The sequence below is a fragment of the Embiotoca jacksoni genome, unplaced genomic scaffold, assembly GCF_022577435.1.
Source record: "Embiotoca jacksoni isolate LCO1_2020_lvr unplaced genomic scaffold, fEmbJac1.0.p SCAF_16, whole genome shotgun sequence".
In the NCBI taxonomy this organism is placed as follows: domain Eukaryota; kingdom Metazoa; phylum Chordata; class Actinopteri; family Embiotocidae; genus Embiotoca; species Embiotoca jacksoni.
In genome coordinates, this window is record NW_027185296.1 from 8,278,363 (window position 1) to 8,422,541 (window position 144,179).

General features: G+C 42.4%; 3 protein-coding genes across 3 annotated transcripts in view; 2 read left to right on the forward strand and 1 right to left on the reverse strand.

Moving 5' to 3' along the window:
* The first annotated feature begins 14,059 nt into the window (after positions 1-14,059).
* On the forward strand, positions 14,060-114,227 carry scfd2 (sec1 family domain containing 2). Its single transcript, XM_069150701.1, has 9 exons — positions 14,060-14,935; positions 15,155-15,323; positions 27,726-27,853; positions 34,424-34,599; positions 59,836-60,130; positions 97,868-98,013; positions 103,406-103,540; positions 108,152-108,271; positions 113,872-114,227. Exons 1-9 carry the CDS (start codon positions 14,131-14,133, stop codon positions 113,962-113,964), a joined length of 2,067 nt encoding a protein of 688 aa, XP_069006802.1. The 5' UTR covers positions 14,060-14,130; the 3' UTR covers positions 113,965-114,227.
* Positions 114,228-115,262: 1,035 nt separating this feature from the next.
* On the reverse strand, positions 115,263-117,721 carry rasl11b (RAS-like, family 11, member B). The gene is made up of 4 exons (XM_069150702.1): positions 117,394-117,721; positions 117,217-117,273; positions 117,045-117,121; positions 115,263-116,509 (listed from the first exon to the last, which is right to left on the reverse strand). The coding sequence occupies exons 1-4, from the start codon at positions 117,506-117,508 to the stop codon at positions 116,009-116,011; spliced, it is 750 nt and encodes a 249-aa protein (XP_069006803.1). The 5' UTR covers positions 117,509-117,721; the 3' UTR covers positions 115,263-116,008.
* Positions 117,722-134,003: 16,282 nt separating this feature from the next.
* usp46 (ubiquitin specific peptidase 46) overlaps positions 134,004-144,179 on the forward strand; it is an 11,393-nt gene continuing 1,217 nt past the window's right edge. Inside the window, exons 1-9 of the mRNA XM_069150703.1 lie at positions 134,004-134,478; positions 136,998-137,078; positions 138,062-138,275; positions 139,591-139,829; positions 140,314-140,390; positions 140,501-140,584; positions 140,657-140,854; positions 141,837-141,915; positions 142,048-144,179. The exon at positions 142,048-144,179 is cut by the window's right edge and continues 1,217 nt beyond it. Coding sequence (XP_069006804.1) covers positions 134,443-134,478; positions 136,998-137,078; positions 138,062-138,275; positions 139,591-139,829; positions 140,314-140,390; positions 140,501-140,584; positions 140,657-140,854; positions 141,837-141,915; positions 142,048-142,149 — 1,110 coding nt within the window. The 5' untranslated portion in view covers positions 134,004-134,442 and the 3' untranslated portion in view covers positions 142,150-144,179. The remainder of the gene's footprint in view (positions 134,479-136,997; positions 137,079-138,061; positions 138,276-139,590; positions 139,830-140,313; positions 140,391-140,500; positions 140,585-140,656; positions 140,855-141,836; positions 141,916-142,047) is intronic.

Here is a 144,179-nt window from a genome sequence, read left to right on the forward strand (position 1 = left end):
GACACACAACCTGCAGATATCAGGGAAGCTAGCTCTTAAAAGAAAGCTCAAAACTTTACTTTAGCCTTTAACTGGCTACTCTTGAAGCGCTCTTGCACTTTCCTGCACTTTGAACTACCGTGACTTTAAAATGCACATTGCTTTATTTTATAAAAGTTTCATTTCATGCATTTTATCTGTTCTTATGCATTTGATTTATTTTCTATATTTTTAAATGTTCCTCTATATCTGTTTTTATGTGAAACACTGCATGTAATATTCTTGCTGTAAAGCACTTTGAGCTTCATTTCTGATATGGGAGATGCTTGCAAGTTTATTATTATTATTATTATTATTATTATTATTATTATTATTATTATTATTATTATTATTATATACATTTTTAGTTTATATTGAGGGAACTGAAAGTGTTTCATCAATTTTTTTTAAATCAATAACAGTCAATGAGCAGAAGTTAATGCAATAAATTAATATAGGAGTTATGACATGAGCAGTCGAATAACTTATATGTATAAAAACTTGAATACCGATTCTATCATTCTAGTATTCTAGTCTTCATCAACTCTCTTGTTAAATATCTATTCCTGATAGATTGTATTGCCAACTGTCACTCAACTTTATGTAATGTTTACAGCTGTTTAAACACCAAAAAAAAACAGTGTGTGCAAACAAACTTACAGATTATTAAATGAATGGTAAAAACAAGTAGACTGGTGTGCAACATGATCAAAGCACTTCTCCAAATGCACAGCTGTTTTCTAAGTGTTTGAAGTTACTGGCTCATTGTCAAGGTGCAGTGTGCGCTCGCCAGCCCATGAGGAACGGATGGAGGGCATATTGCTGATGCTATCTGGATTTTCTGCCCGTCCACGTGGCCTGGACACACCACCTGCTTCCTACTGAAAACTTCCGAGTGTGCTGAGAGTGAATTGGGAGTGTATGAAGCTCATCCAATAGAACGGCTTTCCAACAGAGTACAAACACATTGCCCCATAAATCCCATAGTAAACAGTCAATCACTCTTGAATTGTATTTTTGGTCTAACAGACACACAGAGATGGTCTGTGAATGGAGAAGAATAAATGAATGGAAGAGGGAGTCTGGTGCAGTGAGCATGCAGCTGCTGGCAAAACCATTAAGGGGGGAAAATGTAATGTACACTTAATGGTTCATTAAGACACTCACAAACCACAACCTGTGGTCTCCTTCTTTCATCAACATAAACTGTGATTATTGTGACTTTATATAAAATGCCACACGAGTGCCTTTAATGTCAATAACATATATTATGGTTTTGGTTTGTATGGTTTGTGTTACTGCATCATAGCATCATAAACAAAAGGTCTGTGATGCAGAATTTGGGGCAACTGTTGCAGCAAACAATTCCTTTAGGCATTACCACACTTCATGGTATTTCCCTATTAATGGAGACAAATGTATTTTCAAATTGAGGGGCAGGTTGACCAAAGGAATGAATATGATTTATGTAGAAAAATTAAATGAACAGGAGTTTGCTAATACTATAAGAGCCTTAATCCTTTATTTTATTTCAGTAAAATTCAACTTGCCTCCTTTTTAATTAGTTGTTTATTAAATAAGATTAAAGATTTAAAGATTGATTAAACATTTCATCTCAACATGCACAAATATAGATTTATATAAGTAAAAACAAAAACAGCTCAGAATGCTTCACATGAGAACAAAGCATGAAAATATAAGCAAAAATAAACAAATCAACAAATAAATTTAAAAAAAACCTGAAGATTAAAAAAAGCAGGACTAAAAGTTACAACAACATAACAATGTGTTAAAAACCAAGGAATAAATTCAATAAAACCAAATAAACATCAGGGGTAAAAACACGAGTTAAAACTTATAAACCAGGATGATGGACATTACTCCAAATTAAAAGTCTTTAGTTTCCCTTTAAAAGTACCAAAGCAGTTTGCCATTTTTATGTCCAGAAGCAACGAGTTCTAAAGTTTAGGGGCATAAAAAGAGCTGGAACTGTTGTGGAGCACATGAGGAACATATAAAATAAAAAGCAGAGGAAGACCTCAAGTACATCAATCATCCACAGGTAGTGTTGCTTTTTATTGAACAACATGCTGTTCTTTCTGGTGACTTGTTCAGCAGAGCTTTTCCATTTGATGATTAATCTCAGAGCTATTTTTAAATTCAACTGAGTCATTAGATTCAGGGACAATATGATACCATTAACTTCCCTGTAAATGCAAATTATTGTGAAATTAACACAATCTTCAAATACCAAATATGGATTTTGGGCGCCCTATAGGCCCTTGGCCCTCTGCACAGCAGGGCCCAGATGATGCCAGAAATACCTGCTGTTCCTAATATCCTCAAGGGAAGAGCAGCAACAGTGAGGCAGGGACTATTAGGGTATAGACACTACACATGTGTGTGTGTGTGTGTGTGTGTGTGTGTGTGTGTGTGTGTGTGTGCGTGCGTGCGTGCGTGCGTGCGTGCGTGCGTGCGTGCGTGCGTGCGTGCGTGCGTGCGTGCGTGTGTGTGTGCGTGTGTGTGTGTGTGTGTTTTTTTTTAAAGTTAAAAAGGAAATGATTCATAAAGCGTACGGGAGATGGCTGGCAGAGTTCATAGGAACAGTAAGTCCCTGAAGGATGTGAGGATTTGGCAGATGGACCGAGATGTGAGAAAAAACATCTTTTAGGACAAAGTACAGAGTGAATTCAGGCACATCAGACACAGCAAATTGAGAGAAAAGGAAAGAGCAGGATTGAGAAAAACGAAAAAAGATAAAGGCACAGGAAGCGAGAGAGACAGACAAACAGAGAGAAGGGTTGAGACAGGCTGGATACAGGCAACATCCAAGAGAAACAAGCTTGGCAGCAAAGAAAACCGGAGTGGGGCCGCATTCAGAAGAAAATCCAAGAGAGCCTGGGGTACAACGTGGCCCACTTGTGATCTAAGTTGTGTAAATTAGAGATGAAATGTGGGAGTTTGCAGACAGGTTGTGACATAGATCGGAAGAACGGAGAGGGGGATGCCTTGGATACTGATAAACAGGAGACGGGAAGCACAAACAAGGTTGCTGTCTCGCTTTCTACCTTATTTGGCCATCAACTCAGTTACAAGATGACCAACAGTGCACAGAGGACAGCAATTAAACCGATCCAGCAAAGAATGAAAAACATTCGTCAGAAAACCAAATGCAAGTTATTCTTTGGTGTTAAATGAGAGTCACTTAGTCTACTCCATAAATTAGGGAAAAGGAATTATTTTGTTTTAAATTTTCAGCACTTCTCAGTGATCTCTCTCGTGTTTGTCTTGTTCTCTCTCCTTTCCCACACTTTGCTGAACTTTTGCTGCACCCGAGTCAAACCTCTCTGAATACAGATCAGTGTAATGTTTCCTTGACACTATCTCTCCTGCAGATTTTCCTGCTCCTACACTGCAATCATTACATACAGGGCTCTGAGGTATAACATGCACATACAGACATTGATTGACTCACCTGCCCCAAGCAGCAGAAGGGAAGGGAGGAGGAGGAGGAGGAGGAGGAGGAGGAGGGGGGGGGAGGAGGAGGAGGAGGAGGAAGAGGAGGAGGAGGAGGAGGAAGAGGAGGTCCTGACGGCCTGAAAAGGAAAGCTGCATGGAGGAAAAGAAAAGGCCATTAATATCAGGCCAGGTTCGCACCCTGTTAACATGCTGATTCAAATCCATTAAGATCCCATGTCATTTCCAATGAAATTTTAATTAAAATGTCTTTTAATAATGTGACTACATTCACCTTGGAAATGTAAACCCTTTGAAAGAGGTGAGATTAATTAACTAAGCCCCTTTTTGTTACACAGGAATGTTTGATTTTATTTTCTTGATTTTTCCCCAGTCTGTGATGTCTTAATTTCTTATATGAATAACAGTTCTTTTCACTGGCAGCTCCACAGTTGACCTGTGGAGAGAGTAGACATATATAAACAAAACACAAACTGTCAGAGATCTTTCATTTGGTCATTTCCTGAAATCAAAATTGAGGAACACATTTTTTTTAAGGCTGACTTTTCTCAGGAAGTGTTGGCTCCACAGTTTATTGGAGCAAATTACGTGCAGCCTGAACAAAAAGAGTTTAGGTGTTGAGACACGGTTTTAAATCAATTTATGTTGGATTTTGTGCATTCATATACATAATAATACTTAATATTGAGTGTTGTAATAACTGGAGTGAACTGAACATATTATAACTGTGCATGTGAATCTAGCAAATACAGCATCATGCCATATTAGTTCTGAGCATCAGAAAAAAAAAATCAGGGATTGCTCCTGTTGTGCACAAACAGAGAGCGGCACAGTATTGTGCATGAAGCAATGGAAATCTGTACCCGTCATGACTAAGTGTTACACTTGTTTGTGACCACAGGCACGTGCACATTTTCGGATTCACCATGGAATTGAGCAGAGAGCGCACATTCAATTTGTATCAAACTCAAGAAATCGGCAACAGAGACCCTTGAAATGGTTCAGAAAGCCTACAGCAATGACGTATTGAGCAAGGCGAGGTGTTTTGAGTGGCATTCATGTTTCAAGACGGACAGAGCATCACCGTCCAAGACCGAGGAAGCTGCGTCAGGTTAGGAGTACAATCAGGAGGGTTTCCTTTGAGATTCGCGGGGTTGTGCGCCATGAATTTGTCTCCCAGTGTCAGACTGTCAACGCAGAATTCTGTAACGTGATAAGGAGCCAGAGAGAAAACCATCAAACGACCTGAACTGAGGCACGATGGTTCTCCAACATGACAACACACCAGCTCGCCTGCAACAACACAATCGTCGCTCTCACGAGACTGGGCTCCCTGTGCTTCTCCGTTAGCATTACTGCGCTGCTCTCTGTTTGTGCGCAGAAGGAACCGTCTCTGAACTTTTTGATTGCATCTCGAGATGCAAGACAAAGGCCAGTACAAAGCCAATTGCAAAAGTCGGGCAAATGTTGCTGCACACAGCAAATATTTCAGCTGGATGGATATATAAATATTACAAAGGCACACATCAAATGCCAGAAGATATGCCAGCATTTTAATGTGGAACAAATCACATGAACACAAGCCACAAATTCAAAGACATTACCCATTATCAACAACATAACCTAATAATTTATGGCGCAACTCCTTTTAAGGTAGAGAAATTAGATCAGCCTCAAAATGTCAGAGCAACAAATTGTAGCAAGTTCTACTTTCCTCTCCCTCCGTCAATAAAAGAGCACAAGTCAAACGCTTGAGTGCACAGTTAATGGTCCTACTCGTTATAATGCTCAAATTTTACGTGACCAAGCAACACAATCAGCTCTGGATCTGGCACTTGGCCTGCACCGAGTACACACACACACACACACACACACACACACACACACACACACACACACACACACACACACACACACACATAGAGAGATTCCTTTGAAGTATTGAGGCACAAATGTACATTCACATCTGGATACCATCCCCTTCTTTTTTCTTTTATAAAAGACCCAGAAACATACCAGTGGCTGAGAGCAGTTTTCTGCAACATAAAAAAAAAATTAGTTGAAACAGGAGGAAGAATAAAATGAGCTGTTATACGTATGCTGTAAATTCAGTATGAACTGCCTGAATATGAAAAAGAGCATCAAGCTCCCCTGCTTTGTTAGTAAAATATAGAACATCTTCTCCTTTCAAATACACGTCCCACAGATGTGAGAGCGCCTGAACTGCTCACTGGGGAAGACTGACGCAGCAAATCATGAGACCTCACCAAGAGTTGGAAGAATGAATTACTGTTGACAATTATGAAGTAGATATTAAAAAGTGGTTAAAATGAATGGCAATTGTCCTCAAGCAAGGCTGTGCTGTGCAGTGTGTACTGCACACACAAGCAGACACAGTAAACAACCAGCCGGTCCAAGCACATGCCATTAATGTTAGCGTGAGTGAGTAATTGTTTCTACCTGCGGTGATCTCCAGCGAGTGTTTGATGAGGGCTGGAGTTCCATGCTTGGCAGCATATGAGAGAGCTAATGGCTGAGGGTTGATTGCTGCCGATTGTGTTTGCGTGGCTTTCTCTCTCATGCTAATGCTTCACAGGCTGCAGGGTTTTTCGATGGAGCTGATATTTCACATCGGACCACTGGCTGCTGTTCTGCACTGCAGCAGAGGCCCAAGAGTTCTTTGCTCGGGTAAAGGCTACCGTCTCCCGCAGTCTCAGATGCAGCAATCTGCAGGGACAGATGGGAACGATTCCTCTCCTGTCATTGCTCTGTCAGCATTAGCATTAGCTCAGCTAGCATTCTCAACTGTGAACCTCAAAATCAAAATCATGTAATGATCAAAAAATAAGAATTTGTGTCATAAAGTCAGTCATCTTCTAAATGATTTAACGTATTGCTCCTCTACAGAGGTCAGTACTTCCCATCAATTGCTCTCATCAGAGGGCATTTGGCAATGGTATGGTCAACTCCTGAAGAGCTGCACATCTGCCCAGCTCTGATCATCTGATCATCTGATCATCTGTCAATGAGTACAATCACATACAAGCTCTGTTGCTCCAATGACTGTAGTGACCTACTAACCGGCTGTAGGAAATATTAGCTGCAGCGCACAGCAGCAGCATGCAGCCTCACCTTGGCTGTGTGCTGTGCTGCACTGATAGATGACACAAGTACAAGCCTTATAATGAAACAGTTCCACTCCAAAATCCGCACCTATCAAACACCCTTGGCATCAAATGTGACCTCACCGAAAAACAAACCGAAAAACAAAAGGACCCCCTCTTTCCCTCTGCCCCTGTTCCCCACGCTTGGTCTGTTCAGCACATTTCTCGTGCCACAATCTGCTGGGCCAGCACTTTTCTTTTTTTTTTCTTTTTTTTTTACCAGCAGCTATTTTTATCATGTTACACATTTGCATCACAAAAGGAGGCAGGGCCTATAACTTACAGAAAGGGGACTGGCTTGGATGAAAGCCGTGCGTATGGACTTCAAAGCTGGTGTTGACTGTTCAAAGCTGCAGTCCGCAGGATGCTTTATATTTTGGTTGTATTAGCAGCTTTGGCAGGGGTTTGCTGGGCAGTACGTCGCTCACAGGGTGAGGGGTAAGAACGAGGTCTATAAGCCTCCGTTTCTATTTCAGAACCTTTGAAGATGAAGATATGGCATGCGCTCAGCTGCGTACTCGTGCCAGGGAGCCTTCCTGGATTTCTATCTGATTCACTACAAAGACCAAGAGGAAGTCAAAAGACTGACAGCACTGATAGATTCCCACCTGGATGGCACTGCAGACACCTGGCTGCAGGAAGATATATATCCTTACAATGCTTTCAAAAGCATGCCAGCAGGCACACACATTTACACATACTCACCAATGTTCACCTCTGTCCTTCAACTCCACAGGATTATTTATTATGGCACATGTTGCAGCTTCACAAACACGTGGTCAAATTGCCTTTAGTCATTTGTGCAGCTGCGTGATCTGTGATGTGGCCCACAAGGGGTTCTCCTGGGGCCCCGTGCACCTGCACATCTCTGTATTCAATCTAAATATTCTCCCCCATCTTCTTAACTCGTGTTCATAATCATCGCGTCAGATGAGAAAGGGCAATATGGAAGGACATATTCCAATTAGTCAGAGAAATATTGTAAATGAGTATTTATATCAGTAAGTGGATTGTTTTTCTCCAGTGGTGAGGTGACTTACATGGTGGAGGGACGAATTTAAAGGGAAAGCTGATGGTTGGAGGTGGCAGATTATAAGCGGTAATGCTTTCTTCCTCACAGGACATCTCTGGCTGCAATGTAAACATAGTTATTAATAGCTTCAGAGACTTTGTGTCTTTGCCTCTCTCTCACACACATACACACACACTACCTGAGTTTGATTGGCTCCAAAACTGAGACACTGCCGCCCTTCCTCTCTGCTGCTGGATCCAAGTTGTTCTTCAATCACATCATCGGTAGCATCTGACTCTCTGTTGATTAAGTAATATGATGAACACTCTGCAAATATATTACAATCCATGCAATATTTTAACACAGTGCCAAAACAACAAAACAAGTGAGCTTTACTCAAAGATAAGACACCTTAAAGGATGTGCACATGAGGTGCTGATGGGCACTTATATAACAGTTGTTTTGTTTTTTAAACAGGACGTTAGAGTGTCCCAATCTCCCTCTCCATGTCCCTACTTCAACCCCCTGCAGGTCCATTAACGCATTAAGCCCCCTTATCTGGGTCATCTCGCCTTCTTCGCAAAACAGCCCTTTACAGTCCTAAACCCCCCTACCCTCACCCTCACTGGGCATGCACACACGCAAACACACAAACGCACACAGATGGGACACTAACCCCTTTCTGTCACTAGGACTTAATCAATAGTAGAGAAAAACATACAGAAAAAAGGAATAACAACTACACGTCTAATGGAAGCTCAATAGGGAAGTGCTTGCAGCTCCTTAATGTCTCCTTTACTATTGGTGCCAGAAAAACACACACACATTTGAACCCAATAGCTTTGTACACAGGGAAAGCATATTTGTTCCATGTTAATATATAACACAAATCTAAAATGTGGGGATAAATACTGATAAAACTTTACTGTTATTCCAAAGGTCAAATATGTAGCATGGCAGGCAACAGCCAGCTCAACAAACACAAGATAAAGCAAGAGGCCGGCTCTCAGAGAACAAGACTTCTGCTGTATCAAAGGACAAGTGTATTTGCATGTGTGTATTTGTCTGCGACGTGCTTCAGTATGACTTCGTGGTTCCCCTCTGGTCCAGTTCTGTCAGATGGGGAGCAGGAGATGCATGACAACACATCGCACTCAGATCCAAACGACCTCGCCTGAAGGGTAACCTTGCTGACGGAGGAGAACATCATCAAGGGACGGATCTTTAATTAAGTGGCTGGCTCTGACAGTCAGCCTCAGCTGACAGTCGGGACCTCCAATGGGCATCTTCATCAACTGTTAAACTGAACGGCTGGGAGTAATGGAAAAGATGTTGCTTTGAGTGGGTGAATGCACTCAAAACACCTAGTGCACAAATAGAAGCAAAATGCATGCTGGGACTGGATGCTATAACATGACAAAGAATCTGAAACTCGTGAGTGACGGGCATCTCTAACCAGGTTGTAAAGCTCCAAAGGCCCAGTCTGTCACCTACAGGCATCAGCTACCTCTGGAGCTCAAAGCTTCCCCTGAATATCTCCTTAATCCATTTAGACCATCAATAAACATGTTAAAAAGGATACTGTATGGAAAAATATATGGTGATTCAAATTAGTGTAAATAATTTCAATATACTTTTGGCTGTATTCGATGTAGTGAGATCTTTTATGCAAAATACTACGTACATTTTGCATTCAGAATTTTTAAAATCAAATAGAAGAACAGACATATGGAAGCAAAAAGCATCAATAGTAAATATAGACAACAAAATTGGCCCATGTCATCAAATTATATGGTCATCGATCCAACTCAGTATCACGCCAAAACATTTCATCCACAATACGACAGCGTGTCAGTGAAAAATCATGTGGTCATGTTTCGGCACCAAAACTACTTGCTTAGGGAAAGATTTCTTAAGGAATTCCATGTAGCTTTCTTCCAGACATAAACCCCGAACTCCTGAGTGAAAGTCCACTGTTTTATCCATCCAACCACCCATATCCTGCCTCCCAACACGGACTTTAACAGTTTTGTATACTTCGTCAAATGATACTCGTCACGACTTTTCACGACGATGTGAGGCCAACAGTCACACTGACGAGCTCTCCTCTAGTGGATCGGAGCATCTATTACACGTCATACAGACGTCATACTGGGCTGATCGATCAGTATTACAGATGCTTCCGATTTTCATAATGAAACTGGTCAAGGTGCTTTTAACGAGTATTTGAATCTATAACTACAGCTGTTGAATAATGATGGAGTGATGGAGTAAAAATCACAATATTTTCTTCTGTAATACAGTAAAAATGTAAAGAAATGCAAAAATTCTGCTTGAGTAAATGTACTTATTTACTTTCCACCTCTAGTTATGAATGGAAAGGGGTGTCAGGTGACTGTTGGCAGAAAAAAACTTGAATGAATGAAATAAAAACACTTAAAGAGTGTCTGAAAAAACACTGAAACAGTGTCTGAAAAAACACTGACATTCGATGAAATTTCACTTTAGCTTTTAACAGACGAGCATAAGTCTGTGTTTACCTCAACATTTCGGGATCACATGCCCAAAACAAGCCTAATATGCTGAGCCCATCTTAGGATCACAGAAAACAGATGGCATTAGCCAGATAGTTGTGTCACAAACAAACAGAGACGACCAGCTGCCAGCTTCTCTCGGCTCTGAGCTCAGAACTGTAGTACAGAATGGGATGAGGGGTGGAGAACTGAAGACAGACAATGACGGTGAGTGAAGAACATGTTACCAACCTGGAAGCTTTTGGAAATGGTCCGCCTGAGGAAGGATGAGAATAAGAAGACTCTTCCTCTTCATATCTAGACTGCCTCTCGCGGTTCTGATTGGAATAACAACAAGTTCTCATCCATCCTCTGCTCTCTAGTTTACTCTCAGTTCTACTTTCAATTAAAACATGAGCAATAGCATCTGTTCTGATTTATGTTTGCAGATTATTTTCTTCTACTTGAATTTATGGTGTCTTCAATAAAACCATTGACTTAATCAAATAAGTTAAACTTGTCTTACCGTGAGTTTAATTCTTGGATGCCTTCTAACTTTATGAACTTTTTTCTGTTTCTTACAGTAGCCTTTCCAGCTGTTTTCATCAAAACCATAGTTAAAGTAATCTGAGATGTTGGCACCTAAAGTAAGAACACAAAATAGCAATAAGCAAGTCAGAATATAATAAGTAAGTACAAACTGAACGAGTACAGTACAACCTGGAAATAATCACATACATCTGTAGACTGGAAGTCCACAACTTACCAGGTTTCCTCCATGGATACTTTACAAACTCATCATTTGGGTTCAGAACTGGGATTGTGTGGACATTTGCATACATGTTTTGTGTCTGTGTTGTGCCTGTAAAACAACAAACAGACACTTTAGAGTTAGACATATCTGGCAAGGACTTGAAAGCAGAAGATTGCTGTTTGTGCAATTTCAATGAGGACATTGGGCATTTTTTTTTTTTTTTGCCATAAAGACGTCATTCAATTGAGTTGCTGTGAAATAAGGAAGGCAATATTCTCAGTGTACACTACATGTGAAGTAAAGTGTTAGGAATGAACAAAAGTCCACTCTTTTAGCTCAAATAGTCCCTGTGCTGTCTGAATAGTCAGCTAATTGTCTCAAATATTTATATTTAAATTAGGGTGTCTTGTGTTTCTTGGCTTACTTATAGAAAAAAATATGAATTGTGCAGGTTTGGAAGCTGAATGTTTAGTCATTTTTTTGTAAAAGGAAGTACAAACGAAATCCTGGCTTCTCTGCCTTTGTGCTTGTGTTGTTTTATGTATCATATTTTTCATAAAAGGTTCAGAGCACCTACTTACCCAATGCATGTGTCCTCCTTTCAGCATTAATCTCAAGATCCACAAATGACTGTTCAAAGCTGCAAGACACACACACACACACACACACACACACACACACACACACACACACACACACACACACACATTACCACCACCGTTATCTCCATCATGATGACAATAACTTGAACTCTGGGAAACACTTCAGTCTAGGTTGGGTGCTGATAACCTCATTTCAAACAGCGCCTCCACATACAAGACTAATACATCACCAAAAAAGAAAAAAAAACTGAGAATATCTCAAAGCTAGGTTTTGACAGAAGTAGGTTCCTGAAAAATATTGCATTCATATTACGCCCAGTGGGCAGAAAACAGAATAAAAAGCTGAGAAATTGAACATTATTTTGTCAGAAGATGGATGATAAACAGTTACACTCTCATATCTGCAAATTTGCACAAAACCCATGCAGTCATCAGCAGTGTCACTGTCACTGTCTTCATCATCGCGGACAGCTTTCAAATTGCTTCATAAAATAAAAGAAGCCCGTGAAAATAATAATAACAATAACCACCAGCACAGGAAAATTAACAAAAAATTCCCCCTTGCACAAAATCTTTACAGAATGATTTTTCCCCGATCATAAAAAATATCAGTTGTTGGCAAACACTGAAAAGACAAGTAAAATAAAAGGAATTTAACCACAACTTTAATCATCAGTCATCCGGTCTTTAAGTTAAGACACAAAGGCACAACTGTGTCCCTCTAATTTGCACATTCAATTCTGCAAATTCACAAAACTCTCTCTCACACACTCGGCTGCTTTGGTGTACATTAAAGTAACTCACAATACTGTAATTGGCATGTCATAACATGCCAATTACAGTACATTTGCTCTGAGGCCAAAAGGCTGGAGAAAGCACACCACAGACATCATCAGTGCTCCAGTTGTGTGATGGCTTACATCTGCATTCCCCAGCCAACAAACAAACACTGTTCACCTGACAGCAGATTTAATGAGCATCAAATACTTCTTAATGTTCCACATGACTGGCTGCACATTTTGGGCAGCACACATGGTGCCGTCACACGTGTTGTGCAGCAATGATGATCACTGTCATTATTGTACTGTGAAAACTACAGTATATTATACCTGAATACTTCATTACTATATTGCAGTTGGTTGTAATTGGAAATGAGCATGCCAGCATGGTGAATCTGCTCACTGCTATTTATGGCCTGTTAAACCTGTGTGTTCAATTTCTTAATACACATCATAATAAGAGACTTTTACAGAATTAAGTGATTAAGTGAAAACATGTATGCAATGTATGTATGTATATATACTCATATGTCACAATTATCTTATAGTTATGGGAAGGACAATGGTGGCTGTGGGCAACTGTAACACACAACATGAACCAGTATTGACTGAAGTGTTTTAGATCTAATGCAGCAATGTAAAAATACTTAATATACATGACATAATTGGATTATTAATACTGACACAGCAGTGTGTTAATGTTATAGCTGCTGGAAGTGGAGCTGGTTTATGTACTTGTGTTTTATATCCAGGGACAACAGATAAACCTGAGGGGTCGTGAGATGATTGCTGGGAGACGAGAGAAGACAAAATTAAGTTCTGATCCACAAATGTGTTTTCAGTTTTCTGACATTTTCTCCAAATCTTTGATAATTAATGTGTTGTATTTCAAAAGCCAGTATCCATTGGGTCAATTCTTCATCTTAAAAGCAACTAAAGCTGTGAAATAAATGTAGATGAAGTAGGTACAAAGTAGGCTCCCCACAACAGTTCCCTCTGAGGTGTAGTGGAGCAGAATAAAGCAGAAGCGAATTGAACTATCTGTAAGTAAAATGGAGGCAGGCCGCCTCAACATTGGACTTAGCCTACATACCTCATGAGCATTTTAATCTTTTTTGTCTCCTCACTGTCATCTGAGTTATTCTCTTCACACAACCCTGTAAAAAAAACAAACAAAAAAAAAGGCACAACATTTGATGATTATAATTCCACTGAGGTGTAGTCCATGTAACGAGCCGTCTGTTTGGCCTGTTTAACCTGAGCTACGTTTATATAAATTACCCTCTTCTTCATCTTCGGCAGGAAGCTCAAAGTCCGACTCTGGATCGTACATGTTAGTGTTAAAAAGGTCGTTTTCAAAACAAAGAAGAAGAAGAAGTAGTTTTTAACGTCGTAGAAAACGGGAGCGCACCAACTGAAGGTTCAAGGTGTTTCTATGGAGATGACGTCAAGGACCGTCTCGCGCTGGCTCGACCAACTGTCAAAGACAAAGTGACGTTTCAAGCAGAATTTCTGGAATTAAGTTGATCTTTTGAATTCCTTTTAAACTTGTCAGACTGAAATATGGTTTATATAAATATTATCAAATTGTATGATCATATCGCGTAACTCATCGATTACTGTAACTGCAGCGTGTTCACGCTTGTCGGGATGCTGCCTGTTGCTACAGCAACGAGTTAACGTTAGGGTGACGTGTTGAAGCTGCGACGCGCGATTGCCACGTCACCATTGAGAGACTCGCGTGTTTGTTTTGTCGGAGCTAGTTTAGCAAACATCTCCGATGCGTCTCTCGTTTCGTTGCATTCAGCGAAATGTTGACGAGCGAGGACTTTCCGCTCCAGATGTGGGAGAAGGTGCTGTCGAAGGTAAAGAAAGCTGTTGTTTTTATGGATGACAAGTGCGCGGAGGTTCTGCACTGGAGCGGCGGAGCTGCCGCTCTGTTGGAGGCTGGAGCCCGAAATTTAAAGCCGTTTTCCAGCTTCGAAGCGTGCAGCGTGACTGAGCCCAAAGCGGTGTTCGTCGTGAGCACGTTGCTGAAGGGTAGGACGGTTGACATCGTTAAAGACGTCGTATCCCTCAGTCACTTTCAGTACTGCGTGGTCATCACCGCCGTGGCTCACTCCGTGCACCTGCTCGCCAACAACGTGACGACAGAAATGGAAGGAAACCCGGTGTTCGAGCAGTTTGAAGAGAAGCTCTGCGAGTGGATGGGGGACATGAACTACACGGCTGAAGTCGTGCACGTCCCGGTGGTCTTCGCCCCTGTGGCACAGCAGCTTATCGTCACACCCGCGTTTGCGCACCTGTTCCCGCTGCTCTCCACAGACCTGGAGACGATAAATGCAAAACGACCCGAGAAGAAGAAATTTGGAAGCCTGAATGACGTAGACATGAACTCTCTCCCCACCCAATTGCAGATTGAAGTCAAATCCTTGGCTTCAGCATTGAACTCCATGTTTGAGGCCACAGGTACGAGGGAGGAGAGCTTCGCTGTGGGTCCGATGAGCCGCATCATAGCAGGGGAACTGGCCAGTCATCCTCAAGCAAAGAACCGAAGGAAGACGGCCCCTAACAAGGCGTCAATCATCTTTGTGGACCGAACAATGGATCTTACAGGTGAAATCTCGGACCGTTTTGTTTGATCGTTCTGCATTGTGCTGAATCTTTATCACTTCCCTGCTCAGGCTTTATTCATCGTGTTGATAGCTTGAACTGCTGGAGTGCTCTGAGACCACTATAACATCCATATAGTGGTGTTCATACATCTCTAATAATTGCTACTGTGCACCGAATAGATATTTGCTCTTTTTAAATCCTCAATTTCTTGATTCACAGGGGCCGTTGGTCACCATGGCGACAACCTGGTGGAGAAGATTTTGACCGTGCTCAAACCCTTACCTGGTCATGTGACGGATGTGCATGTGGACATGCTGGAGCTCACAAATCTGCGGCAAACCCCACACTGCCAAAACACCCTGGCCCCCGGCTGTGTTGCACAGACCCAGTGAGTGCTTCATGTCTCTACAGTTTAATAATATTTATTTACAGCAGTTCACTATGTATTACATACACAATCAGTAGTTAGAATCATTTACTAAGACTTTCATCACAACTTTTTTCAGCCGTCAGCTGAAACAAATAATTTATAGCGCTAAGTCCATGGAGAAATACTCACAGCCTGTATGTAGCAACTTTACCATTATGATAAGCCATTTGGACTTCTGTAAGTTCACAAACTCACACGTATAAGTCCTCCTTCGGCTTCGCCCACTGTCCAACCTTTTGTCCACTGTCCAACCTCCTGTCCACTGTCCAACCTTTTGTCCAGGAGAAGACATCAAGCAATCTTTGTGAGGTGAAGCTAGCAAGCTACAAGCTCAAAGAAAACCTGTGATTGGCCTGGATGGCGGTCACTCAGAAAAAAGTCAGCCAATCAGAAGAGTGTCATTTATATAAATGTGCCTTTTAAAGACAGACACAAAATGGCCTATTCTTGGTAGAACTCCAAAAGTATGTAAAATATAAAGAAAACTGTAAAATATGGGACCTTTAACAAATGTTACAAAATGAAGTTAAATTTTTTGTTTTGCAGACATGTGCCTCTCTCCAATTAAATGTATTTGCCTTGGGTAGGTTGGCTGATTTCAGAACTGCAAACACTGATAAATTATTTTAATTCAATCCGACCTCACCTTCCTCAGAAAGAATTCGTCATGATTTTAAGCTCCTTCCCATGCTCCCATTGGGAGAGCAAGATCCCACCGACAGATTCAGAAAGTCTACTATAGCTGGTTTGACATACGTTGTACAATATGTAATTTACCTTACATGCAGCAGCTCCTTTCTTCCAGTGAAAAAAAAATTACAAACGAACCAGAAAAAAACATTTGAACTTTTTAAAAAGTAATTTGGCAATGGCTAAAATGCCACCCAGAAAGAGTTTAGTTCCTGAGAAGCATGGCAGATATTTCCTAAATCTCCTCCCCACAGAATATTAATCCTATCTATTCCACACTTCATTTGACTCAGCCAAATCATACAATTTTGCATACTTTTCCCACCTGGCCAAACACCCACTCATTGCACAAACGGACACTCACCAGCCAGAGAGCCACCCCCCTCCATCCCCCATTGAGAGGGATGAGTGGCACATGACCAACATTAAGTTGTCTGTGGTTCAGTGAAGCTTGCCCCTGGTCTCGGCTCTGCAGACGCACATGTTAGGCGCCTGCAGTAGAGCTGTTGTACATGGCAGGGATTAGTCCTACATCATGCATTTGACTCCGGATTTGCCCCTTTATGTGGTTGCTGGAGGAAAAGACTTTGGCTGACAAGAGGAGTTTTGTGGCCGGAGCTGTCATGCAGTATGACTGACCACTATACTGAATGCAGGAGGGAGGTTCTATGGAGGAGGTTCTGTTGTAATGGAACCCGTCTAAGTCAGTGTTGTTTAGACCGTGTGTGCAGTAGCAGATAATGTGAGCATAGCAGGGCCAGGTTGCACCGACCCTCGGATGGGGGCTCAACTGGTACATATTGATCAGACATCCACAGTATACCCACAAATAAATATCTCAAGTCACTGTAGTTGTTCTGATTGTCTTGGTTGCACAAACACATCTGAGTACTCTCTTGAAATGCCTTCACATAGTGTGCCAGATGCGGCAGCAACAAGCTCAACCTCTTGCAATGTCTGTCTACAAGAAGTTAGATGGTGATGGATGGAGGCATTTCAGACAGGGCACCCCAGGGAGAGATTGGTAGCTGTACAGAGGCTGCAGTCCCAGCTGCAACAGGCGGTAACCGACCCGTTGGTTTGTTAACTGCCATTTTGAAGCATTAAGTCTGGCATTTTGAGTGTCACCATCATTATTTGGAGCTCCAAGTGACCATATTTGGATGAGCGGCGGAGGAGCGAGGCATGGATCCCGAGAACCCATGGACACTATTTCCGCCCTCCTTCAGGCACGTCAATCAAACAAGGCACTCCCACAAACATACAGCTTTTTGAGGCCTAACATCTTATTTATTATGGAATTATTTTCAGAAGGACCACCAGAGCACTTATCAAAAGGAGTGAATTTAGCAAATGACACCTTAATGATTTGAAGATAACATTTATTTTGATGCTTTTTGAATGGCAGTCTATGGAGCCAGAGTTTTTTTGGGGGGCCCGCCCCTTGTGGCCATCCATGGTATTGCACTGCAAGGCTCTTCTGCTTTGGCTTCACATTTCAGACTCTGATTTTTATATACAGTCTATCGTTTGCAATCATTGTTCTAAATCTTTTCACCAAATATGACCAGAGTCTCAGCCAAACGCCGGACCTCTCGACATTCAGATGATCAATTTAAACATGTGTACAAGTTCTAGCAGTGGCTCATACACATACATGCAGACGTGGAAGTAGAGCTGAAAGTCATAAGTAGCACTAAGTAAGTGGCAGCCGCTGTGCCTATATGGAGTACGTGTCTGATCTGGGCCAGCCAGATCAGCAGGAGTGTTATTGCCTGTGCTATCTCTGAGCAGATGGCCCAGTTGAGCCTTATCACAGATGTTTAGGAGATTGAAGTGCTGTCGAGGCAGAGAAAGAAAGAAGCCTAGAGTTCCCACTTTTTTTTAACTGCCTTCAATTGCACAGCTCATCACAGGCAGAGTCAATCACTCTAATGTGTTCGACACAGGGCTCTGCAAACACATTCTTAGAGGTGTATATGTTAACCTGTCCTTATTCTACTAAAGGTGCAAAAGCAAGCATTAATAAAAGGGATTGTTGTTGTTGCACAATGTGAACCGTACAAAGCAGTAGACCCTGCTGGCTCTGTGTGGTTTGATTGTCTATATAATAAGTTCCCGCCAATTGAATGTTTATACACCTATGATTTGTTGAACTATTTTTAGCCCCGGACCACAGTGTGTTTTGATTGGTTTTGTTGTGTGGACCAGTTCAAGCTTTTAAATATTAGGTGCGGACCTAATTTGGACCTTTTCTAGGATATTTCCCTCAGTAATTCCAGGATATTTTTATAAATTACTGTGTCTCAAACATTCTGTGGGTGGTTGTTGATTCTAACTCTACAGGCACGGACCCCACACTTACTTTGCAATTACTGTCGTATTGTCTTTCATAACCTGGTGAGAATTTTCCTTGTCCTACAACCTGACTTTCACTCTGTGGTTCCAGTAATCATGCTAGAGAAAAAGTAGACTTTGTGGGGGTGTCTGTACTCTCTCTCTCTCTCTCACACACACACACACACACACACACACACACACACACACACACACACACACACACACACTTTGCCTGTGGAGGTTTTTTGTTACTCCACTCCTCTACTTGGGCTTCTTTTTAAGTTATTAAATTCTGCCAGCATGTCTAGTTTGCTGTGTATAGAAAGATGTTGAGTGTAGGTGGCAGTGAAAGTGTTGTTTTGCGAGCTTGTGTATGTGTGTTTGTGGTCAGGTACCGTCCAGCCCAGTCTGTACCGTCCAGCTCAGTCTGTGTAATTTGCTGTGCTTGGCTTCACAGCCCTTTTGATCCTGGATTGAACGAATGAACCCCATTGGCAGAGGGCACCAAGTTTCCCTTCAGTGTCAGACTGAACCCAGCACCCCCATCATCTGGCCGCCGTAGACCTTGATGCTGTGGTGGGAGTGTGGGCAGGAGCGAGTACGGGTGGCCAAGGTGCTCTGGGGTCTGCCTAGGGAGCTGCTGAGATCGAGCCAGACAGAGCAACGGACCGCACCCTGCCATGAGAAAACACAGTGAGGCTGCCATTTCCCCAAATCTGCCCTGCAGATCCTGCATGCGTACCGCCAGGAATGAGGAAAAACACCTTATTTCTGTCCCAGCTGGGAAATATGAGCATGAATAAAAATGACAGGCACACTTATTTGAGTTCAGGCAGTATGGGAACAAAAACGGCAGAGATAGTAGAGCGGGGAGAGGAAGGAGAAAATGACAGGCAGCTGAGGATAGCTAACCCTGTCTTTATCGCACCAAGAATAAGAAGGGGGTATGAGAAGTGGCAACGTCCATTCTGTGGTGGTTCCTTATAGGGTAGAGATTGTTTTGCCATTCTATACTTGGACAGTGAACAGTGGCACAAACAGCTGAAAGAAGATGATATCTTTCAAGTAATTTATAGGCTAAATAACATCTCTACTCCATTCAGGGTTGCCTATTCAGTTTGTAATGGAAGGTTTGTTTGAATGAGGGACAAGCACTGTTAATCCATTCATCCACTTTCCACTGCTTATCCAGTGTCAGGTCTCAGTGGCAGAAGGTTGAACAAGTTAACCCTGACACCCCTCTTTCCAGCAACATTGTCCAGCTCATCCTGGAGATCCCAAGGCATTCCCAGGCTGGATGAGTTATATAATCCCTCCAGCTGTTCTGGGTCTATCCCGGGGTCTCCTACCAGTTTTATGTCCCTGGAAAATCTCCAATGGAAGGTACCCAGGAAGTATCCTAATCCGATGCCTGAACCACCTCAACTGGCTGTTTTCGATGTGAAGGAGCAGTAGCACTACTGGGCACGCCAAACCCCTAACTGAGCCTGGCCACTGTTGGAAAAAAACTCATTTCAGCTGTTTGTATCTGCGATCTCATTCTTTAGGTGACTACCCAAAGCTCACGACCATAGGTGAGGGTCAGTACGTAGATCGACTGGTAAATCGAAAGCTTCGCCTTCCAGTTCAGCTCCCTCTTCACCAAAGTGGTCTGGTGTAATTCCTGCTTTACTGCAGAGGCCACAACGATCCGCTCGTCAATCATCCATTCCATCCTACCGTCACTTGTCAACAAGACTCTGAGACCAACACTGTTCAGCACTACCAAATATCAGCCTGTTGAGGACTTCATTCTTACAGTAACTAGTTTCCATGTTCCACTCTCCTCAAGGCCGAACCTGCTGCTGAAGATAAATGTTAGTCTGTGGAAAATAAATAGCCAACGTTTATACAGAATGTATGCTGAAAGCGGGGGTTGTCATGGCCATAGAAAATTGCTTTTTCATTTCAAGGAAAGAGAATTGCCATACCAAAGTGTGAGACCCAATTTTGTTTGTGTCTTTTATCATTGCAATGTAGTGTAGAGTGAAGCTCAAACTAAAACAGTCACACAGTAATTTGGATGTCTTCTCTTGTCCTTTTATAAAAAGGGAGCGACTTCTTAATCCGAACCATATGCACCTTTCTGCAAGAGCAACACAGTTTGGTTCCTTTCATATTTTGTCATGCAGATTTGATCAGCTTCCCCTGAAGGGTACCCAATGTCAATGTTTTTATGTCCCAATTGTGACCAAATTGCTTTGGTACCATCTACTATCAAAAAATGTACTTTCATTTAGGACCATATTTCCATACCTAAGCTACATCCACACTAAGTCGTTTTACAACACATCTTTTGTTACGTTTACACGAGGGTAAATCGACGTCAGCGAGCCACAACCTTTAGTTTTTTTTAGAGCCTCCACCTGGCAGCCCGCCCACGTACATTAATTTCATTCTTTTCAAACCAATTTTTGGCCACACTGATGTCTGAGTTGCGTGCGTCTTAGAAACTAGAGCCTTCTCTGTGTGCAGTTGGCTAGCTATTACCTACCAATAGCATTTGAGGCGTTTAGGGAACATCAGCGAATTGTAGCATCTACCAATAATTAGCATTTAAGGCATTCAAGGGACATCTGTTAGTTGCAGCTACAGTAAACTGCATTAAAACTGAAGATTTTATACCATATTGAGTAATACAATTTCATTTTTATTAAAATGGACTTAATCAAATTGATATTGAAAAAAGTAGGGTTCAAGAGCAGATATCAAAGTCAAGGTATCAGGAGAAGTGTCATTATTTTTTAAACGATAACCAGCCATAGTTATATACAAAATAAAGTTGATATCAAAATTTAGCATTGGGGATGCAGATTTGTCGCCATATTTTAGGATTCAAGTGAGCTGATGTGTCTCCTGGTCCTGATGTTGTGTCGCTTTCATTCACTGCCTAACTCTGTTTTCTCTTCCTGTGTCGAAGCTATCTCGAGCTGAAAGCCACACTAAATCACTCAAGTAGATTACTCACACCTGAACAGCTTGTACTCCGTGTTCCCATCAAGACTTAGATAACATAACCTATTCTGTCTTGTGGTCTGTCTTCTCCTCTGTGGTTTAATTTTTGCTACAGAACTCACTTTCTACTTGGGAAGGAGTGTGCACATTTATTCAGGAAGTTGATAAAACACCCCCAAAGATGGTACTTTTCTTTCTCCGGGCCCCTCTCCTTCAAAGATCCCCTACTGCTGTCTTTCATTTGAAATGGTAAAATTTCCAAGACACATGAGGGGAGGAAGACATTTCTCAACATCTGGCACATTTTATTATTCTGTCTTTCTGCAAGAGTTTCTAAAATGTTTTTACTGTAGCTTTGTCTGGACTACTGACAGTATTTCACCTGTATTGTACAGATGGAACGCACATTATGTATTTATGTATTTTTACGTATGTTACTTTTTTAGTGAGTTATTTTTTGAAGCATTCTTCCTCCTTATCAAAGTGCCAACATTATCCACAATGCAACTTGACTGTCAACAGTTGGGCCTAATAATAATAATAATAATAATAATAATAATAATAATAATAATAATAACCTTATTTATATAGCACCTTTAAAAACAGAGTTTACAAAGTGCTCTACAGAGAAGCAAAGCATAGTCATACATCACGTCAATACCGGTAAACATTTAAGAAAACAGGAGGCAAAAAAGACCATAACATAAAGGTAATGAATACAACAAAACCAAACAAATAACCAAAATGAGCAAATGGAATAGAAAATAAACAAATAAATAAATGAATAAAATAAACAAACAAAAACAGGGGAACAAAAGAACTGCATAAAATGACGACATCACTTAAAAGCAATTCTATAAAAATGTGTTTTAAGAAGTGATTTAAAAGAAGTTAATTATTCTGCAAGCCTTATCTCAGGTATGTCGTTCCAAAGTCGAGGGGCCCTAATGGCAAAAGCACGGTCACCCTTTGATTTAAGTCTCAACTTTGGAACGGCCAAAAGGGCCCCACCGGAGGATCTAAGGCTGCAAGTTGGCTCTTATGGGGCTATCATTTCAATAATGTAGCTTGGGGCCAGACTGAGGCGGGCCTTAAAAGTGATCAACAAAATCTTAAAATCAATTCTAAAACCAACCGGGAGCCAGTGGAGAGAGGCCAGAGCTGGAGTAATGTGATGTCGTCTGTTAAAATCAGTAAGAAGCCTGGCTGCTGCATTCTGGACTAGTTGGAGGCGGGAGATTGATTATTGGTTTATGCCAGAAAGGAGGAAGTTGCAGTAGTCGAGTCGAGAGAAAATGAGTGCATTAATTACTTTTTCCAGGTCAGAGTGTGACAGTATGGGTTTGATTATGGAGATGGTTCTTAATTGAAGGAAGCAAATTTTTTTGATCGGTGCTTCAAAGCTTAACTGAGAGTCAAACATTACTCCCAAGTTTCTGGCAACAGGTTTTAAATAAGCAGACGGGGGACCAAGTTCACTCTTAATGAGACTGGTAATGCGTTCAGGCAGCTGGGAATTGGGAAAGTTCCCATTTGGGAACGTCCCACTTCTGGTTAGAGAGCATTGGCGCACTCACGGTTAAGTTGCTGCTGTTTCTGAAGGTGTGCAACCACTGTTCCCACAGTCGCAAGCTTACATGCAATAGTTCTGGATTTCTTATCTGAAGATTTAAGGTCCGATTTCAGGTTCCTGCAAAGATTTCACAATAAAACCTTGTTAAGAAATGTAGAGAGACGCAAGACGGCTTTTAATTTGAAATGAATACAGGAGGTGTTGAGTTTGCGTTTACGCAAAATGCAGTGACTTTAACAGGGCAAACAGTAGCAGATCAAAACTAAGCTTGAGTTGACATCGTAAATCAAACAATAAACCTTAAACATCAATAAGACAACTTTGACTATTCCATTTATTTTTATTGGCTCTATTGCATGACATACACTTTAGAGAGTATTGGATCTTCAAAGCATGCTATAGTAGTTGCTGCTAATGTAGACATTAGCCACTAACCTCAGCCAGAATTAAGGAGCGAGCTACAGAGGTTTGGTAAATTCACTTCTTTCTGACTCCACACCACCTGTTCATTTATATACTCATAGTCATCAGCACCAACTAACGCTGACACAAGTGACATCACTTGAGGACTACACTCGGCTCCCTCCGGAGACACTAAAGGGTTCATACAACTGTTTTCACTTGCAGCAGTACTCCCCATGAGCTGTAAACAGACTTTGATGTATAAAATCAGAGGAGTTCCCCTTAAACAATGATGTATTTTTCAGTTCTTTTTGAGTTTAGTATAAGAATACCAAGAACTGACTGTGAAACTCGCGTCACTGAGAGATAGTTGGCCACTGAGATCTCCTGTTACGTCTGTGCTGGTGTGTTTCATTTTTGGGCCTCTCCCATCCTTTCCTCACTTCCTACAGAACTCCTCTCCCTCTCCCTCTTTCTCTCTTCATAAATCCGCTGGGTCATTTGTCCCACTTTCCAGAACACACAGACACTCAAGGCCAGGTCTGGTTTCTCTCTCGTGTTATGTCCTGTGCTACATGGGGATGTTTACAGGAAACGGACAGTGTTTTTTGCCTCATTAAACACACTCCATAAAATAACTCAGTAAGGGATGGCGCTGATGTTGCGCAATTCTATCAGGCTGTGTGGGTTACATGTAGTCCTGTCGGAAAGTCTACAGGTCACGTGAAACGTGTGCAATTGGTAATAGATTACAGTTTGGTTTTGCAGTCTGCTAAGTGTGAAGTTTTGACAATCTCCATCACATTAAGGGCAGTCCTTCATTCGCACTGGAGTGTGCTGTACTGTAGGTTGTTAATGCGACTTGCTGTACAAAGGCTGACACACTCCATTAAGTCATGTCAAATATTTATGAGCTGTGATCTGTTGCATGAAGTTTCTCAGCTAACCAAACTAAGTAGAACTGTTACATTAAAGACAACCGGATTTACTATTTTCATTTTCAGATTAACCAAATTAATGCAATTATTTTCACTTACCTCTGGTTGGATTTCGATATGGAGATAGTTTAAAGATTTTAAGAAATCTGTCTCTCAGATTTTTTGCCACCAACCATTTCAATTTGACATGCAGAAATTTCATGTGGTGCTGAAACCACTCAAGAATTGTTGTTTCTCTTATTTTTATGTGGTGTGCAGACTCCAAAAGTTTTATTGACGCTACTTTTTTGGAGCGGAAATACTCTCTAGGAAATGGCATAAAAAGTGGAATATTTGTAGTAATAAGGGCACATTCTTATAAGAAAAGTGTTGCTGCTGAATTTGTATGCCTTCTCATCGGCGAAGGTTGTGGCCGGAGGCTTATTCTGTGCTGTCAGGTTGAAGATGTGTCTATGAAGCATCCGCATTTTATAATTTGTGGATTCTTCGCAGCAACATCTATATTTGAAGCCTTGCCTGCTGTCATCACTACAACTTGGTGTTCTATTAGAATCAGTTTTATTGGCCAAGCATTTGAACACATAATGATTACTTCAAAGTCTTAACTTCATCTATCTTATGGATGTGAACAGCAACTTGACTGGTTGACAGGGGCATAGAACCATGACACAGTAAATTTAGTGTGATGTTATTTTACTTTTACTAATGCTTTGAGCACCACAAGCATAATTCCATTCACCTCTTATATTTCATTGACAGCTGAAATCTCAAATATCTTCTCCCTCTGGGTGGGGAAGCTCCTCACCATATCTTTTAAGGCTGAGCCCCCAATGCTCATGACCATAGCTCAGGGTCAGAATGTAGACCTACTGGTAAAACTCATATATATTAGCATAACAGGCTGGTGAAACAGTTAGGAACCACTCAAAGTATATTCTTTTATTAGTAAATTTGGTTAAACCGACCTTTCAAAACTCATCCTTGACGCATCCTCAATTGTACAGTGTGTTTGAATAGTATGACTCACTTCGGAATCCTGTCATGAATATGGAATTTTACTTGAGTTTCTGTGTGTGTGTGTGTGTGTGTGTGTGTGTGTGTGTGTGTCAGAGTAAAGAAATAAACACAGTGCGTACACGCGCATGTTCGACCAAACAACGAGGGGGCCGCAGGATGAGGAGTAAATTGAAGAAACCCTGAGTCAGAATGCATCACACACTTCCAGGAACAGTATCCCCCTCCTCACCCCCCCAGTCATTAGTGACTTGGACCTGGTAGGAGGTTGTTCAGCACTTTAATGGGCACGTACGTGTTCAATCTTCACCGTAGTACATGTGTTCCTCTTTAAGCCACGGTATTTGATGCTGAACTACCTTTAATGGTACGGCACTCTTTACACATCGAGTGGAATTTGAGTATGGACACAAACACTCACACTCTCCAAATACACCCACCCATCCTGTCCAAGCAAGCCGGAGAGGATGTCCACCACGGTGTGCACAAGTCAAGAGCGAGAGTGCCCCCTTCAGTCTGTATCAGAGCAGCCCTTTCAGCCGAGGGAGCCCCACAGCCACGCAGATGACCGAGCACACAAGCCCCAGATTCCCGGGCCCCTGCCCTGCGCACCCCTTTCCATTGTAGAGCAGTTACTCAACAAGGTTTCTGGCTGGTTATGGAGCCTGTCTCGCAACCTGCCAATATAAACCTCACCCCTCACCCCTCACCCCTCCAGTCCACCTCAAACCCCCACCTTCGTCTGACCAAATGGCCCTAGGAAAGCACCAGGAGAGTGGGCCTGCGGCGGTGGTGTTGTTGGTGTTGGAGGGGGGCTGGGTGGGCAAAAAGCCAAATGAGAACCATATTTCACCCACACTCTGCTGAGGCCCTCCAACGTCCAGGAACAGACGAGGATGCAGAAGGTTGTGCGCAAACGTATACAGATGTATGTGCACACACCCTGAAGCACACACACACTCGTGGCTGCTCACATATGGCCTCGCCAAGTCACACTATTGGTATTTCAGCCATGTCAAGCATGTGGGACTTAATGATTTGCACAATCGTAGCAGTTGTAAGACATCATCAAGTGTTTTTCTGCAAGATTAGGAAAGTGTTTTTGTGTCAGATGTTGGTCAGAGGTCTTGACCAATAGCTGGGGTGATTTACCTCATATTCATGTCTCAATCAAAACTTCTGCAAACCAAGAGATTGTTATTAAATACCTGATTTAACTTTTTATTTCTTTTCATTCTTTTTTTTTTTTAGCTGTATTCGTCTTTACGTGAAACTCTTATCCTGGTCTGCTGCTGGTCTTTGTGTCTAGTTCTAGTGTGAAGATGGCGGGCATCCCAGTGTGAGCCCCTCTCCTCCCCATCCAGCCCCAGCCCATGGTCTGGAACAGATTACATCTGATATTAAACATATGGCAGCAGTTAGAAAGGAGAAAAGGCGAGAGGAGAGAGAAGAAGAAAAAAAAAAAAAAGCTTTAAAAAAAAGACAAGAAAGAAAAAGAAAAACAGAGTGGATTTGTCAACGAGGTCCCTCCTACCGTCTCTCTCTCTGTCCTCAGTCCATTTTCTCTCTACGTCTCTTTCTCTTTCAGTTTCTGGTCACTCCTGACAGAACGGAGAACATTATGTCTGCCTGTCTAACTAGTCGTCTAAAGCGGACAGAAATGTGGTCTTTTTAAGTCCTTTTATCCAACAGCGAAGTGTCAGTTCTTTTATCAGGGGAAGAAATCTGCGACGAGAGCAACTAAGACAGAGATATAAAATATGTCTTTAGCTCATGTTCAGATGCAAAGGCCATTTTATAAGGAAAATTGTCACCGTCACTAAATTTAATGATGATGAAGCTACTCAGTGACACCCTTTGATTATTTTATTCAAAGACTTGAAGCTGCTTCAGCTCCCAGCAGACGGTAACAGTCTCACACGCATGCCTTGTCGTCAGGTTCCCATCAGAGATGTGGATCAGTGTGTTTCGTAACCTGGCGGATAATGAGACGAGGGACCGAGATGTGTCCTGAGATGGCATGAAGCGGAGTCTCGGTCTCCAGACTCTTTTTTTCTTTTTTTCTTTTCTGCAGATGTAAAGGGACAGCACTGATCAGTCCAGAGGAATGTTGGTTCACAGATGCTTTAGGTAGATGGGGAACATTCCTAATGCTAATTTCAGCTTTTTCCTGTGAGAGGTCCCACAGGGGAGTCACCGCTCCCCAAACAGCAGACTCTCTATCACCGAGACGAGCACTCAGTCACGTCCATGTTGTCTTTTTGTGTTTGTCCTCGTAGGGATGCGTACGATGAACAAACAAGCTGGAGCAGCAACAGTTGCTCATCTTGTTAAAAACAATCTTCTGTTGCAATGTGTATATTTTATATTGCCCATGACTAAACTCTATTTGATTGTTCTACATATCAGGTCATCTGCAGCGAGGTCACTGTGGGACTCAATGCTGACCAGCAAACATAAAGAGGCAGTGATGGAGGTCCGACGGCAACTGGTGGAAGCAGCCAGTAAGGAGAAGCTGCCAATCAAGATGAGCATGGGTGAGAACCAGTATGAGTAAATATATTGTTTTCCATTAAACAAACAAAAAAATCATGCAACACCCAGAAAATACAACATAAACATTGATGTCATACCAAAGCTTTACATATAGAAATGTATACACTTAAACTGCGCCAGTGTTGTTGTGTTCTGTAGCAGAACCATAGCGCCTCCTACTGAGACTTCTCTGCCTCTCTGTCTGTTTGCCCATGTGGCCACAAAGGAAATCTGAACCACATGTTGGCTCTGTGACACACACTCACACACACTCTCTCACACACACACACACACACACACACACACACACACACACACACACACACACACACACACACACACACACACACACACACACGCTGCTTTCTAAAACTTTTGTTGTTCTTTAATGAAGCAAAAGTGGACTGAAGCGAAGGATAAAAATATGTGCAGGCACGCAAAAATAAAGCGTTCACCTTTTACGCTACCCTCTGACTCACAGAGGTAATGGGTGTACTACACTCCCACAAACACACACACACACACACACACACACACACACACACACAGTGCTAATATGCAGGTTAACATCTGGCAGAAATAAGGGGGGGTTAAAAGGGAGGGGCAGTGTGGTCCCTCAGCTCCTATAATCTACGAGGTAAAGAAGGTCTTGTGTCTCGTAACAGGCAGGTTGTGATGCTGGATGTCACACACATATGCGTACACACACACACACACACACACACTCCATGCACTCTGCGTACAGAGTGCATGGAGTGCATGCGTGGTTTCTTCTCACACATTTGTGCTCAACAGCAGCCCTTCTAATTTTGGACGGCTGCTACCTTGTGGATTTATTTTTGACAAATGCACATCAAGAGGTAGAACTGCAGACATAGAAGGACCACAGAGATGGTAAAAGCAAGAATGTAGAGCATTAAAGCTGCTCCCGCCTGCTGACTGATTGTCTGTTGACTTAATGTCTTTGCTGAGAGAGAGAATATGAGAAGAGCAGGGAGAGAAGGGGGAACTGTAGCACCCCGCTCACACTGAACCTTTATACCCCAACTGGCAGAGGACCAGACTCCACGAAGCCCCCCTGAGCTCCCAGCGCATCCCCACACAGTTCCCATCCTGCCCACCAGCACCACCAGCAGAGTTTTCAATCCATCACTCTCCGCTCGTATGAGACCGAGCTCAGGCCGGCAACACAAAACGCTCAGTTTTTAATACCAATCTGGTCTCTTGGTGCCCACTCGCTCTCTAGGAGAGTCAAGTTTTCCACTCGCACCCAAGCTGCATTCTCACTCCGGTGGGTTTATGCAGATCAGCAGAGAAAATACTGTATCAGTGTGTTGCAGGCCCGGTATTCTCACATACTCTCTAACCCAACTTGGCTTCTTTTCATCTCAGCAGGATAAGATCATCCAGAGAGAGACAGAAAAAATAATCCATTTCTCAGAGCCAGAGTAAAACCTGTCAGGTTTCTCATAGTATAAAAGGATAATGAAATTCTCTCGCTGTGTGTGTGTGTGTGTGTGTGTGTGTGTGTGTGTGTGTGTGTGTGTGTGTGCGTGCCTGAGTGCGAGTGTGTGTGAGCAGAGTCCAGTGTTTTTGCTCTTAGCAGGTAATTAGTGAGACAGCTTCAGTTTCATCCTTTGTAAACTTGTGTTTATCTGTCCATCTTTGTGTGTGTGTGTGTATACAAGCATGCATATGTGTGCGTCACAGCAGTGTACAGTATGTGCTCACACTGTGTACACTGATACTGCAGCGTAAATGAGAAGTGTTGACAAGGTCTTTCTTCCTGTGGTGCACTCTGGGCTTTTAACAGCGGAGAGGAGTGAGACTAAAGCGGACAACTGATTGTATTCATCAGTTTAAACTCGGGGATGAAATGATGTAATATCACAATGGTTTCAAACAAGTATTAATATTTTACAGTATCAGGTTTCCTTTTAAATCTTAATTTAAATAACAATCACGGTGTGGTGTTTTTGTGAGAGCAAAATTTTGTTTTTATTTTATCTTGTAGTTCATGAGTAACTTTTTGTTTTCTTTGTCCCTGTGAATATCAATCTAGAACTTATTCAAAGAAAACACTGGATAATTTATTATTATTTATTTATAAACAAATTAAATGAAAATACAATAATTTTTTTATGGAAATTGTATTTCTTTATATCAACTGTTTCATCAGATAACATCTCCTTCCTGTTTTCCTGCTCTTGCATGCCGGAGGGACTCACTTATGCCCCTACCAGTCCTCCCAAAAACATTCACACACATTGTTCAACTCAAGTCTTTTCTGTTTATAAACCATGTTAGTGGTTTTCTCTAGGAATGGCGATATCAGTCGATCAGCCCGTCTCTTTGGTGCAGTTTGAAAAAGCTCAGCAACTATTCTGGATTTTGTTCAGGCATCTGTACTCCCCAGAGCATTAATCCTAATAACTTTGGTGCGTCATCACGTTACATCTCCATATACTTGACAATGTTTGGTTTGTAGAGATGTATCTGACGTCGACCTTCTGTCAATTTGGGCCGGAGCCTTTTCTGTTTGAATGTAGAAAAAAAAATGAACAGATTCCGTTTTTGGCCATTGCGCTATTATTATTGTGGCATTACCACCAGCAATTATTTTCCTCTCAGAATATAAGTTTCCATATTTTTGGGCTTTTTTTTTTTCCCCCCCTAAATTAACCTTTGATTTCTTCCATTAAATACTTTGTCCTCTCCCCATGTGATACTATGAGTTTTTCTTTTCGTCTGGTTACTTTTCTGATGATTGGTCTGTAAGTCAGAACTGTCCAAAAAGTGTTTTTACACTGCAAACGAACAGAACAAAGGTTCAGTTTGGTTCAGTCCGTGATCCGAGGCACCTTTCTGACCTGCTATTTTGGTTCAGACCAAACTGAAGTGTCAGACAGGCTCGTGTGAAAGTGCTCGTTAGATTTCAGTATACAACACAATAACAACATGAACACAACATGTCCTTAATATAAGTAGATTTTATTTTGACAATCAAAACTTAGTTCAGTGACTGGAGACACGGTACTATACTAAGACCCTCCAGATAATATATCTTTTTTTTTTTTTCAACAGTGCCACAATAGATAATACATTTCCATCTAGGAACAGTAGATTAAAGCTTTCTTTGACACAGGTCTGACTGATGAGGCGGTCTAACTGCCCTCCTGTACCCTCAGCTCTAATGTACAGTACACTTTAAAAAGGGGCCCCAACATGCATCCACAAATAAAAGTTCCAGGACATTCCTCCTCTTGGAGTACATAAAAAGAAGTCTCTCAGCCTTCCTTTATCCTTCATCCATGTAGAATTACTTATGAGGCCATCCAGCTGCTGAGACATGCCACCACTCAGCTCCACTGTGACATCAGACATCACTTAGCCTCTGAGTAACCCTGTTCACCTAGAATACAAGTCATCTTCCAGTAACAGGAGTAAATCACTCTTGGCCCCTGCCCTTTTTTGCATTGTTGAAGACTTTGATCATGGCCAAGTCTCAATTGCCACTTCTGCACATCAGGCTAAAATGGGCAGTGGCGAAAACTGTTTATAGCATGAGACTGAAAATGTGATTAGTTTTATGGCTGGTCCTGTAATAAAGATACCCAGAAGAACCTTAAAATGGCCAAAAGGTTCAGGTTTCTCGACCATCTTAGGTGAAGCAGAACAGAAATTGCAGCACTGTTGATACCTGAAACCTTTCAATATTGGACGCTTGACATGCTGATGTCATGAGTTAAATTACATTTACTTAGAACAGTATATTTCATGCACACGTTATCTAATTGACTGAAGACCTGAGTAAAAATATTTTTATACTAGTCACTTACAAACACATGCAGGATAAGATAATACGAGGGGCAATCACAAAGTTCTGAGAGTGTTCGTGTTACACATGAAGGGAGCTCAGCTCAGTAATGTGCACGGAGCAGCAGCAAGCAATAAGCTTCGTAAGTATCCAAGTCACATTGCTTGATCAACATCAGCACCTGTGTTACAAGCATTGTTGTGACCACTGCTACATTCACATATGCAATTTCATATTGGACTTTTGGACTGAAATTTTGTATCAAAATTTGGGGAACAGAAGGATGTCGCAAGGTGTCAAATCCATTGAGTAGAGGTGGTGAGGAGCGACGATTGGGTTCTAGCAGGTGAGAAACTCCTGTTTTCAACACACTGTTAGCAAGCATGTTGTCATGTTGTAGAACCCAAGTACCACCGCGCCACAGTTCACCTTGAGGTTGACAGTCTCAAACTTGGGGTCTAATTTGTGCGCATCTCACGAATGTCAAACAAAATCACCGGCATGCTCTTTGTTGGGTTGTTGACCTGACGTACCTTCCTCAGCCTCGGTCAGTGACGCTCTGCTCCTCTTGAAACACAAAGCCCTTTCAAATTACCTCGCTCAGCTCATTGCTTCATTGCAGTAGTCTTTCTGGAGCATTTCAAGGGTCTCTATTGCCGATTTCCCGAGTTTGACACAAGATTTGATGTGCGCTCTCTGCTCAAGCTTCAGGTTCATTGTGACAACGCAAATGTGCACTTAGCGGTGGTCACAAAAATGCATGTAAGACAGGTGCTGATTTTGACTTGTAATACTTACTCATGAAAGTTATTGCTTCCTCCTGATTCGTGCACATTACTGTGCTGCACATACGCAACAGGTACAGTCTCAAAACATATTCATCACACTTCGTATGAAAATCCAAATGCTTAAATTTCTGGTGTTTTTAACAGACAGAAGTGGAGAGTCTGTCTGGACATGCTTGGAAGATTTAGAAAAAAAAACTACATGTTGTACAGCATATTCTTACATTACATTTTCTTACTGCAGAAACAGTTTGAAACGAGAGCTCAGCTGACAGATCGTCTCTGAGATTAATTTTGCATCTGGCAACAAGATGCCTGAGGAATCACAGAACTGTTTTGAGGGAAGTTTAGTGACATCGATAAGAGCTGAGGCTCGGCCAGCACTGTTTGATTGTGTAATGGAGAACAGGTTTTATGTGGCTTTCTTAAGTGCTTTTTTCCAACGTGTTACATTTTCTCACCGAGTCTCATCTGGTCTGCTTGAGCTCTGAAGTCTGATTACATTTGTCCTACAGTGTACCATTCTCAGTTGCCTTTTTTTGGGTGAAATTATGCTTGGTCATCGCTCTGAACTTAGTTCCTGGTTCTGTGCTGAATTATGGTTGGCACATCAAGCTTTAGTTACACTGCCAGGATTTTTATGGCTGGATATGTTCACAATACAGCTTTTCAGGATTCTGAATAAGACTTGACTGAAGCTCATTCTTTAAAAAAAAAAAAACAACTTTAATTTTAGCAAGAAATTTGATTCCCTTTTGTAGACACTTGCCACACAACACGGACTCTTTCAGTTCACGTTGGAAAGTATGTTTCCCAACAGGCGGACCTGCAGAAATGTATTTTACTCTCAGGTTTAGTGATCAGCTGCTGTCAAAATGAGTTTTTGTTTCGACCTTCCCTGGATGATTCCCTCTAATTTTCCTTCAGAAACTATTTCTCAGTTGCAAATTTTGCCATCCAGTTTAACAAAGTTTGACAAGTGTTGCTTTGCATTTCAAGCACTCCATATTGTATTTAGCATTATGCAGCTTTCTGCTCCATTTTTCTTTATCCTGCCTGTCTGTTTCTCTTCTAGTCATGTGTTTGGCCTCACTAAAGAAAACAGTGGCCATGTATTCCAACAGGAAATACTCCCACATCTGGTGCTGGTTCAGAACACCAACATGAAGCAGTAGGCTTTATGGAGAGTTAATGTGTGCCCTCTCTCTATCCCAGTCCCTCGTAGCTCTCGGCCACCCAGCACACACCCCTCCGATCCGTTACACCCTTTACGCTGTGTCTCTGTGAATCTTCATAGGAGGAGGGATTCAGAGTTTTGTGAAACAGTGTGAGGAGTCGGGCCCCTTTCTGCTGCCTCTATAAATAATCAGACAAAATCTCTGATTTACACTTATTAGTCACACTCAAGACGGGCTCTTAGGAGCTCTTATCAGTGTTGTTGCACCTCGGCTATATGCAGACGTGCCCAAACACACACACACACACACACACACACACACACACACACTCACATTCTCTGACTCATACACACGTTTCACTGAGAACTGTGACAGTAATTCTCCACACGAAGCTTGCACATATAGAGTGACTGTCACACACATGCAGCCTTCTGCTCTGCTCCGACTCTCTGCAGTTTTCACTCATTAAGATAATATTATGGTCCTCTGCGGCATCAGTCGATCCTCTCTGCCCCACACTGAGTTTATGATAGTTATGAAAAAGGCTGTTATGCTTCAGAAAAGATTGTATATTTATTCTATTACTTTGTTTCACTTTTCCCATCACTGTGTGTTAGTATGCTGCTTAACATGGCACGTAAAATATAAATAAAATAATATATATATATATATATACAGTATAGTATAGTGTATGCGCATATACTGTATACACTATACTTTGATTGATGAAATTGTGATGGCTCCAGATTTCTCCGCCCGGATGATAACCATATCGTTTTCCCCTCCTCTCAGGCCGTGTGACCCCCGAGCAGCTGTGCTCCTACGTCCAGCTGTTCCGGAGCAATTGGGGGGCGCTAGAGAGCCACTGCGGGGTGCTCCAGCTCGGCCTGGCCACGGCTCAGACGCTCCGCCACACCAGTCTGCCCCGCTGGGACACCTGCCTGGCCTTCGAGAGGCTGCTGCTGCAGGTGTGCACTCGTCTTACACAAACTTATTATCCATATAATAATACTAATAATAATAATAACTTTATTTCTATTATGCTTTTCAAAAATAAGTTACAAAGCGCTTTACATTTATATTTATATATATATATATTATAAAATTTCATGATAAAATACAATAGAAGTAAAACAGACAAAAAACAGAGAGTCAATCAATAAAATGAAATGCAGTCAACAAAAGGCAAGTCTAAAATTATGTGTTTTTAAGAGGCAGCGAAAACTGAAGAAAAATCTACCGGTTTAAAAATGGGATACCGACTATGTCAGACTGACAGACAAATTTTTTAAAGCTGTTTGACTATAATGTAATATTTTAGATTAGGGGTGTCAAACATACGGCCCGCGGGCCGGATCCGGCCCGCCAGGGGGTCCAGCTCGGCCCGCCGGATGACTTTGCTAAGTGTGAAAATTACAGAAAGACATAAAGTGCATTTCTATGAGAATATGGAGGTTTATGAGTACAAACGTTTTGTAATTTTTTTTTTAATCGATCCAGTAATTGCTTCAAAAACAGCGTAAATGTGACGTCTGCTCCAGAGGCAGAAGCGCTCGCTGCTAGGGAATCTGCAGAGGAGAGCCCAGGCAGATAAACAGTGGGCTGATGTCTGAGTTTTTGGTCTTTATGTTTCTAGTTTATTGTAGAAAGACCTTAAAATAGGGTTTATCATCCAAAAACCTTCACCAATGATTTAAACATAGAGAAATATTGTCGTTATGTATGCGTTATTATGCTATGATTTTACTGGTCTGGCCCACTTGAGATCAAAGTGGGCAGTATGTGGCCCCTTAACTAAAATGAGTTTGACACCCCTGTTTTAGATGTAAGAAATTCTCTTTAGACTATGAAGAATGTGGATTAAATGACTTAAAGAATGCACACATTTTTTTTTATTATCTGAAACAATATCACTGACAGAATTAACTCAGTAGGAAAACAGAATATTCTCTGGTAATGAACTTGATAATTATTCTTTTACATCTCCCCTGTCAGTAAATGTTTTAATTCCAACACTCAGCAGGTAAGTGGCTGCTTGTGGTTTTGCAAGATGGTGGCCAAAATGTTGTGTTAAACTGACAGCGACAGGAAAAATATGCAGATTCCTTCCCTTCATAGACGAGCTCGGTCGTGTTTGTAGGGAAAACTTTGGGATCGAGTAAACACAGCAAAAATGCCAGATTTCCATCATGTTGTTTGGAGCCTTTGGAAGTCTGATTTACGGGGCGGGGAGAGGCGGATGTACACGTGTGTTTGAGTTCTGAAAGGTCAGAGAGCAGGTCTGATGGAGAGATGGAGGGGGAGGGGGAGTAATGAGAATAAATCAAAAGCCAGAGCTCACTCAGTCATCACTCCTTCACCTCCTGCTTTACCTCTTCAGCAGTAATCAGCTTGTATTCTGTTCTTTGTAACACACACAGTTAGATGAATGGCGTCAAACCATGAGCTAACTAATACTAAAGCTATTTCCTGCCCCTCTTACCTTGCTCTTTTCGTTGAGTCTCTCTATATTGCCGGAGCTGTAAAGCAAGCAGTAGGACAGCAGAGTATTTAGGAACTTATTAAACTAAATCACGGAAAAAAATAAATAAAACAAGCTCTCAGCCTTGCCTCATGCCAAATTGGAATTTGAAAACAACCTCATAAACCTTGGTCCTCGGCTGGGGCCATCACTCGTTTATTAAATAAAGGAAGACGACTTTAAGGCTTGTAGTTCCAGGATTCATTTACCTCCCCGTGCCTGTCTGCTGTACCTGGATGAAGCAGAGCAACTTTCTCACAGCACGTTTTAGTCTCAGAACTTGAGAGACGTGACTGCGTCCTCAAGTCGGGCTGCGTCTCTTTAAACTGATGGTGACTGTTAATGACAGCTGTATTTTGCATCAGTGTAGTATACATAACACTTGGCCGGAGTTCAAAACGACATTCTTCAGGAATCAAACGTCACAATCAGGCCTTGAGCGCGATGTGAGAGTTGATGTTTGCAATCAAAACGAGCCCCGAGTTTTATTAAGGAACTAAGGGAAATGAGTTGTGTGTCCTCTGTGCCCCCCTCCCTCTGTTTATTTAATTTCCATGTGAGGTTTTTGCTTTGGCTCGACATGGACAGAGACGTTAATTACACTACAAAATGGCGGGATGAAATGCCTTTCAGCTGTGTGGTGGTCAGGATGTGTTTGCTCTGCCTGAGTGTGTGAGGGCTGCTGTGGGTATGACTGGCCAGAGCTGGACGCTCCACTGCTGGTGGACAGTGTGAGTTCATTCAGGCCAACTCGTCTCTATGGTGCACTGAGGCCTCGGCGCAGGCAGCACCCATGCTGAGGCCATCGAGTTCAGGGCCGAACTTAGTTCACGCCTTTCCCAAACGTTACTCACACACTTTGTCTCTATATAATACTGTGGTACCTACCTTGTGACCAAGACAATGATTCCTGAGCTACTGCATGTTGTTTTGGTCAAATTTGATGTTGAATATGCTGTAACCAATAAAAAACTATAAGGAAATGAACACAGTAAAAAACAAAACAGTAAGGCTGGTAGCTTACAGAACATCTGATGTGGTGCGCACACAACATCCATAAAGCTGCTCCAACCATTTATTTTTTTCAGTTGAAGATTGGAAGGTGGATGGATGGAAGTACAGATGCATAGATGGATGGATGGATGAAAAGATGGACAGATGGACAGTTGCATGGATGGATGGATGGACAGACAAATGTTTGAATTGCTGGACGGATGAATAGACGGATGGATGAAAGGATGGATGGATGGATGGTTGGACTGATGGGTGGTTGGAAGGACAACCGATGGTTGGATTGATGATTGGATGGACAAACAAATGGTTTGATGGGCGGATGGATGGATGATGGATAGACTTCTCTGTACATAAAGGAATATTATACATATATTATATGTAGTGTAATACAAATGACAAACATTGAAAACAACCAGGAAACATTTACCACCATGAACCGTTCATTAAATAACAACCAAATAAAATCCCAGACAAGGTTAGAAAGTTGTTCTCTAACTCACAGTCACTCTCTCTTTGTTATGGGCACAGCGGTCTGGAGAGAAAATCGCTTTTCAGGCCAAAAGTGTAGTTTTATATAATTTCAGTGTCTCCCACACGATGACACACCCAGGACTAACGATGCAGTGCAGAGTTAATTGTGGTGATTTCGGTTAAGGTGTGTATCTAAACATGTGATTAGCTTTTTTCACATTTCAAACAGCAGCCTTATCTTGACAGACAATATGCGTGTGAGGGTCTTAATTCAGGGAGGTGAATAAAAAAAGAGCACAGATATGGTTATGGAGGCTGACATGTTAATTGGATAGTGATATGAATGCGGTTAGTGTGATACTTAGTGCTCACGCTGCCACTGGATTTATTACCTCCTCAATATAGGACTTATATTTATGTGAGATGGCCAGATATCATCTTGGCTGGCACTGCCACCCTGCCTGCACCCATACCTGCCCCCCTCCGATCTGCCCTGGGCCCTGGCTGTCTGGCATGTAGCTGGGGTTCAGTGTGAATGGGTCAGATTGAGCAGGCTTGGTCGGGCTCCAGCCCGCGGTTACAGAGTGTGTGTGCTGGACAGGGGTGGTGCAGCCAAGGCAACAGACTCACTCTTTCACCACTTCCCAGAACATCACAGGCGCGCTACACTACCTCCCCATCAACGGCCCAGCCAGGGCCTCTGCCTCACCAAACCAAACATGTACAGCACTGTACATCCCTCCCAGAGAGAACACACTTGGGACGTGCTGCTGCTACTTTTTTTTTTTACTTTCTTTTTGGACTGACAGACTTTTTAAAGCCAGAATTGTCTCAGAGTGTGCCGTGCAGCCGACCGTTGATTAGTCTGTCACATCACTGAGCATGGCGGTGATGACAGCAGCGCAGTAGAGAAGAGCTAACCTCTCTCACCCCGGCCTGTTGCTTTACTCCGTTGGGATTATCAGGGCATGCCTCTGCAAACATTCAAGCTCAGAGTTATTACTGGTCACAGCGCTGCTCAGACAGAAAGCTGCACTGCGCCGTGTGTCCCCATCTCCCATGGGTCACTCCAACTGTCTGCCTGCTTCTTATCTCTGTCTCTGCTCTCTTTGTGTTTTCGTCTCAAACAGTGTACGTATGAGTTATAATGGAGCTATTAATCCAAACCCCAATGCCCCTGACATTAATTTACAGTAGTCAAACTCCATAGCACCAACAACAAAAATTGCCCTCATTACTTAACTTCGCTTGATACCAGAGAAAAATCCAAATTGGAGTCATTCTGAAAACATCAGCATCTGTCAGAGTGGACTAGAATATGAACTTAAGTCCAAATTCGTGGCTTCCTAGTAAGTGGAGGTGAGGAACTAAATGAAAGCAAACTAATCCGTACCTCACTAATCCTGTTGGATCAGATCCCACTGTATTCCTATGGGATTCAGATCTGTGTGTCAGTAAGTGTAATGCCGGAGTGGGTCACAGTGGATCAGCTTTCATCCATATTAGACCCAATTTTTTATTTGTGTAGTTTTGATAGCAACTCATGTATAGTATGCCTTTGGGTATTGTTTTGGCTTAATATTGTTTTTTTCCTTAATAGTTATCTTTAATATTTTTATTGCCAGATTTGTTAGTGGCCTACTTTCTTTTAATTCTGCTCCGATGTTTTGCAGAATTTTGGTTGCCTTACATTGTGTTCAATATGCTATATAAATAAAACTGACTTGACTTTCATGCCTTATGTCATAATCATCACAGAAAAAAAAGCTTTTTTAAACCCAAGACGTAGAGTGTGAGCTGTTTAGTTCAGGAAAAATTACATGTAATGCTGCTCTTTGATTGCAGCTGCTCAGTAATTGGTGCCTCCTCTGTGTTTTGCATCATTTTGAGCTGACTGCATTTTGAATCAGGCCTTATCCTCAGATCTTTTCAGATGGGGGCTGTCTTGAGGTCCCTTTAGTCTGTTTTGGAATAATAATTTATGCTTTTTGGGTTTGAGTAAGTTTTTTCTTCTTTTTAAGGCTGTTATTTTGTTCTTTTTTTGTTCGTGTCTGTGCTTTACATTATTTTACAGCCAGGTTGGAGCCTGGTGACCCTCACAGTCCATTAACAACCCCCAGGACAGTGTCCGTGTGTCCTGGCCTATAGACCCATGACCCTTCACCTCCATCCGTTGATCCTTCGTGGACGTACGCTGACCTGCAGAGGCTCAAAACTGCAGGTCTGCAGTATGTTAGTAGCTTGACAACAAAACCCATGTCATCTCCTGTTATGTAAAGCTGTAAGAAAGCACGCCAATCCCCACAAACTGCTGCAGTGATGTGTGTAACATCTGGACTGTATAAATTTCTTATGGCGACAGAGGGAAAAATGTTGATATTGTTCCTGAGCAACTTTCATCTTATCTAAGTCGCATGCCACAGACAGACAGGGGGCTTTAAGCCTGTAATTGGCCTTTCCCCGGGGTATGGAGCCTGTCCCTACATCCCAGACATTCCCCTTCATACTCCATCTCCGCCATGTCCCCGTCGCTCGCTGTGTTTTTGCCGGAGCTTGTAACAATGGGGTGTGAATGACTCCGGGGCGCTGCCCTGAGATGTGCAGCATTGACCTCCTCCAGTTCCCCGCTGTTTAACAGCCTCATATCTGGACTGACCTGGACTGACCAGCTCCCCATCCATCCAGTTTCTGCAGCACATTCTCCCTCATCCAGCCACTGCTTACCCCCTCTGTGATATCGTGAACCCTGGAGCAACGCAGAACGAGCCACTGGAGGTTCAGAATCAACTCTTAACAAAGCAGCGGTCTCTTTTTTCTAGACTAGACTTCATCATGCACTTCCTTTTTTTTTTTAAATTCCTTTTTAAATACATTTTATATATATATATATATAAACATAGCTAGACTCACGTGGTCAACATGACCTCATGTGCTCCGCTGAAGTCCTCACCACTGTATTTTCAAGCATAGCAAGAGCTCAAAGTAGACGGAAATGCGGAGCTGCAAAATAAAGTTTATGAAAAGAGTGAGTTATTATTTACCTATCTCTTTCTTCCTGTGTTTAGTTGGAGAGGATTACAGTGGGACAGAAGAGAGCAGTGATGGAGTTTACTCCCAGGAAGACGCAGGAATAGCCCCCCATCTCAGCTCCTTCCCCCGCTCCGTCTCAGCGTAGACGGCTGTGTTTACATTGTTCTGCACAGCTCAGGCCTAATGTACTATCTGTTTAATAGGCAGAGAGGCCTGTTTATAGAGGGGGGACCTTTTTAACAGAGGTGATGGTTGGTAGGCCAGAGGGCAACACCAACTCATCTCACTTCCTGTTATCATTACCTCTCTACTCTCTGACAGATAGGTGCTTGGCTCACTCTGCTCTCTGCATTACTTATCCTTAATCGCCTCGCCATCCTGCGGATTGCGATTGTGTTCAATCCGTCTCCCCTGGAAAAACCCAGGAACACAAGAAGGCTCAATCAAGTTCGCTCATATTAAACCTCACTTGGCTTCATGTCTCAGCTCAATAGTAATTTGCATGTGCTGCATTTTAAGTGTTCTACTAAGCATCTTTCTCCTAAATCTATATCTCAGCCCACTGAACTGAAACCAAATAGGAATTGCTTTGGTGTTAATAGCTGTAGAATTATAGAGCTACAGCTCTGTGGCTGTTAAAAGTGAGGGAATAAGATGCACTCATAAAGGGTTTAATACACTAAACATTTTCTCTTTTGCAAGGCATTTCTCTCTACAGAGTTAGAGTCGCTTTTGCAGCGTATGTGCATGTGCGGATATTTTTCTCTATTGTTTACTGCGGCTAGTAAACTGCTGAGTCCGAACCCTTCATGTCAGGAGGATTTTTCATGTGGCCTTGACTTTTTTTTTCTTCGTGTGTGTATGTGTGTGTGTGTGTGTGTGTGTGTGTTTTGAGGCTTCTGCAGGATTCACACTGATTATTTTTCATAGCCTCGGCCAGAGGGACCCTGGTTTTCTCACACTTGCTCAGACCAAACTTTGCAGAATGATCTTCCTTGGACATCGTCCACACAGTAAACTTTTTCAGATCTCTGATGCTGCATTGTCACCGCGCAGTGTTTGGGTGAGGTGGTGGTCTAGGGAACGCGATCAGAAGGGGGTTCTTGAAGAGTCCCGGTGAATCAGGTCAGTGTGGTCTGCTGACTTGGTCTCCTGGCGTCAGACTTTATTTGAGCACGCTCCAACAAGACACCACAGACTTGGGAAAATCCCACAATGCCCAGCATTCACCCTTTGGATTGTTAGCAAGGACGGCCGTAGAAAAAGCTGACCATAAAGGAAGATGGCGAGAATTTGCAAGAGACCCAACAATGACCCAGTGTCCCAGACAGGGCTGAATCACTTCATACCTTTGTACCCCTCTCACTGGCACACTGCCCTTCCCTTCACTTTTACATGTCACTGCTTACTGTTTATTTTCCATGATGTTGCTGCATCTGAAACTATATCCAGATGTGCTTGCAAGTATAGGTGTGTGTGTGCATGCGTAGCCATGTGTGCATGCAACCGTTCATGCATGTGCAGCCTTTAATGTGCTTATTCCTGGTAACATTGTCTGAGCTTCCTGTTGTCACAAACAGGCCCTCTGTTCCCCGTAGAAAAGCCCCACCTCAGGACAGATTAACTATCAGGTCATTTGTCGCTACCTGCTGAGCACAGGCCAGGGAAGGTCACAGCCCACAGGACATGCGTCTTTGTCTCCATTTCAGACGAGACACAGAGGAACATTCCAGGACCCTCTTTGGATACCGTTTGACTTAGATGAAAGATTTTTGACTCGTCTGAAGATTTCATTGTGAAGATTCAGAGTGTTTCACTGACCAGAAACGGATAAGAAACCCTACAGCTAGTCGTTGCAGTATCAGCTTGTTTTTAGCCATCCAGATGGACACATGACAGTCCAGTTTGTGTCTTCTTGGTTGACCCATCATGAATGCTCAGCCCTTGTGAGATAATGGCCAGTCTCCCACTGACCGACACATTTGGGGGACACAGTAGATTGGTAGTGCCCCCTACTGCCACGGATGGGCATGAATCCTGTAAACAAAGATGAATGGTAATGGAAGCGAGTGACCCCCCTCAGGTCATGAAACAAAGGTGGGACAAGGACCTCTCTTTGCTATGGTGTGTAATTGTACCCATCTGAAACTCCATTCTCCTCCTCTCTAACCCCCCACCCCCTATGTTCACTCATGCCCACCCTGCAGTCTACCGTGTCGCTCCGCGGATTCACTCGGCCCCCCGAGGGGGTGGGGGGGGGCAACTGACCAATCACCATGGTAACCAAGCGGTGAGGGTCAAACTAGGTCAATCAGAGACAGACTCTTGCCACCTTTGCTCTGTCATTAATTACCCATACTTCCCTGGGGCAATGCTCCATGTGTAACCACATAGCCTAACAGGCTGGATCCAGAAGACTGGGGTGTATAATCAGCTGGAGCGCTCCATCCATTTCATATGTTACAGGATCAGTCTTGTCTTCATTACCAGCTAGGTGAGGGTGCCACCTCTGACAGTGTTTGGAAACTAGTGTGTCAAATGGATGTCATGTAAGCAGTAAGCACTCAAATCTATCCTGTGACCTGCGTGGCGTTACAGCGACCTCTGACTCTGAAGAAAAGGCTTTATTTGATTTAAATGTTTGAAAAGTTCATGGCAGAGCGATCTAAAGACGAGTCCAGCACCATCTCAGCATTGTTTGATTGGAGGAACCGGAGCGTACTGAGCCCAGTCGGCTCTAACTCTAAATGTTTTAATGTTTATGGGTTGTGACAACATTAGCTGTATCTGGTTTGGAGCTCAGCTTTCAACTCGAGCTGGTATTTGCATTTGTTAGCAGCCGGTGGGGATGAAAAAAAAAAAAGCATGCTACACAGCTTCTCTTCTGCTTTTTGTGTTTGGCAAGGATTTCCTTGTGTTGTTCTTGGAATCATCTTGTATGAGCCAGAAATGAAACTCATCTGTGGAGGGATTCTTTAGGGTAACATGATTGACATCAGGGTGTAGTGAATAGGGAAGATGCCCCCAGGCTCTCTGCTGGGGTCTGGGGGGTAGTTAAATATCCTTCTCTCCTCCCATCAGTCCTTGTTATTAGTATTTGCTCCCTTGGTTTTGATTTTCTCTTTTTTTTTTCTTGTAGATTTTCCTCATCTAAATGCCTGTATTTCTCCTCCACGAACCCTTTCATCGTTCATTATTAATACGAGCAGTCTTGTGTTGATTTGTACAAATGTGTCTCATTATATCTGTGTAGTTTTTATCTGGAGCAGAAGGGGAGTATCTGATGCAGCAGTGAGAAGGACTGTAGCCACATGCTGAAACATCCTGCAGGAGACTGAAAGCAGATCAGCCAGCGTGAACATGTACGCACTGACAAAATATTTGTAGATGGATTTTGGTAGAAATGCGTCAGAAGATTTTCCAAAACTCTGGATATGTTTACTACAATTATGACAAATGGAGGCAGAGACCCACATGTTTGCTAGATACAAGTCAAAAGAAAGATTTCAATGAGCTGCACATGACATATGTCAAATGTGCTGAAATAGCTAGAACATGAGCGCTATTGGACAAGGATTTCGATATGCCTAAAGAGTCCTGTTGAAAAGTTTCCACTGCCTGTCGTGGTGTATATCAGTCCAAGCCAACGCTAAGCTGTTCCAGCCACTCCAAACTCCATTTTATCCAATTGGAAAACTTGATTTGAAAACATGCAAGAGAAAACCTCACTAATTCCTGTGTTTTTCCCGCTCCAGCTTTCATCCGAGTGAACTCACATGCCCCACTTCTCTTCTACTATTGTCCCATTGTGAGCTCGATGTACTCCGAGACACATGTGGGCCCTGTTTTTTGTCCCACTGCTGTTTTCATGGAAATGGGAAAAGGAATAAAAGTAACCCAAAACGAGCAGTGACGCTCAACCGCTAATTATGAGCGGGTGGGGGAATGGGGGGTGGGGAGATGGAGGGGGGGTGGGGGGGGGGGGGCTTGAGGAGGAGGAGTCTGGTTGCTCATACGCCTGCCATGTTCCCCCCTTCTCCCAGTCTCCTGCCCCTAAAGTCTCCATCTTCTCCGCCCCACTGTTTTTGTTCTGAGTTATTCAAGATACGTAGAGCCGTCTCTTTCATGTGATGTCTCTTGTGTTCTGAGCGGCGTGTGTCTAAACATCACAGCGCAGAGATGTCTGCTCCAGGGGCGACAACATTTACGGCCTTTTACATGCTGCGTATTGTGTGTTCGAGAAGTTTAATAATTTACCCCACATGCGACTTGATGAATGTGCGTACTGTTTGGGTGGTCATGTTTACATTAAAGCTTTTCACCTAATTGTCAGTTGATTGTTGTGGTTATTAGGCAATGACCAGTAAAGAAAATTAATACACATTAAACATGTACTGCTCGTGGTTTCAAGGATCACAAGTTCAGACGTCCTCGTTCAGACGTCCTCGTTCACACAGCACCAACCACTTCTCCACATCCTGTCGAAAACATAACACAGGTTAAACTGCAGAATCCAATTTTTATTTTTGCAAGTTTGCATGACTGCAGTCTGCAGTTGGCTGACTCTGCCCACACTCTAATGTTTCTTCTTTGAAAAGACAAAACTTTAGCTAGAAGCGTTTCCTGAAATATGTCCTAATATGTTATGAAATAAAAACCACTTTGTCCTGGCTGATTATAGAAAACCTACATTTCTTAAACCACACCGCGATGCCAGTTAGATACACCTATGTAAATCTATTGTTGTCCAGTACAGAAGCTCTGCAGTACATCTTACATATATAAAGCTTATCATATTCCATTTGTGTTGGGACTGTGTCAGAGAGGCGCTGACTCAGCTCTTTGGTCACTTTGGAGGCTATACTGCAGGCCACTCTATTAAATTGCAGTGGAAGTTGTTCACAGTTTTTCCACTCCCATTAATGTCAGTGGAGGTGGACAGAATATTATATACAGCGTGTTCAGTTCAGATTCTGTGTGCTCATATCATTTTCACTTGACTTTTATAAACATCAATAAATCCTTATGTTTGAATAATTTGACATTAACTATTAAAAATGATTACATTAAACTGACACCTTTAAACAACCATTAAAGTCCGATATGGCTTAAAAAAAAAACATTTAACAAGTTTTGTCTTGTGTATAAAACCTTTACTGCCTGCTTTTTTTAAAAATAATGTCTTCCCTGTCAAAAGGCCTCCTCTCTGTCAGCCACTGGTGGAGGAAGTAAACGTATCGATACCACACTGAAAATACAGCAATCTTTTTTTCGTAAGAAGAAACTTAAGTACTCCCAGGAAACTGTTTAAAGTATGAAAAATAAAAATGAGGATGTGCTTCACAATTGCACAGTTCACACAGCTCTTTAAAATGCCTTTTGTCCAACCAACAATTCAAACCTCAGAATTATTTTAGTTTTCTGCAATTTAAGACAAGTAAAAGCAGCAAATGATCACCTTAAATAGGTTGAAACCATGAACCATCTTTGGCATTTTTGTTATGAAACATGATCAAAGCCATAATTTAGTTATGAAAACAGTCGCTGACTAATTCTCTGACAATCAATAAAAGCAATTCAAATTGTACTGTTGGGTATAGTAACCCATATGTTTGTGAAATACATCTAGTAGAGAAAGAAAGTTCTCCATTTTGATTTGTAGAACTGTAAAGTGTCCTGAAATTGAAATATTTAAGTACGAGTATGTCAGAATTGTACAAACAGTGAGAGACAGATGAGTAAATACAGTAGCTGTGGGAAAATTCTGTTTTAACAATACAAATAAATGGTTAATATTAGCTAGCTGGTATACTTGGGGTACTTTAGCACTTGACCATGAAACACACAGTGACATTATATTTCTCACAGTCTTAGTGGAGTTTGGAGAAGCGGTGCCTCTTTGCCAGTTCGATGTGTTTAGTTCTTGTTTAACAGCGAGGCCCTGTGCTGCATCCCAGGATAGACAAACAGACAGACAAGGCATTAGTGATGTGTTTACCATATGGTCAGGAAGGACAGACATGATGGGAGAGGATGAGGAAGAGAGACATTTCCACAGTGTACAAAGATATGGCTGAGGTGGGGGTGCGTCTGAGGATTTACTGCCAGACATCAACTGCGTGCTTCTCTTCAAACACTGTCGTACCCTCTGTGGCTCATTGTCATCCTTAACTCCCAATAAAGGTCAGAGATTGTCAGTGGTACCGTGTTGTTTAAAATACAAGACCCAGCTGTGTTATGGACCCCAAAGGTGACAGCGAGATAATCACATTGGAAACAGCTGCCAACATTTCCAAACCCCCTGCTGACTGAAAATACAGCACCCAGCGAGAACTTGGAGGCTTTTACCTCTTCACGTTATGCACACTCGTAGAGAAATTATACACACAAGTAGTCAGGGAGTGCAAAGAACATCTTCAAGCTGCTGCCTTCAGTTGTTGAAGACAATGCTTGATGTGTGAGGAGAGCAGCGTTTCTGACCCAAGAATTCTGGGAAGTGAAGGTGATCCATAAAACCGCAGGGAGGAGTAAGGTAAGAAAGGGAGTTTACTGTAGCCTGAGTTCAGTCAAGCAATCAGTCAATGACTCATGACTCCAGTTCAACACCATTTCAGTCCCCAGTCCAACTCCTTATCCCGCTAAGGTGTCTAATACACCCATCAGTCCATGACTGACATTGACCGTGTCAATGTCACGTTTTGCCTCGCAGAGGCGTGAAAAGTAACGTGGCCTGTGTTTGGCTGCCAAAAAAACACATGGATAGGTTCAGGAAAAGATAAGGATTTGGGTTAAAATAAGTAATTTTACGTTTGTAGCATAACATACATCTCGTAAGTTACTTACGCAAGATAAATACGTTACTTTAAAAATTTCAAACACAGGTCTCCTGTATGAAAGTCCTGAGTATGATTCATCCAACCACCTTTGATCGCATCATTACTCTAACTTTATCAATCTTTGTCACATGACCTCCGTCTTCAACCCTGGTCATATGTGCGTGCACTTTTCACACCTAAATGAGGCAAAATGTGAGACTGACATGATATCCTGTAGTGGACCGATGGGTGTGTTACACATTTTGGCGTGATACCGGACTGCCCACGAGACTCTGGAGCTGTGATTTAATTTGTTATTGTACTTGTCAGTTCTGGCAATTGTGACTTCGCCAAAGATTTAAAAACGTTTTTTTTAACGGTCTTGGGGAATTTTTTTATCACGTCAGAGGAGTTTAAGAGAGTGTGTGATTTGGCGAGAGCAGAAGTTAAGCAGCGAGAGGAGGAGAGGGGGATGCCCTGGGGAATAGGTTAAGAAATCTGGGAAAAGGGAGACAATAATGGAGAGAATGATGTGTTATGTCCAAGACAAAGACAAAAAAAAAAGGGGGTGTTAGCTTGTATTAATGGTTGAAGCTTGTCTCGATGCCCCTCCTGGTAGTGTTTTTAACTGAGCTGTGGGTTTAAGGCTCTGGGAATGTTTGTGCAGTAGCAACCCTGGGTGATGTTGTTTGTATTGTTCTATTTCAGCCGGTGTGTTGAACCATAGTCAGAAAATCAGGACTGTTTTGTTTTCTCACACACACACACACACACAAATATATATATAAAGAGAAATCAGCCATGCACTCATCACTCTGTCACTCCTATCTCCCCTTCAGCCACGTCCTTGTTTGCGGTTATCGCTATTTGCCCCTCTTCATGAAATGTGGGTCAGTGCTGAAATGTATCGCCAAAAAGAGATCCTTGTAAAGCCCTCTGATACTCAAAGTGTTATAACAGATGGAATTCATGCAGGGTGATGGGCGTTAGTGTGCAGACATGCAGTCTGCGGACGGATCGCAGTGCGTCTGTGCTCTCTTTCATTCTAGCCTGCATGTTGTGCGCAGCCCTCCCCGTGACATTTCAGTAAACACAGGCGTCACACACACAGCTTCTGTTGCCCATGTTTTGGTGTGTGTGTGTGTGTGTGTGTGTGTGTGTGTGTGTGTGTGCTTGCTTTAGTCAGACTGAGTTTGTAGTGCACAGCGCGCTTCCATACAACCTGTATTAGCAGTGACATGCTAGTTTGGATGTGCGACAGAGGACTGTTGTGTGTGCAGAATGCCACCCGGTCTCAAGTCTTCGATTCCTCACAGAAAGAGCGTTCTCTTCACGGCTCAATGCTCTGATACACGGGCCACAGAGGGACGAGTCTCTGTGTTCACATAAAACCATCAACTGTGCAGCCAGGATGTGGGTACAGTTTTTAAAGCAGTTCAGGTCTCGAGTTTGATTAATGAAAACTTGAAAAGTTTGAAATAAACATTTTCATCTCCTCTAAACTTTTATTTTGAAAGTTTTCTTCATGCCAACACTAGCCCACACTGTGGCTTTCATTACCAAACTCTGTTTTGTTTCTCCTTTGTGTGTGAACTATGGGTTTTTAAGTGAAAAAAAAAAAAAAAAAAAAAGAGATGTTTGGGGCAAATCACAAATTGTTCTCTGTTTTTTTCAATAGTTATTGAATGACTATTCATTTCCCAGTGAAATTTACTTTCTCAGTGCACTAATGTCACTAATAAACTGTAGAATATCCTACTTCCATTACATAATTTTGTCACAAGTATCAAAAGTGTTTGCTAACCACAGTTGAGGGAGTGTGTACTGTATAACCAGAAAATACATGAAGACTATCAGCCGATATACAGTATCGTTATCGGAATTTTTGTACTCCCTTATACTGGTATTGGCGGATCAAAACTCCAGTCGGGTTCTAATTGAGACCTCTTACATTGGCTCGGCTCAGACAGTAAAATAATCTTGCTGATCATAATTGACTGATAAATACAGAATTGGTCTGAGGCACCACACAGATGTGGTCATTGGGGAGCATCATGTGATCACTGGCTCACACCACCGTTACTTCATCCATAACTTAACCTCAGTGGAGGTCTGACTTCACTCTCTTCCCATCATCCCGAACTTCTTCTCTTCTGTATTTTCTGTTTCTAATTGTTTGTCTTTTAGGATTTTTTTGTTTTGTTTATTAATGTTAAAATGTTCCAGTGCATCTCAACCCAGGTGTGTGTATCATTCTTAGGGGAATGGAGGGAGATTTTTCCGTTCCCCCCATCCCTAATGAGTGTTCTCTAAATGTTTAGTGAAGAGCAGCCGTGTGTAGGCGTGTTTGTCAGGGTCTATCATAGAGATATGCGCAGGTTGGCGGGACAGTCCAGATCATCATGTTAAATCTTATTTACACACAAACACACACAACACTCAGCCCTCCCTTGGAAGCCAATGTTTCAAACCAGATGTGCACGTTACCTCTTTTTTTTATTTAGAAGTAGTCCATGTAAATACCTCTGTGACCTCCGTGTTAATGTGAGGTCAGAAGAGAAGCCCTGCCTCTTGCCATATGTGGTGCAGGAAAATATCCCCTCAACAGACACACACACACACACACACACACACACAGCCTCCTCCTTTAAGAGGCCAAGAGCGCTCCAGCTGTATCTCAGAGGAATGACTCACATCAGAGCACACTAGTCAGTGACACGGCTCTCAGTTTATTCATGATGAGTACCATGTTTTATTCAAACTCACCCATGACGGAGCTCTGCAGCGGCCCTGTGATGACAGTGCCGGTTAAAATAACGAGTGAGCCGAGGTCAGCCGTGCAGAATTCACAATCACACAGCTGTGATCCACCTAGCATGCAACTAATAGTTTACAAATATCCAACATCTCAACTACAGCCCATTTCCTGTCCATTGAAACCTTGTCCAGGATGGAGTTTTGGGGGTAAAGAGGCAGTGCAGGCTGGACTCAAAGCCTTCCAGGATTTGGTGTGGTGCAACAGTGCCCCCTAATGTTTGAAAGTCTCCACAAGCAATGAAGCTGAATAAAAGAGCAACATTTCTCAGATGCAAAAAGTGTTTCCCTCTCTTAGGCAAACAGGCTCAAATGAACTTAAACATGTATTTTCGTTCATATAAATCAAGCTTGAAAAACGTAATAGGATCTCACTAAATTTCCAAAATGGATTTACAAATCTGCCTGCAGCCTTGCCTTACCCGACAGCAGTGAATCTGAACTCTTATTTTGAAATAGCCTCCCCTTTTTGCTGGTTTAATGGGTCCCATTCCCCCCCTAACTCTGTACCCTCCACTGGACACTGGAATCAGAGGGACTGTTCATACATGTTCCTCCAATCAAAACAAAACAGGAAAAGTAAAGCGACCTCATTTTTAATGTCCATTTCTGAACGGTTGCATCGAAAAGTGAATCAGAGGTACTGCAAAATGTCGACGCTGGTTGTTTTGCTTTGAATCCCGTTGGATAAACTGTGGTCGTTTCATTCTGCTTTGTCGAGAAACCGTGTGTTTACCTCAGGATGTTTTCTCCCTGCTGGAGCCTCCTGAGTCAATTAGTAGTGGATGTAATGTACTATCCTTGGCAGTATTAGAGGGGATATGTGTGTGTGTGTGTGTGTGTGTGTGTGTGTGTGTGTGTGTGTGTGTGTGTGTGTGTGTGTGTGTGTGTGTGTGCCTCAATCATGCGCACGCAAGTGATTCAGTTTCTCACAGTGTGAGAAAAGTGCGGGAGGTTTTACATGGCCCTGGGGTTTGTGGCTGCAAAGCAACGCTCATCTGGTGAATTACACCATAATCTGTTGCAGCCTATGCAGCCAAAAGAAAAGTTCTCATTAATTCCCTTATGTTTCCAAACAGTTGGAGTGTACTACCTTAATACACATTTTCACAGAAAAAAATATGATTTCTATCTCGCTGAGTTTTCCACGCATCAGCGACCTACAGCTCTGGTCCTCGGTGAGATAAGCGGGCAGGGTGTCGTGTGCTGGGCAGACAGTGTCCAGCCGCAGTGACCAACATGTGGCAGACTGGCGGTGACAGGGCGGAGTGAGGGAACTGGCTGTTTGTTTCTGTGATTGGGTCCCATGTCTCTTCTAGGTTATAGCCCTCGAGCTGTGTGCCAAACCAACCTTTGACACACAGAGCGAATCAGAAAAAGTGCAGATAAAAGAGCATGTGGACACTGGATTAAAGGGATAAAAGGTAAAAGGAAGGAGGGCTGATGTAAATGCTACTGAGACCTTTTGCATGTCCTGATCCAGACAGCTGCCCGTCCATCCCTCCTCCAGCGACACACACTGTGTGGTAATTCAGGCGTCCTTTAAAACAAAAGATTTATGTCTCCCACAAGCACAACAGGCATCAGGCTGATGGAGACTGACCAGGGGTCACCTTACCCGTCGGAGCTTTTCCATCCACTATGCTGTCAATCATTCCATCTTTACTGTGTTGCCCTGAGAAGTTAAGGCACTGCAACTTGAGAAAACACAAGCAAATACACATTCACTTGCCTGTGAATAATCAAATAATTTATGAATCTAGGTTTCATTTCAACATAATGGCAGATATTTGTAATGATGTATGAATCATGTTAATAGAATGTTAAACAAGCAACAATTACATGTTTCCAACACCACTGATGAATAGTCAACTTCAGTAGCATCATTAATCACCATGGCAAAACAAGCTTGTCCCAGCTGCATCCATCACTGTTTTGTGCCCCTCTGTAAACATCTCCGTGCTACTGGCAGTGTTTCTCTATTTGTTACTCTTGTCTGAATTTGCAGCTCGGTACCTGCAATGTCAAACAGTTGAAGACATTTTCTTGATTTGTTTTATCTGTATGCTGTTTTCTCAAGTAGCAGTGCACTAAACTTTCAGGGCCACCATACGTCTTCCACTCAAAGAGTCATACCTTCCTTCTTTGTCCTGGATTTAGTTTTTGTTGTTCTGACTCAGCCATTCTCAGTCTGTGTTTTCTCTGAGAGCACGACGTGACCGAGTGATGGACAAGCCGCAGAGCAGTGGTCAAATGGCAGATTCCATAATTTACTGGGCACTAATAGATTTGTTGTAAAGAAAATGCTTGTCTGTTTTCCCTCTGCATTGGAGCAGTGTTTTGTTTTGGTCAACCAAATGATGATAAATCTGGAGAGAAGAGTAGTGACATTTCAGTCTTAGTGTATTTGGTAACTCCCGCAGTTACTCGTGGTAATTATACATTCAATTACATTTTATTTATATAGTGCCAAATCACAACACAGCTTATTTCATGGCACTTAACACATCAAAGTCCTTACAGAGAGACCCAACAATTCAACAATTCCCACACAAGCTAGGAGTGAAAAACTCCTCTTTAAGGGAAAAAACCTCCAACAGAGGGAAGGAAGAACTGCCTCAACCGATTGGGGTGAGAGGAGAGCAGAGAGAAAAGGACAGCATAGAGGTTAGGGTTACATGTGATGTCATAAAACAACACTGTTTGAGCTACTGTCAGTCAAAAACAATTGAAAAGATGATCTGATAGCATAGATTTCTACACAACACACCTTACAAAGGAGTCAGAGGTGTACAGCCTGTCGCATCCAGCTCTCCTGTTCTAATGTTAGTTAAAGGTTTAATTCAGGTGAAATTAATTTTTGTATTAAGTATTTAGTTATCAATAAACTCTGTGACAGACACAGTGTTTTTTTCTGGGACTCCTTAGCATTAAAAGCTGCTTATTTTGCCACTTGAATTTAGTTGAATGTAAAGCCGCAGGAATAAAAACTGTTTAGCTTGCACTAACAGTAACCTATTGAACAGCAATAGCCGACCACATAAGAGGGCAGGTAATCACAAATGTTATAGTTTGTACATTTCAAATGTTTAATCTCCTTTCTGAGCTTCAGAAAATTCACAATTGTCAAAAACTACCGAAAGAACGTGGCAACATTTTTAAATGTGAATCTGATTCTATTGTATAAACAGTTTAATAGCAGAAAACTGAACAAAGATAAATAAATTCAAATAAAAATCTCTTTCATATGAGCACACAAAAGCCAAAAGCTTGAATTCTCTCTTCATTTATTGTTCATTAACGGGATAAAATTCAAACTAGTTTTGTAAAAGGTTGAGTGCTTTGATTAACTGCTGATTTTACGCCTGCGTATGATCCTGTGCACACTTGCTCCTCTTTGTGTTTAAAGTCGTGTTTCCGCTGTCCTTTTTAAAAACTTGACACAATGTCCCCACCTGTCACACAAGACAGAATAATGGCTGTGAAACGAGATCCAGAGATAAACTTTATTTTTTCCATTCCTGCTCAAATTTCCGCCTTTTAATAAACAGAAATTTTCCGGTGACCCACTCTCATATTCGTCTTTGTCATCACCGCCCCGTTATTAAGAGTATTTTACCCTGCTGAGACTGTACATGTACCGGCAGGCTGAGATAAGGAGCGCTAATTAACAGAGTGTCTGCCAAAGCGTTTGTGTGTTTGCTCTGAGTTTTGGTGTTGTTTACATGTTCATGATCCTGCCAGTGTCTGAGGGTGAAGATGTACTTGTTTGTCTTCCAGTTGTTCTACTACAAGTCAATAGTCAGCTTGCTGTAATTTAGAGTCAAAGTTTAGATGCTGTTTTCTAGCTGGGAGATTTATGAAGTTTTCAGAAGTTTGCTTGCATCCCTTCCAGCTTTGCATGTTGTTATTTGTGAACGCAAATTGGATGTGATTATATATTTGCAAATGAAGCACATGTGTGCATTTCCCAAAGAATGCAAATCAAGTTGTCTTTTTTCCTGGTTGCTATGGTAATAATGAACTGTCTGACATCCCTTTGAGGTGACTCCTTGCCAGAGCATCTTTGGTTGACTCGGACAACTGACCTATAGCCAACTTTATTCATGCTCCCACAAGGACCCACACCTCCCACCCCCCTCCTCCCTCTCCTCTCTGCCCTCAGGCCCAGAAAAAGGTTCATTGTGCAAGCAGGGAGCAATGCAAGCGAGGCCTGGTTCTGGTTAGCGCACTGCACTGCATCTGAAACACTCACCTTCCTCCAGGGGTTGCATCTGGAGCTGGTTTCCTGTTCGGGCTGCGCCGGGCAAGGGCGGAGTTTTGGCCCGGCTTCGTGATTGGATGAAATTGAGCCTTTATGGACCCCTGGATGGTTGAAATTGCCAAACAGTAATCTGTCAATCACTGACTGACAGATTCAAACCAGATACATAAGGCAAGGGAAAGCTCATGATTGGTGCAAATCTCTGCTAGAAAGCCAATGATACTCCATTATTCTAACAGTAACACACTGGCAAATTTAGCATCAGCCAATCTGCAGAGCCCGTTTGGAGAACAAAGAAGGGTTGTATATTTTTTACCCAAAGTCAGCATTTTTTAGGAAATATTCTGTCATGATAAGAAACTTTCAACTTATTTAAAGTAATGCCTTTTTCTGAGTAATTGCAAGCGCTAAAATTAGCTTTGTTTTGACAGAGTAATGCCATTGTTATTCTATAATTTTGTGTAATGGTCACATTAGAGCATGGCAGCAGGGCCAGTGGATTCAGTAATTGTCTGTAATAATAATAATGTCAGCTTCCTGTTATTACGGCAGTAATGCTGCAGTTCAGGCCGGGAGCACTACCCTTAAATCTGCACTGTTTTTAGAGCAGGCATCACATGACTCTAGAAGTCTTTCTGACATTGAGAGGATTTCTGACAGGATTACTGAATAAATTGCATTTTTATGAAGTTAGATGAGTGCCATGATGAAGAAAAGTACCCATTAACTAGATTTGCTTGATAAGTTTACTTTAAGAACACTCATATTTGCATAAAATGTTCTTGAAGGGTCCCTTTCACAGCATTAAATTGTTGATGCATTAACCTGTAATGCAGTAAGAAGTACTTAGCACTTGCAAAAGTGAGCATTTTATAATCTTATCTGCATAGTTAGCTCCTCCAGTAGTCAAATGGATCCAGTGAACTAAAACACATAATATCTGTGTGAAACCCTCTGATGGCTGCATGGAAAGCATGCTGTATTATGCTCCCTCCTGTTCACAGAGGTGTACAGTCCAATACCACCTTTCCATTGAGTCTGTGTGCCAGCGCCGTGAGTCGGGCATTGTTGAGTTTAGCTTCAGTGCTGGAAAGAGCTTTAGTCAGTCTTCCCAGTCAGCTTCACTCAGCTCAGGCTCAATTCTGTACCAAAGACTTCCATTTCCTGCTCTGGCGCCATGGCATGCAGCTGACAGCAGCTTTTATATATCTCTTGAAGGGACCCAGTTACTGTGCATGCATGCACATACCACACAGTGCACAGTTTATACAAACGGTTATAGAAGGCATGCTATGGTGCATTTATATAAAAATAATTATTCAATACATTTTTTTGTCCTTGAGTCTACACAGCTGATCTCAGAGGAGATATATTGAGAAGCGCTGTAATGTTGCAATAAGTAATGAGTTACATGTGTTTATGTGACTACTGATACATGGGCATTTGCAATTCTCCATGGACCTGAAACTTGAGCAGAGAGCTTACATTAAAGTTTCTGTCAAATTTTGGGGGAACAGAAAGATGTAGAAAAAAGCCAAATCTGGTTAGTAGTGGGCTGAAGAGAGATGATTGTGTACAAACCAGTTGCTTCAGAAGATCTCAGCAGACTTTGGTGTTGACAATCTGACCCTGGGGGACAATTTCACGGTACACATCCCCATGAATGTCAGAGAATACCCTCCTGACCTGAAAAAAACCTTCTTCGATCTTGGACAGCGACGTTCTGCCCCTCTTGAAATGCGAATGCTCCTCAAAACAACTCGACCAGCTCATTGCTTCATTGCCATAAACTTTTTGAAGCATTTCAAAGGGCTTTCTTGCTGACTTCTTGAGTTTGGCACAATATTTGATGTGCACTTTGTGAGAATCCACAGGGAAATTGCAAATGCACAGATACCAATGATCACAAAAACACCTGTAACTCAGGCGCTGACGTTGATCAAGCGACCTAACTTGCAATACTTCAGACTTGGAATGCTTCCACCTCCTTCATGCACATCACTGTGCTGCGCTCTAGTTGTGCAGTCTCTGAACTTTTTGATCACACTTTGTAGTTGGAAAGATCTGTCACAGGATGCTTTCGATGACATTACTTTCCTAATTCAGGTGCAGCTTCATGCAAAACTCTCGTGCAGTTTTCTGCAGTTTTTCTAGGCTTAGAAAACATCAAAATAAATGACTAAAACAAAATAAAAATAACAGATTAAAACAACCTAATTATCCTGCAGCAACCTGCCAATGGAAAACTAGCTTTCCCAGCCAATGGCCCCCCAAGGGGTCGCTAGATAAATCTGAGAGGCCGTGAAGTGATCGAAATTCAAAGACAGAACCATTGGGTTTGTAAAATATGGGACACTTATACCTTTTTGTCCCTCTAAATGAATCAACCTAGGAAACAAAAACACCTTCTTTACTTGAAATGCTCACAACTCAGGTCGCCACTGTGGCCATAACGTGATCAGCCATCACAAGTGGACATTGCTTCATTTGAAGGGGCCATAAGCCAAAAAGATTAGAAACCACAACTTTTTGAAGGTTTGAAGAAAAGACTAGATCATTTTACATAGCTAATAGCTTCATCAATCTCTCATTGTAGTGATAATACTTCAAGGGATATTTTGACCAACCACTTCTAAATATTCGAGTGGTTGTAATGATTACAAATGATTACGTGGCAGCTTTTCTTGTTAAGGATAAATTTCGACCGCAAGAGCCAATGCTGAAAAACAACGAGAACATGTAGCGTCGGTGTGCTCAAACCCAGGAGTTAATACAAATTCAGAGTTTGAGTGAAGTAGCTCTTGACAGATGATGTGGGGCCCAGAGTCCCTCTAGATCTCCTCTTTCTCTCTGTTGCCCCATACCGAGAGCTCTTGATGCGAAGGTTTCATGGCAACAGTAACTTCTGAAGCCAGCTCTGCTCCAAATGAAAATGTAGTTTTCTGACAGTGGCACGCTTCTATGAGAACCTGGAGGATCAAATGAACGTCCTCCTGGACATGTGCAGACAGAAGCGAAGGCAATCAATACTAGTTTTAAAGTGAGAGATGAAAGAGAAAGTGCTCCGCAGTTTGCATTTCAACAAGAATCCCATAATGGTCTTTGTCTTTCTCTCCTCGTTGTCATCCACCAGCAAAACAAGCAGGGCAATGATCCCAAACATAGTTTGGCAGTTCAAATGAGTGCAACTTGGAGGAGTATTTGATTTCCCAATGTTTAAGAAGAAAAATGTGCGGTGATATTGTGTTTGAAGGGTCCCCGGGTGCGAGCGGTTGGTTAGGGTCTGAGGCAGGAAAGGGGGCCTCATTGGAGTGAACAAAACTGGCTGTGATACCTTGGATGTTGAGAGTGATGCAAATGTCACCTTCAACAGAGTCTGCTCTTGCCACTTTCTTTGATGTTAACTTTTTATTTATAAGGCAGGAAGTCACAAACATCACTGAAGTTGACCTTGTATTGTGATGACTCTCCAGAGAGAGTCATTTTCCCAAAAAAGACCTCACCATCGGCTCTTCAACTCGAGGGACAGTCAGTCAGCTCTGTGGCTTTGGCTCCCCATCTCTGGACTGTATTGTATCTTTGGCTTAGTGAAGAGTTCTTCTGGGTCAGACACAGGATCCCCCCTTTGGGCCCACTACAACATCCAAAGCCCCCGTCATTCCCCGTCATTCTAAGAGCCTGTTTGTCTTGGTGAGAGGAACACAAAGCTCTTCACAAAGAAATCCCTCGTTAAAATGAAATATATCCACAAGGGCATTTGTAGCTCCATCCGAAACAAACATACCGTCCTCTGTCAACAATCATTCCCTTCTTACTATCATCTGAAGCCTAATTACTCTTGTAATATCGCAGCATCTTTCTCAGCTTCTTCTCTTCCCTGCTTTATTTTTCACTTTTCCCTCCATGTTTTCCCCTTTCAGCCATATTTTTCATCTGAATTTCATGCCGTTCATCGGACAGATTAGCTCCACACCCTTATTTTTTAGGCCTGTGAGCTCACCCTTGTCGTGAGAGTGGCCAGTGTTCTGTAAGCGGTCCTGTGATCTCCAGCATGTTGGACTGGAGTACCATCCAACCATGGTGAGGGGCTGACTGTTCAGACCTGCTCAGACAGGCTCACAAAAACAGGTCACTGCACCTTAACATTGCCCCAAATGCCATCTTTGCAATTGTGTGTGTGTGTGTGTGTGTGTGTGTGTGTGTGTGTGTGTGTGTGTGTGTGTGTGTGCGTGTGTGTGTGTGTGTGAGAGAGAGAGAGAGGAAACGGTTCAGTATCCATGCAAATCCAACAAAAGGATGAAACAAAATTAAGCGTGACCTCACAGAGCTGTAAAATTAGCGAATGGAACGATGAGGTCACTCACTCATGATTTAAACACTTCCAGTATTTTGAATCCTACAAAACAAATACGTCAACCAATAAGAATGTATATTACTGACTCGATGATATCAACGGATGTGAATACTTTTGCTTCCTAATGTAATATATCATTTTGCCTACACTGAGGTCCACTTCTCAGTGGGTGTTTGAGTTGTTTGGACAAAAGGGGATTGGTTTAAAGTAAAAGGTGACTCTTGTCAGTGTGGTCATGATCATTTAGTGACAGCTCACGCATCTGGCTACCATATTAGCTCGCTAGTGGTAATGCTAGCTCGGCTACCCTTTTTGGTCATGTGACGCTCTCTTTTCTAAACAGCTTTTGGGCTTTGTAGCTGTGACTTAGATGAGAAGATTGATACCACTCTCATGTTGGTACGCTGAGTATGAAGCTGTAGTGGATTAGCTTAGCATAAAGACTGGAAACAGCGGGGAAACATCTACCCCAGTTTTGGTCAATCGTAACTAAATCTTCCCTCTCGCAGCTTCTAAAGCTCCCTAATTGAAATGATATCTTGTTTGTTCTTACAAATGGACTACTTGGCAGGGTGCAGTGTTTTCCTGTTGTATTGTCATCACTGTGGGGTCACCAGTGGAAACTTACTTTGGATACATGACCCCCTGTAAAACCATTACGGATTAGACATATAATGTATTCTCAATCTTCGTGCCAACATAAACTAACTTGCTACTTGTGGTAGCTTCATATTTAACATACAGCCATGACAACTCAGCAATACAAGATTTTTCTTTTTCTCCGAATGTCTAATCATCAATATTCATGTCAAGCCCCCTGGTCATTTTTTGATATGATCAGTACAAATAATACAACTTTAAGGATACAATGACTAACCACTTGTTTTTCATGTATTTGTGTGTTGCGTCTATGCGTCACAGGCTCTCGGAGACTGCGATTTCCCTGCTGTGCTGAGGCAGCTGCTGCCCTTGATGAAGCCCCATGGAGGCGAGGACAGCTCATCCTCGGGGTCGAGTCTCAGGGAGGATGAGTGCGGGCCAGATGAGCTGATCCTCCTGCTGGTGTATCTATACTCCCTGGCTGATGAGGCGCGGCCCACCGACCGGGATACTGAGGAGGAGGAGTTGGAGAAGCTGGAGCGGGAGCTGATAGGAGCGCTCACCCTGGTCATCATCCGAGAGACACAGCTCAGCCCCTTGCTTCAGAAACTCACCGGTAAGAGCTTTGTCGCTGCTTTAAGGAGCATGCTCAGTTTGCCAGACTTTCCATAATAAAAGTGAGAGTAGCTGATTGTTTATTTCCCTTCTCTCTGCCTCCAGTACTGTTAATGGAAGGGTTTTATCAGAGCCTCCACACCTCATCCTTCTCTTACACTCCTTGTGTCACACTTTCTTGTCAGATTGGCAAGCAGCTATACAAATACTCAAGTGTGGAAATGTCTGAACTTTGTGCTAGTGGATAAGTGTGAGAGAAATATTACCTTTTATTGTAACCCCTACAGTCCCTCTGCCAGCAGTAAAATTCACAGTGTAGCTGCTGGAATACCTTTTTATTTGTGGTGATGCACAAAGAGCTAATAGACACCAGTGTGTGTGTGTGTGTGTGTGTGTGTGTGTGTGTGTGTGTGTGTGTGTGTGTGTGTGTGTGTGTGTGTGTGTGTGTGTACTGGTTTCCTTGGTTCCTCTGGGCAACACCAGACCTTTTGCTGGTTTAGCTGAGCTGGTAACTGTGTGGTAGAGCAGATGAAGGCCAGTGCTTAAGATGAATTAACTGTGTACCTCCACACCGCAGCCAGCTGTACCTCCCAGAGTAATAGCGTCTTTAACCTTGAGCCTCAACACACACGGTCTCCTCCCCTACCACATAGTTCATAAATAGTCCCACTTTTAGTCTTGGCCCGCTCCGTACCTTAGCACACACCCTGAAATAGCACACTGGGTTTTCATCACACGTAGGGTCATATAGTAAGTATAGGGGCTGGTAAATCTTTGCAAAGCACTAATAAAGATGGAGGGCTCCTCTTGCCTGTTTTTACATTCTCTCTCTCGCTCTTTTCCTCCTCGTACTCTGTCTATCTCTCTTCCTGTTCTAGTTGGCTAAGTGCAGTTTGGAATCGAGGGGCCTCTTGGCAGGCACAGGCCGAGAGATGTGGCTCATGTTAAAAACCTGACTCTCTGTTATAAACACTTCATTGGAAATTAGCCTGTCATGGTGTGCCAGGTGTGTTTTAGACAGAAAAAACATTGCGCACTGCGCATGTCTTGTCCATCCAGAGAACTTTTGGCAGCGTGTGCACTCGACTTTTGAATGCGAGCGTGTGCACGTGCACGCACGAGTGTCTAGGAGAAAGGTTTTATGGCAGCCGATGAAGTGCTCGCCTGGGGTAACATGAGGCGGGAGGTCGTCTCTCTCAGCATCCAGAGCAAAACATTGATTGTGACATTCTCCCCAATTAAAGGACTCAAATAGAAACCAGACGTTGAATGAAACCTCGTCGCCATGAGAACAATGTTTTTACAAATTCTTCCATTTTGTTCCCCTTGGCTACAGTATAAGCAGCCCGGGCTTAACTGAGACACTGCAGATACACAGATACACACAGTGCATGCACAAACAGGGTGCAGAAACACAAGAACAAATAACACGCAGGCAAGAATGCCAGAAAAAAAGGGAGAAGAAACAAGGAGTTTAGGACAGTAAGCAGGCCAGGCTAATGTAACACACCCCGACCCGGAGAACTACCTCCTTCTGGGAACTTCATTAAAGAGCATCTTCAGGAAATGCTGTGCCACAGACTACCCTAGACTGTGGATTTGTTTCTCGTCAATCCTGGTGGACTGTAGTTTTGTTTTGTGTTGCATCAAATGTCTATAAACGCACTGTTTTTATATTACTGCAGAACATTTGTGTGTGTCTCAAAGGTTAAAGAAGCAGTGTTTAGTTGGCAGCAAGCAATGCTTTGTTCGATAATCCATGACATGGATATTTGCCCTTTATTTATAGGGATATGCTTTAAATTAAATGAATTTGTACCTGCAAATTTTAGGGACCAATAGAAATCGTTGTTGACAGCGCTGATCATTGAGGGAACGCACAGCTGGAGAGTCCAAAGTGAAGGAAGCAGGCGTATTGGTGTAATTGCGTAAAAAAACTGTTGCTCCTCTAAGTTTTATTTAGCCTCCTTAGTTGGAGAATGAACAACTCCACAAAAGAGAAATCATTGAACTAATTGTCAGACTGATTCATCTACGCATGCGTACTGTTAAGTGGTGGCTTAGTTCCTAAGGCTGTGTAACCACTGTTCCTACGGTGGCACGTTTACATACAATAGTCAATCATGTAATTTCCATCGCTTTAATTTAATAAAATCAACAATATAATTCTGCTATTTTCAATTGTTATTGAAAATAGCAATTTTACTCATCAAAATCCCTTTTTAGACAAAACTTCTTGCAAATTTTTCAGAATAAAAGCCTTGTATAAAAAAATTAAGGGTTTCTGTCGGAATGGCTGGAGGGCTTTTACAGGATTGTTGCAGGAAGTGTTACGTTTTTATTAACGGTGTAATGCAGCAACTTTAACAGGGTTAGAAGTAAATGAAAAGACCTGCAAACATTTTATATCCTCATTTGGTAAAAAAGTGGTAGAGCACCTTTCCGATGTACTCGGGCAGCACTACACCTTTATTCCGTGATAAATTGCTAACACAATACTTATGCTTTTTGACTTCTCCACTTTGTCTGTGACGCTGAGACACACACCCATTGGTTCCTTTGGGTCCCAAGCCCATTTGTTTCAAAATGGGTCATGAACATATACAATTATTTCCTGAAACACCTCTGCACTGTAGTCTTTAGCAAAATTACTCAAACTGGAGTAAATAGTGTAATGTTTGGATATATTTTCAGGAGCAGATTTGGCATGTTACTGAGTATTTACAGTAGCAGGACAGTGTGTATGGAGTTTTATTAAAATAATATGCCCATATTTGTGGTAATAAGGGAACATATGCACCAGTGCAACAGTGTGGCTTATCACAGTGTTTTTAAAAAGTTTGTGGAAAATGATGGAAATGAATGAATATGGCTGGTAAAACACTTTTCATCACTGTACTTCATCTTCACACCACACAGCAGGGAAGCCAATAGAGACGCCTTAAAATGTCCTGATATAAAGTGTTGACCAGTGTTTGAGTTTGCATCCATGTATACGCTGCAGTTTTCTTATCACTGTGTGTTTGAGCATGTGAAAGGAATTTTTATACCATGTATGTCTGCGTATTGTTGTCTTAGCGTGTGGCTCTGATTAAAGGGTCGAACAGCATTTACCCAAGAAAATGGTTCCGCTTATTGCAGACTGGGAAACGAGCTCTTAAACCAAAACACTGCACAGCCAACACCACATGTGGAAAGAGCCAGATTGGTCGCGGGCAAGGCTGTGGAAACAGAGCAAACGATGTGATTGGATAAGGACCCGGGCTCTCTTGAAGCTTTGAGTCTGATTGGCTGCTGGCAGACAGTCTGTGGAGTGCATGGGTGCGGTGTGTGTGATGTGTGGAGGTCGTAAATAGCTCAGAGCAGTTACTGTTAATCCCTCGTTCAGTTGTGGCAAAAACTACATTGATGCTGGTGAGAGCAGAAATGACTGTTCCTCAGACTGCTTTATGGATTTGTTTCCTGTCAGCCCTGGTGAATTTTCTTTGGTACACAATCAAACATCCTCCCACTTCTCTCTAGTTTTTTCTTCTCCTCTCTAAGCGTTGGGGTACAGCAGACTAAGAGAGAAAGCAGGCCAACCCAAATGGTCCTAATTCTTCATCCTAGGACATCCAGCTAGCTCGGGATGATGGATAGTAGTTTTTCTGTGCTTATGTCAGTGTGTGGGTGTACAGCTCCAGTAGAGAGAATGTGAAAGTCCCAGTCCCCAGTTGGTGCTCACACTCGTGATTTACTCTCTGCAGTGACAGAAGAAGGGAAGAAAGTCACCAAATGACTTGTCGAGCAAAATGTGACTTCTAACTGGAACTGCGGTGGTTCAACGTCCCTCTCTGTCTATCTGCCTCAGACACACACTGCGTTTGTTATTCGTCCTGTCAGTGGGGTGTGCACGGGGCAAGGAAGAGGGGAGCTTTGGGAGAGTCGGACCTCCCCAATGCTGCTGTTTGGGTTGGCACGGCAACATGGGCCATTCGAGGGACATGAAAGGGATCACAGAACTCAGGCCACCAACTCGCCGTCTGCCTACTTTTTAAACTTTTCTTCTCTTTGTTTTTATATGTCCTTTTCCATCTCTCCTCCTATTCCTCCTTCCTCTCCCATCTCTGAGGACCCTAAAGCACCGAGCTGGTTGCAGAGGGGAAGTAGAGCAGAAGTTAGTCTCATGATTGCGCCTGATTAAATGTATGTTCCCTGTTGCACTGTTCATGAAATTAGTCCCAATTATTTTTAATTGGTGGCCTCTCTTTACTTCCTCATCTGTTACATAAACATGCATACATATATGAGGTGAAAACCGTAGACCCCAGGGTGACCAAAGTGGCCGGTGGGCATTGTTCTTTCTAGTTCACTTCATCAGATAAGCTGATGACACGGAGCTCAGGCTTTAATTAGCCGAGGCTCATCAGCTCCTGACTGCCAGGCCAGGCGGGCCTGGTTAACATGCAGGGCCACACACAGAGTTGTGATCAGCCCCCCTGAGTTTGCACTCCACCAAGTCTGCTGTGTGGTTGTTTTACAGTACTGTCCCCTCATACTGTACCTTGTTTCACTCTATTGTCCCAACAGGGACAGTGTCACAGCTTTTCAGGTAACATGTAGCGACATACTCAAAAACTGTGCTCTGACAGGGCAGCTGTGCAGATGTTGATGCCACAGACGCAATTATTTCGACTCGTCACTCTTTAAAATGAAGAGACATGATGAGGTAAAAAAAAAATGTGTATGCCTCTGAACTAGTGACAGCCAGAAACATTATGTTGTCTGGGTTGTCTGTCTGTTGTCCCCATTCTCATAAACGAGAATATCTTCAAATTTGGCACGAACACCACTTGGATTCAAGGATTACCTGATTAGATTTTAGTGGTCAAAGGTCAGAAGTGAAAGTGACCGTGACCTCACATCTTTCCCATTTGTCCATCCCACTCTTGTGAGTGCAATATGTCAGGAACGCCTTGAGGGAATATGTTCAAAAACAATCCCATAGGTCTTTGGTGCAAGCAGCTTTTTACAACCCAGCCGACTTGGTGCACCTGAGGAAGCAACGCATTTCAGATGACGTCTTCATAATGTGAGTTTTTTCTTGTTAGGAGGAGGAGGGTTGGGTGGACGGTTTGATCCAACGGTAGACTTGGGTGCAGGGAGCTGCTGTCAAATTCCCGTTTCCAACCACAATTCGGGTTTACAGTTGCTAGAATGTCAAAGTTTGAAAAACGTTTAAGGAAGTTGTAACTTTAACGCACAACACGGTTCAAATCCTCACTTTAACCCAAACCATTATCTTTCCCTAACCAAGTGGTTTTTGTGCTTAAATGTAACCTAGAGCTCTAATTTAGGAAACAGCCCAGTGGGTCATATTTGAAGGTAGGAACAACGACCTATATGGTTGGAAGCCTGGTTAGGATGCAAATTTCAACTTGACTGTTGGTGGAGGCATACTGTTCAACGATGATGTAATAATTCTAGTTTTCTATGAGTAGTCTGTTCTTGAAGCTTCTCATCCCACCTGTTTACAGTAACTTTAATTTATGCTGCATTAGAATTGTCTGCACATGGCTGTACCATAACATTGGGCTAATCATGAATATTTTTGTCTCAGCTGAATCTGAAAAATTCACATCAAGGATAATTGTTAGTATTTGTATAATTTCCTTTTAAGAGCTATTAGTGGTCTTTGAATGATGTGTTGGATGTTTGACTTGCCCCTAACGACTGGGATACTGATCAGGGTTTAGTTAGAAGGTTTTAACATGATAGAAACATGGATGGGTGGATTACAAGGTATCAATCACTGACTTTATCTGTTGCATCAGTCTAAGTCATACCTGATCAAAAACCACAACATATTTCTCACACGTTTCATAAAACTCAAGTCAAAATGAAAGTGAACCAGTGAAACAGAACTGATGATGCAGTTAAACATCAGCTTTACACCTTCAGTTTTTTCTATTTTCTATTCATCTTTGTCCTGAGACTTTTCAATGTTCTGTATGTTGTAGTGAAAAATGATACCTGTGGTATTGTCACTCAGAAGAAAACCATCATCTGTGAAAATAGTTCAGTCAGCAATAGCCAAGGTTTGTCGGGTAGATTTCACATAGCTGGCTTAGTGTGTAGTTTACACCTCTGTTTGCTTTATGGAGTGTGTTAGCGCTCAGCGGAGAATTCCTCTGCTCCTTATTTATGACAGGAAATGCACATCATAAAAGGCTCGTAAGCACTTATATCTCTGCCGGGAATTGGGCTCGTAGAGTAAAAAGGGACAATATGGTGATCCCACACAGATTTGCAAAATACATACGCACACTCTCGCTTAACAAAGCAGAGGCAGAAACACATACCGGACACACACACACACACACACACTCACACAAACACACACACGGGCCGGCTCCTGAGGGACCCGAACCGAGACGGCAGCCGCGGGCCCCTGCACACGCGTCAGTGCAGGCGGGGGTCAGCCAGTGACCCTGGTACGGAGGGTCAGCGGAGGAGTCCGGCCAACACGCTCTACCCGCTCGTCTTCGGCAGAGACACTCGTCGGCTCCTCTGGGAAAACAACCCTCTCTGGCTACAGACATTTTACAGTCTGCAGCAGAACTTAAAGAAGATTTTTTTTTTCATCTTGCCTCATAAATAAGTGCATGAAGCAGTGCAGTTCACTGTTTGTGCGTGCAAGTCTGTTCTTTACCAGAGACACTTGGTTTTTACGATATATCTGCGTTTTATCTGTTGGTGCGGAAGAACTTGTTTACGTTTAGGATTCCAGTCAGCAGTGAAAGATGACCTGTCCTAATGTACCCGCTTTCCTCCCCAAACTGTCCCCTGTCTCCTCCCCCTCCCTCACCTAACATCCTTCATATTTTTTAATCCAATAAACTCTCTATCCTCAAACTCATCCCAGGATGTTTAATTCAAACCTTTGCCATATTGGCTGTGCATAAAAATCATGGTAATCATTGTGTTTTTGAGGCCGAGACTGAAAGGCCGCAGCTCAGCAGTGCCTTCGACGTCTCCGCCCTCAAACAACAACAGGAACAGAGTGATGGTTTCTGTGATAGCATCCCGTCCAAGCAGTGGGACGAATCCAAGCCGTCCTGGAAGCTCTGTTCGGTTCTGCGTTCTCCAGGGTGGAGAACTCCTCCATGGCCTCGACAGCAGATGGAAGCTCTCCTGGCGCTATGAGCTGGCCGGGTCATTTCCTGTCAAGAGGCCTGGTGTTAATCAAGGCCTGAGCCAGCGGGAACGCCCCCCCCCTCTCCCCTCACACACACACACACACACACACACACACACACACACACACACACACACACACACCTCCTCCTCCTCCTTCTTCTTTTTTTTTTAAACAGCCCCTCTCCTCTTACACTCCCTCATCTAGCAGAGAGGCTAAGAAATACACATTTTTTTCTTCTCTCCTCCCCCATTTTCCCCCTTTAGTTTCTTTTCTTTGTCCTCCATACTGTACCCCTGCTTTGTTTAGTTTATGACATACTGCACTACGGGTGTGTTTAGGTGGTCGTAAATCACGGTCCATGTTATCAACGTGTCCCCACTGAGAACTGCAGGTCCAGCCAATAGATAGAAAGAGATAGGAAGGAATGAGTAAGAAAGGGTCTTTCTTTACTTGCAGTCTGGTGTCTGGTCATTTTCTGTTCGTGTCTTCAGGAGTGTGATGGACACAGCCACAGATAAGCTTATCTGCAGGCTCCGCCCACTCAGCTGACCTCCCCACTGACCAGACACAGACCCAATAAATTGGGGGGGGGGGGGGGGGGGGGGGTTGGACCTGCCTTGTGTTCATGCTATGTCTTTCTTAACAGTCTACGTGCCTCATCTCCAGTATTCAATGGTGACACATTGCCTAAACTGTGGTTTCTCCTTGAATTCACTTACAGTACACCAGGTTGGGGACTCATGCGTATGTAGCTCATGTATCCTAGTTTTGGGCTAACACATAAAGACCTAATAGAGTAAGAGGGAATTCAGTTAAGCTAAGTTTGAAAAACACTCCCAGTGTGAGACTTGGGAGTTGTTTGGCCTGACAGAATATTCCATTAACTTTTGGTTTTCACTGTCGTTGTATTATAAGATAAATTATTTAATTTTGAAGAACGCAAGCAGAACAAAAACAGAGCAAGCAAGTTGCAAGGAAAATTAACGATTGGTAACACCCACGATTTCACATCTCAGGTGCCATCTCTGCAGAAACGTTTTCTACGAATACACCAATAAGCAAATCCTTAATATCTCGATGTCTGATTGAATCTGAGCATTAAATGTAAAAGCAACAGTAATATTGAAGTGTGACTGAAGTGTATAATCTTTCATTTCTACATAATCAGTGTTGAAGTTTTGTTCAGACTACAGTAGGTTTGTGTTTAGGGATTTAGGGATGGATCATGATTTTTGAATATTCATTAAATGATAAAACGTTGAATAGTTTGTTGCTATCATCTCACCTTTTTTTTTCATGAGAGATTAGGACAGGAGAAATATGCAATGACAACCACAGTCTTCAAAAAGTTCTGTTCAGAAGTCCATCAAATAATAAACAAAAATGAAATGCAGTGCAAATGCTGCCAGTTAAGCTAGCATATCATAGGTCAACGACAGCTCTGCACAATCATTGGAGGGTGAAGCACCGAGCAGACGGTCCATCCACTGATCAATGATGAGCTTTGTATCAGATGAAGTGAAGCTTCATGTTGGATGTGCAAAGCCAACAGTGGCCCTCATCTCAAACATAATGCCTAAAGACATGCTTCCCATTAGCTTTGTGTAAGGCGAGGATTTTCTACGTTTGATGGCACTTATTGAGCCTCAGTTTACAGCATGACTCAGTCTTTCTTTCTCTTTCTGCGCTAAATTTAACATTTTTAGGCTGTAGTTTGTTGAGGGATCAAAAATTGCTGGTAAGTGTTGCTGTACAGTTTTAACAACCTCAAAAATGACAATTGAAATAAACTACGAGGGTGTTGTGTTGCATTGCATTGTTACAGTGGTGTTGTTGGTACATTTTCAAAAAACATTTCTAATATGATATTACAGCTTTGATAAGAAAGCAATACCTTTTTCATAGTGCCCTTTTTCTACCATTTCTTCTCCTTTAACACATGAGCCAAACTTTCTGAATTTCTCACTGTTTGATATTGTATTAACACAAAGTAGTTGGACGAGGAAAGCAATACTGTCTTAAATTAGCAAAATGATGATTTAATTCTGAAAATAGACGATCAAAGGATAAATAAAAGTGAGGCGTTCAGGGCTTTCAGCACTTGCAGGTAAATTTAAATATTCAATAAAGTTTTGATACCCATCTCTAATTATAAGTTGTTCCATGTATTTTGTAAGGTACAGACTGTTGTGGAAGACATTCACTGTAATTTTAAACCTGCTGTCAGTGGAACCTATTTCCCCATCACATTTTTTTGTCTCCCTCTCCATCATTTCATCTTATCTCCTCTTCCTTCAGTCTACAGGCTGCTTCTCACTCTCTCCTGCTCACATACACAAATGCACAAACACACACACACACACACACACACACACACACACACACACACACACACGACTGTTCTCTGTTATCGACAGCCACTCGGCGTCTGCACTGTGTCTGTGAGCTCAGCACTATCACATCCGACTCTCAGTGCAGGTTAAGCGTCTTTCTCCGACTGGCAGAGATGGAGGGATGAATGAACTGGCTGTTCGTAACATTTCCTCTCTCTTATTTTGGCGACTTGCACCCTCTGCCATTATCGCCGCCGTCTACATAGCGTGGGCGTATAGATGGTGATAATGACCGTCTGCAGTGAGACCAGTGTAAACTCAGCCCAACCCCCCATAAATAAACACATTAGAACACACACATATACACCCACACGCCTCCCTTATAACTGTTGCCCCCTTGCCTCTGGGCCAGAGCGACCCTGTTGTATCCTCCCCCTGTACTCCAGCTCCTTATCCAGCATCCCTGATCCACAACACACAAACTCCAGCCTCCGCTCACTATTTTTGGCTCTGCTTTAATTTCCCTTTCAATACTGAAGCGAAAGCAAATCCTAAGAAAGTCCACTGTAGTGTGTGTGTGTGTGTGTGTGTGTGGTGTGTTATTTCCAGCATGGGATGTATGGTTTTAATTTGCTCCTTTTCCTGTTCTCTCCTCCACACCTCCCTCCTCTCTCCGAAGACTTGTGTGTTGCGGCTGGAAGTGTTCACACCGCCTCAGTAACATCTCTCCAGAGTTTCACAGTTGTACACAGTCCCTCTGCTTTAATGAAACACTCACTTATTTATTGCATGTGTTGACACAGTGACATTAGTGCTAAGGCAGAGCTTGTCTGAGGCAGAGCTTGGAAGTGGATCACAAAGTGTGTTAGTGTGTTGAACATACAAAGAGATTTTTTTTTTTAAATAATTATGAAATCAGAATATATATGCGTTCATTGATCGGTATTTCATGCTATGAGACACACTAGTGTGCATTTAATAGAATTTCTATGTCAGGTTTGTCCCTCTCCTGTCTGACTGTGACGACACACACAAACATACACACACATATAACATCTGTCTCTCAGGTGGGAGCAGCCGGACTCTGGTAGGCCTCCTTGCATCACTGCACCAGTCAAGTGGCTGAGCGCACACACACACACACACGCACAAATACGCACAAATCAGCAGCTGCCTCACACTCTTCCTTGATTTTAATCTTAAAAAGTCTTAAACTAACGAGCTTTGCCGTCCATGTTTTCAGCTGCGATGCACAGTGCTGTGACAGCTCTCCGTCAGGATGTGTGAGAGCGGATTACTCTTTGTATCTTTGTTTTGCGTGTGTTTGTGTTTCTATAGGGCATGAAAAGTGTGTGTGATCAGTGTGCAGTGGGTTATTTGTGTTATACTAACCCCTCTTTTGTAAGCAGTACAGTTCATCTCTTCAGAGGTTATTGTGGGTTATTACCGTCAGCCCTAAGGCCTGGAATATGATACACACACACATGCATGCAAACACACACTCCTCAATTAAAAGCCTTACTAAAATTGCTAAGAAAATGGAAAGTGATTAACCTTTAAATAGATGACATATTTGTGTGCGTGAAAGTGAAACTTTGAGACGTTCCCTGAAAACAGGAGTAGCGTCAGAATATCAAGGTCGGTTATAATAAGTGGTCTGTCTGCCAGCGGTCACTCCAGCACTGGCCTCGTGCACCCTGTAATCCACTTTGATGTGGACCTCAACCCCACCAGGAGGTGATGTTTGTGTAGGATGCCTGCCTGGATGGGTCAATCCACGTGTGATTCTTCTCCTCAGTGGGTATCGTCCTGAGCGCTCATGTGATGTTGTGCAGCTCAGGGGACTGAAACAGGAAGTAGAGCTGCGATTAGGAGGATCTGACATTAGCAAGAGGAGCTTCCTGCGATTGGAGGCTTCCTCTGTGTCTGTGGGACTCACCTCCTTATCTCGTCTCCTCGCTCTCTATCTGGCAATGACTACCTTCGCTTACAGTTCACGTCTGTTGCCGGAATGTATCGGATGTTTATGTCACACATTTTATTCCTGAGTGAGAAACACATTTTCTCACTTAAGCGTGGTGATGTCCAGCTGTGTGTCTGCCTCCTGATATAATGGCGGTGAATGGAATTTAGTTTGTGGTGCTCACAACATTAAAGAATATATACTGTTTAAAAACACCACCAACACCAACATAGAATATAGAGAAAAGTAGAAGAGAGCAGAACATTAGTAGAAGATGGTATTATCAGACCCAAATTCATTGCATGAATATATGAGTGTGGCCACAGTCTACTAAGGATTGTTTCCAGTCGTTGTATGGACGTAGACCTCGGGTTAACTTTGAAACTTTTGGAGCAGCCTTTAACCAATCAGAATTGACCACCATATGACGTATGTTGTGCGCCGAAGCTCATCGAGCTGTAAACAACAGAGACCGTCTGATGTGAGCAGAGTGCAACGGCATGTCAGTAAATGACCGTATGTATTGTTCTTGCTCTGACTTTAATCCCTACGTATTTTCTGGCATCGCTACAACTGTTTGGATCGCTTAATCTAGCTCTACCACCACTCTTAAACAAATGCTTGGCTTCAACGTCATTGTACTTAAACACCCACACTGGTTGTTGATTAGTCCGCCCTTCAGAGTGCCTGAGCGAACATGGTTTTCAGACTATAATCGCAGTGAAGGCTAAAGCTGTAAATCCAATTTACTAGCCAAGCTAGTTTAGACCTTGTGTGTACCTGTCCGTTACTAATCTGGGACCATATTTTAGCATTTTAAGGATCTAATACTGGTCTTCACAAAAGACTAACTAATAAGAGATGACCTCAAGTGGTCACATGATTGATGACACGTTTGCTGTGAGCAAGAATATCTAATCATAGAAGGATTAACTTTTACATATCTAGTTTTTTGCATGTGTAGAAACCTTAATATCAGCGATCAATTGTTGTGAAATCAACAACTGTCTAATGTATTTATAATATAGAAATAGGGAGGAAATTCAAGGAAAATGGAAACTAAAAGAAACCCACACCAGGGGAGGAATACAAATATTCTACAAAAATGGATGGAAGTTGATAGCAAAAACCTGTTTTTATTCATGTATTAAAGTCCCCCAAAACAAAGAAAGAAAACATCCTGTAAATCGGTATATACTCTACACACAAACAAGTTTGGAATCAGTGCAGACATGCCCTTATTTTGGAAGCATGAATTCATATTCTTATAGGTAGTAGCTGTGGCATCTGGTGTGTTTGTGATTCACAAGTGATGTATGGAGGCTACTTTGCGTTACTTTCGAATATGAGTATGCATCACTTTGTTATAATCTCTCCTTTAATCCAGCTGCTGTGTTGTCATAGCAACTCGGTCTTTGTCCTCAATGCACATTTTAAAACCCCTTTTAGACACTTACGCATATACATGTCCAGCAACTCTGTTTTACTCTGGAGAAATTCTGCTGCAAAAAAGAGATTCTTCTAACCCCCAGAAATCATCTTTTTTTTTTATTATCCATGATGTTTAAAGAAATTGGGTTGCTGCAGAAAGCTGACTAACACTTTTAAATGCCCTGAGTGTCCCCATTACTCTGGAAAAAAAACACAGAGGGATGACACGCAACCACGAAATCATCCCTGCTCACAATGTGTTCAGTCCCAGTTTTTATATTTTCACTACAGCTGAGTAGGTCATAGTGTTTTTACTTTTTTCTTTGAGTTCCCATGATGCCTCTCACTACCTGTGATATCTTTCAAGAGGTAAACTGAAATGAGAAAGACCCTCTCTTTCCAAAATCTGTGTCCCAGTTACTCTTGGAAATCCACAGACACCAAAGCCAAGGGCAGGATCTTTTGGACTGCAGGAATTTTTTCATAGTTTTGAGAACTGGTGGTGGAAGTCCCGCTCCCCTTTGTTTCACTGCAGGAACTCAGAGCCATCGTAGTTCTTTAAACTGTTTTGTTGGGACTTCAGTGTACGTACTTTTCCAGTAGAAGAGGAACTAGAGTCACTCAAGTGTATTTGATTGGCTCAGTGCTTTACCATGGTGTCAGACAGCTCTTCCCCACGGATGAACTGAAATCGTTATATCACTCTCTTCAAAGACACCAGAATCCCTTGACAAAAACAGTCATTTTATTCACAGATGTGGTGCAGAGTTCCTCTCAGTAACAAGTTGTATTTTAGCCCCCTATACAAAGGCCCACCTTAAAAAAAACTATCACCTTAAATTTTCACTATATTTAGAATATTTTCACCACTCTACCTTGCTGTCAGAGAGCTCTTTCCAGCAGGGAACTGCACCATTTCATCACTCTTCAAAGCCACCAGACTCCCTTAACAAAACAGTAATTTTACCTCGCAGAATATTGGAGTCGCTGGTCTACCGCCGCCTCTATCGTTTTGTTTGTTTGTTTGTGTTATTGTGTGATTTTGGTGTTAACTTTGAACTAAGGTATTAAAGCACCCCAAACTTGGAACTACTTTCTAGTGAAGTTTTTTTTTTTTAATATATATATATTTTGACAAGTTTGGCTTAGTATGCCATTGTGTGTTTCGGTCCCCTGTTGTTCTTCTCATCCCTCTGTAGCCTCCTCCTTTCTCCTCACTATGGGGCCACACAGTGATACAAGCCATCCCTCCTGCTATGAGCTACTGTCCCTTCAGCTGGAGTAACATCACAGTTCCACTCTTAAAGTAGTTATCAGTGGGGAGAACACACGACTTTCCGTGTGGTGCTACAGGGCTCTTGTAGAGACTAAAAGATGAAGACTTTGTCTCGTTGTCTTTTTTCTCTGCAGCTTTAGTTTGCTAGTGAATCATTCTCCTGTGTGGAGACGACGTGAGTCATCCCACAGGACAATAGTGTGTGTCGATGAGTGTGAGTCACGGTAAAGTGTTTGAGTGTACACTGGAGCAAGAAATAAAGGGGAGGAAAAATGAATCCCTTTGAATGTGTTACAGTGCAGGGCAGCACATTGTTGTCTGTTTTGGCTTCTCTATGGAACTTTCAGGGAGAAAAACCACTCCAGATCAATCAATCAATCTGTGTGTGTGTGTGTGTGTGTGTGTGTGTGTGTGTGTGTGTGTGTGTGTGTGTGTGTGTGTGTGTGTGTGTGTGTGTGTGTGTGTGTGTGTGTGTGTGCGCGTGTGCGTGTGTGTGTGTGTGTGTGTGTGTGTGTGTGTGTGTGTGTGTGTGTGATGCGTGCTGCGCCTCCACATGTGGCTTCAATCTTTGCTCTCTGTTTTGTCCCACCCCTCTTTCACCCTTCGCAGAGACTCGTGACCACCGAAGACGCCTTCGTGGTTCAAAATAAGTCATTTCATATTTGTTTCTACGTCCAATTTGTCTTTTTCATAACGTCATGGATCTGAATATCTCACAGTATAAGAATCTATATCTGTTCTATAGGAACAGGTATAGCAAGAGCGTCCAACGTGTATATGGGCTTGTGGTGTGTTGACTGATGAGCCAGTAAACAGATCCAGTGTCTCGGATATCAGTGCAGTTTATTGCTCTGGGTTCAGATCTGCCCGGTCCGAATTGTTTATTTGGTTTCCAGGTATCAAATGAAACCCGCAGCCCCCCTCTCCCAATCACGTGTATCCCCCCTCGGTCTGACCGTGCAGTAATAGCTCTGTAGAGTCAATAAACAGTCATGCATGGACTTGTTCTCACAAATACACAACTCGATGTCCAGCACATATAGAAAGTAATCTCTCTTCTCTGCTTTCCCACAGACAAGCGCTCACGTTTTCTCTCGTCGTTCACCTCCTCACTGCTCACTTTTTTTTGACGCCGTATACAAGGCTGCTGCGTTCCCAGGCTTCGACCCGGGTCGGCAAACACAAAACTTTCCTGTCACCCCTCCGTCCTCCGTCATCTGCAGCGTGTAATTCAGACCAGCAGCACCCAGGGACCACCACAGGGCAGAGGCTACATAACCAACCCCAACCAACATGTCACCCGCCCATCAAACACGCACACAAACACACACACACAGCCACCACTAACCTCCTCTTCCTGCTTCCTCCCTCCTCTTCCTCCCTCCTCCCTCCTCTCTCCTCCATCCCTGCAGCCATTATCAAAAGATCTGAACAGCGTCAACGCTATCTATCTCTGTCTCCCGTGGGAGAAGCAGAGCACATAGCACAGTTATCATTCAGCAAACACACACGCACACTCTCTCTCTCTTTGCACACACTCGCTCATACTCTGACATGCCTGCGCACACACTCACACTCACACACACACACACACAGAACAGAGTGAAGATCAAAGGTTAATCATGTCTTTTCATCAGCTGCACCACCCTCCCTTCTATCTGTCCTCCTGTCTAATGGTTGTGTTTATGTGTGTGTGTGTGTGTGTGTGTGTGTGTGTGTGTGTGTGTGTGTGTGTGTGTGTGTGTGTGTGTGTGTGTGTGTGTGTGAGAAGTTGTGTGTACATGTGTACGGGTTTGTCTGCATTCACGTCTCTGTCCTCACCAGGGGACATGTTGGACAGGCCTTTTTTACGCTTGCAAACAGTAAATAAACATTCCCGTCCTCCATTGTTTTCTTCTGTCTTTCTCCATCTCCTGTTGTTTTTTCTAAGAAACTACAATTCCCTGTTTACATTAGGTGATTTAATGGGAGCCAAGTGTTTCTGTTGCACTTCTAAATTTGGCCATTCATTTGATGTATGCCTCAATAAAGTCTGTGTAATAGAGCCTTTCTCTAATTTGATAAGTATGTGAGATTTTAGATGCGTGTTTAAGAGTCTGCAAGTGAACTGAAAATCCTGCTCTCGGCTGTTTGAGTATTTTTTTTTTTTTTTCAAGAGTTCAGAAAGACAAAGAGAGCAAGAGAGGGAGAGAGAGAATGGGATATTTCAGAGTCTACCCCCCTACGTGAACCCCAATCCTGGCTGAAGCAGGAAGTGCTTACTCATTCGGGAGGTGTACTTTTTCAGAAAACCCTCCTCTGCCCCTTGAAATGGAGATTTCTGAAACGGGCCAAGAGCAGAAAATGGCTGTGAAACACTGCAGCGTTCATAACGTAAGGAAGGTACTCAAAGTTCATTCGCTTTAAGTTTAAGTTTTTCTGTTGTTGAAAACGATCTCGCAGCCGAGAGCAGCGAACCTTGAAACCGCCTGCTGATTCTTAAATAAGTGCACGAACACGAGTTTTGGCAGCTCAGATTTTGGCGTGTTGTTTCTCTGAGCTTCTCTCCCGGCAATAATTTTCAAACATCATAATTATCTCAATTCATATGTTGATATTTAGAAATAGTCCTCTCTGAGCGAGTTTCCACATCAACACTTCAGGCAATGTACATGTAAAACAAATAGGTGATAAATTATGAATTATCTGGGAAGGAGTTGAGAATATAAAACTCTGTGTGTTAACAATTTCCTCCTGGTGAGTGGTTTACTTTTTTTTTTGTATTACCCTTTTCTTTCTTATTTTTTTATAACTTTAGACATTTAAACTAGTAGATCTAGATTGTTACTGTGAAATGTCCCTTTCATACGTCATAAACAACCACGAGGAGATCCACCCGCTGCCATTTGTTAGCTGTTGGTTCCTCAGTGCATCTGGCTGGGTTTCATTGGGAAGTCAAGCAGCAATGGAAGAGCAGATGATGTGCTTGCCATGAATTGCAACACCCTTGCTCCCAGCCATGAGTTTGGCCCAGAGCCGCGCCTCTCCTCCAGCTCTTCATTAGCATTGGGCGGTGCAGGGTCCCGGGCTCGGGAGCAGCCGGGCTGCACTCGGGGCAGTCTGGGCTGCCATGCACATTATCACATCGTCATGCTTCCTGGTGTGTGGGATTGAACATTTGCCATCAGGCTTTTGAGCACTTTCACCAGCTGATGTGACGCACACACACACTTGTGGAGCTTTTGATGTCTTTGGGACCCACATGTGCAGTAAATGCAGTGTTTTCACACATTTCTGAGGCTGCTGTGTTTGATGTGCAGCATTGTGCTCTTTTACTGTTTATTGGAATATTTATTGTGTTTGAAATGGCAGATTTCATAGAACAACAGCATGTCTCAGGATTAGATTGGGGCCTTCTCACTTGGTTGCAGTGGATTCTTTTATTTTACTTACTTTCAAGATTGCTTTAGGTAACTGGTGTTGATAGTTTTTCGCTTCCAGTGAGTGAAATAGAGAAGACTTTTTTCTTTCTTTAAATGCATTTCCACAAAAACATTGCCCCACAAAGACACTAATATGTCCTTATACGCTTATGTAACTAACTTAATTTTGACAAAGAAGTTGGACAAAACCTATATATAGAATTTAATAATCCCGTCTTCCCCCATTTCCTCTTCCTGTGGTTGGCTGCTCATTTTCTCTACAAGGATTGATAGTGTTCTTTCTGTACCATAACAGCAGCTCATGAAATTAGGAAGAAACTAACCTAAATTTATTGAGTTTATTATACCATACGATTATTTGGTTACTTGGTGCCGAGAGTCAGAGAAAAAGGAGGTTCCACTCATGTGCTGTAACAATAAAGCTGCTGGTATCTTAGTTTAGTTTAGCAAAAACACTGGACACTGGTCTAAGAACGCTTTAAATCCACTTCTGCTCGTTTAACGACGGATAACCTGAGCACAAAGTTAGTCGCATAGTTCAAAAGGGTTGTACTTAGTCTTTTCATGTAGATGTGGTTTTGGTGTAGCTTGAAATAAACCAGTTAGGGTGTCATCTCCCATTTTAAGAACTTGGTGCATTTTCACCTTGGCGGATTGTTGATTTAACAAGTAAAAAGAAGGCTTCATCTGCAGAGGAAACACATCTGCCTGTGTGCAGAGTGACGGACAAATATTTTTATTTTGAATCTTTTGCATGTGCTCACTGTTGCGCGTCCCTGTGTGTTTAACAAGCACAGTGCATTTTGCACGTGCCTCTGCAGATGCATATTGTGGTCTTAATAATGTGTCCTTAAAATAACAGTAGAAAACCGCGCCATTGACTGAAGAGCAAGTTGGTTTTTTTAGGTCAATCATGCAATCACTTTCCGCTGCCTCAAGATCGCACTGCACCAACAATGTACTTGACCAAACATCTTTTTAAGACCAAGAGGATCACGGGTGCACATATGGGCGCAGGTACATTTGCTATTTAAACAATGTGGGCTCTGGCCTTATATCTAATCTATTTCACTCTTACAAAAAACAAAGGTTCTGTTTGAAACTATTTCTTTGCAGGTACCCAATAACTTTTTTGCAGTTTCCCCCTTTTTCCAGTCTTTATGCAAAACTGAGCAGCCGCCTTTAACTTAATTTTTTACCGTACAGACATGAGAGTGGTATTAATTTAACATAACTAAATAACCTTATAATCTTACCCAATTTATTTTTTTTATAAAACATTTCACAGCAGCTTTTAAATGTTTAAAAACCATTGCTATTACTGCACCACTGCATTGTTTTCTGACTTGTAGTCTTCCTCTTTACTGCATGTGGTCGGTGCATTTCTTCTTTACATGTTACTGCCAACAACTGCCGATCAGCAGAGTTGCGTACAACCAGCAGCGCAGGACTCTGTTTCATGTCGCTTGCATGCTTGTATAAAAAAAAACCCGGGACTCATTATTTAATCAAAACTTGGCTTCATAGCACTACTCGTGGTCAAAAACTCCACACAGCACCTTTAAGATGTGAGATGCCATTTCTGCCACAATTCTGATAAATCTTTTTTATCTGGCTGAGTTCAGCAAAATGTAAGTTCGAGTCGGCTCAGTCTTCATCTCTCACACAATCTACACTAGAAACTTCATCTCACATGTTCATCTGGCTACAAAGATGATCCTATGCCGGCCGTATTGTGCACGTTGTTTTCTTTTCCCTTTTATACCAGTAATTTGTTTCAATCCCTCGTATTATGCTTTCTAAGAATCCATTCACCACATCTTTATTTCAGAGGGCTGGGTCCCACCGCTGCGCCTCAGCGTCTCTCTCAAATGTCCACCCGTGTCCAATATGACAGTCTATTAGTACATTATGTGCTATTTCAAAGCAGGTCAAACCTCTATTTTACCCAGCACTGCCATTTTACAGGTCACAATTTCTGTGTGAGGCTCCGCACCTCCCAGATGTGGTTTGAGAAATGTTGTACTCTTAACCACCAAACATGACACGCCCAAGTTGTGGAGCAGTGTGAATCACCGCTTGGGTAGTGATTGTCAAAGAAAAGTCAGGTATAATAACAGAAGATATGTGCTTGCATAGATTTTTGGGCAGTCACTGTCACTACGCTTAAACTGAAATATTTTCTTCTCCTTGGCTGCTGGAGGACAGAACAAAGTCAAATAGCTGCCGTTAATTGGTCAGTTTTATTAGCAAAACTGCAGTTAAAACTGTAAACAATTAGTTATTTTATTCCATTAGAGTCCAATATATTTCTCTCAGCTTAACTTTTATGTTTCCTCTTTTCCAGCTCATGTTGCCATACACATTTTTTCACTTTGCCCTACAAGAACCACAAAACCAAACCTTAATTTTTGTTTTTGTGATACCTGCAATATATAATTAGCCTCAAAAGCTAGCAAAGGAGAGCACCACCAAACAGTCCAGAGAGTCAGTGGAACTTAAATTAGACAGGAAAACACAGAGAGCAGAGGAGGAGGGAAAGTGACTGTTTTTTTTGCAGCTTTAGAGTGGGTGCCTCACATCTGGGCCACAACCTCGCCATATTATCTGAGATGGAGAAATTGGACACAGTAAAAAAAAAAAAAAAATAAATAAAAAAGACAGAAAATGACGCTGATCTCCCTCAGGACAACGAGGGAAAACAGCTCAGTCGTGGCACTGGGTTGTTTAGGAGAGGGGTTGATGTGTGTGTGTGTGTGTGTGTGTGTGTGTGTGTGTGTGTGTGTGTGTGTGTGTGTGTGTGTGTGTGTGTGTGTGTGTGCGTGTGTGGTGTGTGTGTGTGTGTGTGTGTGTGTGTGTGTGTACACATATGTGTTGAGGTTCAGTCAGCAGTGTAACAGTGCACCCCAGAGGCCCTAGCGAGAAGAGCATCAGCAGAGTGTGTGAATCTGAACAAAGTATTGTTTATAGAAGACGTTTGCCTCCATCAGCTCTGTTTTCCACTCAACTATAACATTTCCCAGCAACAAAATGGGCTCAAAGACATAATTTTTTTTAATTGAAAATAGATGCCTGTCACAAAGGCCAGATATTAGTGCCAAGTGAAATATGTTATTTCTTACACAATGTTTGTTTAAGAGTTGTTTTTGAGCCTGAGGGATCTACAAATGTCGCAGTTGTTCATACAGCTACGACCACTGAGAAGCTCATATGTGGCAGACAGATGTGTGTTCACAGTCAGTCCAACATGACATGAGGGCCACATTCCTCAGACCACCTTTGAAGTTTTCTGGTAATTTCATTTGAGGGAAATATGTATATTTTACATCAATTCACAGGAATAGTGATTATTGATGGCCAGATTATAGAGATACAGTACATCTTCCTTATATTTTGGTCTGTGTGTGTGTGTGTGTGTGTGTGTGTGTGTGTGTGTGTGTGTGTGTGTGTGTGTGTGTGTGTGTGTGCGCGCGCGCGCGCACATGTGTTTATGCGTTCTCGTCCACCGGTGCAGCTTGTAACTCCAGCCCAGCATGTTGCTCCAAGGAACAGCGCAGATGTTCAGATGTTCATCCTCGGAAAACAAACAGAACAGAACAGAGGCCATTTTCTCCACAGACGACAGAGGGACTGTCAAAATAAGAGCTGGGCCCCTCTCCTCTAACAGAGACTTTCTTATGAGGCAGCTCACCAGACTCGCTCTGTCTATCCTTACGTGTTTGGTTCATGCATGAGTTTCTCCTGCATTCTGTTTATGTTTGTTTGTACGTGTGACTGGACCATCTATTGCTCTTGTGGCTCACAGGGGAGCAGGAGACTTTAAAGCTGATGATTGCTCAGACTGTAAGAGATTAGAAGTCTTGAAATGGGAGGAGGAAGTGGAGGAAACATGGTGGGAGAGCGGGACACCCCTGCCATCCTCTCCTCCTCCTGCCTTCCTCTTTCTGCTCCACCTTTGATTAATGTCTCGCTCCCCACACTGTATGGCAGAGCTAAACAGGGGCCACACGGGGCCCCAGGTGAGGACCTTGGGGAGACAGAAATGGAGAAAGAAACATACAAAGAAGCATGTTATAACCCAATCATTAGTCTTTTGGCTTCATAATGATGATCACATAGGTTGTTTTAACTTGACACGTGCATCAGTCTTGCACATAAAAGTGCAACATGAACATAAGACGGGAAAAGGAAAGCACACACCGGCACCCAGAGCCGTTGTTTCTATCTGCGCTGATCATAGGAGATGGATGTAATAGAGTTGGAGCAGACTGGAAGCAAACAAGCTGTTTGAGCTGTGAAATTGAAGAGGATCAAAGTGTCAGTAAGTCATAAATAAAGCCTGGCCCCTCCCTGTGGATAGATGGAGTGGTTGTTGTATTACACTGATTCTTACAGCTCTGTGAGCCAGCTCAGAAAAACACACACTAGCCTCCCTCGTTGTATGTGTGGACTTTTTCTAGCACTCTCGTTACAGTAACAGAAAATAACACCGCCGTGGTTCCTCATTAATACAGAGGAGGTGGTCCATTGAAGCCTTATTGGCCGGTACTTTTTCCCAGAACTCCCTCTGTCTCTGTCTCTGTCTGTGTGTGTGTGTGTGTGTGTGTGTGTGTGTGTGTGTGTGTGTGTGTGTGTGTGTGTGTGTGTGTGTGTGTGTGTGTGTGTGTGTTTGGTGCAACGTTGGAGTCTTGCAGTGCTATGCGCTTGTTTCCTCTGGGCTACATGTGTTCTCTGGTGCTGAGCCGACTCACAGCGCAGCAGTAATGAGAAGTCCAGGTGCAGGTTTTTACCCTCAGGGAGGAAGTCCTTGTTTACTCATATTTAACCTCGTTTCTGACCTCCCTCCTCTTTAGGCTCTCTGACCCCGCAGACATTGTGCTGTTGAAGTCAAACTGCTACAGAAAATGTTCAGACACTCAACTGGTTAAACCACCACATGGACTTTGAAATCACAGACTCACTGATACCGACGGAAACAACTTAATAGTTATTTATGTGTCCAGACTGGAGCCTGTAGAGATTTAGCAGTTGGCTGATTTATTTGCTGACATTGGCCAATCGCAGATACATCGGTATCAGCGTGTATTTGTTGGATATGCAACAATATGATTTTTTTACAGAACATATTGCAAAAAAGAGGCTTGAAATGTTCTATTATATTTTTATTTTTTTATTAGTTATTCATGATTATTACATTCCCAGTAAATGTATTAATTTTAAAGTTCTAATGTCATTTTGGACACTGAAGTTTATGGTTAAACTGTAAAATATCCTGCCTCATTTTGGTTGATATGGATTTCGGATTTTTTTTTTTAACTTCCTAATATTATTATTGGCATCGTGCCCAAAATCCAGTATCTGTCAGGATCTGGTTCAGACCTCAAGATGAGTCCCCACTCAGAGGCTAACACGGAAAACACAGCTATCACACCAGCGAAGGAGCCTGACTGATTTATCAGCAGTCGATTTCATCAATCATTATTGGCCTATCAATGTTGTCTGTTATGACAAACTTTTTTTTACAAAACATAATGCAGAAAAAGATGCTGGGTAAATTAGAAATTGTCCTATTTGTGTTATTTATGATAACTATAGTTATTAAATTTCCAGTGAAGTTTATTGTTTCAGTGTGCTGATGTCAGTGTTTTATCATAAACTTTAAAATATGCTGTCTACATTACAAATTTTTGTGACGAAATTGTCACAGAGATGGGCAAAAGTGTTTGAAAAACACATTTAAAAGATGAAAATGTGTGTGTATATACCAGATATAATATTAGATATACAACTGTACTAGAATTACAATATGTGTCGACATTGGACCCTAAAATCCTGTATCAGTCGGACTTTTTCAGATTTGTACAAACAATTCTCTATTCAAATGTTAATTATTGCTCAAAGTTACATCGATGATTGGGTACATCTATTTGCAGTTTTTTCTGGCAGTGACATGTAACTAAAAATGTGTTGCTGTTGCAGCTTTTTCTATTCATTGTAACGTGTGAAAATTCAAAACAATCTGTCGAGTTCATCGCTGCTTGTTGTGCAGTCTGCTAGTTTTTGTGTTTTATCTCATCATCAGTTAAAGACTGTCTGCTCCTCACACGTGTTGTTCTCTTTGTTTGGGCTGAATCTATTGATGTTTGCAGATTTAAATAAGCATCATCACAGCTACATTTCTTTATATTGTAATACAGTGCAGACTTTGTATCAGTGTGAGTATAATGTAAGAAATCTTGGAAAATGGCATCTTTTAAAAAATATTTTCATGATAAGAATGAATCAAATTTGAAAGTAATATGACAGCGTGAATGAAATGATGAAAAATAATTACCACCGTACGCTGCAGCTCCCTTTGTTTTTATGGAGCTTTATCTGAGTTGTGTTAAGTCGTTTAGCAGGCAGCTTTGGGCCGCAGCAGGCAGCTTTTTTCCATGAAAAATCTCTAAAAACAACAGTAACATTCAGCAGCTAAACAACCCAATATTTCCCTCAGGAGTATTTTACAGACCACCGCCTGTTTTTGTTGCTAAAAGAGAGTAAATATTGGATGTGCATTCACCAGGTGGTCAGAAACACGACTCCATATTAACGCTCATTTTGCTCCCTAACTGCTGGATGTGTAAATAAACAGGAGTTTGTGACATGGAAATGCTGTGTTCTGATTCCACTAAGTAAGCAACCAAAAAAAGTAAATTATTGCGGGTTTAAAGTAACTTCATTGAGAAGGATTTGTTAGAGCAACACTGTACTCTATTCATTTGGCAGACTCTGTTTTCCAAAGCACCTTTCCCCCAGTTTAGAGCTTTCCTTTATGAGCAATGGCTGTGCAGTCTGAGCTACAGTTTCCTGACACACAGAGACGTTTAACAGTCTCAGATCAGAAGGTTTTTGTTACTTGCTGGTCTGTCTTTGACCTAAAGAGGGCTCTCTGTCACTGAAAACCATGTTTACCACTCATAGGATAACCTTTACCCTAATGAAGGTTTTGCCTAACACAGATAGTCTGTAATAAAGCATTAACAAGTATTAAGTAAGTAATATAATGTAACATAATCAAATATATAAATAAGTAATAAAGTAGACACCAATAGACAATGTTCATTCAGATGTATTCTGACTGCAAAATAAGCTGCTGCTGTCAGTACTGTCTGTACTGTCACTGTTGTCCTATAGGGGGCAGACTAACACTACTTTTGTTGACAGTGAGTCACTTTAATAGGGACTCACCGGTTGTCCCTGTGTAGCAGAGGGAGCTGGTCACCTCAGCATGATTGTCTCACAGTCTGTCTGCAAGGTAACTTGTTTAAATGAGACGTGTGATGTCACAGACCATCCTGCAGTCAAGGTCTTTGTCAGCAGCCGGAGGAGCCGCGCTGCTGCCAGCCTCCGCTGAGAGATTAGAAAAAGGAAACACTGTGAGCACTTTCTCCGTGAAATGGCCTGATGGCAGCCCGCTGACGCCCGGCCTCAGGAATGATCTTGAATTGAGGAGTGATGAAAACCCATCTCTTACCGGCTAAGACACACAGACACGCACATTCACACTTGTGTTAAGAGCGTGCACGGTGCTTACGAAGCGCATGCACACAAACCACAACATATTTCACCAAATTAAAAAAGAAACACTTTCTCTGTCCTGGCCTGGCACACACACACACTCACACACACTCAGTCATCACAGTGCTAATGACATTCTTCCACACACATGCAGGTTTGACTGAGCAGCAGCAGGTTCAGTGGGGTTGAGTGCCTGACCTACTGGATGGAGGTGTCTTCCTAATATGCTCACAGCACTCTAATATTGCAGGTCAGAAATTTAATTTTCACCTCATACAGTCAAGGCTACATCCAGCAGCGTCACATAGTTCTTTCATACTTATGTAAGAGTTGCTGTATAATAAGGTGTTATTTGGTTCTTTTATTCATTATGTAACATTTTCAGGGCCAGCCAGTTGCAGGATATAATACCCTTGGCTCCAAAAATGTAATCAAATCTCCCTTAATTAAATTAAATTAAATTAAATTATTTCACCTGGCAGTAGTAGCCTCTGCTGGTAATGTACAATATGTTAAATGTTAATCCACACATGCATGTGTATGGAAATGCAGGTAGACTAAATGTTGACACATTTTAGTGCACATAAAAAAAGAGACCCTGGGATTTATGAGCTACACCGTTGCCCATTCAGCGCGAGCAGCCTTCTCAGTCCGATTGAATGGGGTTGCTATGTCAACTGCGTTCTCATCCACAGAAATATAAATCCGGCAAACCGGACAGATAAGCAGCCTTGTGACAAACTATGAACTCAGACACTCTAAATATTAAGAACACAGATTGTAGGAGCTTTTCTTACTGGTGTGTTTGCACCTTTTCAACTACAAACTATGTGTCATATACAATTTGAAGTGCATTATGGACATGCCTCAATAATGCAGTGAAGTCATTTTTGGCAAATTTTTTACAAACCTGAAATGACTTTCATTACATTCAAAGGAAAAGTAGCTTCTCAATAAAGGCCTCCAACTTTTCTGTTTTGGTTCACTGTCACTGTTCTCATCGCACCATTGTCACACAGCAGACTGCTGTTTCCATTAAGAGTTAGTGGAGGCAAAACACAAAGCTAAAATTACTGATAATTGGAGGTACAAACACAGGACCACAGAAGAACGCTAATATTGTTCATATCTGTTAAATGTGTTGCTCATAACAACTTTTTAAGGTGATAAAATGTCAGATTAGGGTTTATATCTTGTTGCCCTTCAGTTGCCAAAAATATGAGTGCAGATTCGACAACAAAACTTGCTGTTTGTTATACCAACTACATGCTATACAATTTTAGAATTTGAGGGAGAAAACGTTTCCTTCTATGATCTTTCTTTTTGCATTTGAGTTGCTCTGACTGACAAAGTCTGGACTGCATTACAGTACCTCATAATAATTTAGCTTTAACAATAACGAATGCATACTTGATGTTCGTTGTGATGGTTACATAACTCATGCAATATTCAACAACTGTAATCAACATTTTTCCATTAATAGCAGTAAGAAGCACAAACATTGTAATTGTGTGCAGGACTTGTGTTCATGTATTTAGTTAATCCCAGAAGACTGTTTAGCAGTGTGAACGAGGACCACTGGGACGGAGTTGTGTAACCACTGAGCCAACCTGCTGTATGCACATTCAGTCATTCAGACAGACACAGTAAAGCTGATGTGGAAGAGGGGGTTGTTTAACTTCACCACCACAATACACTGTTACACACACACACACACACACACACACACACACACACACACACACACACACACACACACACACACACACACCCCTCTTCACCCCCTGTGAAGGAGGGGACTCATGTTGCATTGCGTGCAGAGTTGTAATTTTGCCTTTGTCTGGAATTGGTGGCATTCGCTACGCCCTGCCAGATTTCACTGATCTACCTGAAAAGCACACTTGTTGTAACCGCCGTGATTATAACACACTCTGCCACTCACACACACATATTGACACGCACAAACACACAGCACTGTAATTACACATGATCCAAGTCAAATCCAGCAATGACTGATAGTTCAGCTAATAGTACATGATGGCAATGTGAAACAAAAATCATAAGGAACTAAATCAAAGAGTGAACAGTGATCACATGTTTTATATTGTAGTTAATACTGCGGTCAGGAATCAGCTGTTGTCAGAGATAATTGAGAAATGAAGAAGGGAAAAATGTGAGCAAAGACTTTAATGAGATGCCATGATGTGCCTTTTGTTTTAGAAAGTATGTGAAGTGGTAATTGTCAAAATGAAGTAGGTTAAGGATGTGTGTCACTGGCAAATCATCAAGATTATTTCAAAATTGGATTTATGTGCACTTTTGTTTATTGTCTGTGTGTGTGTGTGTGTGTGTGTGTGTGTGTGTGTGTGTGTGTGTGTGTGTGTGTGCGTGTGTGTGTGTGTGAGAGAGAGAGTTTTAAGAGACTTTAAATCAAAAGGGCAAATTAGCAGCTGCCTCTCTGTAATTGAGCTGGCTGATACCTTACCCTGTGATTTCCGACTCTGCCCCCTACCTTCATCTGTTACATACAGCTCTCTCTGACCCATTCAAAGTAACACACACCTATACCTTTATTCTTCTTAGTAATTTATTATACCCACACATGCAGACACTCCCTTTTGGCGGTGACAAGGTGTTTCCCCCTGAGTGGGTGAGTCCTACACGCCTGCCGTTTGATCTGCTCACGCATGTTTGCAGACAGCACAACATCTGAGGGGCCTCGTTGCCAAGCCACCGTGCGGCCCACATTCCCATCCACTCACACAACAGCCACCCAGCTGACATAATAGCACCCGGGAGACAGTGTTACTCACGCGGATCCCTCTGTTCTTCGCAGCTATGCCACCTTTGGGCGGCTCCAACCATTATAGTTCTCTCCAGAAGTGTCAGAGTGGAGACCACTCCAATGTTCCAATATTACATATCTGTGAGTGGCAAAAGTATGTGAACCTTTGCTTTGAGTATGTGGTTTGACCACCTTTGTGCAGTAATAACTAAACATTCATATAACTGTCGATCAGTCCTGCACATCAGCTTGAAGACATTTTTTGCCCATTCCTCTGCATAGAACAGCTTTAACTGGGATGGTGATGGGTTGCTTTGGGTCGTAGTCTTGCCGAATGACCCACTTCCTCTTGAGATTCAGTTCACCGACAGATGTCCTCACATTACACCATATCATCCCGGACTGTGCACTGCTTCCCCAACAATAAGCCGTGGATCACCAGTGACCTGAAGGTGCTTCTTAATCAGAAGAAAGCAGCCTTCAGGTCGGGGGGCAGGGAGGAGCTCAGGAGAGTTCAGCATGACCTGAAGGAGAAGCTGAGGGAGTGCAAGGACTCCTACAGGAGGAAGCTGGAGGCCAAACTCCAGCAGAACAACGTGAGGGAGGTGTGGACCGGTATGAAGGAGATTACTGGGTTCAAGGGGAGAGAGAGACAACCAGGGGGAACCTGGAGAGGTCCAATGAGCTAAACTGTTTCTTCAACAGGTTTAGTTCACCGCCCTCATCTGTCTCCTCCACACCTCACACCTCCCAAACACCTCTGCTGCCTTCCCCCCCCCCCTCTGTCCCCCCTGGTAAGCTGCATGGACACAGAGTCCTCAACTCCAAAGGGCTCTTCCACCATCGACGCCATGCCTGCCTGCCCCCCCCCAGGTTAGGAGACAGCTGGAGAGACTCCACCAGCGCAAGGCTGCAGGTCCTGACGGCGTCAGCCCCGGGGTCCTGAAGACCTGCGCTGTCCAGCTGGCTGAGGTCCTACAACACCTCTTCAACCTGAGCCTGAAGCAGGAGGAGGTCCCGGTGCTGTGGAAGACGTCCTGCCTGGTTCCAGTCCCTAAGAAGACGACTCCATCTGGTCTCAACGACTACCGACCGGTTGCCCTCACATCTCATGTGATGAAGGTGCTGGAGAGGCTGGTCTTGGCCCACCTCAGGCCGCTGGTGAAATCTTCTCTGGACCCGCTGCAATTTGCGTACCAGCCTCATGTGGGAGTGGACGATGCCATCATCTACCTGCTGCAACGAGCTCAGTCTCACCTGGATGGAACCGGTGACTCTGTGAGAATCACTTTCTTTGATTTCTCCAGTGCATTCAACACCATCCAACCACTGCTGCTGAGTGAGAAGCTGCGGGTGGTGGGGGTGGACACGTCCACCGTCTCCTGGATCAATGACTACCTGACAGGCAGACCACAGTTTGTCCGTCTGGGCAGTGTGCTGTCTGATACGGTGGTCAGTGGTATTGGAGCTCCTCAGGGAACTGTTCTGTCTCCCTTCCTGTTCACCTTGTACACAACTGACTTCCAGTACAACTCAGAGTCAAGACATCTGCAGACGTTCTCTGATGACTCTGCAGTGGTCGGATGTATAAGGGATGGACGGGAGGATGAGTACAGGGCAGTAGTGGAGGACTTTGTGGAGTGGGCAGGAAGAAATCACCTGCTCCTGAACGTGGCCAAGACCAGAGAGATGGTGGTCGACTTCAGGAGGAAGACGACGGCTCCACAACCGCTGAGAGTTCTGGGAGAGGATGTGGACATGGTTGAGGAGTACAAGTACCTGGTGTCTCCATGACAACAGACTGAACTGGAAGACCAACATCAATGCTGTCTACAAGAAGGTGATGAGTCGACTCTTTTTCTTGAGGAAACTTCGATCCTTCAATGTGTGCAGCGAGATGTTGGAGATGTTCTACCATCTGTTGTGGCCAGTGCTTTGTACTTCGCCGTGGTCTGCTGGGGGAGCAGCGTTGGAGCCGGAGACACCAACAGACTTAACAAACTGGTTAAGAAGGCCGGCTCCATCATTGGCTGCAAACTGGACAGTCTGGAAAAGGTGGTGGAGAGGAGGACACTGAACAAACTATTATCCATATTGGATAATCCGGTCCACCCTCTCCACCACCTGCTGCAGGGACAGCGGAGGACGTTCTCCAAAAGATTCCTCCAGCTCCGCTGTCACAAGGACTGATACAGGAGATCATTCCTGCCGACCACAATAAGACTGTACAATAACTCACCTCTGGCAAAATCAATCACCCAGCAATAACTCTGTTGTCTGTTTTTCTTGGTTGTTTAAATATAAAAAAACAAAAAACTTTGCACTATTGTTTAGTTAGTTTTAATTTAATTATTCTATTCTATTTTATTCTATTCTATTTTGTTGTATATACTGTGCATTTTTATATTTAATATTTTTTACGATTATTTTATTTCTTTCCTGTATCTATAAATGCTGCTGTAGTGAAAAAATGTCCCCTTGGGGATTAATAAAGTATCTATCTATCTATCTATCTTCTTTAGAATTCATGGATTTCTGAATTTTTTTCAAGCCGTCCAGACGCAGACGCAGCGAACAGACACAAAACACGATACTACCACCACGTTTCACAGATGGGATCAGTTTTGAATTCCCGAATGTATTTTAGCAGACTTGTTTGTCCACATGATCTTTGGCAAACTGCAAATGAGCAGCAGTGTTCTTTAATGAAAGCAGTGATTTTCTTCTTGAAAACCCTGCTGTGCTCACCTCTGTTGTTCAGTGTTTTCCTGATGGTGGACTCATGAACATTAACATTAGCCAATATGAGACAGGCTTTTATATGCTTAGAAGTTACCCTGCATTGTACATTCACAGACTATTGCACACTTTTCTCTTTGAGTGAGAGCAAATATAAAAATATTCTCAAGGGTTCACAAATTTTCAAGTACTATTGTACCTAATGGAAACTGCATTACAATATTACAATATGTGTAATAATTGATAGTCATTTTTCTGTATTTTATCAGATTTTTCAAGATGCATGTGTTTTCAATTACACTTTCTAGGCCACAGCTCTTCTACAGTGTTCATGAAATTTATATCTGCTGTGATGTTTCTCTATATTTGTTAGTGTGATCTGACCGGTAAAACCTTTTAGATCAATCAAGTACTTTATAATTACTGTGGAAAAAATGCTTTTACCAAAATAATAATAGTTCCACATCAGTGATGACGGATTATGTGGTTCCTTTTAATAGTCAAATCCATCTGAGGATAAAGTTTGACATTGCAGCATAAATTGTTTTGTATTTTTCCATTCACCTGGTTGGTTTAGCTCTTAAGTCGAAGTAGAATAACTTCCTGTGAACATTATAGCTCTTTGTGTACCTTTCCTCAGGTTCACCTATGCCAGTCTCATGATAGCACTACGCTGACAATAATTCCTCCTGACCTCGGGATCACATGGTTGCCATGGTGACAGCCAGCATCATGTAAGGGAAAAAGCAGGCATGACAAGCATGAAGCTCTGTAAAACCCACCACTCCCATCTTTCCGCTTTCATGCTGAGATACATTAGTAGAGATTTTCCTCCCCAGCATTCCTGACAGGATTACCACATCTGATCTAAACTCTTTGTAAAAATCATGCTTTCTTCTCTTTCTCTTTCTCTTTGTTTTCTCTTTAAAAATCACGTACTCTCATTCTTTTCTCAGACCAGAATAGAATTTCAGCTTTCAAAATAAACGGAGATATTTATAATAGTCTCATTGTCTACATTCCTCTGATAAGTACACAGTGATTAGTTTTGATTGTGGGGGTCAGGCACGGACGGTGAGCCGTTGCAGGGTTTTGAGGGTTGTTGAGGAAACAGATTGTGTTTTTCTAATTTAATGTTCCTGGTGTTCTCTAGCAGAGCCCATGTTCCCTTTGAGCAGAATAATGTGGTGAGGGTAATGGACACAAATGCTTCCACTTCTTACTTACGCTTCTTACTTCCAGATTTACACTCGTTGTGTATTCAGTATCAGTTTTGTTCAGTTATTCTGTACTATTACTGTTTATAATAGAGAGATTATCTTTCTTCAACCTCTTAGCAATAAAGGATAACGGTGGCAGCATTTAGTGTTTTTCTTAATGTTAAGAAATCTCACAAAAAGATCATTAATGAACCCAACCCTGTGACAAGTATTTCCTGTTCAGCCAAAGACTTGTACATCTCATAGACCTCCATTCTTCCAGGTTTTGCACTGGTTGGCAAATAAACTGCATGTATTACATGTGTAATTATAGCGAACAAAAGCAGAGAAATGAGTAAAAACAAGACACTTGGAGCAAAACAGAGCAGGAAAGTATGAGGGAGAAAGAGAATCGATCACTAACTGCTAAGCTGAAGTCGCTTGCTGATCTGAATAGCCTGTAAACAACTGTGAGTTTAGCAAGAAAGTTGCTAAAAGAAGGAGAGAGCTGAGTGCTTGAACAGAACTAGTACAAGTTGAAATGTGAAGCAGGTAATTAGTCAAAACCGCTACCAGAGACACAGAAACACTGGCAACAAAAATGATACATTATGCTAACCACAGCACATCAGTCTGTTAGTGTCGGTAGAAACAACTGAAGGAGAATGAACTAATTTTCTTTTTAGTTATTTTAGGATATTTATTTCATATTATTTTTCATTATGTTTTACAGCTTTTTATTTTCAATCAGAAAAGGAATCTCTGTCTGCATTTAATTTTCATTAACAACAGATGGCCTTACATCCCCACACTTTGCCGTAGTGTGAAGGCTCATTATGTGAATAAAAATTGATGCATTATTCATTCTCAAAAAGCTAATGCAGGAGCAGGTCAACCTTCTTTAGATGGCAAATCATCGACTCAAATAAAAAAAAAAAAGGATAGACATGTAGATTTTCACTGTCACAGCTCTTTAAAAGTCTTTAGCATCATCTGTGAGTGCATCGCTCTTCGTTTTTAATCCCTAACCACCTCTATTCATTAGCGATACATTCCTGTGTGCTCCTCCGGTTGGTTGTTTCCACCTTTCGAGCATCACAGGTTACATTCGCACCTCTCTTTGTAACTATTGCTCACCTCCGGCTCTGTTAGATCTAATTAAGAAAACTCTCAATCAGCTGTTTCCTGCCTGGACTCTAATTGGTCTTTGTGTGGGACGTTCTCTCTCCCCTTAATGTCTCTGCAGCGCTGAGTCAGTCTCTGACATTACTTTGTAATTCTCTAAACAAGTCGGTGATTGTGGAGGTGAGTGTCTTCCGGAAGTAGAGGCGTGGATGGAAATGGCAGTTGCACTCAAACGACATTTACACTCATCATTTCCCATCATGTGCCTTTAGATTTATAAAAGCTGTAATCATATAAAGACCAGGAATCATGCTGGAACACAGTCAGGCGGCTGGTAGGCATTTATTATTCACTTGATTTGGACAAACCGGAATTCACCTTGCACAGTGTATTTGCGTGAGACACCAGCCAACGTGGTGGTGTTGTAAATGTGATTGTGGTGCGGTGCCAGTATGTTGGGTGGCGTGGCAGCGCCGCGTGAGACGAATTCAGACGCAGGTGTTCAGCCTCGCAGCCGAGCCTGGATGTTCCCGGGTCAGCACCTGGTCCTGCTCCCTTTCTCAGGATCTGCAATGCCTCGATCAACATCTAAACCACAGATTGCCTCAGGTGGTGGGAGGAGGAGGGGGGGGGGGGGAGTGGCATAGGCCTGCATCACCAGAACCCAGCCCCCCGGACCTGCACTGTATGCTTTGGCAACAAGTCAACCGGCTCTCTCACAGCAGACACACAAGCACTCAAACAGATTTACACACACTTTGTCCTCATATTTATCTGGCCTGCTCACGTTCCACCACACTCCTAACATGTCCATGTCCACCATGCACACATCCTTCGCCATCACCTTCAGCAGATGGTTTCTATATTTTTTTTTTCTCTCTCTCGCAGTATAATACTCAGACACAAACGTCAGTTGTAGTTTGTTTTGTAGAATACTTTACTCCTCTGCAGGTGTCTAGAAAAAGATAAGACCCACATCTGACTCAGTCTTCACGCTCAGCTCAGTCAAATGGACCCGCTGTTTTTCCCTCCCCACAGTTTACCTCGGAGTCAGGGCAGCGCAGGAGAGTGAGCCAACGGGCCAGACGCTTTACATTCCAGAAGATAGCAATTCAAAACAAAAGGCTCGCCGTGCAGCTAAATTTGATATCATCTATGTGGGAAGGGAAAAGGAATTGATGAGAGAACAAAGAAACAGAGAGGAGGACCTGACAAAATCAAGCTGTTCAGTTTACATTATCTAACTGTGCTGGCACTCATGTAGTCCTTAACACATATAATGCGCCAAATACAATGAAGCAAAGTATTTAGAGAGGGGAGAGTTGGGAGTCACATATCTACCCTAACAATGCATCAATTTACAGCACAGTACAGTATCAGTGTGCATTAAGGGGGATTTTCTTCCTGTTTATTTTCAATCTTATCTTCAAAACTCACATATGACTCCTCTGCAGTATCAGCACCGGCCTTTGCTTTCATTGGAAAAGTACAGCTTTATATTATGTGAGCTCATCTGTTGTTATGTAATGGTGAAGTAAGAGCTTTAAAAGTTTCCGGGGTTTGTCTGTCACCCTGTGGTGGTGAAGTCATACATAGCCTTTTGAGTCCAGTCCTAATGAGTGTGGAGTGCCTGGCAAATCGCACCACCTCTAATTGAGGACTGGGCTTACACTGTTATGTGTTTCAGGGACATGGAGATATAGTTTGTTAATATATTCTGTGACTCACATTATAATCCAAGTAGTAATTGTATTGAATCATTATTAATAATTTGGTTTAAAGCGGCTCTAATCAATATTTTTTATAATAACTATGTCACAATGTGACAATGCTAAAGGGGTCATTCTGGTGATGAACCTACAGAGAGGTATCAGCTGACTCTGCAGCTCCCCTCAGCTTTACAGAACCTGGTCGTTTTTAGCTCGATGTTTAGGTGCCCAGGTGTAATACTTCACAATACGGCTACATTAATTAACATCAGTTAATGCTGGAGTAACTAACCTCGATAACCTCCTGTCATCATTTTGCAATGATGAACATGTTGTGCACATTCTTTCCAGTATGTTGAGGTCAGCCTCAACTAGCCTGAGGCTGTATACAAATATTAGTTAGTACCTTAATAAACATGTAAAGCCTTTATAAATGTTGAAGATACGTTTACTAACAGTTTATTAATGTGTACTTACACATCAATTAACTGTTAATTAATGTGTATTTACACATCAATTAACTGTTAATTAATACTTATTACTGTATTAAATCATGTTAATTCATGGACTCTTATTGTAAGGTGGGCCTGATTCACTCTCATGACTCTCCGTGTCCTTTTTGGCAGCAGCAAGCAATGTTTTTTCATCAACAAAGCTCTAACATGCTTACAGTAGACGACCTGCTTAGTACCAAACAGCAGACACGCAGTTTGCAACTGGCTGGCAAAATTTTTACAGCTGAAGACCCAGATATTTCCCTCAGGAGCTGGTAGAGAACAAAAATGAGTGAATATTGGACTTAATCTTACTCGATGACCAGAAACACGATTGACCAATGATGTTGCTCCCTGACTGACAGATATATAAACATGTTCATCATATCTAGTTTTCTGCTCATATTTGGTCATATGTTGGTTTTATAGTCAATTAATCCAAGTTTAAAGCAAATTAGAAAAAATAAAAAATTAACTCCTTGCAGTTCACTAACCAGTCAAGATGCATGTCTGTCAAGACTTAAATAATATGTAGTGAAGAAGTCGACAACGCTTCAAATGTAAAAGACGCAATGTTGCGCGGTGTACCCGACGTCACTTTGCTGTTCTCCGATTATGTCACACTACGACGCCTGTTTGTTCTTCCCGACACTGGAAATATTTTCGCGCCAACTAACTCGTGTCAGAATCGGGCTGAATTCATGTAAGCTGAGCCTGCCTTTAGTATTGTTGCATATTGCTGTTTTTTTACTTAGATTAGCATTCATTTAATGCTTTTATAAGTGTTGTATGTTAATGACATCACTCACTCCAAACAGCCTAAACGTCCAGTCAATCAGACTCTGTCAGAACATGAAGTTACTCTCATGCATGAAGTATATGCTACATTGCTGTATAGAAAACACTCTTTCATGTGAATGTACTGATGGAGTCATTGATGTTGTTGCTGTCGGTTACGAGCCTCTTAGAGTGTTTCAGGTTTCAGGGTTCAGGGTTCAGGTTTGTATTTATATCTTCTATAACACAGCTGACCTTGTTAACAGTGCTGTGAACAAGCATCCTGGCTACCATCCTTTACCCTCACGTTCTCTTTGTTTACCTCTCTTTCTACTTCCTATGGCGTTGTGCTCCTCTTTCTGTCACTGCCGCTCCTCTTTTGTCTTATCTGCTTTCTTTTCAGGTTTATTTTGGTGAGCCTGCCAACGCACCTCTTTAGAAAGGAGGGAACATTAGATTTTGATTAGACTGCAGTACTTTCTGCTCAAATAAAGGAGCTCTTGTCCTCTCGCTCCCATGCATTTACCTTGATAATTGGTTTCAGTGAACATCCAGCTGAGAAAATTACCCGCAGAAAGCAACATGCTGCATCTTACAGCCAATTATTTCTGCAGATGCGAATGTTTTCTTGCATGTTCAACTTTCCTTTCAGGCCAGCTTTGAAGCAACGTGTAATGTTTCTGATTTTATATGAAACTGGGATACAAACTGTTCTCAGTGATGTGCATTTTCACAACAGTAACAATTACAAACTGATTTTCCTTTGTTCTGTCACACTTTTACTCTGTGATTTTCTTTTTGTTTTGTATAAGTGTGTTTATATGGATTTTAAAATCCTCTTATTGTTTTTTTCATCTTATCTATCAGATTTGCTTTTATTTTATTAACCTTCTAGAGCCCTACTGGCCTTTTAATTACACCCAGAGTGAAAACTAAATTCTTTACTTCCTGTTGTCGGCACCTCTGGAACAGCCTCCCTAATGACCTGAGAGCGGCAGAAGCTGGCTGTAAAGCTTGCTCAATCTGTTTTAGCATTTTATTTTAATTTCAATTGAATTTTTTTTTTTTTTTTTTTTTTTTTTTTTTCTATTTTTACATTTCAGTTGGTTTTACCTCTTGGTATATTCTTTTACTCTATTTTAGTATTTTAATTGAATTTTATTGCTTTATTTTCAATGTCTGTTTATAATGTTTATACTTTTCAGTTGATTTTACTCATTGACTGTATATTAAAGTGGACATAGCTTCTAGGTATATATGGGCAGGGTGTAGTGTCCTCAGATCCATCAGATCCACTACTCACTTTTCCCCAGTTGGTCCAAATATGGTGACATCTGGGTCCAAACTGCTCCGAGCTAACAATATGGCAATGACCGAAATTCGAAACTCGACACCTCAATGGCAGTTCACAAATTAATGGTCGACGTCAGTGTTAGTCACCACTTGTTTTTATTAGTAGTCATAGCCATACATTTCATTTTAGTATTTTATTTAATTCTAATTCCTGCCTCTGGTGTTTCCTCATTAAAGATCTTTCTGATACATTTTCCTGAGATCCTCTGCTCTTGTTTTACTGAGTTTGTCATGAACATGGATGGGTGAGGAGGGAGGTGATTGTGTGTGTGGGGGGGGGGGGGGGAGTATTGTTAAGCAGTTTGTGTTACATCATATGTGTGTGTGAAAAGCGCTATACAAATTAAGTCTGAATACTTGAATGATTGATTATATGTGTCTTATTACATCAGGTTGTACAAACCCAGAGGAGCTGACCACAGCACAAGCCCACTCTGCAGTGGAGGAGATGTTCGAGACCCTCCGGGGTTTGAGCCACACCAGAGACCACCTCAAGCAGCTGCGCTCCGTCTACACGGCCAGCGATGGAGTTCACCAGGTCAGAGACACAAAAAACGCACACACCTACACACACACACGTCGACTACAAACCAACATCACAGCTCCAACAACATCTCCGTATTCTCCAACACATTAAGAAAAACTGCATATTTATCCAAAACTTTTTCTTGGGTTCCTTCTGCCTATATTTCACACTCTTACTGCACAGGCTCAGCATTAGCAGAGGACCTTCATGGCTTTTGTTCCTCTCCAGTTTACGTCATACAGCACAGAGAAGGATCCACTTCATACTCGTCTGCGTCTTCGCAGCTTATGTAACGCCGAAGGGCCTCTCTGTGTATCTGAAGGCTTTGTCCTCATGAAAGCCTCTTACCTTTTGGTATAGACAGTCAACAGTGGCACCTCCTCTACTGCTGTCCTTTGCTCTGATTGGTTAGCCTTTTCAGTGAGTTCTTGGCCAAGAACATAAAGTTGGTCAATGAAAGTCCAAGGCTTTTCTTTTGAGGTAAAAAAAAAGATTTTTTTTTCTAGGCCAAATATTGTAAATGGACATAAATAAAAGAAAAACACAGCTGTGACAGAGTGAAAAGACACTTTGTGGCGCTCCAGCAAAATCATCTACTTCCTTCTTATTTTGTCTTTTATTGTTTGCATCTCCTGAACCTTCTCCTAGAATGTGTTGATTGACTGATATTTACAATTCTTACATAAGCCATTTATCCAGTTGTCCAGCCGTGACATACGAAGCCTTATGCTCATTGGAGGAGTTGGAGCTGCAGTGTTCAACACAGTAGTGAGAAAAAAATGCAGGAAAAGTATTTTGTCTCAGAGCCTTTCATCCATTGTCATGCTATTTCTAATATTTCCGCTACATGTAGTATAGTTTATGCTGTATGTAATTATTGCAGAATTCACAGACAAAAATGTCATCATTTTGTGAAATAGATTCATTCTCTTTCTTTTCAAGAATTTGATGAGAACATTGATATCATTCGTATGTGCTGAAAATGAAGCTCCAGCTTGCAGCTGGCCAGCTTAACTCAGCATAATGACAGGGCCCGGTTATTTCCTGGAGTTGAGGCTGTTTGCAGGGCAAATGGTGAGTGCTATATTGGATCAGCAGGAGGGATGCTCTGCCTGTAATTGGTTGTCACGTTGTGGGTGGGTTAAAGTTAGGTATAGGTTTAGGGACCAGTTGACTGACAGTGAAACAACCAATCACAGCAGCCGACACTTTACAACAAATCACAGCACTGCAGAGGTTAGAGAATGCATCCCTCCAGCTGATCAGTCCCAACCAAGAATAAATCCAGCACATTACCCCCTCTAAAATGTCAGCTTTATGCTTTTCCTGTGCTACGGTATGCTAACCAGGCTAACACTTGCTGGAAAAAGGAGAAAAGAAAATACGTGTGTTTCTAAAAAATTCAAACTGTTATTTCAAAGGGGCAATCTGTAAGATATTTACTTTAAAACATTTAAAATTTGACAAAACAAATCAACAGTATGTGAATCATTTTTTGTTAAAGAAATGTATGTACTGTGTTGTATAAGTAGCTTTTAACCTTCATGTTATGATAAATAGAATTGTAAACACAATGATAGAAAGTTTTACTGCCCAATTTCATTCATCCATGTTAGTGCAGCTGAGTGACAAAGCAAAACATCATGTCATCCTTGCCAAAATATCTTTGTGAGTGTTCGGGTGTGTGCGCACACATGAGAGTGTTGTGTTTGGACAGATCTTTCTGTCCCTGTTCCAGCAGAATTATAAGAGTGATTTGAAAGGAGGACAGCGTGATACCTGCCAGCAACTGCGTGTTCTTGAGGAACATCAGAAATCCATCAGCATCTCTCAGCATGCATCCTGTCCTCCGCTGGAGCCGATGCCTCTCGGTCAAGATGACTTCCTGTCCCTGAGTGTCTCCGTGACGAGCAGAGGTCCCCTCCTCTGGGTTCAGACATAAGGCCACTTTAGAGGAGTCGAGTCGTTCTGTTTTTGTACACCTTTTCTGTTTGGGTTGTTTTTTGTTTTTTGGTTGTGTGACAGAGAGCCTGCAGTGGGTCAATGGGAAGTTTTAGTGTGTGTGTGTGTGTGTGTGTGTGTGTGTGTGTGTGTGTGTGTGTGTGTGTGTGTGTGTGTGTGGTGGGTTGGGTCTTTATCGAAGCTACGGTGTTGCAACCAACATTACATGTTGAAAAATCTCAACAAAAAAGGTTTCAAAATAAATAAGTAATATCAATGGGAACATCGCAGCTTCTCTGTCCGTTCCAGTCACATTTGTAATTAACCGGACCAACAGACAGCAGCACTCCTTAACTGACTTTACTGTCACATGTATACTCATCGTAGAGCTGCATAAAAATCACACATTTCCAGAGCACGTCACGCTGTGAAAATCTGAACGCTGTTGACATTCCTGGAAAAAATACAACAATGAGATATGAGTGAAGGAGCCTGGAACAGCAGGAGACTAATAAAATGTATTGAGTTTAGCAGAGGGGGAAGGGGCTGGATCTCTTACTGCTCTAAGAAGCACTTAATGATTGCTACAAGATGTTCTAGATGTGCATATGCATTGTTATTGGAATCTTTATTATTGTAAAGATCCGTAAGACAATAGGGTGAGAGAGTTACATAACCGATCAAAAACCATGGTAACAAAGAAGCAATCCATTCAAGTCTATAGTGTTGGCAGACCACGGGTGAGCATATACACATATGACTACATGAATTCGCCTCCCTCCTCCAGAGGCACTTCAATAAAAGCTACGTGAGGTATTGCCGCCGTTTACTTGTGTTGTGTGTTAAGGCACATAATTTCATATATATACTGTGTATAAGATACACCCATGTGGCAACAAAACGTCAGTCATCATTACTTTACCTGAACTGTGAAACAAAACTGAGGCATCAGTACACCCAAATTACTAAAAGATTGTGTATTGTATTATGCAATTTATGGGATTAAGGAATAGTCTAAAAAAAAAATCGATCAAACACATAACACCCCGCAAGAAAATAAAGAATTTAGAAATTGTAATTTTTTTTTTTGAATTAAAATTAGGTTTTTGTGTAAACGTGAGCTTCATAGTGAATTAAGAAAGCTGATAGACAGATTTTACACCTTTGGACATTATGCAGAGTTTAGCTAGCTGCCTCCTGACTCCAGTTAAACCACTTAATATTCAGACTCTTGAGCTCGAACTTGCCAACATATTGTTACTAGATTGGGAAAATACACAAATATTGAAATGAGTGTTGTCCTAAACTATTGGGGCCGATTGTTGTTGTTGTTGTTGTTTGTAGCCATGCTGATAGTTTTGGTGAAAGTCTGGCTGGGAACATCCATCTCTGAGAACTCTGCCGCCAATTTTGTACTTTGAAATTTTACTTTTTATTAAAATATCAACATAAACAATTCCCAATACATATGATATACTGGCATCAGTGTATATTGAGGCTACTTTCATCTGAAGACAGTGTTTCATTAAATGTTTTATATTTTCTCGCCATATATGCATTAAACTATTGCTAGATAGATACCACAAGAGGTTTTGTACTTGAACTGACCCTTTAAAAGAAACAGTGCAGTGCACGTGTTGATTCAAGTTTAGTACATTGTTTTTAGGGTTTTAAATGAGATGCACAGCACAGAGTTGGTCTTTTTTGACTGGATTAATTCCAAAGACATTCCTGTCTGTTGTTTTCGCCGCTCCGTTTGTGTTTTTCATTTTGTCACCGTGTTGTTTTGGAGCATTAATTTTCTCATCCACCTGGATGCCAATAAAAGCAATGGGAGAACCTGATACTCCCACTCGATGGCGTGTGTGTGTGTGTGTGTGTGTGTGTGTGTGTGCGTGCGCGTGCGCGTGCACATGTTTGTTTGTGCAGAGGAATATTTAAGCACTGGCATTATCATATAACTAATTCTAATATTGTTTTTATCATGTGGGTGTTTGAGCTGGTGATTTAATGGCATTGCTTTTAGCTTTTTGAAAATCAGATGAAAATGAGGGGTGCATGACTGTATGTTGTTTACACTGTTGTGTGCATGCACAAACGTGTTACGAAGCCCGAGATGAATCATTACCGTGTTTACTCCAAGGTTAGTTTGTGCAACTGGTCCATGCAGCAAAGCCATATGTTATATAATTGGGACAGCAGGCTTTCCCCAAGCCTAATTTGCCTGCTCCTCAGCCACTGGAGGAGTGGGAGTCTGTGAGGTTTATGTTAAGAATCGTGCATAGAGAGGACACCTGTGGGCAGAAACACCTGCAGGCATTAACATTGGGACAACTTCTTGTGTGTCGGTGTGTGTCTCTGAAACTTCAATCAACAGTTTAGTAGATGTGGTCTTAGCTGAGAGCTCAGATGTTTCTTTGACTACATCTAAATGATAAGTTTAGGGGCCTTACTTGGCTCGCATTTCGGCATTCATTCTTAATGTGTCACTAATGTAAAATGGAGAACGTTATCCAGTGTTCCAATTCGGGAACATGTTTATTTAAAGTCTTCTGCTATTCAGAGCACTCAAATAGAGCTCCGCCAGGTCTGGATCTTTATTGTTCTCTGAGACAGCAAACTTCACTCCCCTAAAAATAAAACCTGCTTTGAATTCTTGACCCGCTTGTTTTGAAGGCTATAAATGGTACGTTGTGTCCTGGGTTGCTGGGTAGAAAGAGCTGAGTCCATGTTACTGTTAGAGAGGTTTTTTTAATGGATCCCCTTATAAGTATATTATTAGAAGACATTTACAAGGCTTTGGCTGAAGTTAAAATCATCTCCGTTAAGGACATCCTGCTTTTCTCTTTCAAACTGAGCGGAAGAAGAACTTAATTCTTTTGATTCTTTTTTATCATCAGCACATTCACACACATCTACAGTGGTCATGTGATGGGCTTTAATGGTAACCCAGCCCAATAATTGTTGAAATATTTCACAACGAACCCGACTAACATATGTATGGCTAAAAACAATGAGTACCGGTGCTTTTTAAAGCATAGAAATGACCCAGAATTTCTGACCTTCATCTGTATGATGATTATGTTGAAAGGTATGAACTCTTGATGTCATTTATCCCCTCTTATCACCCACTCATACCACATCATGTCCAAAGTGCTGCTTTTAGCCACATTTCTCAGTGCAGGATATTTTTTTTTTGCAGCCGTGTTTAAAGTCCTCATTCTGAAGTGACTCATGAGTCCGTGGCCTGTTTATAACTCCTCTGTCTCTCACACCCACAGACATTTAAACATCCATGCAGAGGCTAGAAGCAGAGCCCAACAGTTATTCAATCACCAATTCATACTCGCATATTTATACACAACTTGCTAGTGTAGGATGTCACTCCTGTCTCATTTCTCTGTGTAAAAGTGAAACAGTGTTGACTCCGCTCATGTGTGTGGTTTGATGTTATGTTTTACAGGCCACCTATCGTCCCTTCCTGAGGCAGATCCTGGAGGAAGTCTTCCACCCCAACCGACTGGAGTGTCCGGACATCGAGCACATGTCTGGAGGCCTCACTGACCTGCTGAAGACCGGCTTCAGCATGTTCATGAAGGTTAGAAAATACTCACAAACACACAAATATTTGTATGTAATGAGGTCAGTTCTTTCACATTCTCCACTACCAGCTGTGGACAGAAGAAGAGTCTTCTTCCACTGCCTGAACATGACCTGATTTGAGTTTCCTGTGTAAGCTTTCCCTCAATTTCCTCCGGGGGATGAATAAAGTATCCCTCCATCCAGCCATCAACCCTCCATCCATTCATCCATCCATCAATCCATTCATCCACCAACCCTTCATCCATTCATCCATCCATCAATCCATCCATCCACCAACCCTTCATTTATCCATCCATCCATCAACCATTTACACAAAGAGCACATTTATTAGGACAAACAGCCACGTGCCACCTCATGCAGTCACCAGCTGCCTCCCTTTTACAATGTGCTTCACTGGATGGGTCTAAACTACCTCCCCACCAAAAAAAAGGTACACCCTATTTTACTCTTCATGCAAACCAATAAGCACAGTGTCATCTCCCCGACCCACTTAACCTAGCCTGGCTCCACCCGACTGTTGCTCATGGCCTCAGTCTTCACTGTCATTTTAGTCTAGTGACCCTGTTCGCTTTAATGTTTCCTCAGCCACTCTGAAGGGCGGACCAATCAGTGGCCAGTGGAGGTGTCTATATGTGAGGACGTTAAAGTAGTTCCAACAACGGAGACAGTTTTGGTGGTCAAAATATGGTTAAGATGTTCAGTGCTGATTGGTTAAAGGCTGCTCTGATAGTTTCAAAATTAACCTGAGGTCTATGCCCAGTAGGATAAAACGACAGGAAACAATCCTCAGTGGAGCGTGGCAGGACCATATATGTATTTGAAATCTAATAATATATACATAAAATATGTTAGAAATAGGGAAAAAAGAAAAAGAATTCTAAACAGATGAATATTTTTTCCAGGACCAAATGTGTGTTTGATGGATGATTCCAAAGGATGCTCCAAAACTACAGGTGCATATTCACCTTTAGTACAAGTGTGCCTAACTACTAAACGTATAGACCATTAGTTAAATTCAGTCTATGAAGCAGCAGTAGCCTAAAGTTTCATCCAAACTTAAGGCTGAGAATTGAAAATACTTCAGTTGATTACTTAAATAGCACCAACTAAATTGCTTCAGTACGACCTATATTGGAAAATGACTTTTCATGCTGATATCTACCATAACTTCAAAAAAACATCCATGGCTTTATCCATCCTACCATAACTTTTGCTACGTTTACACAAGAGTAAATTTAATCAGCGTCAACAAACTCTTGGCTACAAACTACAAAGTTGTGTACACTCTCCCCCTATAAAACTGTAAAAAAAAAAAAACTGAAGATTTGTTCCATATTGTGTGATGCAAATTACTTTTTCTTACAGTGCATTTTATAAAATTGGTATTTAAAAAAGTAACATCAAGAAAACCAGGATTGAAGTCAAGGTATGAGTACTCGTATAGAACATCTTTGAACGGTACCCAGTTCTATCCAAACTAAAGAATACCTTAGAAAAGAGATCTCTACCAGCCAGACACCAGACATCAGCCAGGTATGTGGTCCAGGTTCTTGAGGAGCAAGCCTTTTACAAGAACAGAAATTAATGAAAAAAAAAACAATAACAAAAAAAACCTTTTACTCTTATTGATGTATTTTAATCCAGATTTCACATTTTACAACGATACAGCTGTATTTGCAAAGAATGGAAACTATAGGGGTTGTCATTATACACAATTTATTAATAGAACCTTTCAGTCACTCATTTAGTTATTCATTCTGTCTGTTACTGTTGTGTTTTTCAAAGTTTTCAAAGCATCAGGAGTAGACACAAAGACCAGAATTTATTTGTTATATTAATATTTTGTCCAAATGGTATTTTTCTAACAAACATTTTAGTCTTGTGGCTAATATATATATATATTTGCTGAGCAGATTACTATCCACAGTCTGATTATCCCACATCTGGGCCTGCTTAAACTGATGATTACCTGGGGGGAAGAATTAGACACGTTGTGTAACCGTGGCCTGGTTTCACACAAATTAAGAAACTTGGCCAACAAACCACCAACTCTAAACCTATAAAGCTGAACTTGGGGTTCTCTATAGGAGTGCAGTGCACACCCTACATGCAATAAAACACCCCTATAAAACCTCTATTTTTAACCACAGGGCCTACTGTGAACATAGTTTATATCATTAAACACAGTGGACCCTGCTGTCTGAATTATGACCGACTGAAAGCCTGTGCAGTGTCACTTTAAACTGTCAACTGCCTGTAACCTAATTATTTGTGTGTCTGGTGAGCCGTGTTTAGTCTTTGTTTAAACAGAGGCTGGGTTATACAAGAGATCTGGCTCCTGCTCCTTCTGGTTCACTCAGCCGAAGTCCCACTGTATAAGTAACACCAGAAACAGTCACAGGACATCTCACATTTACGGGGCACAGTATGCTCACTCGCACTGTTAACGTGTCAATGATGAGCTATTAGAAAATGATCAGTATGCTCAAGGAGATCAGGACCCACCGGCCTTTTCACTCGGTGAGCAATACTACATTCTTGAAAATCTACAACTAAGTCCGCTCTGATCTTAAAGACAGTAGGAGCACCCAATAGGGATGGGCCCAAGCAGCAACTAACAGTGACCTCACCCATTAGTTTGTGTACGGCCGTAATGAAGCCTCAAGTATGGATATTGGCCGCCGCCATCTTGCTAGTTCAGAGCTGTTGGGAGCCAAAAGTGACAATATTTAGACGAGCTGGGGAAGAGGGAGCTTTAAATCTCGATCTGATTGGAAACCCGACGATATTACGTCCCACCCACGATATTCGTAACCTGACTGCACTACAGGCCTGTCAATCAAACAGACACCCCCCGCCCCCCAAGCTTTTTTGCTTTTTTGAGGCTTCATTTCTAAGTAAGCAGGAGATTATTTTCAGATGGACTGCCAGAAAACGAATAAGAAGGAGCGACTTTAGCTGGCTAAACCAAAATAAGGGTTGAATGGGAGTCTGTGGAGCTTGGGGGCTTTTTGGAGCCAACCTTTATTGGCACTCTGTGATATTGCAGCTTAGTTATGTCCACTTTTATATACAGTCTATTGATGGGCCATCATTTTCGAATAGCGGAAAAGTCGTTAAAATATAAAAATGTATTAGTATATGCAACTATAGTCCTTCCTGTTTTTACTCCCGTCAGAAGGTGGCGGTAATGCACATAAAAGCTGTCTACCAGCCGCCATTAAACAACATAAGGAGAAATAGGAGCACGTTGCTACAAGACTGCAGAACTTTGCAGGTTAAACTGTATGTGAAACTGTGACAGTGCGAACAGGAGATTTTCAAATATTAGTTTTGCTTAAGTGCTCATCCAGCCCTCCTAACTAGGAATGAGCATTTCAAGTAAAAATATTATTCAATTATCGCTTGGAAGTGTTCAACATTTATTTGACTATTAATGATGGATTGAAGTTTCCTCATTATGCTCATGGAAGCTGAATTCTGACTATTTGTGATGTCACAAATTCTTTTCGTAGACCTGCCCTCTTAAAATCAGATAAACTTTCAGTCTTCAGCAGATGAAAAAGAAAACAGCCTTCTACTTTTCAAGTCAGCCCATAACTCACTCTGCACAGTGAAGCACATTCAATAGAAGGAACAAGAAGAACACATTTTTGAGTGAATACAGAGTGAAACAAATTTGCATCAAAAACATTTCCTGAGTGTCTTTTAGGAGCCTGTAGATTGACGATGTTTTCATGCCTCATCTACACCCTCACAGCACATTTCAGCCCTCTTCTATTCTATCCCATGGCAGTACACATGCTTCAGATGGTGTGTCTGTGGCTCCAGCGAGCACACAGGTGGCGATCTACTCGCACATGTCTGCAACGTCTTCACTAAATCTGTCTGAAAATTCAACATATGACAGAAAGCATTAGCTCGCACATTGTTTTGAGAAACACATGTTTATTCATCCTCGACATGCAGCCTGCTGCTGCTGCCTCCTCACGTGTACAGCCACTCTCTCTTCAGGTCCACCCCCTGCAGCTCTGATGGCTCGGTTAGCATTCACAGGCTTGCTCGCTGACCAATAGCACAAAGCCATTATTCAACCGGCAGCCAATCGTGTTCAGTGGAAACCTCAGGCTTTACCACGCTGTTAAAAGACATCTTTAAACGGGAGTCAATAATGTGCTGGCAAATGTCTGCGAGAGCTTCCTAACACAGGTGATGTGGGGCATTTGTTTATGCGTCTGCATGTGTTGTGTGTGTGTGTGTGTGTGTGTGTGTGTGTGTGTGTGTGTGTGTGTGTGTGTGTGTGTGTGTGTGTGTGTGTGTGTGTGTGTGTGCGTACGTGTACACACCTGCCCTCACGTACACGTGTCAGCCATCATGACACCAGTGCGAGGAGCTCTCACCGTTTGAGCTTTATTCGCAGGCGCACTATCATCGGTGTTAACACAGTATCACAGATGTCCAGCTGAGCAGTGACTAAGAGGAAATTATATAAAGTGTTCCCTGGATAAAATCGGTTGTTTATCATAGACTGGTTTATGATCGGAAGCAGAAACAACAACTGCCTAAAAATGCAATGACCAATCACAATGTCCCGTCTTAACTCCAGGTGAACCGTCCACATCCCAGCGACAACCCTCTGCTCTTCCTCTTTCTGGTCGGAGGTGTCACGCCCTCGGAGCTTCGTCTCATCAAAGAGGTCGTTACCACACACAAACCAGGGACCCAGGTGAGTGGGCGAGAGTCACTAGTCTTTAACCACTGGGTCACGAGTTGATGTCCATTTTCAATTAGTCCTGGTTGTGTTTCCTGTTTGCCACAGAGACCGTGGAGACATGATGTGTAATCGTGAGGAAGTTTGTTTTTGCAAAAGTAAAAAGTGACAGGAAGTAACAAATGAAAAGAGAGAGCCCAAAGAGAGCAGGCGGGGCTATCACCACGTGTGGTGGGTGTGAGAGGCTGGACACACCTGCTGGTCACATGCGTCCTGGGTGATCTGATCGCAGACGTCACTTCACACTTGGCTTTATCATGCGTCTCCACATGCATGTCGAGTGACCAGATCAGATCTCACTTTGCTGCTATGCTGATATGCAAATCAACACGTACTTCACATAAATATGTGATGCAGATTATTCAATTAGTATGTTTGAGTGGAGGAAACAAACATCCAACAAATAAACCCGCTGTAAAGTCACAATAAGATGTGGAATTATCGTGTCAGATACAAACACAGGAACGCATGTTATGCAGTCTTACTGCCAACATCACTGCAACAACACGTTCCTGTAGATACATGCTGCACAACATCAGGAGAATACGTCCTCTTCTCACTCAGAAGGCGGTGCAGGCTCTGGTCCAGGTTCCGGTCCAGGTTCTGGTCCAGGTTCTGGTCCAGGTTCTGGTCCAGGTTCTGGTCCAGGCTCTGGTCATCTCACATCTAGACTACTTTAACTCCCTCCTGGCAGGTCTACCTCTTAGCGCCATCCGTCCTCTGCAGCTCGTCCAGAATGCAGCAGCTCTACTGGTCTTCAACCTCCTAAATTCACTCCCACTACTCCGCTCCTCCTCCTCCTCCTCCGCTGCTCCCTTCACTGGTTACCAGTAGCTGCCCGCATCCGTTTCAAAACATTGGTACTTGCGTACCGTGCTGTGAACAGATTGGGTCCAGTCTACATCCAGGACATGGTCCAACTTTACACCCCAGCCCGCTCCCTCCACTCTGCTTCTACCAACCAGCTTGTCGCTCCCTCACTGCGAGCTAAACACTCTACAAAATCACGACTGTTTGCTGTCCTGGCTCCTAAATGGTGGAATGAGCTCCCCACCGACATCAGGACAGCAGAAACTCTGTACATCTTCCACCGCAAACTAAAAACACACCTCTTCAGACTTCACCTTGAACAGTAGAACTTTAGTAGCACTTAAAATGACACTTACTTTTAGCACTTTGTAGTTTGGCTTTCTTGAAGAAATTGTATTTTCTTGATTCCTGTTGTTCTGGGTTTGTACCCTCATGGTTGAAATGCACTTATTGTAAATCGCTTTGGATAAAAGCATCAGCTAAATGAAATGTAATGTAATGCAACATGGCACCGAGAGCTGCATTTAGTATTTCTATTTGTTCAGAAGATGTCAGTTGAGTAGGTGGTGCTTCAATGGGGCCCAGGACCATGCGTTCACTCTGCTAGAAGTATGTGGACATATGCATCCTAGACCACCTCTGAATGTGGTCCGAGCAGATGTGATCTCACTGCTTCACAGATGTGTTCATACTTGAGCGGACCACCTGTCATCAGATCACCCAGCATGGATGTAAACGTGAACAGCCTGTGGAGGTCGCATCATCACTTTCAGACTCTTAGAAAGTAAACTAGCCTCTTGACTGTTCATCTTCCCTTAAGTGATGATGATGATGATGATCGGGAGTGAAGAAGGAAGACTGGGTTTTACTGTTGATCTTAATTGAAACTTGTTTGTTCTGAAGCAGAATTGGATTATTCAGGATTAAGATCAATGCCAGGAAGGCGCTGGGGTGTAATAATCTCTTCAAATTCAATTTAATTATTTGTCATCTTTTCATCACAGTCATATCTTAAAATAATCCTGTAAGTGATAACATCAAGTCATCTTGGCTTGAATCGTATTAAATATAACTGAGGTGCATGTTTTGCTTTATGTAGCGTTGTGGTAGCAGATAAAGTGTATATTAACATTGCCAACTTCTGCTAAACTTCAGTCACATATATTGTTTTCTTTACTCTACTTTATTAGTCCCTATAAAGATTTAGATACAACATACAAAACCACGACCAGCTTATAAAAGATGCCTTATTTTGTGAATAGTTCGAATGAGCTCTACATCAACCAGCTACAACATTAAAATGTCTCTTAAAGGTTAATGTATCAATAATAATAATCCATAATAACATTATTATACATAAAAACAATAACATTGGCAGGATAAATTATACCTATGTAATGGGTGCTATTAAATGTGTTACTTTCTGTACATTTGCTGATAATACTTTTTTTTGTGTTTCTTTAATAACCAGACCTGGAATATTTTTGTACTGTGGTTTCCCTGCTTAAGTAAAAGATCAGAATATGTGTTCCACTTGTGGCACAAGGAAACTGGAGCTGATGTTAGAAAGAAAGAAAGAAAGAAAAGATGACGGAGTTTTTGAAAATATGTTTTAGGATATGATGAAAACAAGTGACAACAACTAATATACCGTGAAACATGTCACTGTTGGATCTTCTGCTCTGTAAACTAGTAGAGCTCCAACCCAACAGCTCCGTTACAGAGGAGGGTGAGCATCTCTAATTCAATTTGGTGACACAAGCAGCCTGTATGTTCCCTTTAGAAATGCAAAACAATAGAAGTTTAACCTTTTAAAGTGATCATTAACATACATATTCAGCAGAGTCTGCAGAATTTACTGACATTGAACTGAGCTGAGTCGTGTCTTTAAAACTGTGTCCAACTTTTTGAATATTCAGAGATAGAGAACATAGGAGAGACTCTCGTGGCACCTTTGGGTGAGCCTTTGAAGGTAGGTGCTTCACGTACTGTCCAACTTCAGACAGATGTCTCCCGGCAGAGAATGTGAGCGCAAGAGCCGAACATAAGCGCTGATCTACATACACGGGGGGGCTCAGATCAGGTGTAAAGGTGAGAGCGTCATCCGATCTGTGCGCGTATTAGTGCGGTATCACGAAATGTTGTGTCTGCCTGCGTTTAGGCTGCTGTAGGTGCTCATTACACATGCAATCCACAGCGACAAGCTGCTGATGAATTGCTTTCTCCTGGTGAAAAGAGTGCGAGGAAGACACAGAGGGACATCAGGCTCGGTACTGTGGGTTTGTCTTAATAAAAGGCTTTGAGAAGGAGGCCAGAGGCAATGAAAGGCTTGGCAACGATCAAAGCCTTCCAGCTGTAATCAGGAGAGCTGAATAAGGACAAGCTTATATAATGACCTGCAGGGCCACACACGGAGACCTCGGCACACACACTCTAACCCGAGCACGTCTCCTGGACGTGCAGTGTACAAGAGTGGGTACGTACGGTGACTGATGTCTGTGGCCCAGACGTTCATGAGCAGCTCCACTGAAAACGACGTTCTGGTCTTGCACTTGGACAGAATTCCTCAGAAACATGCTCAGTGTGCCACTAAAAACAGGCCCGCCGCCAGTTTTAGGTGCTGACCCGGAGTTAAAGCAACAGTGCTGCAGAGGAACAGAGCTGCTCTGTTATACATGACAGGACTGCAGCTCTTATTCTGACCACAGACTGCATGCATCAGCTGCAGCTGTGCAATCTTGTGCTTCTCTTATTCAGAAATTGAAATGTTTTTGAGTCTGTATGCGGATCCAAGTCTGCAACAACATAAACATCAATTGATTCATATGAAGGGCCTTTAAAAAGGTGGAACTGTTTCTTTTGTGCCTGAACAGAGTGCAGCACAGCGATGCGCACAGAGCAGGGGGAAGCTATAACCTTTGTGAGTAAGTATTCCAAGTTACAGCTCTTGATCAATTCAGGCACCTTAGTTCAACATGTTTTTGTGACCACTGGTATGTTTACATTTGAGATTTCTCCATGGACCTGAAACTTGAGCAGAGAGCACACATCCAAACGTGTGTCAAACTCTGGAACTTGGCAACGAAGACCCTTGAAATGGTTCATGAAGTCTAAAGCAATGAAGGTCTGAGGGAAAACATTTGGTGCAAACAACCTGAACTGTGGTTCTCCACTTGGGTTGACCAACATGACAACGCTCCCACTCAGCGCGTTGGAAACACAATCGTCGCTCCCCTCCAACCCGACTCACTGGATTCGTTTCCCTGCGGCTTCTCTCTGTTCCCAAAAAAATGTGATTTTAAATTTGATGTGCTCTCTCTGCTCAAGCTTCAGCTCCATGATGGATGCGCACGTACGCGTGGTCACAAAAAGGCACGTAGCATAGGTGCTGATGTTGATCAAGAGAGGTAACTCGGGCTCGTCACAAAAGCTATTCATTTCCCCTTAATGCACATTATTGTGCTGCACTCTGTTCACGCAACATTAACAGTCACTGAACTTATTGATCATACCGCGTACATAAGTTGGATTGTTTGACCAATCAAGGCATCAAAAGTAGGAAATAACACATGGAACTATGTAGGAAGCAAAAATAGTCAAACTGAAAAAGGTGTCTTCTTCATGCGTTTGAGAGCATCAATTGTGTCGCGTCACTCAACGCAGGAAAGAGAAACAACAGTCTATCTTCACTTTAAGACATGAAGGTCCGTCAGGCTGGAAAATGTCTTTAAAAGTTATTTGGAGTGTAGCGGGTGAAAAAAAACATGAAACGCTGTCTCAGATCAGATTAGAGCCCACATTGATGCTTCCCAGAGTTCAGGTAGCAGAGACATCTTAACATCAGCTGTTCAGAGGAGACTGTCTAATTCAGGCCTTCGTGGTCAAACAGACAACTGATGGAGACCAATCAGAAGACAAGAACTGTTTTAGAGAGAACAGACATTGGACCAGAGAAAACCTGGACTGTTTCAAATGACATACTTCCCTCAGTACACTAACAAATAGTACTCTTACATATTAGTACACTTACTCAATATTTTATGTGAATTTTGACTGCATATTGTCTACATTGTACATTTCTACAATGTAGAAAATAGTCAAAAGAAAGATAAAGACATCTTTTCATCTGCTGCTGTTTTTTCATTTAAAGACAGTTCAAAAGTTGATTTAAAAATGCAGGAATGTTCTTGTTTCTACACTTGTTCATTCAGCTGCTGCTGAACTCAATGAAAATTCATTAGTGATACTCACCCAATGTCTTTCTTTTGGGTGCAACACTTTCGAATCCTGCAGCTGTGACATGTGAACGTCTGCTGGTAGTTTGCTTCTCTGCATAGAAATCAAACTGCACAGCTCCACAGGAGGTTACAGGGACATTTTTTTTTTGTCACATTTAATTATGTAACTGTGATGGCAGTCTTATATGTTGGTCCAATCTGTTAATAAACAGCCGAGTTACTTCTACATGTTTCTTTATACCATAATGTATGGACCCAGGACATGAACAAGTTGTTGGAGTGTCTCTAGCCAGAAAGTCATTTTCATTAACTAAAATAAAAATAATAAAAGAGCAAAGACAAACTCAGAAGCAATCAAATCATATTAACAAGCTGACCCAGATGCCACCTTGCTGATTGCTAATTTGCTCACCACTCAAGGTGCCATTCACATCTACTTCATTTCTGAGTGTCGGGTATCACACAGCGACATTTAACCTTAATGAATGTGTTGTTTCTCCACCCCAGGTGCTGGTTCTCTCCACCAGGTTACTCAGACCCGTGGATATCCCCGAGCTGCTCTTCAACACCCAAAGATTGGCGCCGGATATCGGCTTCTAAAAAAGGCGGTCACGTGGAAACGGGCGTGAGCACGTGGAGCGGCACGTGCACCACGAAATGTCTGGATGCTCGGGTGTGGGTGGAGGAGTTCGACTGTGTGTTCGAAGCTTCGAAGAGGGAAATCAAGGAAACGAAGCAACGTTCCCTTTCGTGTCGGTGAGACTGACGACCAAACAAAAGTCTGTCGAAGCCACTTTTCGAAATTCCAGCAGAATGTTTTATCAAATGTTGATCTAAAACAATAAAGTCAGTGACTCCTCAGACGCCCCGGTGATGGTTTTTTGTTTGCGCTCACAGCGGCTGGCTCATTTTGTTAGCCGTTTTTCAGACAGGCTGAATGTGTGAACTCATTGCAAGTGGAGGTGTGAACAGAGACGCGGCCTGCTGGGAAGAATACATGCTCGCTGTTACCATCATCATCATCATCATCATATGGTGTCAAATGAGGGCAGAAGAATTAACCAGGCATTTCACACCGTCTGCTGAGGCCGGCAATCCGCTCACACTTAGAGCTCACCTCCAACCAGCACCCACCTCCTGCCTCTACTGCCTTATTGTCTCCAACGTGAATCACTCCATTCAGAGCTCAGTCATTCACCCACCTTCACTTTCACATGATTCTGAATAACTACAACCTCCCCATTTGGGCAAATCCTGTGTTTCATAGCTCATCTGGCAGATTGGAACAGGATATTCAGGACTTGCCGATTAGCCTCTGAATTGCAAATAAACAGTTCTGTAATGTAATTACACACATGCATTCGGGTTTTATTGGAAAAGCACTTAATATGATTTTCTCCTCATCTGCAGTTCTCGCAGGAGTTCCTGAGAAAACAAGGTCAGCTCTGAGAAAATGAACATGAACTCCTTCACCACGACGTCGGCTCCGGTTTCCTCAACAGCTTGTTTTTTTTTTTTTTCAGTCATATTGATTTTTTGGGGGGTCAGGACTGCAGAGAGCGTTCAGTTTTAGACAGATGACAAGAGCAGAGACGCTGCTGCAGTCATGCTTCGATTGTCTTCATGCGATTCATCGCCGCCGTTATCGAAGCGTTCAATAAGAACGGCTTTATTCACGAGTTAAACCTTCTTCTGTGTGCGTTGTCTCCCGCTCAGCAGGAGTTTATCGGTCTGACAGGACTTCATCGACTCGTGTTTTTAAATTCACTCTTTGTAAACATATGTGCAGACACACAAATACAAATATGTATAGCGTGTTGTTTGACAGTACCTGCAGCCATTTCTGAAGTCACATGCAACATTCAAAATAAAAAAAAATAAAAACTTGAGACACTTCATTTCAAATCCATCAGCATTTTATTGTGCACAAAAATGTGAATTTTTAACAAATAAATAATAACTGGCTCTTTGGACTACATTTTTGTCAAAGTGCATCAGTGATCATTACCTGCACATGCTACATACCGTCTGCTACCCCAGTAACCCCCCCCCTCTCCCTCCTCCCTCCTCCCCCCTTCACATCACTGTCATGCACAATGACTGTTCTGAAAGCTGAAAGCTTTTTTTTATAATACACAGTAGAAACTGACATAAAAAAAGACTGAGCACACAGCCCTGGCTGAAGTGGTTGGTATAATAATACCAGCGTTTAGCGGTGCCACGTAGTGGCGGTCTGAAGATCGGCCACAATGGGCAGCGCAGCTAAAAATAAGCAGTCCTCCAGCGCTGCATCAGAGCTGGATCAGTTTTCTTTGTATTTGCGGAGTTCAGACAATCGTGGATGGCTGCCGCTGTCATCAGGTGTCCTTTGTCCTCCTGACCAGATGATGAACCTCCTCGCACATTATCTGCCAGGCCAGACTCCTGCCGACCTTCAGAGGTCATTACCTCTAAAGATTCATCGTCTTCCTGCTGTATAGACGCCGCCAGAGTTCATCTCACACCGGCCTTCTTCAGCCAGACTGCTACAGGACTTAAAGTAGAGAAACAGGATTCCTCTGTCGTCTTTTTTTTTTTTCTTCCACTTCCAACGCGTTCTTTCTTTCTGCGGCCACACTGGACCACGTTCAGCCTCGACTCGTCCTCACACCGAGGTGACAGTCCTGACTTTGGCCGACAGCGCCTGCTTGAAGCGCCTCTTCAGATCCTGCATGTTGGGAGACTTTGGCCTGGGGATGAGGGGCGAGCGCCTCTTCTCTGTGGCAGCGCTGGCGGAGGTTTGCGAGGAGCCGGAGGTGGGGGGGGGCTGCTTGGCCAGCTGGCAGCAGAGCCTGTGGAAGGCCCCGTGGACCTGGTTGTAGTCCTCGCTGGCAGACACTTCATAGAAGGAGCAGCCCAGCGTTCCCGCCAGCGAAGGGCCCTGCTGGGAATCGACACGCCTCAGGTGCAGCAGGTCGGCCTTGTTGGCCAGCAGGATCACCGGAGGCACGTTGGCGGCGCCGCCGCTGCGAACAACCAGCTGGTGCAGCTGGTCGATCAAATCGAAGCTGCGGCGGTCCGTCACCGAGTACACCAGCACCACAGCGTCGGCCCACTGGATGGAGCAGGTCACATGGTCGGGCAGGCTCATACCATTATCAGTCATCTGGGAAGCGAAGAGAAAAAAAAACAAGTCAGCATTTTTGTGCTAAACCCCCCCCCCCAAAAAAAAAAATGAATTCAGACCAGATTAAATGTTCCCGGACTTTCTGCTACTGATCTTTTGTAATGACTGGAATGCTGACTGGGTCAGACGAGAGCTATAGGATTACTCCTCCTGAACAGAGGTGTGGGTGACTGAGAAGTCTGGATCTGGATAAGGGTATCACTTCCCCTGGCCCCAGACAACCATTAGCCTAAATGGGAGATTAGACGGCCAAAATGAAGGGCTCCATGCATGCAGACACACATACATGTTGGTTTTGGAGCATTGCCTGGGGAGGGGAGGTTCAGATGACTTTAACAGTCAAGACAGTAAATTAGATTATATTATACATTTGTATCCTGTCCGATTTCCATGTGTTAAACCGCGTCAGCTCTGTAACCTGACAGTCAAACATGAGCAAAATAAACTGATGTGTCTGGTTTCTTCCCGAGAAGAGGATTACATTTTATTTTTTATTTTTTTATTAAGTTCTTACCTCTGTACCAGGAGTGTCCTGAACCTGGATGGTCACTGGTTCTCCATCCACCTGGACCTCTCTGGAGTAGAGATTACCTGCACGCAGGAGAAACAAAACCTTTTAAACACCCATTTTATCTTGTGAGGAAGTCAATTCAGATCATTTCCTTCTGAAAAATGTGTTTACTCACCAGCATTTCGCTCGTAGTCTCCGATGAAGCGCCTCGTTAAGAACCTCACCACCAGCGCTGCAATAAAGAGGAGAAATAACCGAATATTAGGACATTAATACATAAACCACTACATAGATCACTGTGCGGGCAGGCTGCGCGTTAACTACGACGCGTGCATTTCATTCATCGTCTTACCTGTTTTTCCCACCCCGCTGCCTCCTATAACAGCTATCTTAAGGACCCGGTTGGGGACCGAGCATTCAGCCGCGGTGTACTCCGCAATGGTCGTCATGTTCTGGATGAGACGCATCGTTTTGTCCCTTTTGTCAGTTCCGTCCCCCCCCCAAAAAAAAAGAAAAGCAAAATTGTTTTCGAGTCTTTTAAAGCTTTGAGATAAATCCAGCAATCACTCCCAACGTGGTCCAGTGGCTGTGAAGCAAAGTTTAAAAAAAAAAAGGGGCGAAGATACGAACGCAGAGAGGGATGATGATGATGAAGATGATGAAGATGACGACACAGCAGAAGCGCACTGAGTGAATGCAGCCGAGAAGGAGCGCACCGCGAGCTTTATAGCGCTCGAGCGGCCGTCGCATCTGATTGGGCGCTCGTGGTCGCCCCCCCTCCTCCCCCCCACCCCCTCCCTCCTTTCCTTCCTCGTGCGCCTCCGCCTACACGTGGATATGCAAATTTGAGTCGAGCAGAAATGCCGCTGCAGTAGGTGGGATCTGGAGCTGGGTGTCCTGATAAAACAGCCTTTCTTTGGGAAGCTTCTCGTTAACAGAGGTCAACGTTGACTTGTAATAGAGTCGTACTGCAGTAAAAAAAAAAATAAACATAGATGCTACAAAAACTATAATTCTGTGTTGAAATATTGCGATACGTGCCTGCAAACACCCTGCCAACATCTATTCTGCAGGACTCGTGATTTTCATAAACATCCTTGAAATTTAACCCTTTTCTTTTCCCCCCACGTTATTTTGTTGCATATATGTCTGAAACACAGACACACTTTTAGTTCTTGTTTCCATTCATCCTGGATGCTGATGGATGCTGCTCAACCACCCAGGGTTGTGTTGCGTTGCGACTTGTCCAGACATGCCACTGAACATGTGAGTCATCCACACAGGGGGTTAATGGCTGCTGATGTTGCACCAACCCAACCCAACACACACACACACACACACACACACACACACACACACACACACACACACACACACACACACACACCACATACATACCTTACCAGAACTCGTGCAAGCATATGTTGTATGAAATCACAGGTAATTCAGCCACCTCAGTGGTAACAGAGCAGTAAAACCGACATGTTTATAGAAGCTTGGTGCAACATATTTGTGTAAATTGGACCTGACAAATCGCCTCAGCAGCTGCTCTCCGCACTGATTTAACCCAAATTATCTTTGTCCCAATCTCCCCCCCCAGCCTGCCTCCCCCTCCCTCTCCCATCTTTCATTCGTGCTCATGTGCTCTGAGGTATTTTGGCCTCCAGTCCTCCTGTGATTACGGTCTGGTATGTATTTTTGATAAGAGTGCTGATGACAGGCGGCTGCGCTGAAATATGAAATTAGTGCCCAGGATCCACGGTTGCACACACACACACACACACACACACACACACACACACACACACACACACAGCTGTACCTCTAACCACATCACAGTGCTCTCCACCCCGCCAGTGTTGTCGCTACAGCCTGTTTTCTTCACTAATAGTGAGTAAATACTGTACATTCTTGCATTTGATGACATGTAAACGGGATTCTCTGTGGTTCAGCCACAACTCAGCTCACAGGGTTTGTTTTTTTCCTGCCTTTTTAAATGAATGATGTGTGTGTATGAGGTATCACCGTTTTGTAATTCAAGCCCACGCTGCTGCATTTGCGTGACACAGGAAGATAAAAGGCATAATGGTTTTTGTCTCCTCTAGCAACCAGGTGAGAAGGTTAATGATGACAGATAATAAAGAGAGGATGTTTGTGGTGGGTGCTTTACCTGTTATCCTAATGGAGGGCCAGAATTCACTCTTTTGATGCACACCAGAAACAGGAATGGTAAGTGATTCACTCCCATCGTAATCAAAGCTTGTCAACATGCATTCACTTTAAGCTGATTTATGACTTATGCATTGCAGCAACGTATGAAAAAGACCTTTCCTTTTTTTGCGGAAGTACATTTTCACATTGAAGCACAGTCGCTCAAATAAACTCCACTTTCTGTGTCTTCACGCCTTGAGGCCGGTGTTGCCTTCACTTTCCCTGAGGGACAGCTGGAGGCAAAACAGTGCCTTTGAGTGAAGGCAATTATAGCCACAGCAGAGCAAAGCAAGGATCAGAGTGTCAGTCACACACAGGTGACAATAGAAGGTTAGAGAGACGTAAAAATGTGGGGCAATCCTTCAATTGCCAATTGTCGGAGAGGATTCGGGGTATTCACTGCAAACAAAGGAATGTGGAGTTAATTGGGGGTTGGAGGGGAGGGGGGGGGGGCGAGGGGCAGGTAAAATGTTGTGGAGGAGGGTGAACTCAGAAGGATGTCCTTGTTGACACAGAAGTGACTGATTTCCTGAGGTGGCCCCAGCTTTACTTTGCAGCTGAGAAAAGGCATACGGCCGCTACTTGCCCTCGGGCCCTGCTGGCCCTCAGAGGAGGGTCATTTTGGGATATCAGAGGAACACGGGGCAGTTCAGAGGCTTCCCTCAGGGTACATTCATGAGCCACAGTCATGTCTTTATCAGCATTGACAGATGCTTATCATCCTCATTGCCTTTAATCATTGTCAGCAGAGGCGATTATTAGTGGCTAATTATTATTTTACCCTGATCCCTGCTATAAGACTTTATAATAGTTACTTCAAAGATTTGTGCTGCAGAGTAACCTTGCTTTCTACTCTAAATTTGGACTGCACCAACAAGCTGTAGGGCACTTTCTTATCTATCATGTTTGGGAAGACTTTTCAGTTTGGTATGAACCAAAATATCAGGCATGAAAGGTGTGTTGGGTCACGGTCCAGACCAAAGGACCAAAATTAGTTCTGACTAAAAGAGGTGGTCTCAGTCCGGATCAACTTGAAAGAAGAAAAAGAACCGGAAGAGAAGTAAAATTGAGCTCCACATGGGGAGAGGAGGAGACGAGGCATTTAAATGTAATTTGGCCTCATTAAGAAGTCAAAAGTCAACTTGAAAAACACATAAGAATACCAAAACTTGTACTTTCTCTGAGAGGACAATAAGTGATGGTAGAAATACACTAATAACAATAATAATAATAATAACCATAATAAACTTCTCTTGCTGTGAAGCACTTTGAGCTGCATTTCTTGGATGAAAGGTGCTATGCAAATAAATAACCATAATAAACTTTATTTGCATAGCACCTTTCATCCAAGAAATGCAGCTCAAAGTGCTTCACAGCAAGACAATTACACACAGTGTTTCACATAAAAACAGATATAAAGGAACATTTAAAAATATAGAAAGGAAATGAGATAAAACAGATCAAATGAATAAGAAACAGATAAAATACATAAAAAGGAATACAAGTAGTCTTGATTTGGGTCGTTCTCTAGGATTCAATTTATGATATGACGTTGCGGAAAAAACAGTTGTAGCAGTTGTACGTCTTGTGTACTTTTCTAGAACTTTACTTCACACAGTCTATAATATTACCCGGTAATACCCTAGAGATTAAATCTCCTTTCTGCTGTGGTCTTAGTAAATCCTTTAAGGTAGACTCGTCAGTGTACCTCAGGTTTCTGCTAAACCTCGGTTAAAAACTCACACGGGTCATACACTACTAAAATTCCCTTTTCACTTACATATGAGTCTTTTTAAGTTTTATCAAAATATATAGTTAAAATATAAAATGAGCAATATGCATTTGGCAACTAAATGAATTTGTTCATTCATTTTTCTCCATTTAGACAGAAAAAGCCAAGCACGTTGACATCAGATGCACGCCATCTACAAACCAACCATTATGAAGGTCAAGAAGATGCAGCACATGGGCAGTTTTAGTTCATAAAGATGTTCACATGACATACGTACATCCTTCATGATCACCACATGAAGGATGTACGTATGTCATGTGAACATCTTTATGAAACTAAAACTAACCAGATCAAACGTATCCAGTGAAATTTTGTATATAATATATATAGATGTATACTGTATTGTATATACTGTGCATTTTATATTTTATATTTATATTTAATATTTTTTACTGCTATTTTACTGCTATTTTATTGCTTTTCTATTATTCTATTATTATCTTATTGCTTCTGTATGCTGCTGTAGCGAAAAAATGTCCCCTCGGGGATTAATAAAGTAACTACCTAACCTAACCTAACCTAACCTAACCTAACCTAACCTAACCTAAATAGAAACATGAACTTTGGTTAGGAGACACTTTTAGGTGTGAAAATTCCCTATTTAAAAAAAAAAGAGAGTGCAGTCTAACACCTGGTTGTTGTTCCCCTCTTCTGTTTTCTTTCAGTATTTGACTACAAATGCTCAAAAGCATGGAGTACCTTTGATAAGCCGACCCATTCACACATCTTCTCATAGATCTCCTCACTTGTTGATAAGGACGACACATTTGCATCCCCATTGACCGATGGACACTGCGTTGACCTGTCGGCACAAGCAGCTATTGACCTGCACAAAGGAGGGAGAGGTTTGTTTTTCTTAAGGAAATGTCGACCTTCAAACATGTTCCAGCATTAGCATCCCTCTGAATGACAGCAGCGGTAGGGGGATGGCAGTGGTGGTTTTAGTGGGGTGTGTTTGTGCTATGGCACTGGCTTTGAATGACAATAGTACCCCCACCACCATCACACACACACGCACATGCACAGACACACACACACACACACACACACACGCACGCACGCACGCACGCACACATCAACTCCTCCGAGTCAAGGAATGCCCACCCTAATCTTTTAAGTTAACCGTTTAGTCGTAGCCAACTACTTAAAAAAACACGATGGAAAATATCTAAATCTTGATTCCCCTTCTCTCATTCATGCAGCCCCTGTTTGCATTCCTCTGCTGATCTCTGGCATAACATTGGATAATTGGTTTCCACTCCTGTTTCTGAGGATTGATGTGCATGTGTCACTCCCTGAACAGTTTTATTTTGTGTGTGTCTGTATGTGCACCAACATGTATGGCTGCATGCATGTAGCAGAGTGAGAGAAAAGCAGTAGGTGCTGCAGTAATAACAAAGAACAGGGATGTTTTCTTCTGGTGTGCATGTGACCACAGACATGTATAATTAAGGTATAAGACGTTAAACTCAGGGATTATCCTGTTTTCACTGATGGAGTTGTTGTTTTTTCATCTCACGTGTAAAACCTGTGAGAGCAGACGCTGTAAAATTGCATTTCATCTGTGCATTTTCGGGATGTTTTTTTTAAGCCATGTTAAGTAAGTGGAAGATTATTTGCTGTCCCGGCTCTTAAATGGTGGAATGAGCTCCCCACCGACATCAGGACAGCAGAAACTCTGTACATCTTCCACCGCAAACTAAAAACACACCTCTTCAGACTTTACCTTGAATAGGAGAACTTTGTAGTTTGGCTTTCTTGAAGAAATTGTATTTTCTTGACTCTTGTTGTTCTGGGTTTTGTACCCTTATGGTTGAAATGCACTTATTGTAAGTCGCTTTGGATAAAAGCGTCAGCTAAATTAAATGTAATGTAATGTAAAAGATTAATAAGAAGTTTTAAAGTGAGAGAAGAAGGAAGTCAGTTTTGTTTTGTTTTGATAGAGTAAAGCAGATCTTAAATATCAACTGTACATTAGAAAAAACACCCTCACGTCTCACCTTCTGTATCTACTTTAAAATCTTTTTTGGGGGTGCTGATGGAGAAAAACATGTAAATGGTAAATACATGTAAAGCGCTTTATCACCTTTCGGTCTCAAAGCGCTTTAACATGGTTTTCCCATTCACACACTAATGAGACAGATCACCATGTGAGGTGCTGCCATCAGGAGCACATTCACACACCGATGGTTCACCATCGGGAGCAACTTAGGGTTCAGTGTCTTGCTCAAGGACACTTAGGGATGTGGACAGGAGGAGCTGGGGATTAAACCACCAACCTTCTGATTAGTGTGCAACCCGCTCTACCATCTGAGCCACAGCCTCCCTAAATATCAAAAGGATAAGGAAAGAAAGGAGCTGTTGTACGTTACATTTCATTTAGCTGACGCTTTTATCCAAAGCGACTTACAATAAGTGCATTTCAACCATGAGGGTACCTGTTGTAGCCTTTAGGATGCAAAAGTACCATGATGCTCTACTACATCCGGTTGTATTTTGCAGTCGGCAGGCCAGCATGCTTCTCTGGCTGTTCTGACCCACAATCCTCTGTGCAGCAGCAATACGTGGTGGCGCTAATCTTGTGCCTGGTTGCATTTTGCAAAAGGAAGAAGAAGCCTTAAAAAGAAGTGTAACATACGGTGTAGTCCTCATTCCAAATCACATCCTTTTTCTTTTCACTCGAAATGTCGCGATACAGATCAGGACGGATATGATCATAAGAGTCAAAGTTGAAGTCGCAATTTCATGACTAAGTCAAATGTCTTAATTGTATAGACCTCCATAGTGCATGTGCATACTTTGTAAGGGTAGTGGCAGAAAGTAAACAGAAAAAGTAAGCGATTCAGAATGCATCTACTGCCTTTTCTTTCCATTGGAGGGCATTATAAGGGAATGAAGTTCTTTAAACACAATATTTGGCTTTTAAATCATCTTCTACATTTATTACTACAAATCAAATTTTCACATGCATTTTCCACCAATCTACTATATCATTAAAACCACTGACAGGTGAAGCATTAAGTAGAACACAACAGCTCAGCAAGAAATTCTCTCTTCACGAGGATTATATTGCTCAGCTCAGTTTGTATGAGTGATGTTGGTGCATTTAAATGGTCGTTTTGGTTTGTGATGTTGTTGAACTGTAGAGGGTTTACACTGAGAAGTGCTGCATATATTTTGTTCATCCCATTTAAGTGAACTAGATTGACAAGATTATAGGAAACACTTCTCAGTATAAACCAATGCAGTTCAACAGCACCAAAATGACAATTCAAATAAAACAATGCTTTTCTCCATCAGACTGAACTGAACATTATAATCCTCATGAAGGGGGGATCCTGCTGGACTGCTATATTCTGTTGTTGGTTTTAATGTTGTGGCTCATCAGTATATGCTCTTCTTATAACTCAATTTCCCACATCAGCTGTTTACATGGACTTGAAAAAACAACATCAGCTTCATCAAAATAAAGTAAAAAAAAACAAGAGTAATAAACACAACCAGCCACCTTTTATATAACAGTATCTGTTAATAATCATGTCATCACACCACACTTATAGATACACAGAGATGAGGTTAAAAGAGGAGGTGGATAGATGGATCTATTTTTTTATGAATCATTATTGCTCATGATAACAAACTGTCATAGATTTATTTATAACTTAATTTTTGTCTGAAAAAATCTTGCAGTGAAACAAACTCATCGTCAGGAGTATTGCAGACGCACTCACACTGACAGGGCCTCTGCTCTGGACACATCATGTTGGGACACAACGTTCACTGGCTGAGATCTGTGGTCCGGGGCCTCGGTCGGTGATTCAGACATCCCCCGGGGCCCGTCTGTCCGTGTAGCCGGGTTTATTGCTCAGCCTGAACGGAGCTGGAGGCACAGCGAGGCCCACAGTCCGGCCTCTGCGCTGGTTTAATGGAGACTAACAGCCTCCTCGGGCTGATTCAGATCCAAGCCCAGATCCATTTTGTTGCCAGGTCCTGCTTCACATACTGATAATTACACAAACAGTACGAGAAGCCTGGGCAGAGTAGCACTGTGTAATAATCCTTCAGGTGTGGACGGGAATCTTTAGTCTTTGTTCAATAAAGAGGAAAATGAAATGAGATTCCGCCACTAACTCTGCCACTTCTGATGCGACTGTTATCGCAGCATTTCTCTGACCTCCTTCGAACAAAACCTCAGTCCTCAGCGGGACACAGTGACCCGTTCAGCTCATCAGCTCGCCGGTAACGAGAGCTCCGTGATGAATGGAGGTAAAAAGGAAGCTGGAGCAGTGCACGTGCAGGCCGGATCCAGGTGTAGATTATATGAAAGTAAACACAGAGAAGACAGGAACAGTGTGCACACTATGAATCTAAGATTTCTGATTATGTTTTCAGTGTCACAGACCTTTGTCAGACATCTATCAACACCCTTATCCTTCCATCATTATCATCAGCCTTTACAGATCAGCTTAATGCCCTTCTTATTTTGATACTTTCCCCTCATATCTGTCATCTTTTGTCTTTGTGTGTGAAGTCCTGTGTGCAAACTGACAGACAGGCTCAGTGCTGTCACTACCTCCTGCAGGAACAATGGACTTGGATGCAGGTGGATGTTGCACCTGTGAACACACAAATCTGAAGGAGACACTGAAAAACATCAGGACTTTAGCGCTATATTTGTATCTTTGTCCTAAATGACGTTCCATCAACCCGCTGCAGACAGGTTGACACAGATGTGGTTTAAGGTCTTGTGATTTGGTGTTAAATAAGGGAAAGAATGGCACATCCTTCCCAATAAACCAACAAAAGCAGCTTTTCACTTCTCACTGATGAGGCTGAGCATCTTCACCTTGTTCCTGAGATTCACACTTAATTGCTGATGCACTTTCATGGCCCAGCAGCTGTATTTGTTTTAATGATTTTAAGCTTGATATCTGTGTCATTCTGTTTGTGACGTTTGAGTCCGGTATCACTCCAAATTGTATAATACGCCCACAGTCAGTCCACTGCAGGATATCCTATCGGTGTCACGTTTTGCTAGCCTGGTGTTACCTGATGTGAATTTGCCCGCGCTCCATTTACAAATCACTTCCTATCGTTGCTTCATACTGAGCGTAGACCTCCGGTCAGTTTTGAAACCCAGGCTCATGTTTTGCCTCGTCTCGGCATTAAAAGTAAAGGGCCTGAGGTTTAGGCCACAAAACTATTTGGTTTGATTGAGAAAAAGATCATAGTTTGGGTTAGAATAAGTCATTTTTACGTAATTAATGTTACGTATGTTACCTAAGTTAAATACGTTACGTTAAAAGAAATCCACAGTAACTTTTTCTTTCTCACAGACTCAAACTAAAGCCTCCTATAAGCGAAAGTCCTGTGATTGTTACGTTCAACCACCTGTGACCTTCTTACATGTAACTCTGCTGGTCATACATGCACGTACTTTTCATGCCTTAGCGAGGCAAAACGTGACACTGACATGGTTTCCTCTCGTGGACTGATGGGTGTACAACATGCTTTGACGTGATGCCGGGCTGAAAGTTTACGGGACAGTTTAACATTAGTTAAAACAGAGTTAGATCTCTTTTCTTCCCATTATAACTACTAAAACTGTCCTCCAGCCGCTTCAGCCTCTTCACGTGCGGACAGACTCAGAAATATTGGACACGTTCATTCTGACTAAATAAATGAATGACTGACTGCCTGGTTTTCATTCATATGCACATACACACCCACACAGGTGTGTGAGTCAGAGAAAACAGATGCTGGTGGTATAATCAGTGTGTGCATATGCAGAAGTGTGGTAGATGGAAGCAGACTAAAAATATCCCCACATTCTCATCACATGTATACATGTGTTATATGTTGCAACATATGGTAACATGGAGAAACGTGGAAATATTTTCACATGGGAAGCTACACAAGCTTCACACATCACACCATGAAAATGTACCACGTTTCCCATGTGCACAATCACGTGATCACGTGGGTTTTTGCACAGGTGGTTTTTCTGTTTGGGTAAAGGCATGATGTTTTTATATGACTGTATGTTGACATTTATATTTTTAGCTTCAAGTTTTTATTTTTTAGCATCATTGGTATCCAAGCTAAAGCATGAAGTATGTTTTATTCACTCTCTTCCTTCACGTGATCCCATTTCTTGGTGTGATCTTCTGTTGACTCCAACAAACCACTTCTCTTGAGCACCACCATGACCACCTCTGTGGTTAGTACACACCGCCTTCCCCCCTCAGCCTCATTTTTTTTGGAAACACACTGTCTGCTGCAGGGAGGAGGAGTGGTGAAGCCGGGGCCATTAGGATTGCCACAGACTGAGACGAGGAAAACAGACGAGTCCAAACAGCCGCAGGCAACAATGGCATGAAACGCGTTGGTGTTTTTGAAGGGTACAAACTGTACTTGAAAGTTGGCACCAAGTGCTACGAAAAGAGGGAAAGACGTGCGTCAGACATGCTGAGGAAAGGAGTCGTACCACATCATGTGTCACTCAACCCCCTTCATTAAACCACTGAATACATACAGACAGAGCTCTGCTTTACTAATGCTTCACACATCACAGACAAATATTTCTGATTAAAATTGATTAATTTGAGAATTCACTCTCTAAATATGACACAGAGATATGAATAGAGGCTGTATGATCATTTTAGGTGCAGCTAGTCTCCTTTTCTTGTTTGACACATGACAGAAAGTCAGAGAGGAGCTCCACATGCTGTTGAACAGGCAATTCCTGCCGTGTCAGTGTCATGTTTTACCTCACCCTAGGCGTGAAAAGTGATCGGTAAGTTTGGGCACCAAAAACTAGGTTTCAAAAAAATCTGTGGTTTTGGGTCGAATGATTTTCCACAAGTAACATTATGTGCATCACGTAACGTACTTTACATTGGTTAAATGTAAATGATGTGCTTAACTAGAAATCCACTTTGACTTTTGCTTTGCTATTGACTGAAATACTAGTATTTAGGGTGAAAATCATGTGCTTGCTGGATCCAATCACCTCTAACCTCCTCTGTACTCGATCTGTATCACTCTTTGTACTTTGTCACATGACCTTCTTCTTCAACCCTCGTATACATGCGTCCAATTTATGGCGATGCAAAACATGACACTGACATGGTACAAACCTGTGGACTGATGTGTGTATTACACACTTTGGCAGGATACCAGGCTGTTCAGAGATGTAGAACACATCTTGTAGTTAAACTTGAAATAAAAAAAGGACTGCATTTGTATAGGTTGTATATTTTACAATAACGCAGGAGCATAGATTTCTTTTAAGAATACAACGTAGTTTTTATATATCTACTAACATGCTTGTAGGGAGTCTTCAAGTCCTGCATTTCTGTAAACATATCAACTTTGTATTTGTATTCACATCAAAACTCTCAAACTTCAGTCGGTGCAGTGTAAAGACAGATAAGGGCTACAGTTAAGTTCCCTGAGCAGACCTCCAGTCTCCAGAGCACCTGGCAGAATGAATTAATGCGGTTCACAGGACTGGAAAGTGTGTCAAGCTCCAGTGCTCTCTGCAGCCATCTCAACTCAGTGCAGACATCCAGTTATAGAAAAAGATCTATTGTTATTATTGTCAGGACGAGATGCTCCTGAACCTCCGGAGGGGAACAAGGGCAGATCAGGAATCTGGAGCTGCTGAAAAGATGTGGAAACTATACAGGAAGATATTGTACATGAGTATGTGTGCGTGTGTGTGTTTGTGTGTGCTGTTTCCCAGGAGGTATGCTGATTTCTGATCTACATTTCAGGTCATTAATTGGACCTGGTTTTGCTAATATATCTACAGCATGAGCTCTTTCTTTCTCATGTTTCATTCTCTCCGTTTTTTTGTCCAAATGCATAACAGTCACACGAACTCTTAGGTCACCCTGAATCACCCATGAGCTGATAGTGAACACGTCTGTGAACGTCACACGGGAGTTGTGTGAAAAGTTCATAAAAAGTAGACCAGTGCTTTAAACAGCAGCCTGACCACCGCCATTATCCTCCGAGCTGAGTGTTTAAATTAACTGTCGAGTGAACGTTACATAAACATCATTTGTGACCCTTTCCATTTGGATGCCGCACATTAGTCTGATTACATTATGAGTAGGCCACATGTTAATGTGCACTCACTGAAATGCACAAATGTAGAGCTGCACACCATTCGTGTGTCTGCCTATATTAGATGGTCACAGTGAACTCCTCTGCACCCTACTTTGTGAGATGAGAACAATGCGGCTGTTGTTGTCGCCGTCTCGCTGCGGCTCAAAGCGGTAGTGGAGCAGAACAGGTGCATTTTGGGGCGGACAGCAGAAACCGGCTCTGGACAGGTTTCCTCTTCACCAGATTGAGCAGTTTTGTGGAAATGTGTGTTTTCAGCATTTTGGTATTGTAAAATGTGTTATTTTAGTTTCTTTACTCATCAGAATCATTATTATTGGCAAAAACAATTCGCAGATGTTCTCATACATGTGACAAAGAGAAGCATTCAACAGACTAAAACAACTGAGAGCCAAAATAGGAAGACATGAACTTAATATTTATAAACAATAATGGACAATAACATGTAACATGTAATGTCGATATTCAGATCAAACTGGCACACTCGTAGTTCAATGATGCATCGGAGTGCAAAGACTTCTGAAACCTGTTTATGTGTAATGTGATACTGTATGTGCACACAGTGCTTTTTGTACTGCGTATGCAGGTACATGGCTTATTCTAGTTTGTACCTACGCTTAGGTTTACACATCTTGAATAGAGAATGAAAATTATCCAACAATTGTAATAATAGATTCAGTTGTTTATCAAGAAAATATGTTACATGTACTTTGGTTCCAGTTTCTCAAATGTGAGAATTTTCTGCTTTCATTGTAAACTGAAATTGTTGGTTTTTGATTGCTGCTTGGGCCACAAGCGATTTAAAGACATTAAATTGGACTCTCAGAGGTTATATTGGGTATTCATTTATTTTGTATGATAATGGCTGTTAAAAAGCAATCATTTGGTTCATGTTTTATTGTTCAAAATCTAATAACTCTTATTGGCTTGCATGATATCTACACGATCTGTCAGAGCCTGAGCTGGTTTTCAGAGAAGAACAGGAAAAATTGCAGTGTTTCAAATGGTCAAAAGTAACCAACACTCACTCAGTGCTGCACTGTTATCACTGTCAAAGGCACAAATTCAGACTTTGAGGCTTTTTTTTATATTTGTTATTAATTCAGGTCACCGTGTACAGACCTGTTTCCACTGTGACATTAAAGAAATTGTATTTTCTTGATTCCTGTTGTTCTGGGTTTTGTACCCTCATGGTTGAAATGCACTTATTGCAAGTCGCTTTGGATAAAAGTGTCAGCTAAATGAAATGTAATGTAATGTAATGTAATATAATGTAATGTAATGTAAAGTGTCATGAAGGTGATTCAGTGTTGTTTGATTCAATGATATAAGACAATGAAACATGAAAACTTCCAGAGTCTTTTCAAAGATGCTGGATTATCAAACCTTTTTACAGGCTGTCAGTCAAGAATTTGAGATTGATAAATAATAAGACATGAGCTTTTACATACTTGTGTCATTGAGAACATTATCTTCATATAATTTCTACATGTTCAGTCGCTGCTGATACAGAATACAGTGTGCATGTCAGTGTACTAATGCAGCCTGTTGTAGTGGACCCAACATGCACTGCTGCTGTGTTAATAATCACAGAGGTCATGTACATGTAAACTGGACACTGTCTGGAACAGCATGTACCAAAAGCCAGAGTGCTAAAGCTTGTATGAGCAACTATTAATGCACCTCCTCCCCTCCTCTCCTTGTCTTTGATATTCTCTCTGATCTGCCCATGTTCTCATTGTTTGTCTCCCTGCCTCCTTTAATAAAACACATGCAGAGCTTATTTTATTAGGTTTTTGTGTTCCAGGTCCTGTGTGGGGAACTTGTAACTATAATAGGAGGTTTGGTCTGATTGGACATAAGTTAGTCATCATTGTGAGTTAAGATGCCAAAAAAGTTTAATGATGAAGAGGATCTGTGTGCTGAATAAATGTGGAAATGACTCTAACATTAATATTCATTTCAGTGACTCTGCTTAACTCTCTTAAATGACCTCATGCATGTTTGTAATACAACGTAGTTTTCCCACAGTGATATTGTATTTCTATAAAAAAGACTGTGTCATCCAATACATCATCGTCCTGTTTGCCAACTGTGAATCCTTTGTGCTGAGAAACCTCAAACGATAATAAATGAGACGGAGGCTTCCTCCAGCTTTTGATACAGGACGTGAGATCCAGACCTCAGGTATGATCAGACACACACTATAACCTGCTTTTCCCTTTGAAACGCCCTGCAGCTGCACAAAAACGCTAGAACCTGCTTTGTTTCTGACTCATAACATGAAACCTGCTGAAGAGAAAAGAGAAAGTCGTCACAGAACATCATCTGTATAACCATCAGCATCTTTGAGTGGAGCAGATATGGGCCTGTACTGTACTGCTACTTGCCATTTGAGTGACATGCATGTTACTGTTATACCCACACAGTGAACACTGCACAGAAAGCACAGATGAAATTCATGTTTGATGTTATGTCAGTAAAATCTGACTTTAAACATAAACGTTTTACACCAAACAAAAGGCAGTTTGAGCATTTTGAACTTCTCAAATGTGTGTAAAGATTTGGTTTATGACTCATCTTGTATTTGTCGCCATCATAATACACCCTGTCAATGGAACACACAGCAAACCGGCTCTGATACAGCAGGAAAGAACAGCGTCTCTGTCTTCCAAGAAAACTTCTGTACAACAATGTTCAGTGATTGTTTCTAACCTTGATGTTTCAGAAGCCGATGCCAAAATGTCATGCGGCTGCATTGATTCACACAGCCTAAACTGAAGGATTATTTTCTCGAATTATGCATAATTCATTTGCCTCTCTTTGTAGCGGCTGAGCGACAGGAAGGTCATCAGTTGTTTTAGTCGCGCAGCCAGCTTCATTTACTGGAAACATTCTCTGAGCTCAGATTTTGTGAGTGCTTGTCTGTCTGTGTGTAGCACATGAAAATCCAGACATTCAGCCTCACTGCTGGTATCAAACGGGGCGAGCACTGAAGGCCCTCTGAGGTTCACCCTGCTGGATGCTGTAAAAATGCATAAGTCCCATCAGCTACATCCAAACATGAGCAGGAAAACAAATACTGGATGAGAGAGATTAAAATGCCAAATAACGTCAGACTCATTTCTTCCACCGTTTCTGAAGTCTCGTGTCAACACATAAGCTGCTCTGCAAAGCTTGAAAAGTAAGATAAAACAGATCTGATCTCATCCACAAGTGGGAAAAGATCATCAGATGTTCTGTTTTTGTTCCTATTTTGGCTTCACTGTAAATGTTTTAACAGTGAGCATATCCTCGTACCGTTCGGTATGAAGAGCAGCAATAATGAGAGTAAAAGCAAAATTATTCAGGAAAAGGGCAGCTGCATCCACAATGCCCCTCAGTCCTATTAAAAAAGACTGGACTGAAATAGAAAGTTTGTCTGGGAATGTTTTGTATTAAGCGCCCACATGATTAAACCACATGTTGTTTCCCCTGCCCATCAAAATTGGTCATAAATAAACCATGAGAACGCATCAATCAGCAATTTTCTCAATGACCGCATTCTGCATACCAAACATCTGATCAACAATGAGGCTCTCCCATCCTCCTCGGCTCAAACTGGCAACCCTATTATTCTGTTATTTGTTTTTCTGTGAATACTTTTATTCCTCTCTCCCTTCCCATTCCTTTTGAAGTACGTCCATCATAATTATTTTTAGTTTTCCTCTCTTTTTTAATTCACATTTGAATGCCAAGGAGATAATTGCCTGCGGGATGTTGTGAAAGCAACAAAAAGAACAAAAAAAAAAAGCTGATTGTGCATGTGAGCGTCCTGAGGGCCTGGGACTCCTGCAGAGACAGCTATGCACCGAGGACACTTATGAAGGCCCTCCTTCTTCCTCACAGTCCGCTAATTGGTGGTTAGAGTGCAGAATACCTGCTGGTTAAATGATTAGCAATTCAATCCACAGAAACAAAAAAAAGGAAAGGCAGTGCTCTGATACAAGCTGCCAGAGTATAAAGGCTTCACTGATTTTTATAAAAAATCATCAGACCAGAGGGAAGCTCTCTGAATCTGAAGAAATCAGGCTCATGATGTCTTCAGGGTTGTCTCAGTTGGGCTTGGGAACGACTATTTTGAGCAGAAAGCCTTTATTACAAATTGGTAACGGGAAATTTTAAAGATGTTTTGCAGGCAAAGAGGGTCCACTGAAGGATGCTGTAGAGTTGTTCTGGGAAAATGTAGAATTCCAGGTTTTTGGAGCTTGAGTCGGCTTCGCTGCATCGATTTTTCATCATTTATTATGAGACTGTCTTGTGGATTCTATGGAGCTGGATGACTAAATTGTTTAGGTACCCTATTTAATGGATCTGATGAATTATTTTTCATGGACAAATGTGTTAATTTACTCTTTGCTGTTTACACAATGCATTTTTTTCTGAAATTAGCGACTAATTGCTGAGGAAACTGACAGAAATTATATCATCAACAACTTTATTAAGTTATTTGTCAAGCAAAAATTATGCTGGTTTCTGCTTCTGCTGTTGTTTGTTTCATATCATTGTACCAACTAAATAATAGACAATTTGTCAATTCATCTATGATTCTGCTGATTTAGTCAATGAATAATAAGTGTTTTATTTTTATTTTATTTTATTTTGAGAATAAACAGTGGTTTTGCGTAAAACGTACATCCCTTTAAATGCCCCCCCCCCCCCCCCCCCCCCCCAAAAAAAAAAAAAAATGAACCACAACTCCCCAAATCCCTTGCTTCAGATAGTTCCCAGTTATTGGCTGCAGCTCACGTAAACTTCCCCGTGCAGGTTGGTGTATGGCTCTATAGTCCTGTCAATCAAATGGGGGGTAAATCTGGACCAATCGTCTACGGAGTTTCCATTAGCGGGCGGGGCTTACATCGCTTCCCCACACAGCGGGCTTGTTTCCTGATCGGTGCTAACAACCTGCTGCCTGCAACTTTCGTCTGTCCCCCCCCGGCCGCTCGCGCAAACTGACGGTTTTCCAGCAGGTGGGCTTCTCGGTATGTGCGCGAGGATGAAGCCGCGTGGACTGTGAGCGCAGCCCGGCCCTCGGCTCCGCGCTTGGCTGCATGCCGCCGCCGCCGCCGCTGCTGCTGCTGCTGCTGCGTGTCTCTCTGACGCTCGGGGGGGTTTGCGGTCTGGCCTCCAGCCGCGGCTGCTGCGAATTCAATCCATTTGTCAGCAGCGTCGCTTTGCTGTTTCTTTTTTTATAAAGATGGCGGTGAGGGGGACACTGTGAACTAAATGACTGTCAGAAACATCGCCTCCATTTGTAATATGGTGAGTAACCTCGTCGCTTATCTGCGTTGCCATCGAGTTGCTTGCAAGCCGCTGTGTTGAACCTGGTGTGATGGGTGTACATGGTTGAGTCGCCTTACGCGCACGCACACACGCACGCACTCTGCAGGCTCTTCGCACCGAGGGTCCACAGTGAATTGAACGCTGTCCACACTAGCAGGCCCTAACCGTGTCACCATTGTGTTGTTGTGGACCTCCACACGCTGCTCGCCTCCCTGCAGCTTCGACGTTGTGTGTTGCAGTGTGCAGTTTGTGGAGCTGCCAGCGATGACTGACAGGTGAATGAAGCAGCCGCTGACGGCTTGTTGTGATTGCGTAATGTGGTGGTGGTGGTGCTGCAGAGCGCCGCCTCCATCCCGGTGGCAGAGGGCAGGAATCAGCGCTAATCTTGTGTTTACGTTGCGTTCAGGGGCAGCTAAGAGCAGACTTAATACGGCTGTAATGGCGGTGGCCTTCGCTTTATTTGTACTGGATATCAAAAGCCTGCGTTGTCGGTCGCCTCTGAAGGAAGCTGGAGCGTGCAACACACTGCACCGATGTATCACACCGTGTCCCTGCTGGACACCGGACATCATGCATGTGAGCTTTGAGAGTTTGACATATACTGGTGAAGGGAGACCCTTTAAACAGTCTCAGGCCGTCCTGTAACTGAAGGACACACCAGTGACTGACACTTGTCTTATTGTCTGGTAAGTGTCCCCAGTTTGCAGTATGCCAGGTTGATATCACAAACAATGATATGAACATTTTTCCACACGGATTAACAAACAAATAATCTGACGATGGTTTCTCGGGTAACCCTTTAGTTTCATTGAGAAATAGTGAGAAGTGGTTAATATATCTTTCCAAATTAATTTGTTTGTCCGATCAACGGCTGAGAATCCAGCGATATTCAGCATACTGAAAAATAACCCACCAAATATTAAAGTCTGTGACCTTTAAACTTTTGGCATCTTTATGATATACAAAGCTGCCGATTGATCTTCCTGTTCATCGATTTTATTGCATCTCGGGCTCAGCAGTATGGACACATATTTTTGAACAAATACCTAAATATTGTTATTGTTGGGATCACTATTGTTGCTTTCACAAACTATTTACACAATGAGATTTCTGATAAATAACCCTCACTAATGTGGATATAATGACTGAGTAGGTAAATAGAACAGATAGAAGAGTCTGGTAAGTGTAGGAAATGTAATCACTCCACTTTAAAACCAGTAAAGGCAACACTTATTCCAAATCACGTTATTCAAGTATAAAAAAAAACTAACACTAGTCTTATATAAAACATCGATATATTGCCCAGCTTTAACTGCCTCTGACAAAACACCTCACGTGTAAAACAACCTTTCAGTAACTCATTGTAGTTATTGATTTAAAGTTACCTGCAGGTTGATGCGTTCATGTTTGCATGCTTTATTACACTGTGTGACATTTAAGGTGCTTAAAGAAGATTCATTTATTTATTTATGTCTGACTGTAGTTGTCAAGAATTTCAGGGCTTTAACACTCTGATCGTACAGTTTAATGTGTTGGTTGAGGACCTTCAGTCATTCAAAAGCAAATTAAAAAACTTTGTACAGAAGTTAAGACTGAAAGTTTCCAGCAGACGAGAGTCATGAGAAACCGAAGCGAGTGATGGCAGCGAGCTCTTCACGGCTTCTTCTGATCTGCTGCTTCAGCTGATCCTGATCGGCGTTGTTTTGAGGATTTGATTCCTTTTTAAGTGAACAATGCTGCTTATAATGAGGAGCTCAAATACCACAGTGTGGCATCAGGTGTCAGTCAGGGAGATTCCATCTGTCTCTTTCAAATCTTTTGTGGAGATTATGAAGGAATTTCAGGTCCACTTATGGTACATTTTCACAGAACTTGCCGTGATAGCGTGCATGTACGGTGAATGGACGGTGAATGGACCGTGACATGTGTGCCGCAGCATCTCGGACTGGCAGCGCTTAATGAGACAAAGGGACATTTGACAGAGAGAAATGAGAGTCATTAAAAGTCGAAGCCTTCCGCAAACTAAACTGTCTCCCATGTTCATTCAACAAAGCTGCGGTTCATTTGGAAAAGCTTTGAGCCTCTGACAAGTGAAAAGACTCCGACAGGAGATAAGTGCTCTGTTCTCAGCAATCAGACACAAAGTCCTCCTGACTTCTGACATAAGTACACCTATTTAGACCGGATCCCTTTTCTGCTTTGACAGGATGTGTACTTTCAAGAGGAAAAGTATTTTGCATATTTTATGGGAAACTTGAGACCTTAAAGTTCGGGAGAAACTTAAAGATAGTTATTAATCGTTATACAGAATACAGAAAAGCTTTAAAGCTTCAGCAGCCTGTTGTTGCTCTGTGACTGCTTTATTTCCATATTAATTTGGCTACGTGTGCATCGAATAAACAAATTAAACTGTCATCGGGCTTTCTGTAAGTGAGGGAGATGATGAGGATGATGATGATGATGATGATGACAACATTTGTGATGTTTTGTCCCCTCAGGGCACCAATGCCTCTGCTCTGGAGAAAGACATCGGCCCGGAGCAATTCCCAATCAATGAGCACTACTTCGGATTGGTCAACGTGAGTATCCATAAATCCGTTCATACATGAACACACGAAGTCACCGGCGCACAACACCGGTGTCATGTTTCAAAACAAAAGTGCCGTTGGAGCACGGTGAGTCATGTCCTTCTGCTGGACGGCTTGTTTGTGAGTCCAGTCCGGGGATGTTCTGTTAACATGTTCTGTCCTCAATACGTCGCTTACATAAATACAGAAGTTTCTCAACAGTGTGTCTGCCAGATGGATCAACACAGTAGAACACATTTGTATTTTCTCACCTGCTAATTACCAGATAATCTGAAGCAGGGCTGCCCAATTTGGGAGTCAAGTTTGGGCCACACTGCGTTTGTTTTGCCACACCATGACATTTGACAAGCTCATGCTTATTCCCCCAAAAGGAGGCACATGAATGCTTTGGACAATCATTTCTGCAAAATAATCAATTTACTATTAAGCAGATCAAAGAGTAGTGTTTTATCAATCCATTATTTATATCTGCTTTATTGTGAACAGACTAACAGGGCAGCTGGAGCCTATCCCAGCTGACTTTGGGTGAAGGCAGGGTACATCCTGGACAGATCGCCAGTCCATCACAGGGACAACAAAGACAGACAGACAGAAACAAGACAACTATTCATGCTCACATTCACACCTACGGGCAGTTTAGGATTATCAATTAACCTAACGCGCATGTCTTTGGACGACGGGAGCAAGCCGGAGTACCTGCAGAAAGCCCATGTGGGCACAGAGACACAAAGGCCTCAGCCAAGGTTCAAACCCAGAAGCTTCTAGCTGTGAGGCAACGGGTGTAAAATATGTAATATTTTGATTAAATGTACTTCCACATAACATTTAGTTTGGCCCGCTCAGCTCCATCCAGTTTCATTTTTGGCCCTTCATCAGAAAGAATTCAGGCACCTCTGATCTAAAAGATGTATTTGCGTTCTTTCTTTCCGTCCTGATCTTCGTCTGTGCGTCTCTGCCATCTCCTCCTTCCTCAGTTTGGAAACACATGTTACTGTAACTCAGTGCTGCAGGCGCTCTACTTCTGCCGGCCTTTCCGGGAGAACGTGCTGGCCTATAAGGCCCAGCAGAAAAAGAAGGAGAACCTGCTCACGTGCCTGGCCGACCTCTTCCACTCCATCGCCACGCAGAAGAAGAAAGTGGGCGTCATCCCGCCCAAGAAGTTCATCTCCCGGCTACGGAAGGAGAACGGTGAGAGCTAACCAAAGTGCTGAAAGTGTGTGAATGCAGCAAAAGCAATGTTTGACCTTTCTTTGTATTTAAGTCTTCCACTTCCAGGGCTCTAGTGTTGCGCATGCTGGCTTACCAGGGGATGAATTATTTGTCACACCTGTAATTTTCCAGCAACAAGTCAAACTTTGTGCCATGAGAAGGTCCGATCTGTCACCTGTGTGTGGTTGGGTGTCGGACACGCAGTGTGCCGGACCGGAGAGCTGAGGTTTGTGTTGAAGACTGGAGGTGAAGGGCAGGTGCATGTTGGTGGTAAGGTCATGGAGAGTCGAGCTGACAGAAAGGCAGCCTGTTCTCTGCTCTCCATGTTGAGGAAGCTCTTTATATGAATGAACAATGTAATCTCTGTTGGGGCCCAGCTTTGGTCAGCTGCCTCAAAACCCCCCCACCGCCCCGACTCATTCCTCCACTTCTCAGTTTTCTCCGTTCACATGCAGATCTGTCAAAACAGGAGTGTGGAGGGACGCTGGCGTTATCAGTGAAGCCTGCTGATTTTGTTTACGTGATGTTTGGCGGACCTGTCCGAGGTAGAAAGTCTCTGTTTGTCTTGGTGAGGACGACACAGGTGGAGCTAATGGCAGTAACGATGTCTGTGATGCCAATCAGCCTGCAGACGTTAATGTTATTAATTACACCTGTGCTTGTCAGGATGTCATCAGTGAGCAGGGCCGTGTACATCACAGACCAAATGTCTTCACTCCTACCATTGAAAAATGCCTTGCCATTCAATACCTAGTTTTAACACCCACCATCATTTTAATGTTATATTTATGCAGGAGTTAATCTTATCGGTCATACATTGCCTCTACTTGGACATGTAGATCAATTCAATTCTATTCAATTTCAATTCAATTTAAATGTAACATCAGAAGAACTTATTTCACTGTTTTTAAACTACTTTTTTGGCCACACACCTTTCTGCGTTGCTTGCGCCGCAGTAACCTTGTGTGCAGGTGGCTAGCTATCATCTACCAATAGCATGTGAGTCTTACAGGATGATGTCAGGACGGCTGAGCAGCTGAAGCTCAGTAGGAGATGTGTGATGCAGCAGGACGATGACCCTCTACAGAATGAGTTCAAACAACGATTTTGTTAAAGGCCTGCTTTGGACCATGCGTGGCAGAAGTATTATGTACAAACATTTAAATATTGGATTCAAAACAGGCAAATGATCTGTATTAGGTGGATGGACCTAAATCGGATACATTGGGGCGTCTCCACCAGCTTCCCTCTTTGAGTTATCTGTTCTTTACTTCATCTCTTCACCTCTCTCCAGATCTGTTCGACAACTACATGCAACAGGATGCCCACGAATTCCTCAACTACCTGCTGAACACGGTGGCCGATATCCTGCAGGAGGAGAAAAAGCAGGAAAAGCAGAATGGACGCCTCAAGAACAACGGCACCGCCGTCACCGCGGAGACCGAGACGGAGAACAAGACGGAGCCCACGTGGGTTCACGACATCTTCCAGGGCACACTGACCAACGAGACACGCTGCCTCAACTGTGAAACGGTGTGTGGCGCCGCTTTTCTTTTTTCTTTAGAGATGTCTATGTAGTTTGAGTTGCTATCTTTCTGTGACTCTGTCCGTCCCTGTTCGACCCGGAGTGAGACATGTCTCCTGAATAAGTCTGCAAAAGGGATTAGCTCTTTGCAAAGACGCTGAGAGATGCAAAAAAAAAAAAAAACGCGCACAAAAAACAACAGACGCAGCGAGAAGGCCTGACAGGCTCTGACCAACCAGTTTACGTCAGGGCCACTGGAGGTTTTGTCCTCACAGTTTAGAGGATGACGTTGCCCCTAACAACGTTCGCACACACCACGACACAACAGCGCAGAGACAAAAGCTACTCAGTCAAATAAGCATTTCAAAGCCAGTCTGAGTGTGTAAAGGTGAGGGCGGGGTGGTGGGTGGTTCTGTCACAGCACAGCAGGCTTATCCTCACTGACTCGGTCAAAGACAATGACAGTCGAATTACATGTCTACTGTTTGACAGGTGAGCAGCAAAGATGAGGATTTTCTGGACCTTTCTGTGGATGTGGAGCAGAACACATCGATAACACACTGTCTCAGGTAGTATTGATTCATTATACGTTCAGTCACAGCCAAAGAAGCCGGCATATTCCCTTTGGCCCAAAAGGGATTGAATAACCGAGCCTCCTGTGGCACGCTCTCTCCTCCAGGGACTTCAGTAACACAGAGACTTTGTGCAGTGAATACAAATACTACTGTGAGACATGCTGCAGCAAGCAGGAAGCACAGAAACGGTCAGTAGAGCGGAGTTTGATACCAACATGATGCAAAAACGCGCCTCTCTAAGCATGTGTGCTTCTCTGCAGGATGCGTGTGAAGAAGCTTCCCATGATCCTGGCACTACACCTCAAGAGGTTCAAGTACATGGAGCAGCTGCACCGCTACACCAAGCTGTCCTATCGAGTGGTTTTCCCCCTCGAACTCCGTCTGTTCAACACGTCGGGGGACGCAGTCAACCTGGACCGCATGTATGATCTGGTGGCGGTGGTGGTTCACTGTGGGAGGTACGGCCCGTTGATTCGTCCCATCACTGTCCTGTTAGATATTAAAAGAAAAGTTTGACACGTGGGAAAACACTATTTCTGAGAGCAGACCTGTCACAATCATGCAAATTTTGTTGACAATTAATTGGTATCCAAATAATTGAGATTAACAATTTAATTGTCTTTTTGTGTCACTATTGAGTATAAGGCCAATCATAGTTTATCATATCATAGTTTGAAATACTGTATATAAGTAGAAATGACTGTTGGCCCTTTAAACTTTATTATACAAGGCATATTACTGAAATATACACAGAGAGTCTTGGCCCGGGTGTCCGCTGGCTACACAGGAATCCTCAGAACATTGACCATTGTCCTCAGAAACTAAATCCTCATCAGACGAATAGCTGATTGGTTTTAAGATTGATAATTAAATATGAACCACAGCCAGCTGCTGCTTAGCTTAGATTAGCACAAAGACTGGAAGCAGTGAGCCTGGCTAAACAAAACAAAAAACCCTCTTGACCAACATCTCTGTGGCTGACAAAGGGACACGTTGTGTTGCATTTGTTCAACTCGTATAAACCCATAGTGTAAATTACACTAATCACGGTGGTATCCGGCCTCCCAACCTCACGGTGTGGATATATTTCCCAAAAGCTTAAACTATTCCTTTAAGCTTGCAGTTTAAAAACAGCGTCATTAAATACCAAACAACCTTTTTCAAATACAGACGTGCTGCTCAGACTTACCTGAATGCCTGTAGCATAAATCCGTTTTAGAGCAAACGGTTCCCAGACTGCATTTAAATGAGAAGTAATGATGTCCCATTAATAAAAGACACCCTGTTCAAATAGCAGTAAGTGTGGCAAATAGTCTTCTGTAATAATTTTGTACAAATGACAGGAAGCAGGAAGCTGAGACGGCAGCAGGACGATGTGGGAGTTTGGAAACGGCAGCAGCAGCTGGACAATAGACTCACTGTTTGTCTCTGTTTCCTCAGCGGCCCGAATAGAGGTCATTACATCACCATCGTGAAGAGCCATGGCTTCTGGCTGCTGTTTGATGATGACATCGTGGAGGTGCGTCACTCTTGTCTCTCTCTCTCTCTCAGCCTGTTATGGTCTGCTGGCTGTTTGTTCCCTGGCTCATCTGTTTATGTTTGTGCTACTGTCTGTGCGATCAGCAAGCATCGTCTTACTTTTGTTTTGCAGAAAATTGACGCCCAGGCCATCGAGGAGTTTTACGGCCTTACCTCAGACATCTCCAAGAACTCCGAGTCGGGATACATCCTCTTCTACCAGTCCAGAGAGTGACGCTGGAGCTGGATTAGTGATGCTGGAGCTGGATTAGTGACACAGAAGAAGACTGAATTTTTTTGTTTTTGTTTTTGTTTTTTACCTTCAGCCTAACAGACCCAGACTCCTGCCATCTCCATCTCATCCTGCTGCCCCCCTCCTCCAAGTCAGAGCTCTCTGACGTACGTGCCAATCCTCTGGCCCACTCTCAGCCTCTGGGTACTACCCGTGCTTCATCTCTCTCTCTTCTGTGTGTAATTTGATTCTTGTCTTTTAGTCACCTGCATCTGGACTGCACTTTAAAAAACAAAAAGCAAAAATGCTCAACAGCATGATGGAAACAAAAAGGCGTCGCATCGAGCCAGGGCTCGGTGTTGCTGCCGGGCAGATGCCTGCGGAGGTGATCCTCCAGCAGGACCAGAAAGAGGTGAAGGGCCTGGGGCACATCCAGACAGTTGTCAGAAATTGTACTATATCATTTGTATGTATATAAGGTCTACTTCCATGTGCCACCCAGTCATAGTTCCTGTCGTTAGGGCTATTTTCCCCGTCACTGTCCGTCGGTGTGTTAATATCCCTCGTGGATGCATGAGAAGTGAATGACGTTGGAGCCAAACACTGTATAATAACTCAGAGAGATTTCCTGCATTTTTAATGGTTTTAAAGCAACATGTGACAATTAATTAGAAAAAATTCACAAGCTCAAAACTACCTAAATTTCAAACTATTGACCGTATAGATGTTATTTAACTCCGTTTTTGTCTGACCAGAGGCCTGTACTATGAAGCAGGTTCAACATAACCAGGATAACTTTCTGATCTCTGGTTTAACTAATCTCAACAAATGTAATCACACTAAGCAGTCACACTAAGGTGGTTAAAAGTCCATCCAGGGTTTTCCGATCTAGATATGTGCGTGTTCACATAAAAGGGGGCGGAGTTTGCAGCTTATGACCAATCAAAAACATCAATCTGCAGCAGAGCGTCCTTTTTTGGAAACAAAGAGCAAACTGTAATATTAGACAAATATGAAGAAATTAAAAACACAATCCAGGTTAAATGCAGCATCATTGCTCTATCATTAGAGAACGAATAGATCTGACTTTAATTATATTCCACTAAAGTCATGTGTCACTTCGATGCATTTTCATAGCCTTTATGAGAATTTTAGCGTTATTCTTTCAGCTGCAGCTCAGGTGGTGTTAAACAGACTAAATGAAAACATGATTGAAAGTAGTCAGTAGGCTTACTTTTATATCTTAGAAGTGCAGAAAGTACAAGGCTTAAGTGCTTCAATCAGTCTGTTGTAGGATGATATTGTTTCATAAAAGCACAATAAAATGGAAATTATAAAAAAAAAATATGAAAAATAGTGAGAGAAAGCTAAGCAGGTTTGTCAGTCTCTGAACACTCTCACTAGCTCCAAGAAACCTGATTGGTCAGCAGGCGTTAGTTTAATATGACTGGTTATCTCGAACATTACCTTGCTCCCAGTTAGAAGCGATGCACTGTCGTGACCCTGAAAATCCTGAGTTGAACCTGAAGTTACCTCGACAACCCCAAATCCTGCTGGGTAGTAACAGGCCTCTGATGTGACCCAGTACTTAACGCACTACCCAGCTGAGCCACATACTCTTAATAACACTACACATGAAACAGAAATCATGCTGTTTCCTCTTGTCAGCTGAATCTTTATATTATTTTTACTGCGATCGGAAAAAAAACAAAACTATTTATTAAACCTGACATATTTATTGCTGTTATTTGATGAAGGTGTGTGCAAAACGCTCTTTTTAGAGCTCAGACTGGCTGTCTGAGCTCTCAGCGTGAAGGCCGTAGTGTATGTAATACACAGCTACACATAGGTTTTGTTTGTGTTTGTAGTTTACATGTGAAATAGAAGAAGGGGAGATTAACAAGGGAGACAAAACCTACAACTGCCTAATCTTTTGATTGACGTGAAAATAGTGCAATAAGAGGTGCCGTTAACCCTTCGGGATTAGAGTACAGTGCATTTCATAGTTAGTAGTAGATGTGTGTTTTTTAGTG

Bases quoted from the DNA above. Each gene is read 5' to 3' on its own strand.
- scfd2 (XM_069150701.1), top strand. From the start codon at position 14,131: ATGTTGACGAGCGAGGACTTTCCGCTCCAGATGTGGGAGAAGGTGCTG. The intron at 27,854-34,423 runs GTGAGAACCAGT...CCCTCCTCTCAG, and splicing joins GCCAATCAAGATGAGCATGG to GCCGTGTGACCCCCGAGCAG. The intron at 108,272-113,871 runs GTGAGTGGGCGA...TCTCCACCCCAG, and splicing joins CACACAAACCAGGGACCCAG to GTGCTGGTTCTCTCCACCAG.
- rasl11b (XM_069150702.1), bottom strand. From the start codon at position 117,508: ATGCGTCTCATCCAGAACATGACGACCATTGCGGAGTACACCGCGGCT. The intron at 117,122-117,216 runs GTGAGTAAACAC...TCCTGCGTGCAG, and splicing joins AGACTACGAGCGAAATGCTG to GTAATCTCTACTCCAGAGAG. The intron at 116,510-117,044 runs GTAAGAACTTAA...TTCGCTTCCCAG, and splicing joins AGGACACTCCTGGTACAGAG to ATGACTGATAATGGTATGAG.